The following is a 144,179-nucleotide window of genomic DNA, read 5'->3' on the forward strand; positions in this document are numbered from 1 at the left end:
AAGGAACAAAACGAGGGGGTATATTTTGCCAAAGAAAGTATGATTAGTGCTGCAGAAAGAAAAATTAGGGCACATTTTGAGTGACTTCTCAAATCCTCTTCTATTTCATTAAAAAAATTCTGACATGCAGATTGAAACATGCACTTTGAATACCAGCAGCAGACTTCCCTGGTGAGCAGTAGCTTTACTACAGTGATCTAATGAGCAACTAGAGTGCTAACATTCAGAATTTATGGCAAATGTGTGACACATCTGAATGCCTTCTTGATGGAACCAAAGTAAACAAGCATTGAAAATGCAATAGATCTCGCCCTCGTTTAAGTTAAAGCCATTCTGTTTGTAATGAGGTGGCTTTTTAGCTTTGCTTTTATTACTGTTTTTAAAACTTTCATGTAAATAACATGCATATGTATGCATATATGTATACGTATGCATGCATTTATATTTGTATTTATATAGATATGCAGATTATATATGTTTACATATGTATGTATATATATACACATACATATATATAAATGCATATGCATATATATGCATATATATATATATGTGTGCGTGTAGAGAGAGGTAGAGAGGTAGAGGTAGAGAGGTAGAGACTAGTAGAGAGAGAAGTAGAGAGAGGTAGAGAGGTAGAGAGTAGAGAGTGAGTAATAGAGTTGAGAGTGAGTAGTAGAGAGTAGTAGAGAGCAGTAGAGAGAGTAGCAGAGAGAGAGTAGTAGAGAGTGAGTAGTAGAGAGTAGTAGAGAGTGAGTATTAGAGTGAGTAGTAGAGAGTGAGTAGTAGAGAGTGAGTAGTAGAGAGTAGTAGAGAGAGAGTAGTAGAGAGTGAGTAGTAGAGAGTAGTAGAGAGTGAGAAGTAGAGAGTGAGTAGTAGAGAGTAGAAGAGTGAATAGTAGAAAGTAGTAGAGAGTGAGTAGTAGAGAGTGAGTAGTAGAGAGTAGTAGAGAGTAAGTAGTAGAGTGAGTAGTAGAGAGCAGTAGAGAGTGAGTAGTAAAGAGTGAGTAGTAGAGAGTAGTAGAGAGTGAGTAGTAGAGAGTGAGTAGTAGAGAGTGAGTAGCAGAGAGAGAGAATAGTAGAGAGTAGTAGAGAGTGAGTAGTAGAGAGTAGTAGAGAGAGAGTAGTAGAGAGTGAGTAGTAGAGAGTAGTAGAGAGTGAGTAGTAGAGTGAGTAGTAGAGAGTGAGTAGTAGAGAGAGAGTAGTAGAGAGTGAGTAGTAGAGAGTAGTAGAGAGTGAGTAGTAGAGAGTAGTAGAGAGTGAGTAGTAAAGAGTGAGTAGTAGAGAGAGAGTAGTAGAGAGTGAGTAGTAGAGAGTAGAGAGTAGTAGAGAGTGAGTAGTAGAGAGTAGTAGATAGTGAGTAGTAGGGAGTGAGTAGTAGAGAGAGAGTAGTAGAGAGTAGTAGAGTAGTAGAGAATGAGTAGTAGAGAGTGAGTATTGGAGAGTAATAGAGTAGTAGAGAGTAAGTAGTAGAGAGTAGTGCAGAATATTCCAAAGTTTGGCACAGCACCACTTGCACAATAAGTCCAATCAAATCATATCACTTAGAGTCCTTATTGAAGCGCTGAATCTTGGTGTATATTCAAATGCTTTTATTTTCCTTAAGTTTATGTACCACAGCCAGCCGACGCGTTTCGTTCTGTACAACAGAACTTCTTCAGGGCGTTCTTATTTCCTTCAAGTTATGTTGATATCCTGTTGTCATATAACTAGATATTTCTTCCAAATGTTATACGAGACGTAAGTACATTCTTCAGTTCAATCCAAATCCAAATGTTTCTCAAGAAAAGTAATTTTCAATCGTTCGGAATATCGGCGTTTGGGCAGATATGACCCAGGGACCCCGTATGCAAGGGAGATTAGTCCCCCCTCTGCAAACGCGCCAGTGGCCTGCGTTGCACAGAGGTGTAAAAAGGGGCATAGCCTCATTACACCTCTGTGCAATGCAGCCCCCTGGCCCATACTGGAGGTTCCAGGTGGGATAGTTGGCCCCCAGGGACCCCTAGTATTCAAGGGGAATTAGTTCCCCCTCTTCAAACATGCACGGGGGCTGCGTTGCAGAGAAGTGTAAAAAAGGGTGTGGCCTCAATACACCTCTCTGCACTGCAGCCCACTGGCGCATACTGGAGGCTCCTGGTGGGCTAGTTGGCCCCCAGGGACCCCCAGTATGCAACGGGAATTAGTTCCCCCTCTACAAACGTGCCAGGGGGCTGCATTGCAGAGAGGTGTAACAAGGGGCATAGCCTCATTACACCTCTGCAATGCAGCCCCCTGGCGCATACTGGAGGTTCCAGGTGGGCTAGTTGGCCCCCAGGGGCCCCCAGTATACAAGGGGAATTAGTTCCCCCTCTTCAAACATGCACGGGGGCTGTGTTGCAGAGAGGTGTAAAAAGGGGCGTTGCTTCATTACACCTCTCTGCAATGCAGTCCCCTGGTGCATACTGGAGATTCCTGGTGGGCTTTCAGGTCTTATATAGTTAGGAATTAGCATAATAAAACCTTTGAAATTCACTGAAAAAAACATAGGTTTCAGGCCTTATATAGTTAGGAATTAGCATTTAAAAAACCTTGCAAATTCACTGAAAAAAACATAGGTTTCAGGCCTTATATAGTTAGGAATTAGCATTTAAAAAACCTTTGAAATTCACTGAAAAAACCATAGGCTTCAGGCCTTATATAGTTAGGAATTAGCATTTAGATTTAGATTAGAGTTAGCTGGACATTTCACTCATACAAAACCATTGAAATTGCTCCTATATAGTTAGTTGTACTAACTATATTTCGCACACCCGAGAAGGGCTAGAGGGTTGGGGGGTCTCTACCCTGCCCCCTTTTTGTGTTTTCCACTCTTCTTTTGGGCTCTCTTGTGCCTCAGTTCTCCTGAAAAACAAGATGGTGGCCAACATTTCCTAGTTTGGACAGTTTGGAATGTTGACAGTCGACTGCCAGCCAATCAGAAACTCGCTCGTGCACGTAAGGGTACGCGTACGGTGCAAGTACGGTGAGCGCATATAGATATATAATTTGCTCAAATTCAATTTTCTCAACAACTACTGGAGGGATTTTCACCAACTATAGAAAAGGCACTACTGCATACCTGTCCCTACCATTTTGCCAAGTTTGGTGTAATTCCGTTCAGCCGTTCGGGCTGTAGCCGTGTCTAAAGGTCCCATAGAAAATGCCATTTGAAAAATTTCAAATAAAATTTTCTCAAGAACTACTGGAGGGATTTTCACCAAACATAGCAAATGCACATCTGCATACCAGGCCCTACCATTTTGCCAAGTTTTGTGTAATTCCATTCAGCCGTTCGGGCTGTAGCCGTGTCTAAAGGTCCCCATGGAAATTAACATGGGGAAAACACATTTTGGGACCTCCCCTTTCGGCCTCCGCTTGACGAATCCCCCCGAAACTTTCAGGGAAGGAGCGGAGTGGAGCTGGCCAAAATTCTGAAAAATTACACACAGATTCCTCAATCAGCGCCAAAGTTATTCCCAATAGAATGTTGAGCGCATATAGATATATAATTTGCTCAAATCAATTTTCTCAACAACTACTGGAGGGATTTTCACCAACTATAGAAAAGGCACTACTGCATACCTGTCCCTACCATTTTGCCAAGTTTGGTGTAATTCCGTTCAGCCGTTCGGGCTGTAGCCGTGTCTAAAGGTCCCATAGAAAATGCCATTTGAAAAATTTCAAACAAAATTTTCTCAAGAACTACTGGAGGGATTTTCACCAAACATAGCAAAGGCACATCTGCATACCAGGCCCTACCATTTTGCCAAGTTTTGTGTAATTCCATTCAGCCGTTCGGGCTGTAGCCGTGTCTAAAGGTCCCCATGGAAATTAACATGGGGAAAACACATTTTGGTACCTCCCCTTTCGGCCCCCGCTTGACGAATCCCCCCGAAACTTTCAGGGAAGGAGCGGAGTGGAGCTGGCCAAAATTCTGGAAAATTACACACAGATTCCTCAATCAGCGCCAAAGTTATTCCCAATAGAATGTTGAGCGCATATAGATATATAATTTGCTCAAATCAATTTTCTCAACAACTACTGGAGGGATTTTCACCAAATATAGAAAAGGCACTACTGCATACCTGTCCCTACCATTTTGCCAAGTTTGGTGTAATTCCGTTCAGCCGTTCGGGCTGTAGCCGTGTCTAAAGGTCCCATAGAAAATGCCATTTGAAAAATTTCAAATTCAATGTTCTCAAGAACTACTGGAGGGATTTACACCAAACATACAAAAGGCACTGCTGCATACCAGTCCCTACCATTTTGCCAAATCTGGTGTAATTCCGTTCAGCCGTTCGAGCTGTAACCTTGTCAGAATGTCCCTATGGAAATTAACATGGGGAAAACACGTTTTGGTACCCCCCTTTTTTCTCGGCCCCCGCTTGACGAATCCCCCCCCCGCCCGAAACTTTCAGGGAAGGAGCGGAGCACAGCGAGGCAAATTTAAGGATAATTACAGGCAGATCTCTCAATCGGCGCCAAAGTTATTCCCAATAGAATGTTCGGAATTTTCTTTGGTAACTAGGTCCTAACTATATATACCTACTGGCGACCGCCAGTAGGTAATATATATATGTATATATATATGTATATTATATGCATATATATATATATATTACCTACTGGCGGTCGCCAGTAGGTATATATAGTTAGGATTTTTTTGAATAGGGATTTCTGAAAATTCTATGTGGAATACTTTGGCGTTGATGGACGGAATTGGCTGAAATTTTCAGGAAAATGGCACAATTTGTTTCTGAGCGTCCCCTGAAAGTTTGGGGGGGTTTCGTCAAGCGGGGGCCGAGAAAAAAGGGGGGTCCCAAAACGTGTTTTTAACATTGAGTTTTCCATAGGGCGGTTGGACTCACTTTTAGCTCGAACGGCTGAATGGATTTCCACAAAACTTGGCAAAATTGTAGGGACTGGTAGCCCGATGTGCCTTTGCTATGTCTCAAGATATATGCTCCAGTGGTTTTTACGAAAATTAACTTTGAAAAATATATATTGGGCTACATTGGGCTATATATATGTTAGAGCCCAAATGTAGCCCAATGTAGCCCAATGTAGCCCAAAGATGGCCACCAGAGACAAAAAAAAACAAATGTAGCCCAAATATCAGCCAGATGTAGCCCAACTATAGCCCAGTGACAGAATGTCCCAGAGTGTTCTAAAGAACAACTAGAGTGCTAACAGTCTTACTTATGACAAAAGTATGGCAGACCTGAAGTCATCTTGATTGGAATAAAGTGTTAACACTTAAAACATTTAATTTGCAAAGGAACAAAATGAGGGGTTTCATTTTGCCATAGAAATGTTATATATTACCTACTGGCGGTCGCCAGTAGGTATGTATAAGTAGGATTTTTTTGAATAGGGATTTCTGAAAATTCTATGTTGAATAATGTTGGCGTTGATGGACGGAATCGGCTGAAATTTTCAGGAAAATGGCACATTTTGTTTCTGAGCGTCCCCAGAAAGTTTGGGGGGGGGGTTTCTTCAAGCGGAGGCCGAGAAAAAAGGGGGGTCCCAAAACGTGTTTTTAACATTGAGTTTTCCATAGGGCGGTTGGACTCACTTTTAGCTCGAAAGGCTGAATGGATTTCTATGAAACTTGGCAAAATTGTAGAGACTGTTTGCCCGATGTGCCTTTGCTAGGTCTCAAGATATGTGCTCCAGTGGATTTTGAGAAATTAACGTTCCAAAAAAATATATATATCTGTGACAGCGTCCCGGTTAGCGCCCCGGTTCGCATACCAGACGCGTAACGGAACTTCGCGAGGAGAAGCAGATTGGCTCTCCGGTGACTCTCAACATTCTAAACAGTCCGGAGCGGCCGCCATCTTGTCTCTCGGTAGGATCGAGAGACAAGAGGTGGAAATAAACGAAGGGGGAAATGAATGAAAGGGGCAAGGTAGACCCCTCCTGACCCCCTAGGATTGATGTGGGGGCTATTAAAAGGCCCCGCGGGGCAAAAAAATAAAATACATTTTTTTTCGATTTTTCGCGGTGGAAGTGCTACCCGGTACGCGAACCGGGTAGCTCACCGGTAGCGTGACGGGAGTCCGCCATCTTGTGTTTCGGACGAATTTAGTCACAAGATGGAGGATAAACAATGTTGGGAATGGGTATAAGGGGGCATGGGAGACATATCCTGACCCCCTAGGTTTTCTGAGTGTGGCTGAGGAGGCCCATATATGTAAAAAAAATAACCTTTTTTTTTCAAATTTTCGCACGGTTAGCGCCCTGTCCGCGCACCGGGTAGCATTCCGGAAAGTGTAACAAGGGGAAAACCAAGGGAAATAGTAAAATAATATTTTAGAGTGCTTTGAGGTAGGGTAGCTCTGAATAGAGCTGTTGTGTTGTGTGGGTGATGTAAGTACCAACATGTAGGTACCAATGAAGAGTCTAAAATTCAATGTACACCGTCTCCTCTGTAGATATTTTGTATGTTCTAATATGGGTTATTTAAATGTAAATGTGTGGAAAAGCACTTCATGCTTTAAAGCAATTGTATTTTTGAACTGATTGTTCTTTCCTCTTAGTCCTCCTCTTTGTTTTTTTTCCCCACACTCTTCTTCAGCATGATAGTTGATAAATTCGTTCCCTCAAAAAATGTATATACATAAAAAAATTATATTAAATACATATAAAATATATTTTTTCCTTTAAAAGAAGAATACATTTTACAGCTTTTGATATTTGCTATTAAAAAAACATTGAAATTCACTGAAAAAACCATAGGTTATAGACCATATATAGTTAGGAATTAGCATTTACAAAACCTTGAAAATTCACTGAAAAAACCATAGGTTATAGACCATATATATTTAGGAATTAGCATTTACAAAACCTTATTTTACTCACACAAAACCATTGACATTCGCATATATAGTTAATTGCACTAACTATATATCGCGCACCCGCAATCCACTGCGGATCATGTCACATATTACATCATTCATGACATGGTCAGTGACATCACTGATGACATCACTGATGACATCTCAAATGGCATCACTGATGACATCACTGATGACAACATCCAGTGACTGTATGTTTCTGTAAAGTTAAAATATGTCTTACATATTGAAGAATGAGTGGATGTATAAGTGTCTGGATGAAGGATTTAGTAGGTGCATGACTGACTGTATGAGTGAGTGATTAAATGTGTCTCACTGAGTGCATGGGTTAGTGACTAAACTGTCTTAATTTGTGCATCATTATGTCTGTTGTTCTGTAAACTGCGCCATGTGTTGATCAGTAGCTATATGAGTAACTATATGGGTTATTGATTGGTTGCCCAAGTACTTGTATGGGAGACTGAGTGTGTGTGTGGGTGGCTGGGAGGTCTATAACCTATGGTTTTTTCAGTGAATATTTATATGTATGAAATTTACACTCCTCTGCAAACAAGGATTGACAACGCCGTGTTTTGACAAATATAAGGTTTTATTTGTCGGCTGATTGGACGCGTTTCGCCTGTACTAGCCTGTCGTCAATCCTTGTTTGCAGAGGAGTGTAAATTTCATAAATACGGACCGAGCTTGGGTGGTCTGGCGTGACGACGCACCCTCTGGTCAGGAGTTTGCAGTGGCTGCTACACAAGCAATGCAAAGAAATATATATGTATGCATATACATTAATCCCTTTACTGCTTGGCCTTTTCCTCCCCTATGCTAAGCCTTTTTTCGGCTATTTAGGGTAGTTTCCGCTTAGGTCTCTGTAACATTTTGACCACATAAGGTACACACGCCAAATTTGCGTCCTTTTCTTCCAACAACATGTCAATTCTAAAGGTACACGTGGTTGGTGGATTCCTTTGGAGGAGACCCAGAAATGAGCCAAATACAGCTAAATTTGTTTTTGGGGGGGAAAAATGGGGAAAAAGGGCTACAGATGAAAGCGTTTGTTTTTTCCCCTGCAAATGGTATCAAAAAAGGGGGCATGGTGCTGAAATCACCATCTTCCCAGCTTTCAGGCACAAGCAGACTTTTGTCAGAAAGCCAACATTTTTTACACAGTTTTGACATTTTTCTGGGACATAGCCTATTTTTGCTAATGTTGTGCTTTCAACCTCCTTCCAGTTAATGGTAGAAATAGGTATGAAAGCAATGATGGATCCTGGAAAGCTATACATTTTAGAAAAGTAGATAACAATCTGAATTCAGCAAGTGGTCATGAGTGTAGATCCTTCCAGGTTACTTTATAGAAACTAACAGTTGAATATAGGAAAAATTGGAAATTAGTTGAAAAAAAACAGCCACTTGTGTCAACATTTTCACCTCTAACTTCTTCTAATTATGACAGCTGTTTGAAAACAATATACTGTTAAATCCGCTGGACCTTTCTAGTTGTGGGGCTTTATGGGACTTGTAGGTTCACCAAGAACCCAACGAACCCAGAGCCAATAACTGAGCAGCATCTTGCAATAGTTTTTTATTATGTACCGGGTATATGGCAATTAATTTGGGAAAATATATACATTGAAAAATCAGTATGCGAAACACCTATGAATTTCTGAAATTGGAACAAAATATAAAGTTTAGAAACAGTAGATATTTGCACATTTTCGAAATTGTGAGTACCCATACTAGCATGAGATTTATAGCTTATTTTTCAAAATGACTTATTTTTTACACATTGTCTTTCAAATTTCAAGGCAGAAATGCATCAAAAGTCAATAGGTAATAACAGTTGCTCTACAATTCTGTGTTACCCTAGGTCTCCTGAGAAAAATGATACCTCACTTGTGTGGGTAGGCCTAGTGCCCACAACAGGAAACAGCTCAAAACACAATGTGGATACACTTTATTTTTACGCTTTATTTTTACAGTGAAAACTGACCCTTTTTAGGTTTTGCCTCGCCAAAAAGATGCGCTCTGCGCATCTTTTTTGCGCAGGCAAAAACCTAATGAGAACTGTAGTGTGGGTTTGGGTCGGCCCTCGTCATTCATTGGCTGGCTCCATAAATGGAGCCTAGCCATTGGACGAGGGGCCTGTCCGTCAATGCCGGACCAGACACGGGGGCGTTCCCGACATTCTTTGGCTTTTGCCGACGTCACGCGACGCCGGGAACGCCCCCGATTCTGTTCCGGCATTGCCGGCACCTCCCTTGCTCCCCCTCCCGCTTGTTTCCTGGTGCCCGCCTTCGTGCTCCGGCCGGCCGTCGTCAGCGTCTCTCCTCCCCCTTTCCCGCCCCCTCCCGCTTGTTTTGGTGCCCGTCTTCTGCTCCGGCCGGCCGTCGTCAGCTCTCTCCTCCACCTTTCCCGCCCCCTCCCGCTTCTCTCTGATGCCCGCCTTCCGGTGAGACACTGTGATGAATGCGCGCTCCCGCATCTCTCTGACCTCCTCTTAATTTGTCTGTGAAATTAATTGAAATTTAGCACCTGGGGGATTGCGTGCTACCTGTAAATGTGAAGCAATGTAATTGTATGTTTTACTTTCACATTTCTGAATTAAAAAGTGTGTTTTCGTTTATGTGAACAGGCCTCTGACGGCACAGACGTGACTGTTCTCACTGGTGGTTACAATCGCGGTTCGAAGTGCGTTTCGTAGACAGCGCCTAAAGTGAGTGGCTTCGTGGCGCGGGCCGGGCGTCAGGGAACTGGAGGTCAGGAGAGTCTCAGAAGCCTCCTGTTCGGCAGACCTGACCCCGGCGGCACCGGGATCGGAATCCGCAGGGTTAAAAGGTGAACTTGCGGTAAACCTGCCCCCTCTACGGCCGGGCATTAAACATTCACGGCCATCTGAGCGGGAGGCTGTCTCGGAGCGGCGCTGTCTCCTGCCAGACCCGGTCTCGGCCACTCTCCGTTTCACCGATGCCCTGCCAGGAACCTCGTTAACGGCTTCACTCCTTGCCAGGCACAGCAGCTCCTGGTTGATGCTCGGTGGATCAATGCACCGGCTACTGCCAGTGCAACCTCCACGGGAAACGACCCCCATCTCGGCAATTCAAGAGGGCGGGCGGGTTAACGCACAACATGCAGGGCTCTCGGTCTAACGGGAGCTCGCAGGGTCCGATCTGATTCGGATAACTTGGGCCTGATATATATAAAGGGATCACTCTGGTGCGTTGATAAATCTATAGGGATCACTCTAGTGCGTTGATAAATCTATAGGGATCTTTGTGAAACCTATAAGTTAAAGGTTACATTTCTGGTGAAATAGATTAGCGGGTTAATGCACAACCTGCCGTCGCAATGTGTATATGCTGTGCATCTGTAAGGGCCAATCAGATTAACATAGCTTAGTGTGACAGGTGCATGTCACCGGCTGTTTGTGATGTCATTAGATTTGAACGCTCCGTCGTCAGCTCTCTCATCCCCCTTTCCCGCCCCCTCCCGCTTCTCTCTGATGCCCGCCTTCCGGTGAGACACTGTGATGAATGCGCGCTCCTGCGTCTCTCTGACCTCCTCTTAATTTGTCTGTGAAATTAATTGAAATTTAGCACCTGGGGGATTGCGTGCTACCTGTAAATGTGAAGCAATGTAATTGTATGTTTTACTTTCACATTTCTGAATTAAAAAGTGTGTTTTCGTTTATGTGAACAGGCCTCTGACGGCACAGACGTGACTGTTCTCACTGGTGGTTACAATCGCGGTTCGAAGTGCGTTTCGTAGACAGCGCCTAAAGTGAGTGGCTTCGTGGCGCGGGCCGGGCGTCAGGGAACTGGAGGTCAGGAGAGTCTCAGAAGCCTCCTGTTCGGCAGACCTGACCCCGGCGGCACCGGGATCGGAATCCGCAGGGTTAAAAGGTGAACTTGCGGTAAACCTGCCCCCTCCACGGCCGGGCATTAAACATTCACGGCCATCTGAGCGGGAGGCTGTCTCGGAGCGGCGCTGTCTCCTGCCAGACCCGGTCTCGGCCACTCTCCGTTTCACCGATGCCCTGCCAGGAACCTCGTTAACGGCTTCACTCCTTGCCAGGCACAGCAGCTCCTGGTTGATGCTCGGTGGATCAATGCACCGGCTACTGCCAGTGCAACCTCCACGGGAAACGACCCCCATCTCGGCAATTCAAGAGGGCGGGCGGGTTAACGCACAACATGCAGGGCTCTCGGTCTAACGGGAGCTCGCAGGGTCCGATCCGATTCGGATAACTTGGGCCTGATATATATAAAGGGATCACTCTGGGGCGTTGATAAATCTATAGGGATCACTCTAGTGCGTTGATAAATCTATAGGGATCTTTGTGAAACCTATAAGTTAAAGGTTACATTTCTGGTGAAATAGATTAGCGGGTTAATGCACAACCTGCCGTCGCAATGTGTATATGCTGTGCATCTGTAAGGGCCAATCAGATTAACATAGCTCAGTGTGACAGGTGCATGTCACCGGCTGTTTGTGATGTCATTAGATTTGAACGCTTCATTGTAATGCTTGTTTGTGATGTCACGATCTTAACATGCTCCATTACAACTGGTGCTTGTGATGTCACGAGCTTAGACCGCTTAATACCCACGCCTGTTTGTGATGTCATATGCTTAGAACAATGCCCTCCATTGCTGTTGGAGATGTCAGAGGAGGTGCGTGGTGTATTGTACCGGCAGTTGGGTATTACCCAGACGAAACGTTGCATTACTTCGTTTGTGAGGTCATAGCGGCGCTCCCGCAACTTTCACAGCGTGTAAGGTCAGAGAGAACAATACACTGTACTGGCTATTTTTTACTTCAGTTGGGGCATGTACATCCCACAAACAGCTGAGGATGGCAAGGGAAAGGGCAATCTCCATGCACCTCACTAGAGACACATGCTTAAATCTGGGGCTCTCTGTTACCACAGGCTCCCTGTGATGCAGAGTGCAGAATGCGCCGAGTGCAGGTTGTGAGTGTGCAGAGTAGTGAGTGCGCAGAGTGCAGAATGCGCTGAGTGCAGATTGTGAAGTTGTGAGTGTGCAGAGTAGTGAGTGTGCAGATTGTGAAGTTGTGAGTGCACAGAGTAATGAGTGCGCAGAGTGCAGAATGCGCCGAGTGCAGATTGTGAAGTTGTGAGTGCGAAGAGCAGAATGTGCAGATTGTGAAGTTGAGAGTACGCAGAGTAGTGAGTGCGCAGAGTGCAGAATGTGCAGATTGTGAAGTTGTGAGTGCCCAGAGTGTGAAGTTGTGAGTGCGCATAGTAGAGAGTGCGCAGAGTAGAGAGTGACTGCAGAGATTAAGCTAATGGCAATGTAAATGACAATGCCATTTATTTATCTGTTTTCAAAACCAACACAAATACAAATTGTCATTTACAATGCCAATAGCTCTAATTTTTCCAAAGGCAAAACCATTGCATTGTAAATGCTTGTTTTGCAAAGTGCCTAGCTGTAGATTTTGAACCGTAGCTCTGCCGGCACCTAGGGAAACCTAACAAACCTATATATTTTTGAAAACTAGACACCTAGGAAAATCCAGGATGGAGTAACTTGATTGGCTCCCACCAGGTTCTATTACGCAGAATCCCTTGCAAACTTAAAACTTTGTAAAAAACAAATTTTCCTCAAATATCTGTGGTGGAAAGTTCTGGAATCTGTGTGGATCCACAAAATTCCACCCACCCTGCGTTCCCTAAAGTCTTCCAAGAAAAATGGTACCTCACTCGTGGGTACGCCTAGTGCCCGCGGCACAAAATGGCCCAAAACACAACGTGGACACGCCACATTTTCCCAGTGAAAATGGACCCTTTTTTGCCAAAGTGCCTAGCTGCTGATTTTGAACCCTAGCTCTGCCAGCACCTACGGAAACCTAGCAAACCTATACATTTTTGAAAAATAGACACCCAGGGGAATTCAGGATGGGGTGACTTGACTGGCTCTCACCTGGTTCTGGTACCGAGAATCCCTTGCAAACCTCAAATTTTTTTATTTTTTTAAAAAGCACATTTTGTGTTTAATGAGGCTTTATCTTATATGAGGAAGATCCGTCTTATGTGTCCGAAACAATATGCGTCTAATTCGTTAGTAAGTTAGTAAGTGTCTTTACGGTAGTTACCTCGTGTGTTGATCCCGGTGCATCAACTCTTCGGCGTCCTGCTGTTTCAAAACGCCGCCATCTCCGATGCCTAGGCAAGAGGTATGTAGAAAGAAGCAAGAGAGGTGCAGAAAGAAACAAAAGAAGTACAGAAAGAAGCAACAGAGGTACAGAAAGAGGCAAAGGTGTGCCGAAAGAGAGAAGAGGGGTGCAGAAAGAGGCACAAGGTGTGAAGAAAGAAGGAACAGAGGTGCTGAAATAGGCAAGAGGAGTGCAGAAAGAGAAGAGGGGTGCAGAAAGAGGCACAATGGATACAGAAAGAAGAAAGAGAGGTACAGAAAGACGCAAGATAAATGCAGAAAGAAGCAACAGATGCAGAAAGAGGGAAGAGGGGTGGAGAAAAAGACAAGAGAAGTACAGAAAAAAGCAACAGACATGCAGAAAGGGAAAGAGGGGTGGAGAAAGAGACAAGAGAAGTACAGAAAAAAGCAACAGACATGCAGAAAGGGAAAGGGGGTGCAGTAAGAAGCAAGAGAGGTACAGAAAGAAACAAAAGAAGTGCAGAAAGAAGGAACAGAGGTACAGAAAGAGGCAGGAGGAGTGCAGAAAGAAGGAAGAGGGGTACAGAAAGAGGCAATAGAGGTGCAGAAAGGGACAAGAGGGGTGCACAAAGAAGCAAGTGAGGTACAATAAGAAGCAACAGACAAGCAGAAGAAGGCAAAAAAGGTGCATAAAGTAGAAGAGACATACAGAAAGCGGCAAGAGAAGTGCAGAAAAAGAAAGAAAGGTGCAGAAAGATGCAATAGAAATGCAGAAAGAGGCAAGAGAGGTACAGAAAGAAATAAGAGTGACGTGCACACCATTAGTACGAATTTAACACCCACATTTAGCAATAAGTATCAGGTGACCATTCTAGATTTACAAAGGACCTTTCAACATCCTATAACACTTGGCGCTGCATTTTTGGTAACGTTTGATCTGTTTGAGCTAGAAACAAGGCTTTTTTGTTCAAATCTGCAGGTTAGGCAGCAGATGATGAATTATGTGGCTAATGCGGAAAATGTATGATTGTGCCAAAGTTGGTGCAGCCAAACAGTCGCATAATTCCAGTGGCCCTGCTCATACCTCTGACTAGGTCCAGAAGTGCTCTTCAGTGATTCCTTATTTTTTTGTCTCGGGGATGAGGTCCACTTTAGTCCTGAGGTCCTCAGGACACAAGAAGATCTCATTATCCCACCAGCAGTGTACCAAGAGGCTAGTTGCAGAGAGGTATAAAAAGGGGCATGGCCTCAGACCACCTCTCAACAATCCCACTGTGTGTGGCTTACTAGAGGTACCTGGTGGGCTAGTTAGCCCCCAGGGACCCTCAGGATTCATGGGGACCTAATCCTTCAACTTTGATCGCGCCAGGAGGTGTGTATATACAGTGGTGCAGGGAGGAGGCAAGGCCTCTTGCGAGACAACAGCTTTTTTTAAATTAGCTTTTTGGAAGGGGGCTATGTGGCCCCCCTTCCCTTTATTATTTTTGGGCCCTGGGAGCCCCGTCCACAGAGCCTGAGCATTTCCCCCTTTTTAAAAAAAAAAATCGGAAGAGAGCCACGGGCCCTTCTCCCATGGACGATTTCTGCCCCAAGGACCCCATCCCCCGAGGCATTCCCACACATTTACTTTTGTTAAAAAAATATTTTTAAGGAGGGGCACCTTGTGGCCCCGATCCTGAGGCCAGTTTAGGCCCCGGGGACCCAAACTTGGGGCCCAGCCTTATTTTTTATTTTTTTTAAATACAAAAGAGAGGGGGGCCATGTGGCCACCCTTCCATGGCCCCAGGGATTCCATCCCCTGGGGCATGGCCTCTTTGATGGGGGCCATGGGGCGAGCCCCAATGCCCCCATGGTCCCTGCGAGCTTCCCGAGCTGACATTGCTTTTGGACAGGGGAGCTGCTGACATGCAGCTTCCCTTGTCCTAAAGCAATTCCGCTTTGATTCTTGGAAGCAAGAGCAGGTTTCCTGCTCTTGCTTCCAAGAAGCAAAGCAGTGTTTGTTATGGCAGGGCGGGAGCCGTGCTCCCACCCTGCCATAGCAAACGGCATTGTCCCGAGGGTGGGTACCCCGGGACATTGCAGGAGCTGGCCCTGGTGTGGTGTCGGTCCCCAGGGCCATCGAGGGCTCCAGGAGGGGGGCCGTGTGGTCCCCCTCCCATCGTTTGCACAGCCCTAGCAAGGTGGTGGTCCCCAGGTCCTGCAACAGACCCCCATATGTAAATGAAGTGTGCCCCGGGGAGGTGATGGTCCCTGGGGCCATGTGGGGGTGCTTGAAACTCCCCACACAATTTTATTATAATCAGAGCCCCAGGGAGGTGGCAGTTCCCGGGGCTGCAGGGGCTACGTGCGCCCCGCATTTAATTAATAAAGCCCCGGGGAGGTGGTAGCTCCTGGGGCTGCATGGGGGAATGCATAATCCCCTCTATGCCTTTTAACTATAATAAAGCCCAGGGTGGTGGCTGTCCTCGGTACTGCAGGGGGGCTGCGTGCCCCCGTAGATAATGGGCATGGTCCAAGTGAGGTGGCAGTCCCCGGGGCTGCGGGGGCTCCCACGTGCCCCTGCATTATATTTTGTGATTGCCCCCGGGACCTGGCCCATGCAGGCGCTCAATTAAACGAACCGCAGGAGACCTTTCTTAGTTTTTTTTAAATTTTCGGCCTGATTCCTGCACCCAGTGCGAATTCTTCCAATTTCATTTTTTTGGCCCTGGGCGCCCTGAGCAGGCCTAGGGGGCCAGGGTGTTTCTACCCTGCCCCTTTTCTTGTTTTTTACCTTTTTTTTTTTACTGTTTTCTTGTGACTCAGTTACTGAGTCACAAGATGGCTACCAACACTTCCTGGTTTGGAGTGTTGGCAGCCAATTAGAATGAAGCTTATGCTCGGGAGGAGTTGCAATTACTCCTCGTGCTCAGGTGTCGATATTTATATTTTTTCAATTTCTCAGCAACTACTGAACGGATTTACACCATTTACAAAAAGCAGGCTTTCTGAACCAAGACCTACCCTTTTGCCAGATTTGGTGAAATTCTTTTCAGCAGTTCGGGCTGTAGCTTTTTCTAAACTTCTTATGGAAATTAACATGGGGAAAACGTGTTTCGGGACCCCCCCATTTTTCTCAGCCCCCACCTGATGAATTACCCTGAAACTTTCAAGACAGGAGCTGATCTAAGCTAACCATTAGTTTTGAAAATTTCGCTAAGCACTGTTTGTTCAGAAGTAGTGGATTTGCTGAGGTGCTAAGGCAGAATTTAACCATACAGTCAGAGTAGATGATCTCAAATATCGATTTCTCAAAGAGTCACAGGTCACAAAGGTTCTTGCAGCACAGTCAGCAGGGGTGATAGTACAGTGGGAGCAAGCACTGATTTCTCAGATGATAACAGGTCACTGAAAGAGGTGGTGGAGTACTCATCATTCGTAATTATGGTGCCTGTGTTGCGAATTTTCCATGTTTTAATCATGCTGCTTGTAGCGAAAACCCTCATAAGAATATAAATGCCACAAGCCACATACATTTGGAGGGGATATCTTTCCAGTTCTATTCTAGTTAAATTTCACTGCATGTGAAGTAATAAGTCACCTGACTCACATGTAGTTCAGACTCACAATATCCGTGCTGAAGAAAATCTCAGTTTCTCTCAAGCTAACACAGCTTTAACCTTCGCTCTCCAAGTATCCAAGGGAGGTAACCACTGCACCTAAAATCCGGAAGCCTCAGCCCCAATGTTCCTGGCTCCAGTAATGGAGCCATTGTGACATCATTAGCAATTCCAGGCTTTTTATGTTTCTATCTCTGCAGCCTGGCAATGCTTAATGATGTCATTTACACAGATACCCAGTGTTTGTGGGATGTTCAGTTATGTAGCATAAACTTTTTACCCCGAAGGAGGGATTTTTCACATTTTTGAATTGAAATGGAAAGTGCATAATATCTATGAACATTGTTGCCTTGCTCGCCAGACTCAAACATTTTACTGCTGACCTGAAACTGAAATCTCTAGGCTGTTCTGTGACTTGCTCACCAGCCATCAATATTTTATGTTTGACTATCACAGAGAGTCATTAGCATGAATACCAGACTCCAAACTCCTGTTATTGCTATGACATGGGAAACCTGGGAAACAAAAGTTGTTTCACACTGTTGCAAACTGAGATATCCATTCCAGGCTATTCTGACAGGTGTCTCAGAGATCCTGCCAGCCTTGGATGGAGATCATTGAAAACAATGGGGTAGACCCAAATAATCAATAGGACCTGGGTAACAGTAATTATGAGAGGAAAGTGGTCCTAGACATAGGTTTTAGACACGACTAGTGGTGTAGATGTTGTTACTTCATATTCAACACAAAATCAGAGTGAATCTGAATATACAGACACATGGAGATGTATTGCAAGCTTAAATTCAGGAATACAATGAATGCAAGTAAAAGTAAATATAAGTAACCCAACACATTAATTTCAACAATGCTACTGCAGTTTATTTACAAATTTATAAAATCCAGCAAAGGGAAAAATAGAAAGGAAAGGGAGTTGGTGCTCAAGTGAAGAAAAAGTAAAGGGATAGATTTAAGGGTGATTGAGTGCAACAGAAGGTTTATTTACACATTGCACAAGTAAAGCCTACCCACTTACAATCTATATACAGTATTATACAGGGGGACCGGGAAGGGCAGGTGTAAGCTTTAAGGAAATGAGGGGGGGATCGTCGACGTTTCGACCCTGGCGCAATAGGGGGAGGTTACGACCTCTGCTGCGGGTCTTCTTCAGGACGGTAGTGGGGACAGGGGACGGGGAAGCACCTGTAATAATAAATATGAATATTTTACAATTTTTTAAGGGGGAGATCAAATCAGAAATAGTTAAGAAGGTGTTGGGTACATTACCAAATAAAATTGGAACTGTGTCACGATCCCAGATCAGTTGGGCGGTACACCTATCAATGGTAAAGACAGACCGGAAAAAACTGTTAGCCCATCTCCAAAGGCTCAGTCCTCCCAGAATTGTCAAAAAAGAGGTGATCAGCAAGGTTAAAACTCACCTCTAGCTAAGAATTTCAACTCAGGAATGGGGTTCGATCAAGATACAGTATGTCCTCAATGAGCACTCGAGTTCCTTCGTGCTGTGTAAGGCAAAAATGGAGCCAATCAGACCCATAATATGGTTGACCTCCCAGCGTGTAGGTATCAAATATTTGAGAAAAAACACTCACCCTAGTCCGATATCATGATGGACATTGTAACAGGTGACTGAAGGAGAATTATGCTTCAAATAAATCTGTATGGGAGAAAGACGAGGTATGAAACCTATGTTGTAAATTACCTACACTGCACATGTAAAAAGACTCTAGAAATTACCGTACAAGTGGTCATCGATCAACGAGGGGTTAAGCTAGGGTGTATTGAATAGAATAGGCTATATCAGGCCAGGTCTAACACCACCCATCAAAATTATCGCAAATGCAGGGTGTGTACTGCAAACTACACATTCCTCCTAACTCCGACTTGGGAGTCGACCCAGTAATGTGAACATAAGTCAATTTCACCCGGTTAACAATTGGGTGTTAGTTTTAACCCTCCCCCGGCTATTTGGCAACTGGGTGTAATTGAATTATGTTCATATTACCGGGTCGACTCCTACGCCGAATTTCGGAGGAAACCAAGGTAATGACTATCCCGGCGCGCTTGTTCAGTAATAGTAGAGTTCCTTTGCGTGTTAGTTTATAACCCTCCCCGGCCAATTGTTAACCGGGTGAAATTGACTTATGTTCACATTACTGGGTCGACTCCCAAGTCGGAGTTAGGAGGAATGTGTAGTTTGCAGTACACACCCTGCATTTGCGATAATTTTGATGGGTGGTGTTAGACCTGGCCTGATATAGCCTATTCTATTCAATACACCCTAGCTTAACCCCTCGTTGATCGATGACCACTTGTACGGTAATTTCTAGAGTCTTTTTACATGTGCAGTGTAGGTAATTTTACAACATAGGTTTCATACCTCGTCTTTCTCCCATACAGATTTATTTGAAGCATAATTCTCCTTCAGTCACCTGTTACAATGTCCATCATGATATCGGACTAGGGTGAGTGTTTTTTCTCAAATATTTGATACCTACACGCTGGGAGGTCAACCATATTATGGGTCTGATTGGCTCCATTTTTGCCTTACACAGCACGAAGGAACTCGAGTGCTCATTGAGGACATACTGTATCTTGATCGAACCCCATTCCTGAGTTGAAATTCTTAGCTAGAGGTGAGTTTTAACCTTGCTGATCACCTCTTTTTTGACAATTCTGGGAGGACTGAGCCTTTGGAGATGGGCTAACAGTTTTTTCCGGTCTGTCTTTACCATTGATAGGTGTACCGCCCAACTGATCTGGGATCGTGACACAGTTCCAATTTTATTTGGTAATGTACCCAACACCTTCTTAACTATTTCTGATTTGATCTCCCCCTTAAAAAATTGTAAAATATTCATATTTATTATTACAGGTGCTTCCCCGTCCCCTGTCCCCACTACCGTCCTGAAGAAGACCCGCAGCAGAGGTCGTAACCTCCCCCTATTGCGCCAGGGTCGAAACGTCGACGATCCCCCCCTCATTTCCTTAAAGCTTACACCTGCCCTTCCCGGTCCCCCTGTATAATACTGTATATAGATTGTAAGTGGGTAGGCTTTACTTGTGCAATGTGTAAATAAACCTTCTGTTGCACTCAATCACCCTTAAATCTATCCCTTTACTTTTTCTTCACTTGAGCACCAACTCCCTTTCCTTTCTATTTTTCCCTTTGCTGGATTTTATAAATTTGTAAATAAACTGCAGTAGCATTGTTGAAATTAATGTGTTGGGTTACTTATATTTACTTTTACTTGCATTCATTGTATTCCTGAATTTAAGCTTGCAATACATCTCCATGTGTCTGTATATTCAGATTCACTCTGATTTTGTGTTGAATATGAAGTAACAACATCTACACCACTAGTCGTGTCTAAAACCTATGTCTAGGACCACTTTCCTCTCATAATTAAAAAAAGCCTTGGATGGAGAGCAGAGAGCACAGCTTTGAGTGTGGAGGGGAAGGAAAGCTGTAGAGAGAGGTATGGTAGAGTGGTTGGAGGCCAGGTAATATTTTTTTATATTTTGGCAGTAGAAAGATTTGAAGAGAGATGCGGTGGGAGGCAAAATACCAAGCTTATCATTGAGTAAGGCAATGGTTTTTATATCAGGGTACTGAGATACATTATAGACAACTCAAGCTTTGATCTAATTGTCTATTTGATACTACCTGGGATCCCTGGGTGCAAAACTTGGCAGTTGTGTTCAATGCTTGCGAGTCATAATGTTTCATTGATCCATGAGAAATTTCAATGGATCTAATTCAATATTCAGCCTTAGCATTTATTTGTGGATTACACGATTCATTTGACCATAATTATTATTCAGTCAATAGGAATAATACAACCTGTAAAGGATGATGGTCCTTTGTAGTTCAGCTTAAACTTGAAGAACAGTGTCCTTTATAGCTAAATCATTTTGGGGAAAATATACAATTGATGATAGCACACTGTGACAATAATTTTCTGTTGCAAGGTGCACATGAAATTCCAATGGTCTTGTCTTGCAAAGGAGTGTTCTGTTGAAATGTCTGATCAAATCATTATTAGTGGGAATCAGTTAGAAAAGGTCTGAGTAAAGATCCTTGAAAACCCTGCATCACTGGCCCCCATGCCACAAAGGATAGATTCATTCTGAGGTCATCTATGTGACATATCATCCAGTTGCACATAGACCAAAAACCTTGGAATATTCACTTGGGATTCAGGACTTGTGTTTTTCGGGCAAAAAGAGAACACTCTGATGCTAGCTAGAGGTCCAGGACTTGGGCAGCCCCAGGGCTCAACCAGTTCCATTTGCTGCCGGTCAGCTTGATAGTTGCAGGGAGGCCTTTGGAAGCTTGTTTCTTCCCTGTATCTCAAACAAGAGATTAGTCTACTGACTCTTGGAATCAGTTCTGCAGAGCCTTAGTTTAAGACAAGCAGGTCCCATTTGCCTTCTTCAGATAGCAGGGCAGTCCTTTTCCTGAATCTTCCACAGGTCCAGCAGTGTTTTGATGAGAGGTTTTGAAAGTGCCACTATTATCCTCAGTGCCAGCCTGCGAGCGATGGATGCCTCCTTTGTCTAAACGTCCCTCTTTCCTGTGTTTGCCTCCAAACTGTCTAAGGTAACAAAGGGTGGACTCGTATAGTTAGCCCCTTCCCTGCTGATGACGAACTGAGCTTGTCATGGCACACAGTGCTTGTGTGCTGATGACGAGCTCAGCTCGTTACCACACCCACCCCTGGAAATCCCTCTGGTGCGGGCACCAGAGAGATTCCCTTTTCTCCCCCAAAGCCTCAGGAGCTGGGGAAGAGCTTCCCCCAGATCCCGAGGACCCTCCCCCCCCCCCCGGTTTTCCTGAAATGACAATCAGCGTGCACGTTACGCTGACGTAATTTCAGTGAAACCGAAACTGAAATGAGTGAAGTGGCTCATTTCAGTTTCCCTTTCTACGTGCTCAGCGGGCTATCTCACCCCCCTGAGCACGTACAAAGACGCGAGAGGTATCGCTGGAAAGGGGAGCATCTCCCCTTTCCAATGGTACCTAGTGTATCCCTCCTTGGGGATCCCCAAGCAGGGATCCACCTACTAGACACCAGGGAGGGGGGAGCGGCCCCTTGGACAAGGGCCTTTGCTCCCCCCAATGTTATTTGGCACAATTTAGTCTTTTTGCCCCCCCTGGGGGGCAGATGGGTTAGTAGCCCCCAATGTGCCCCCCCAGGGGGCGCAAAAAGCCCACTAGACACCAGGGATTTTAAAATATATTTAAAATAAGGGTGGGGGCTGCTCAAAACGGGCATGCCCATGCAAACACCCCCACAATTATTACAGTCTTTCAGCCCCCCCAGGGGGCAGATGGAGCATCGGCCCCTAATCTGCCCCTTCGCGGGGGCAGAAAGCCCACTAAACACCAAGGATTTGTTTTTTTAAGTTTGTTTTAGGGTGGGGGCTGCCCGAAACGGGCATGCCCATGCCCCCACCCTGCAAATATTACAGTCTTTCTGCCCCCCTGAGGGGCAGATGGGGCATTGGCCCCTAATCTACCCATTTAGAAAGTAAAAATAAGGGTGTGGGCTGCCCAAAAAAGGGAAAGCCTTTGCCCCCACCCCTTGCAATTATTACAGTCTTTCTGCCCCCCTGGGGGGCAGCTGGAGCAGGCATTGTCCTCTAATCTGCCACTTCGGGGGCAGAAATCCCACTGAACACCAGGGATTTGTTTTTTGAAGTTTTTTTTTTAGGGTGGGGGCTGGCTGCCTGAAACGGGCACACCAATGCCCCCACCCAAACACCACCATTACAATCTTTCTGCACCCCCTGGGGGGTAGATGGGGTCAATAACCCCCAATCTGCCCCCGGGAGGGCCGAAAGCCCACTTGACACCAGGGATTTTTTAGGGTGCCATTTTTTTTAGGGTGGGGCTGCCCACGCCAATGGCCCCACCCCGCCACCATTACAGCCTTTCTGCCCCCCCGGGGGACAGATGGGGCATTGGCCCCTAACCTGCCCCTTTGGGGGGACAGAAAGCCCACTTGACACCAGTGATTATTTTGGGGCAAATTGGAATTAGGGTGGGGGCTGCCCAAAACGGGCATTCCAATGCCCCCATCCCCACAAAAATGACAGCCTTCCTGCCCCCCCTGGGGGGCAGATGGGGCAGTAGACCCCAATCTGCACCCCCGGGGAGGGGGGAAAAGCTCACTAGTCGCCAGGGATTTTTTTGGGACAAATTTTAATTAGGGTGGGGGCTGGCCAAAACAGGCATGCCGATGCCCCACCCCCTCCCCTGCAAAAATTACAGCCTTTCTTTCCCCCCTGGGGGGGCAGATGGGGCAGCAGCCCCCAATATGCCCCCCCGGGGGGAAAAAAAGCCCACCAGATGCCAGGGATTTTTTTGGGCAAATTTTAATTAGGGTTGGGGCATTAGCATGCGAGATTTGGGCAACCCCCACTCTAATTGAAATTTGATTTAAAAAAATCCCTGGCATTTAGTAGGCTTTCTGCCCCCCCCCCCGAGGCACAGATGGGGCTATTAGACTCTAATTTGCACCCCGGGGTGGGAAAGCTCACTAGTTGCCAGGGATTTTTGGGGGGCAAATTTCAATTAGGGTGGAGGCTGCCTAAAACAGGCATGCCGATGCCCCCACCCCCTTCCCCGCAAAAATTACAGCCTTTCTGCCCCCCCTCGGGGGCAGTTGGGGCAGTAGCCCCCAATCTGCCTCCCGGTGGGGGGGGAAAGCCCACTAGACGCCAGGGATTTTTTGGGGCAAATTTAAATTAGGGTGGGGACATCTGCATGCTGTTTTGGGCAGCCCCCACCCTAATTAAAATTTGCCCAAAAAAATCCCTTGCATCTAGTAGGCTTTCTGGCCCCTGGGGGGCAGATGGGGGCATTAGCCCCCAATTTGCCCCATCTTGTGGGGGGCAAAAAGTCCACTAGTCACCAACGATTATGCTAGCTTTTTTTGTGCATGGGAGTGGTGGCTGCCCAGAATGGGCAGAACAATGCCACCCCCCCCCAAAAAAAAATAGCACAGTCTTTCTGCCGCCCTTGGGGGCATAATGGGGCAACCCCCCCTCCGATATCCCCTCCTGGGCAGCAGAAAGCAGACTAGGCATGGAGTTGTTTATAGCAAAATGCCTACCTGAGGATTTTGGGCCCTAGCGGCACAACGGGAAACTTAGCAAACCTGTACATTTTTGAAAAGTAGACACCCAGGGGAATCCAGGATGGGGTGACTTGACTGGCTCTCACCAGGTTCTGTTACCCGGAATCCCTTGCAAAACTTAAAAAATTGTCAAAAAATATTTTCCTCACATTTCTGTGGTGGAAAGTTCTGGAATCTGCCCCACCCCCTCTCCTGCAAAAATTACAGCCTTTCTTCCCCCCCTGGGGGGGCAGATGGGGCAGCAGCCCCCAATATGCCCCCCCGGGGGGACAAAAAGCCCACCAGATGCCAGGGATTTTTTTGGGCCAATTTTAATTAGGGTTGGGGCATTGGCATGCGAGTTTTGGGCAACCCCCACCCTAATTGAAATTTGATCAAAAAAATCCCTGGTATTTAGTAGGCTTTCTGCCCCCCCTAAGGCACAGATGGGGCTATTAGCCCCCAATTTAACCCCGGGGGTGGGAAAGCTCACTAGTTGCCAGGGATTTTTGGGGGGCAAATTTCAATTAGGGTGGAGGCTGCCTAAAACAGGCATGCCGTTGCCTCCACCCCCTCCCCCGCAAAAATTACAGCCTTTCTGCCCCCCCTCGGGGGCAGTTGGGGCAGTAGCCCCCAATCTGCCTCCCGGTGGGGGGGGGAAGCCCACTAGACGCCAGGGATTTTTTTGGGAACATTTAAATTAGGGTGGGGGCATCTGCATGCTGTTTTGGGCAGCCCCAAACCCTAATTAAAATTTGCCCAAAAAAATCCCTTGCATCTAGTAGGCTTTCTGGCCCCCTGGGGGGCAGATGGGGGCATTAGCCCCCAATTTGCCCCATCTTGTGGGGGGCAAAAAGCCCACTAGTCACCAACGATTATGCTAGCTTTTTTGTACATGGGAGTGGTGGCTGCCCAGAATGGGCATACCAATGCCCCCCCCCCCAAAAAATAGCCACAGTCTTTCTGTCGCCCTTGGGGGCATAATGGGGCAAACCCCCCCCCCCCCCCTCCGATATCCCCTCCTGGGCAGCAGAAAGCAGACTAGGCATGGAGTTGTTTATAGCAAAATGCCTACCTGAGGATTTTGGGCCCTAGCGGCACATAGGGAAACCTAGCAAACCTGTACATTTTTGAAAAGTAGACACCCAGGGGAATCCAGGATGGGGTGACTTGACTGGCTCTCACCAGGTTCTGTTACCCGGAATCCCTTGCAAAACTTAAAAAATTGTCACAAAAATATTTTCCTCACATTTCTGTGGTGGAAAGTTCTGGAATCTGCGTGGGTCCACAAAATCCCACCTACCCCGCATTTTCCAAAGTCTTCCGAAAAAAATGGTACCTCACGTGCCCGCAACAGGCAAGGGTCCAAAACCTATTGAGGCGACATCAAAATTACGTATCACAAACCAACCTGGTTTTGCAAGGGGGGGTACCATGATTTTTTGGTCCGGGGCTCGGCGGCCATCTAGGGAAACCTACCTTACCCGCACATTTCTTAAAACTAGACAACCTAGTGAGTCCAGCGAGGTAAGGCTTGCATGGGTCCTCATCATTCTCCTACCCAGAATCCCATTCAAACCGCAAATTTCACCAAAAATGTTACTTTTTTTATCACATTTCTGTGTGGGAATGTTCTGGAATCTGCGTGGATCCACAAATTTCCTCCCACCTAGTGTTTCCCCAGGTCTGCCGATATAAATGGTGCCTCACTTGTGTGGGTAGGCATAGTGGCTACAACAGGAAATGGCCCAAATCGTACTGTGGAGACTTCAAAATTACCCACAGCAAAACTACCTGGTTTTTGGGGGGAGCACGTGAAATTTTTCCCCCAGGCTCGTCTGCCATCTTAGGAAAGTACCAAACCCAAACATTTTTGATAACTAGACACCGGGGGAGTCCATTGAGGTAAGGTTTGTGTTGATCCCCCAATGTTCCCTTACCCAGAATCCCTTGCAAACCTCAATTTTAGCTGAAAAAAACAGTTTTTTCACACATTTTTGTGTGGGAAAGTGTGGCATAACCAGGCTCACACAAATTTCCTACCACCCAGTGTTCCCCCAGGTCTCCCGATAAAAATGGTGCCTCACTTGTGTTGAAGGCGCAAGTACCTGCGAGAGGCAAGGGCCCCAAATGTAATGAGAAGACATCAAAAATGCCTATCTCAAAACCACCGGCTTTTGCAAAGGGGGTCACCTAGGTTTTTGGGCCTGTGCTCTGCAGCCATCTAGGGAAACCTACCAAGCCCACACATTTTTGAAAACTAGACACCCGAGGGCTTCCAAGAAGATATAGCTTGCATGGATCCCCTAACGCTCCCTTACCCAGAATCCCTTGCAAACCCCAATTTTAGCTGAAAAAAATCAGTTTTTTCACACATTTTTGTGTGGGAAAGTGTGGCATCACCGGGCACACATTTCCTACCAGCCAGCGTTCCCCCAGGTCTCAGGATAAAAATGGTGCCTCACTTGTGTGGGAGACCCAAGTACCCGTGACATGCAAGGGCACAAAACGTGTTGAGGCAACATCAACATTGCCTATCCAAAAATGTTTTTGATGCTTTGAAGCTCAGGAAGGCTGAGCACAACTTTCTAGGATTACCTGGTCAGAAGGCCCTGTTGCCCCCGTATCTGGAAGTAATACAAAAAACACCACAGGAGAGGCATTCACAGTCATGTGATCCTGCACCTTGGCAGAAAAAATGCACACTGTCTAAAATTGGCTTTTTCAGAAAACAACTTAAAATCCGGCTTTACCATTAAAGAGTATTTCGAATTACAATTTATTTGAGTGGGACAGTGTTTCTTTCTCAGGTCCAAAATCTAAGTTATGGTGTAATAAGTTAACCCAGTGTTAGTCTATGGGAGAGCTGGCTTTACAACATTAAAAACTGCCTTTTAGGATTTTTTCTTTGTCCAGTCATGTAAAACTGAAATAAACAAGGCCTACTTTTTAAATACAATGCATACTGCCCTATGAGCCTTTCGGGTGGGACTTAGGGGTGACTTATAAGTATTAAGCAAGAAGGTTTAGGCTTGGCAAAAGGTTTGTTTTCCCTGGGGGTAAATAGCAGTTAAAAAGGGCACTACAGATTTCAGTAGGGGGCCTGAGATATGTTTTGCAGCGCTTCTTCAGTGGGGGTGGGCACAGAAACTGCTACAGCCCACTAGTAGCATATAATATCCAAGCCTTTGTACATTTAGTCCAATAAACTTGGGTCCTACATGTAAACTAAATGTAATCAATCAGGCTTAGGCCAATTTTACCCTGTTTTGGTGTGAGAGCAAAATCACTTTACCACTGATTAGCAGGAGCAAAGTGCTACAAGCTAACAAAAAACGGGTTCAGCAAATGAAGGAAAAAATCTTGGGTGACATTGCATACAGGGCCAAGTTGAACACCACCTCCTTCTGTTCCTGGTCATAACATCTAGAACGAATATTACCGGCTCACTGAATATTAATATTTTGGCAGGTTGTAAGGCTGAACAACGGATAGGAAACCATCACCATTGACATTGATTAGCAGCAAAAATACCTCAAAAGAATCTATTCTTTTTTCTCTTTGATAGGTATACAAGCCCAGCCCTAATGTAAACATTTATTTGATATCTCTAGATGGTAAATAGTATTTGAACAGAACACACGTAATCCTTCTTCCACTTCACCACAGCCTGTAGGTTTTCCTCTTGTTCTGTACCACTACCCAGGTTCATAACAAGTATATACAACTTGGGAGTCCTAAAGGACAAGACTCACATGAACAGAAGGAGGAGCAGAGTTTATTAACAACAATTCCAGCCCAACTGAGCAGCAAAAACCAAAACTCATCAGAAAACCTAAATGTGTGCAATAGCAAAGCAAAAATAGATGCCTATAGAATTTCGTGGGCAATACATCACAAAAATATGTTTTCATTTTAAAAAAACAACAACTCTAAACCACTAAGGGAATGTTTGATAATAAAAGAATTTCCCGAATTAGGTAAGGCATACCATTTACAGCCTTCAGCCCCTAACACTTAAAACACTTCATGCTCAATTAACACATGTTTAGATGTTTTAAAAATACAAAAGAATATATATAATCAATCACAAAAGAAAATTAAACATGGAAACATAAATCATAATCTTTTTACGAAGTGAGAAATCATCTAAACTGGCACATGGTGCACAAATATCTTTGGGTACTTAATTGAAAGCTGAGAAAGAAGAAGATCGGAGAGACGTACACATTTGTTATAGAAATTATTATAGATAACAATAAAACATTTACTCAAGGGGTGTGTGTGTGAGTGTTTGTACCTTGATATTCACATTGTTTACTGCGAAATAGGTCCAGTTATTTTGCAACACTTCTAATTGAATTACTGGTAAAGTCATGTGTTTCACATTGAGATGAATTGAGTGCAATGTTACTTGTGAATAGTGAACTTGCATATTTTTCTAACAGATGGGCAATAAATTCACGAAACACTCAATAGCGTACTTCATATCTAAAACATTTCCATCTGTATTATTAAAGAAATATAAAAGCAGGGTTTCTTTAATCCTGTAACCCACACCCTGAATCCTCTCCCTGATAACCTTAAACAGATCCCCTAAATACTTAAGCCATACTTCTTTCCATATACCTTTTTTTTCAATTTTTTAAACTCTATTCCCTTAACCCACTAACTCTACACTCAGAATTGTTAATACCTATACCATACATCAAACAATATCAAACTGTATTGTCTGTAACTGTCATCACTCTAACTCCTAACCCTTTAACTCCTTAACATTATACCCAAAGCCCTTAAAACGTAAACCTGCACCTCAGCACCTTAACTGTTTTACCCTTAGCCTAAAACCACAAATTTCAAACCCCATCTATTCCCCTATTGCATAATCCCTCATCCCTGAACTTTAACATAAAGTCTCATCTTTTGTCCCCAGTATGTGTGTGTGTAAGTGTGCATGGATTCTGAAAATACATAGGCCTTCAGAAGTTGAAGAGTGTCTAAATTCTATTTTAGTTAAATATATACATAATGATTTAGAGTCAAAATGTAACAGAAGTCCCAGCCATCATATTCCAAGTGTAATGTAGTCTGAGGCACATGTAATATGGTGGAAGAAGTATCTGTTCCATTTTGACTGAGTATATCATCCACCTACTCTTAATAGGATCCTCAGTCAAGCAATCTAATACACAAATGAACTTACCAGTAGTAGTAGTATTCAAGCACACTAATAAATGTCAGTGTTGAAAGAAATTGCAGTTCTCACAAGCCAACACAGCTCCAACCGCCTCTTTCCAAGTTTCCAAGGAAAGTGACCACTGTGCCTGAGATCTAGAACTCTCATCCCCAGTGTCCTAGGCAACAGCAATGGAGCCATCATGACACTGTCAACAACCATCTGCTTGTTATGTTTCCATTTCTGCTACCTGGCAATGTCTGATGATGTCACAGACACAGAATCTGTATGGGGTGGAAGACTAGGTTGAGAATCCTGGTGTGTGGGAAATTCCAACAAACAAAAGAAGCAGGATTAGCCTTAAATAAATGCAGAAGAGGTTATAGTTCCTCAATAAGGGACTGCCAAGAATCTTTCCAATACAGGTAAAGATTTGTTCCAGTTAAAAAGTGTCACAGAAACCATATCTGTACATTCTCTATGTCATGGGAACCAAGCTATACCTGTCTGATGAGCCTTAACTAGGGCAAAACAAGTCCTCGGTTGCTTGAGTTTCAGTTCATGGAGAACCTTTCCTGTTCCTATTGGAACTAAGTATGGGCAAAATGTGAAAATTCGTGGTCCGTGAATTCGCACGAAATGACAAAATAAATCTGCGAGTTCGTGAATTTTCCCGCGAACTCACAGATTCTTTTGCCATTTGCACAAATATGTGACCACGTGTGCCTGTAACTTTGCAAACACGCCAAAAGGCGCCAAGGTCCCTTGAGTGAGCTGGCCATTATAGTGGGGACGGGCGGGAAGACATTTCATACCGCTAGTGTGTGGTGGACGGGGCCAAACGGGCGGGGCTTTTATGCGAGTTCACATGCATCTTGTTTATAAAGGGTCAGAGACCGAGCAGAGCAGCAGATGAGGAGAAAGCAGCCTCCTGGTCACAGGAGCTACACGGGGATGGCGCACGGGAAACTCATGGATGCAAAAACACGTTTGGCACAGGACCCCAGAATCCTTCAGATGTCCAAGATAGCTCTGCTGCGCGTGTTGGTACAAAGCCATTCTGATCCTGCTCAGTGGGTTCAGGCGCGTGCAGCTGCTGCTGCTGGACAATGTCCCATCTCATACTAAACTGCCCCGTACAGGCATATGCTGGCACTAGGCAGTAGGTTGCAGTGGCATGCGGGTGCTGCACGCCTGGTACATGCGCATACCGGTGCCAGGGAGGACACGTGTTTATTGGTGCTGTGTAGCAAGTTATGACTTTACATTTTGACTGCACCAGATGGTGGTACCACCTACACGGATCAGGAGCATCCAGGCACCAGACTTCATGGTACAAGAGTATAATGGTGTTGTGTGGTACGGGTATATATGTACTGGGGGTCGGGGGGCACTTAGCACAATGTGTGCTCACACCCAGAGGGCTCCCAGGCAATTGAGCACAAATGATTTTCACACTCAGAGGGCTCCGGGGCAATTCAGCAGCACGGGGGCTCACACCCACTGGGCCCCGGGGCAGTTCAGTAGTGCGGGGGCTCACAACCCCTGGGCAGCTCAGCAGCACAGGGGCTCACACCCACAGGGCTCCCAGGTAGTTTAGCAGCACCACCCTCTGGTTCATCACTGCCACCCTCTGGTTCATCACTGCCACCCTCTGGTTCACCACTGCCACCCTCTGGTTCATCACTGTCACCCTCTGGTTCATCACTGCCACCCTCTGGTTCATCACAGCCCCCTCTGGTTCATCACAGCACCCTCTGGTTCACCACTGCTTCACCACTGCCACCCTCTGGTTCATCACTGTCACCCTCTGGTTCATCACTGCCACCCTCTGGTTCATCACAGCACCCTCTGGTTCACAACTGCCACCCTCTGGTTCATCACAGCACCCTCTGGTTCACAAATGCCACCCTCTGGTTCTTCACTGCCACCCTCTGGTTCATCACAGCCACCCTCTAGTTCATCAAAGCCACCCTCTGGCTCACCACTGCCACCCTCTGTTTCAGCACTGCCACCCTCTGGTTCATCACAGCACCCTCTGGTCCACCACTGCCACCCTCTGGTTCATCACTGACACCCTCTGGTTCATCACTGCCACCCTCTGGTTCATCACTGTCACCCTCTGGTTCATCACTGTCACCCTCTGGTTCACCACTGCCACCCTCTGGTTACTCACTGTCACCCTCTGGTTCATCACTGCCACCCTCTGGTTCATCACAGCACCCTCTGGTTCACCACTGCCACCCTCTGGTTCATTACTGTGACCCTCTGGTTCATCACTGTCACCCTCTGGTTCATCACTGCCATCCTCTGGTTAATCACAGCACCCTCTGGTTCACCACTGCCATCCTCTGGTTCATCACTGCCACCCTCTGGTTCACCACTGCCACCCCCTGGTTCATCACTGCCACCCTCTGGTTCATCACAGCACCCTCTGGTTCACCACTGACACCATCTGGTTCACCACTGCCACCCTCTGGTTCACCAATGCCACCCACTGGTTCATCACTGTCACCCTCTGGTTCATCAATGCCACCCTCTGGCTTATCACAGCAACCTGTGGTTCACCACTGCCACCCTCTGGTTCATCACTGCCACCCTCCGGTTCATCACGGTCACCCTCTGGTTCATCACTGCCATCCTCTGGTTCATAACAGCACCCTCTGGTTCACCACTGCCACCCCCTGGTTCACCACTGCCACCCTCTGGTTCACCACAGCCACCCTCTGGTTAATCACTGCCACCCTCTGGTTCATCACAGCCACCCTCTGGTTCATCACAGCCACCCTCTGGTTCATCAAAGCCACCCTCTAGCTCACCACTGCCACCCTCTGTTTCACCACTGCCACCCTCTGGTTCACCACGGTCACCCTCTGGTTCACCACTGCCACCCTCTGGATCATCACTGCCACCCTCTGACTCATCACTGCCACCCTCTGGTTCATCACTGTCATCCTATGGTTCACCACTGCCACCCTCTGGTTCATCACTGTCACCCTCTGGTTCATCACTGCCACCCTCTGGTTCACCACTGCCACCCTCTGGTTCATCACTGTCACCCTCTGGTTCATCACTGCCACCGTCTGGTTCATCACAGCACCCTCTGGTTCACCACTGCCACCCTCTGGTTCACCACTGACACCCTCTGGTTCACCACTGCCACCCTCTGGTTCATCACTGTCACTGTCTGGTTCATCACTGCCACCCTCTGGTTCATCACAGCACCCTCTGGTTCACCACTGCCACCCTCTGGTTCACCACTGACACCCTCTGGTTCACCACGGCCACCCTCTGGTTCATCACTGTCGCCGCCTGGTTCATCACTGCCACCCTCTGGATCATCACAGCACCCTCTGGTTCACCACTGCCACCCTCTGGTTCATCACTGCCACCCTCTGGTTCACCACTGCCACCCTCTGGTTCATCACTGCTACCCTCTGGTTCACCACTGCCACCCTCTGGTTCACCACTGCCACCCTCTGGTTCACCACTGCCACCCTCTGGTTCACCACTGTCACCCTCTGGTTCATCACAGTACCCTCTGGTTCACCACTGTAGATTATGGGGAGAAAGCCTCAACTGAGACAAATTAATTTGGGGCTGGTTAATGTGTTACTGAATTTGAGCTTCAAGTCCGGCACCTGCTTCCTTATCTGTAAGTGCTTCCTGTTGCGGTTTAATTTTTGTGACAGGAGCATTGTGCCATACTTGTAACTTGTCTCTGACCCTGCTTCGAGGGTCAGAGCAGGGTCAGAGAATAGTTGCAAGTAAGCAACGAACTCTGGAGGCGCCACTCAGGAAGCACTTACAGGATTACAGAAGGTGCCCAAGTTGAAGTTAATTTCTTTGTAACCATTTTGTAAATGGTTACAAAGAAATTAGCTTCAACTTGGGCACCTGCTGTAACCCTATAAGTGCTTCCTGGAACAAATGTGTCCCGCTCGCGAATTTGTGGATTTTTCCGCAATTTCGCGAGATTCGCAGATTGCGAAATTGCGGAAAATCCGCAAATTCCGCGAGCGGAACGAATTTTCGGCCCATACTTAATACTGACCACTGGTGCATTGAAACTAGGGCCCTGAAAGAGATTACCTTAACCCTAGAAATCAGTTCGTAGAATAGAGAGGATGGGTGGGGCGGTAAGGAATCTATCACTAACTAATGTCTCTTACAGATGAACAATTGTTACTTACCTGTAAACAGGTGGTTCTCCATTATTGGTGTCTTTCATAGATTCACATGCTTGAATATTCCCCGTCGTCGGAGTGGGAGTCCCACGGTAAATAAAATAGCAATAAATACCAAATATATAAATAATATATAATAAATATATAAAGTACATAATAAGGATAAACCCAAAAAATGCATAAAAGAAGCATAGGGTACCTAACCAAAAAGTTCTACATAGGAATGCACGGGAATATAAAAGTTCCAATGCAGCCTATCCTTGTCATTATGTTAGTCCAAACTGCAGCCAATCAGGCGCCAGCAGCCCTATAGAACCTTCTCCTCAGAGCTCAAGCCCTCAGATTTTCGTAGCACAAGAGTGACCACAGAGTCTATGAGGAGAAGAGAGCCTCTGAGGGGAGGATGGGAGGGTCGCATGTGAATCTATGAAAGACACCAATACTGGAGAACCACCTGTTTACAGGTAAGTAACAATTGTTCTTCTCCATTATTGGGGTGTCTTTCATAGATTCACATGCTTGAATATAGAATAGTTAGCAGCCCGTATCCCAACACAAAGTTTCCAGAATGCAATGTATAGCAAAAGGTTGGAATCAACAGGTGCAATAACCCATGCCATAGAAGTTATACAACTATATGTATACATAGAGAAGACATGAATAAAACTGGAAACTATTAGGAGGAGGGTAGAATAGAGGCTCACCTTATTGAAAAAGATTACGGAGCACAGCTTGTCCCACTGCGGTATCTCCTTCAGCCATGGCACCCAGATTGTAGTGCTTTGTGAACGTGTGCCTGCTGGACCACGTGGCTGCTCTGCAAATCTGATGCAATGGAACTCCGGCAAAGAGTGCAGTCGAAGAGGCCATAGACCTGGTAGAGTGGGCCCGTACTGCAGTCTGTAAAGGCTTTCCCGCCTTCTGATGGCAGAAAGCAATCGCCGAAGCCACCCAGCGGGCTACTGTAGGTTTGGTGACTGGTCGCCCTTTTTGAAAGCGGCCATAGGCCACAAAGAGCTGATACGATTTTCGGAACTGGGCTGTTCTGCTGATGTAAAACTTTAAACATCGTCTAATGTCCAAAGAGTGCAAGCGTTGTTCCGCAGGAGATTGCGGGTTGGCAAAGAAAGACTTCAGTATAACAGGCTCATTAATATGGAAGTCTGAAGGCACTTTTGGAAGAAAAGTAGGGTTAGTGCGTAAAAGCACAGAATCTGGTTTAAACTGTAGAAATGGTGGTTTGATCGTGAATGCATGCATATCACTCACTCGACGTGAAGACGTCAAAGCAAGAAGAAGCGCGACCTTCCAGGTGACATACTTGAGGTCTGCTTTATGGATTGGTTCAAAAGGTGCAGTCATTAATTGTGATAGGACAATATTGAGGCGCCACTCGGGAGGGGGACGCCGAACTGGAGGAAAAGTCCGAAGAAGTCACTTGAAAAATTGACCTATTAACCTGGATGAACATAGGGAGGCGGAGCCATCATGGCGGAAGCGTGATATTGCCGCCAGAAAAACTCTTAAAGTAGCATGAGACAAACCCGACTGAGCCAGTTGGAAAAAGAAAGGGAGGAGCTCAGTGGGCGTGGCACGCAAAGGATGTACTCCGGCGTCAGCACACCAGTGGCAAAAGCGTTTCCATTTCAACTTATAGGTCTTTATAGTTGATGGAGCCCTGGCCTGAGCAAGGATGTCACGACACTCCTGAGGGATGGTTAGATGTGCAAATTCACAGTGTTCAGGTTCCAGGCTGATAAGCTCAGAGAAGAGGGGTCTGGATGGTAGATTTGACCCCTGTCCATGGAGAGAAGATCCATTCGAGGATGAAGAAGAATGGGTTTGCATTGAGACAGGAGGAGCAGCTCCGAGAACCACGCCTGTCGTGGCCACCTGGGAGCAATCAGAAGGATGTGGCAGGGTTCTCTCCGAATCTTCCAAAGTACTCGTGGCACCAGAGGGATCGGAGGAAAGGCGTAGGCGAAGAGATTCGACCAATCCATCAAAAGGGCATTGCCTTGGGATCCTTTGTGGGGATGCCAACTTGCGTAAGCGGGGCATTTGCGGTTCTCTGGAGCTGCGAAGAGGTCGATTTCCGGGAATCCCCAACGACGAAAGACCATATCGAGTGTTGGCTGGTGGAGTTCCCACTCGTGGTTGGATGATCGGGATCTGCTTAGGGAATCCGCCAGAAGAATGGACAACCCCGGAAGATGAACTGCGGTGATTGTGATTTGATGATTGATGGACCAGTCCCAAATCGCCTCTGCTAGGCGGGATAACACCGGAGACTTCGTTCCGCCCTGCTTGTTTATGTAATGCATGCAGGTTGTGTTGTCTGTCTGTATGAGAACCGACTCCCCTTGCAGCACTGGTTGAAATGATTTCAGGGCCAAAAAGATAGCCATGAGCTCCAATTTGTTGATGTGCCAGGTCTTCTGGTGCAGAGTCCATTTCCCCTTGACGGAAAGGTCCTGGAGGTGAGCTCCCCAACCCTCCAGAGATGCGTCCGTTGTTAAAGTGAGATCCGGGGTGTTGAACAGAAAGGACGTGCCTGCCGCAAGCTGATGTGGTTGTGCCCACCATCCGAGCGCTTTCTTCATGGGAACGGTGATGGTAACCTGATCGTTGAAGGAACCGGTGACTTGACGCCACTGTTCGTCCAGTGCCTGTTGAATAGGTTGTGCTCGTAGTCTGCAATGAGGGACAAGAGCGATGCACGACGAAGCCATCCCTAGAAAGGACTTCAACAAACGGACTGAAGTGCACCTCTTTGCCAGAAGTAGTGAAACTAATCGGAGAATCCTTTGCTGACGTTCCCGGGAGACAAACGCCTTTGCTAGTTTGGTGTCCAGCGTTGCTCCTAGGAAATCCTTGCAAGTTGTTGGCTGCAATTGAGATTTCTCCAGGTTGATGGACAGACCCAAGGAACGGAATACTGTCTGACAAATGGAAGTATGGTGCTGGAGTTGTGAGCGGGATTGCGATTTCAGGAGGCACTCGTCGAGATATGGGAATATCTGGATGCCTTGGAGAAGAAGAAAAGCCATGACCGGAGCCAACATTTTTGTAAAGACTCGGGGGGCCGACCGGAGGCCAAATGGAAGTACCTTGAATTGGAAATGAAGGTGCCCCACCTTGAAGCGCAGGAACTTTCGATGACCTGCGAGTATTGGGACATGGAAGTAGGCGTCTCGGAGATCGATGGTCGTCATGAAATCTCCGACAGAGACTAAGGCAAGATTTCTGTAAGCGTTAGCATACAGAAGGTCTGATCCTTGAGATAGTGATTGAGTGCTCTTAAGTCCAATATGGGTCTCCATTCTCCGTTTTTCTTGACGATAAGGAAAAAACGGGAATAAAACCCCTTCCCTCTCTGAGACTTTGGTACTACTTCCACCGCACCTTTTTGAATGAGAAGGCGAACTTGATGAAATAGTTCCTTGAGGTGCGGAGGTGGTGGTCCGGAAGGTGGCGTTGGAGGAGGTACCTCGACAAATTCCAATGCATGGCCTTTTTCCACAATGTCGAGTACCCAGCGGTCCGTTGTAATGGAGGACCATTGAGAACCAAACAGAGAGATTTGCCCTCCAATTCTCCGTTCGACAGACAAGTCATTGACGTTTGTTGGACGTTCCCCTGAAAGTGGACTTTCCTCGATAGTTTCTGGCAGGTTGCTGACGGGAAGACTGTTGACGGTTTCCGGTGAAACGTTGGTTACCTTGGTTATAGGACCGATACTGACTGCTTCCTCCACGAAAAGTGGATGTAGTGCCACGTCCTCGAGCACCCCGAAAGGGCTGCTTCTTAAATTGAAGGGTACCCAAGGCACGTGCAGTGTCCGTGTCCTTTTTTATGGATTGCAGCGCTTCATCAATATGCGCTCCAAATAGTGACTCGCCGTCATATGGCATATCCAGAATCCTTGTCTGAACTTCCTGTCGAAACGAAGTTGAGCGTAGCCAACCTTGTCTACGTAGGACGGCCGCTCCAGCGAGTTGGCGAAAACCAGTGCAGGCCACATCCACTGCACAATCAATGAGTTCCTCTGAAGTTCTTTCTCCTTCTTGCAGAATCTTCTGCGCTTCTGCTTTGGAAGCATCCGGAAGTAACGCCACATAGGCGGACATATCTGCCCAAGCCTGACGGTCATAACGACCTAAGATAGCCATAGCGTTAGCTACTCGAACCGTTGTAGAGGACATGGAGGAAAACTTACGCCCAATTGCATTTAGGCGACGGCCCTCTCGGTCTGGAGGAGCGGTGATTGTAGACGCTGGATTCTTCGAACCTCTCTGAGCTGCCTGCGTAACGACAGAATCGGGCTTAGGTTGACCTGTAAGGCATGCCGGAGATCCCACCGGCACCTTATATTTCTTTTCCAACCTTGGTAGTTGTGCTGGTAAAGAGTTAGGCGTCTTCATTAATTTGACCCCCTCAGTCCAGATGAAATCTATAATCGGGACTGTGTGTATCTGTTTAAATGGTTGGTTCTTGAAATCATAAAGGAAGCAATCTTCCTCTCTGTGGGCTCGTGGTAATTTGAACCGTTGCGCCGCCCTGTCCATTAATTGGTGGAAGCCTGCAATATCCACTGGAGGAGAATCCCCTGGCGGCACCTGAGAAGGGGATGGTGTCTGAGCACGATAGTCATCCCACTCCGCTAAATGTTCCTCACCATCCCCATCCACATCCGAAACTTCTCCATCCTCACGCTCTGGAGGATTCTCGTCATCATCATCATCTGGATAAATTTTTGTGTGAACTCAAACTGATGTACTTCTATGAACAGTAACAGGCGGCGCTGGGTGTGAAGGAGCCAGTGTCGGCTCTGTAACTGGGTTCAACACTGATGGGACAGCAGCAACCTGTGGAGATGGTGGGAATCGCCGATTGTAATCCTCCAACATACTTTGGAGGTTCGATATCATTGATATAGGCAACATCGCAGCTGGTACTTGAGGGTGAGTTGCTTGATGTTGGCCATACTGTTCCTCTTCATCGTTACTGAAGTCTTGGCACTTTATGTTCAAGTCCGAAAGACTTTGAGCTTGGTCATCAGACTCCTGATCTGAATCAGTAGCAAACAAAGGAGATGGAGGATTAACCATTTCTCCTTCTGTGAAAGTCCCGAACTGGATTGATTTGCTGGACTGTAGAGGCAATAAAGGCATTGAAGCAAATGAAGAGGCTGGCGTGGAAACTGTGTCCTGCGCACGCGTCGACGGCATGATATCAGTCGTCTTCTTCGAGGGAACTGATTTTGATGTCGTCGCCGACGAGGAGACTGTCGACGGAGTAATCTTCATGGACATCGTCGTCGCCGTCGTCGACGGAACCTTCAATTTTAAGGTCTTCGTCGACGGAGCCGTCGTACACGGAGCGGTCGTCAACGGAGCGGTCGTCGACGGGGCGGTCGTCGACGGGGCGGTCGTCGACGGGGCGGTCGTCGACGGGACAGATGAAGCAGGCTCTCTCGTCGACGGGAAAGCCGTCGACGGTACACTCGTCGTCGAGGGCGTAGACGAACCCACAGTCTTCGATCCTTTCGTCGACGACGAACGGGCTGTCGACGAGTGAACTCTCTTCGTCGACGAAGATGAAATCGGAATTATAGAAGAAACAGTCTTTGAACTGAGAACCACTCTCATCGACGACGAAGACGTCGACGCCGAAGCTGACGACGATCCAGAGGCCAGCGTCGTCGTGACTGTCATCGTCGACTTTGATCCAGAGACAGCCATTCTCGTCGACGGAGTTGAAACTACCGTCGTCGACGGAAAATCAGTTTTCTTCACAGAAAAACTGGAAATTGAAGCAGAAGGAACCTGAGAGCCCCGACGTGGTAGGTAACGGTGAAGACACCACAGGGGTTAAAGCGAGGGATATTTTCCTCTTTTTTAGAAATGGGGAAGGCACCTCCTGCACACTACCACGCTTAGAAGCTGCTTTAGATCGGCCTGAAACAAGACTTTCAGCATCAGAAAGTATATTGTCTTTATCCTTCAGCCTTTGAAGCCAAACCAGTAAGCGGCCCTCTCTATCCTTAAGAGTTTTCTCTGAGAATTTTCTACAGAGCTTACAGCTTCCCACTTCATGGTCCGGGTACAGGCAGTAAATACACTTACTGTGAGGGTCGTCATGAAATAATCTTAGCTTTCCACAGGATGAACAAGCTCTGAAGAGAGACTTCTTACTTGTAGACATTGAAGAGAACTGGAAAACACTTGAAGAGAAGAAAAACTGAGCGGAGCTCAGGGAGACTCCCTTACACACGACGTGCGGTAGAAAATCTGAGGGCTTGAGCTCTGAGGAGAAGGTTCTAGAGGGCTGCTGGCGCCTGATTGGCTGCAGTTTGGACTAACATAATGACAAGGATAGGCTGCATTGGAACTTTTATATTCCCATGCATTCCTATGTAGAACTTTTTGGTTAGGTACCCTTTGCTTCTTTTATGCATTTTTTGGGTTTATCCTTATTATGTACTTTATATATTTATTATATATTATTTATATATTTAGTATTTATTGCTATTTTATTTACCGTGGGACTCCCACTCCGACGACGGGGAATATTCAAGCATGTGAATCTATGAAAGACACCCCAATACTGGAGAAATATCGGTACACAAGTAGTAACTTGTGCATCTGAAAGAGACACGTTAGTGATAGATTCCTTACCTTAGAATAGATACCCCAGCAATACCAACCCCGGTGGTTGTCTGCGAACAAAAATCACAGCAGAAAGTCATGGAGAACAGAACCGCCAAAGAAGTTGTCTCTCCCGACCTGACTGTCAAGGCAATAATGCTTGGTAAACGTGTGCAGCGAGGCCCATGTAGCTGCCCGACAGACGTCCTGCATGGGGACGCCGCGCCCCAAGGCAGTAGAGGCTGCGGGTGCCTGGGTGGAATGGGCATGCAGCCCCACAGGAGGCTCCTTCTTAGCCAACGAGCAACATGCTTTGATGCAGAGAACGACCTACCGAGAGGTGGTCCGTCTGTGCATGGCCCAACCTGTTGCGTGTGATCCAGATAAAACGAGAGCACACGCTTTGAGTCCAGACAGTGGAGCCTCTCTTCCTCTTTTGAAGGATGCAGAGAAGGTGGGCAAAGTGATGGTCTGCCCGATGTGGAAGGGCGTGACAACCTTTGGCAAGAAAGAAGGACGAGTCCTTAAAACCACCTTGTCCGGATGAACAGAGAGAAAAGGAGGTTTAGAAGAAAGATCCTGGAGCTGTCTTACTCTTCTGGCAGAGGTGATAGCTACCAGGAAAGCCGTCTTTGGAGTGAGAAGACGTAAGGGACAGTTATGAAGTGGCTCAAAGGGAGCGCACATCAGATAGGTCAATACAAGATTTAAGTCCCATTGAGGCATTATGAAAGGCACGAGAGGATACGTGTGCATAATGCCCTTCAGGAAGCGATTAACAACTGGGGACTTAAAAAGAGAAGGCTGATCTGGAAGCCTTAGAAAGGTGGAAATGGTGGAAAGATAGCCCTTGATAGTGCCCAGAGCAGAGCGCTGCTGGGCCAAAGAGAGAAGGAACAGAAGGACCTCGGAAAGAGGGACAGAAAGGGGATCCACAGCCTTTGCTGTGCACCATGCCACAAATTTGTTCCACCTGCAGGCTTATACCGTCTTAGTGGAGGAACGCCTGGCTGCCAGAATGACATCACAGACTTCGGGAGGAAGGTGGAAAGTGGTCTACTGTCGCCGCTCATTCTCCACCCATGAAGGTGGAGGCTCGACAGGTTCGGGTGGAGGACCATCCCCTGCTGCTGCAACAGAAGATCCTCCCAAAGAGGCAGTCCTCTCGGGGGATCGATCACCCTGCTGAGTAGCTCGGGATACCAGTATCTTTGTGCCCAATTCGGAGCCACAAGGGTGACTTGGGCCCGGTCATGCCGAATATTCAACACTCTGGGCAGAAGTGGTATAGGCGGAAAGTCGTATAACAGACCGCAGCTCCACTCGTGACGAAAAGCGTCATCGAGTGAGTGCCGCCTTGGAAATTCCAACGCTGAAATACTTCCCCCATCAACAATATAGCACACAGAACATGGATAGAATTTTACCATGGTTAACAGAATTAACAGTGTGACCAGTACTTTTTATCTGGGTTACTAAGGTTAAGGCCACTGGCCAACCTAAGTAAAGATTCGCCTTTATGTGCATGCTCAGACCTTTGCACTGACGTGTGTTTTTAAATGTGTTGTGTGTGTAACTAGGGTATCGCATGCACGGTGTGAGTGACCCAGAGTAATGGTCGCTAGTGGATCCATTGTGTGTACCTACTGGCCTGACCCTGCCCTAAACTAGCACAAGATCGAGGGCAAAGACTCCTCCCAAGCAATGAAGAGAACAATACACACATCCATACACTGACACCATTATTGCTGTGCAGCTTTAAATTCATTCAGACAACCACAAACCACCATATATGAAAAATATAAACATGCATAGCCTTGCATAGACATCTTTTTATATCAAAGGAATACTGCAAGTGAAGGCTGTAGCACTTATGTATCTATATGTGCGGAATGGACAGTAACAGCCTTAGGATTTGTTTTCTTCAAAATGAAAAAATAAATGTTTCAACTCGCCAGGCAAGAAGAGACCAACCAGCAAATCTGTTTTCCCCTTGAAATAAATATGTATTAGCGCAGTAAAATGGAACTTTGTACGTTTTTTCATAGTTACAAGCTCCCAACTGCCAGAAAGAGGTTTCCAGAGGCCTTGCAGCACTGCATTGCAGTATACACCTAGGTTGTTCTAGCGTCCCCTGTCCATATGCCTCCCCATCTAGTACACAAAAACTTCAGACTCTGTCTCCCAACTCTTGAAAAATATGACTCCAAGCTCAGGGAGAACGGTACAATCCCTGACAGTCATTGGAACAGCTAAGCTGAGTGGCCAGTGTTCGCAGGCCCAAATTAACCTTGTGATCAGGTGTCCTCTGTGGCTGACAGCAGCCCAGAGCAGACTTTGATTATCAACTGCTATCAGAGGCTGAGCCCACCTCCAACCCCTCACTCCTCCATCCTCAGATACATCCCTCGTGACTTGGAGCTCTCACTAAGACTACTAACCTCAACTGGCGACCATACAGTCATTTAGTCTTTACAAGCTCAATCTCTTCTCCTACCACTCTCAATTTCCAGTCGACTGTATCTCGGTCTCACACTTCTCCTGCAGCTGTCCATATTTTGTCACTTGTCTCATAACTGTGCACACCTTGAGTTTATGGGCCAGCATGGTTTGAGGCTCTAGTTGTGCACTTACCTTATTAAAGCTCTTTGGAGCAGTATTACTCTGGCCCCTTGGTCAAGGCTTGATTGCAGTGATTTTCCTTCTTTCTCTACGTGGCTGTTGCAGCTTCACCATCTGTAATGTCACCGCGTTCTATTCCGTTGCAGATTGAAAACTTTTGTCCATCAAAATACAGAAGAATGCAAGGCGCACCTTCCAAATATGAATTAAAAATTTGAAGGCATTATGGAAAAAATGTGTACTGCCAGGAATATATTTTAGTCTACTCTTGCCAAATATTCTCCAAAACTGTGTGTGTGGGAATTTGAATCTTTCCATGTTTCTGTTTTTCACAAGGCTGAACAGTGTTGAGCTCTCATGCCTAAACATACCATTTTATTTTGGACTGAATGCCCTGTGAATAAGTACACATGGGTTTCAACTCCTCAAATGCCACTCCCCTCCAGTCCATTCACATAGTGCAGACTGACCTAGGCCCAATACACATACTCTCAATTTCAGACAATCAGCACAGGAATCACAGTTGGCATCCAAGACCTCAAGCATCTGTGTCAGTTACTTAGAGGTGCAGGGCAGGCATAGAGCTGCAGTGCAGCATGATCAGGCTCCATATTGCAATGCTGGAATGTTCATTCCTTCCCAGTCTGTCGCCATAGAAGCCAAGATTCTTGGATCCATGTGCGATATGCTGTTCCAGTCCACACTTATTTCTATGCTTTCAGGGACCTGCATTCTTTTTTATTTTGGAACAAAGAAGACTGCAAGTCCCAGAATTCCCTCAAAAAACTGGACTGGAGTAGCAAATCATGCATGGACCTCGGAAAAGTAGCAGGGATGCTGTCCCTTCGTGAGTGGTTTTTGAATATGGGAAAGAGGGGCTGGTGGGCAGGGAGGTGCATCCTCCTTTCAAGTATTAATCTAGCATCTGTGAAGAACAGGCTATTAGGATTGCCCACAAAAATTAAGGAGCTCTGTTTGAGGGATGTGCCGAGTTTAGGGTTGCTCTGAATAATGAAGGGCACCAATTATAGCGAGCATTAGGCAAACACAAATTTACCAATTATTTGCAGCATTCAGTTTATTTTGAAAGTCGCAGAAGCCCCTACAGGTTTGAAAATATGGAAATGCAGTCTGCTCTTTCTTTGGAACACTTTCATACAAAAAAAGTGGGCAATAGTTGTCAGCATTTAATTTACTAGGAATACAAATTAATTATAACACTTCAGTTCAGTTCAGTTTGAAAGCTTTATTCGATCATTCAATAAACAATCATAAAAGCACACGAGTTAATACATACATTAAAAACAATTCATATAAAAAACAAGATTTAGTCAATTGCACAAGGTGGAGGGGTGAGATCGGCATAACAGTAATCAATACAGAAGAAGACAAACTAACAATTAAGACATGAATTCCATGCTTTTCCTAGCGGACACTGATTTTAAAATAAATGATGCAGTATAAAAGCAGACATCCGGATCATCAAGAGCAAATAAAAATCTCATAGCTGTTGTAGCAGTAGACACAGAGTATTTCATAAAAAGGGGTTTAAGATAAGCAATAAGGAGATGTATATACAAGGGGCAGATTAACAGAAAGTGCAACGTGCTCTGTTTAGTGGTGCCGTCACATGGACAGGGTGTTGTCGTATGTTTTTTCATCTGAGGGAAAGCCACCAAGTTATGAACAATGCCCAATCTCAACCGAGTAAGAACATACTGGTGAGATTGCTTAGTGACTACTTTAAGATATTTGGATAAGCCATAACCTGCCATGTTGTTAGAATTGTAAATTACATGGGTGGAAAACTGGCGACTGGCTACTCTACGTAGTTTAGCTTTTTCCCCCAAAAAGACAAGTTTGAGCTCCTGTTTAGAGATGTTGGTGGCGCTAGCTGGGTCCACAAAGACATCCAAACCATGCACGTCTTTGTAAGAAGTCAAAACATATTTGAGCCATGGGATCTGGCTAAATTTATTTAGGCTGAGGCAATCTTTTATTATTCTCCTTGTAAAACCAGTTTCAGCCTTGGCCCAAATTTACCTCCACACCATAAGGGGTTTCAATCCCGTTAGGTCGGTCAAATATTCTAACCCCACCAACTCATTTGAGGCCGACGTTGGAAGACAAAGAAGTCTCTTTAGGAAGACATTTTTGACAACTTGCAAGTCCCCTTGTTGGCAATGTCCCCAGACGCCCGATCCATAGAGTGCCACTGAAGCACATCTATGTCGGTATACCTTGAGCATATCTGGTGGGCGCCGACTACCTAGTTTAGACGCAAATCTGAAAACCCCTGAAGCCGCCTTGCCCATCTTTGTCTTAATATTGACAATCTCAGGTGCCCAAGTGCCACTACTAGTGAAGGTGATTCCAAGGTAGCAGAATTTATCCACGACTTCGATTGTATGATCCCTAAAGTTGAATGGTCTCAGCTTTTTCACCTTTCTCACGCAAGCCATAATGAATGTTTTGGAATTATTCATTTTAAGTTTCCTCCCTTCTATATAATCGAAGAAACTGTTCATTAATCTCTGCAGACCTACCGGTGTTCTAGAGAGTAGAACAGTGTCCTCATAAAACAGTACTGGGATAGCTAGGCCCTCCACTTGGGGTGCATCAGCTTGGACCTTCTTCAGCTCAGAATCCATGGCATTTATAAAAAGGGAAAAGAGTTCCGGGGCTAAGACACATCCCTGCCTGATTCCAGATTTAACCTTAATCTTCGTAGTACATTCCCCCGCTTGGCCAAAACGAATCTGAGCTGGCAATTTATTATATAGTCTGGCCAGGAAATAAATAATTGCAGCGGGGGCTCCCATTTCGAGCAATGTGGTCCACAGTAATGCATGATCCACCAGGTCGAAAGCGCTGGAAAGATCTGCAAAACAGAGGAATAAAGAGCCCTGCTTGGCTTTAGTGTATTTACCAATAATTAATTTTAGATTAATACACTGTTCAATGGAGCCAAGGCCCTTGCGGAATCCAAACTGGGAATCCGCAAGGATACCATTTGCCTCGGCCCATTCCTCCAGACGTAATAGAAGAACCCTGCTCATTATTTTTAACGAAGAATCGAGAAGGGAGATAGGGCGGTAGTTATTAGCCTCTCCTCTATCTCCCTTCTTGTAAATCGGTAAAATTATGGATTCACCCCAGGTAGATGGAATACTCTCCAATACAGAAGCATTAAAAACCTGGGTCAGAAGGGGGCTCCATAATGATAAATCCGTTTTATATAAGTCAACCGGATCCCCATCGGGTCCTGGGGCTTTGCCTCCCTTACTTTGCCGTATAGCCATATCAACTTCAGGTAATGTAATCTCGAGGGGTAGTTAGGGCCCAATCATTTCAGAGCTGGAACTTACAGAATCCTCCCCAGCCGGGTCAAAGATTCCGGTGAAGTATTGGACCCAACTCTCCTCGCTAACCTGGGCAGTTAAAACAGGGAATTCCTCCTTTTGGAGGAAAGGACTATTAACAGTGCTCCAAAAGAGCTTGCTATCTCGCAGTTCCGCCGCTTTTGTCAGGTTGTCACATGCTTCTTCCCTTAGTTCCTGTTTTCTACGCTTCAGATGGTGTTTGTATATCGCTCTAAGATGTTTAACGGCTTCCCTGTCCCTAGGGTGGTTAGAGAGGGCTTTCTTTAGCTCTAATAGGGATTTCGTACAGTCTCTATCGAACCAACCTACAGTAGCCCTTTTATTATTGGCATTAGTAATGGTAAGAGTCCTTTTTATAATAACGTTAAGTTTTTCAAATTCAGTGACAGTACATGACGGGACAGCATCATCATCTAGACACTGTTGCAACTCTTGGAAACTGGCCACCACGATTTTACTCAGCAACTTTTCAGAATTGTCTCCACACCATTTGATCCTAATACCATTCTGCCTACACGGTATTATTTCGGCAACAGTCCCACAGTTAGCTATAGCCTTCATCCCCCAGATAGATATCGACATAGTGATGGCATTATGGTCACTAAGGCCTAAATCAACAATTTCGGGAATAGTACAATGAGGGCTAATTTTAACTGAAACCAACAAATAGTCAATTACAGATGCAGAATTCCTCCCTACATAAGTCGGTACAATGTTACCTTCGCTATCATCGGCTGGCTGATATATTAACAGATCTAGATTAAGCATGAGTGTGTTAAGGGAGTCACCATAACTTGTGTGGACAAAATGGGCCCGGTCCTCCCAGTTTGCCCCATCAAAACCACATACATTTGAGAATGAACGAGGACATGTATGGATATTAAAATCCTCTCCCCATAAGATGTCATAAGGTTTATGGATAGCCCGACCAATTTTCATAACAACAATCTGTAGTTCATTAACAACACAGGAGCTGGAGGGGTCGAACACATTGTTATAATGGTTAATCAGCAAAATATCTCGGCTCCCACTTTGCTCCAGCCACAGTACTTGCGAGTGGAATCCGATGGTGGTATGGGATTTTACTCGAGCAGGGAAGTTAACCGACAGTAAGATCACCAGCCCGCCTTTTTCCCTCCCCATGGTGGATTCTTGGGCAATAACAATTAATTTTGATCACTTGAACATCAACACACCATCAAAAATGTGTACATACATACATCAAACATCCCATCACTTAACCACCACAAGTGCTCCTTAGGCACATTCATATGCAACCTCACACTATTACACACCTCAAACATCTACTTTAACCTCTAACATTTTTGCATTTCACCACTCCAGCACATCTTAGAGAAAATACAAACAACCTGCAGACAGCAAGACACTACTTCAGACACACCTGTTCTTGATAGGTATTTACCACTCACTGGACAGAGGCTGTCATACATCTACTGTTAACAGACCCTTAAACCATCAAACACACTCAAACATCCACACTCACACTTAAAAGGTACATAATCACTCTTAGACACCAAATTATCAAAACACACCTGAAAGACACAAACATGAATGCACTATAACAACAGACTCTAGATACTCTCCCAACACCCTAGAATCTTCTCACTCACCCCCCCCCTGACATGAACAGGTCACTAAGGTGCAAGGTTGCATGCTGTATTCAGTGGAAAGATGTTCTGAATCACTGTTGATTATTATAGTGAGATAAGGGTTGAGGACAGGAGCAGGGAAGGGCTAGGTGAAACTTCATGCATTACTAGGAAAGGGGGCTACATCAGTGAAAGTGTGGTGCTTGATACTTCGAAGATAAATGTTTTGTACAGAAATCTTGCAATTTACAGAGTCTCCCCATCTTCACAATATTCCCAGACACCTTCTTAACTCCCCCAGATGCCGACACAGCGCCACCAGATACACAGTCAGGTGGGGAACATGCAAAGCCTCCCAGTCCCTGTCTGCGCACCGATCCTCGGCACGCAGACCAATTACAGACCTGCATACAGCATTGAGGTTGGTCAGGGGAGGGAGCCTATGTGTCTCCTGGTTTTGGAGAGACGAGGGACAACAAGACGGAGGAGAGGCAGCTGCGGACTTAGCATGGATTTAAGTGTTTTTTTAAATTTTGTAATACTCCCCACGAGCGACTCGCCCGCCCCTCTACTCTACTCAACTCTTGTTCCCTGCCAGTCGCTACTAAACACCTGGGTATACCCAAGTACCTAACTAACGGGCACTCAAGTGATACAGAGTGATGTTATAGGTTTCAATGTGTTCTTATAATTTGGTGGGTGATCTGAGTAACTGTAACATACTTTTATCCCAATGTCTTTGTTACATATGCCTCAGGATAGATAGCTCACTTGGCGTTATGGGACTTTCCATGTCAAGCTCCAAACTGATATCTGCTTCTTGAATATATGCAGGTCTATGCCGGTGGTGTTAGTGGCGGCATACACCTCTTAGTATAATTTACCCGGGGAACAAGAAGAGATAGTTGCTCATCTCCAAACGTTTAAAGTATCTACACTGCAAGTCTGGGAATACATTGTGAGTTGTAGGAGACTGTGAAGAGGTATGGAATAGGATTGTTGTGTTGTTTTGCAATCAAACACACTATAGAAGATTATAGTACTAGCTAAAAAAAAAAAAAACACTTCATTACAATTGTCTAAATCTAAATCTATGTAGGGGACGTATGGCCAGCTTAGAACCACACAAAATTAAAATGTGTCTCCTGGAACGTTAGAGGGCTGAATAATCTCCAGAAGGTGCGATTGGTATTGGCTCCTCTAGACAGGCTTAAAATAGATGCTCCCCTTCTACATTTATTGCATCTGGATGGCAGTATGCCCTCTTCTTTCGCAGAGGTGTGGGGTCCGTTCTGCACATGCAAGGGGTGTCTATTTTAATTAGAAAGACTACAAACTTTTCATCAATATACAACTTCTTCGACACTTAAGGCAGAATTCTCATGTTCTCTGGTCAACTCTGTGAACAACGCTGTAATATTATTAATGGGTGTACTAATGTTGAGCAGTGGTTGAAGGGTGCAGGATTGGAGCGGCATGTCATTCCCATTACTTTTTTTAATTTAAAGACAACAGTTCTGCTACTTTCGTTAGAGAAGATAACTTTCCCTGGACAGTTAATCCCAAGAGCTGAAATGCTTCAGCTGCAGTATAAGGTAGGGAGTCTCCTATGCTGTGAAACATGAAGGCAGGCAGACAGCTAAACAAGCCTTATTGCCAGGGTGCCTGCTTACCTGAAAGAAATTTGCACACAGGGTCAATCTGCAAATGTAAAGGGAGCTTGGATGCAGACACTGGCTTTAATTAATGTTAACACTTGACACTTCCTAATAACACAGAATTTTTATTTTCTGTGGTTTTAAAACGGACTTATCGGCTGAGCTGTGAAGTGTGTGCTTTTTGCAGGGGCAGAACACAGGCCCCGCACTGTAGTGGTTGAAGGGCCTGTGTTAGCCCCCAAAGATTCTCCAGTGCTCCAACCAGGATTCAATTCTGTGGCTCTATAGTTACAGACAGAGACTCTAATAGAGGTTACATAAACTACTAATAGTGCAATCCCGACTGATCAACTTAACATGCATTTATTCTACATGTATGCTATGTGCTATTTGATCATACCTGAAGGTGCCAGACTGAAAACAATTACAGAATAATTGTTGTTTTTAGCCACCCCTATGACCCCAGCCCACGCTTACTCACCCCGCCCCCATTGTGACCAACATCACAGTTCCCTTACTTTTTTTAATGACTGCTGATGTTGAGGCACCACCATTTTTTGCGGCGCTAGGGAAGATCCATGTTGCACTCCAGGGTGGTTTTAATCTGGCTATTGATTGGTCATTAGAGAGAATGGGTCCAACACCACCAAGTCACTCTAGATGGTTGTGACCTCACACACAGCTATTAGATGAACATCACCTTTTAATTGCCTGGCGGCTTAGAAAAAAGCGTGCAAATAAAGCCTAGTGCTTCTATATTTGAGGCACAGCAGCCATTCAAGATTGGAATACTGGTTTATTTGTGCCAAGATGGCTCATTGGGTGTCTGAGGTTTGATATTTACTACAAACTCTTCTCAGAACACTCCCGGGTGGTATTGGATCTAGAAATAGAGGGTTCCTTGCTGGGCCATGTAAATTGCAGATTTTCCTCACTTGACCTGCATGACTGAGTATTTAATGTATAACTAAGGAGTTTGAGCAACAATATCCAGGGCTGAATTTGGTTTAGGAGGACTTTGTGGCTTATATACATCAGATGGCAATAGCTAAAACTCTGGGTTATAAATATGTATTCCAAGCTTTGGAACCTTTTGCCACTCACGATTAAAACTGCCCCCAATCTGATGAGCTTTCGTAGGCTCTTGAAGACATGGTTGTTCAACCAGTAAGCTTGCTGTTCGGTCCTTCTGGACTCCACATGCGCCGAGATACCTTCGGGTATTTGTATTGCGCAATAAAAATATCGTAAATAAATAAATAAAGTATGTCACATACAAGCGTGAGACCAAACTGATGGCACTGGAACAACTGCTACTAATCCCAGTTTTCATTTGCTTGGAGAGTAACCAAGGGGCTCATGGGGTTAAAAAGACTGGCCATAAAGAGAGGCAACATTTCTTGGTAAATATGCTGTGCCCACTGGTTAAATGAGAGGGATTGCCTTGGAAAGAACCTAAAGTATACCAAAACAAGTGATGGTATGTCTGAAATAATATCAGCCACTGATAATTAATCAAGCAGTATCCCAGTCCATCCTTATTTTGCACACAATGCCAACTCCGTTTGGACCCAGTCATATGCATAAAATGGTTGTCCCAGGTTAATAAGGCTCTACTGTTCAGGCATAATAATCTATGTCCTGATGATAATACGCACATTACCCGAATGGATCGAAACCCGTCAACACTTTAAAAACAGCTTATACGTCCTAAATTTTTCATTTGAATATTTTAAAGGTGTTCAATGTGATTCATTTTTTGAAAATGTTAATTGTTCCTATGCAACAAAGCACAAGATTTGCCTAAGCCCCCTGTTGTTTTGTTTTGTATTGTACCTGTTTGGTTAAATAGGACACAGGTTTGTGTCCCACTTTATGTATTAATGTTTAAACTAATGTTTATCTGTTTACAAGTAAATATTTTACCTCTGTCCAGCTGGACAAGTCCACTTAATATAGCACTGATTGAGTCTATATTCATTCCTTTGGTTTCCTATCTCCAACCTTTCTAGGGACCGTTGTTCAAAATAATCATATCCGGAATACAGCATGTCTCGAAGAGACAGCACAAGCACTGCCTAGGTGAGACCTAAAAAGGGCGAATCTCTCCAAAGTCATGTCCCTCTTTTCAAATATAAAAGAATCTCTGTCACCCCATCCTCTTCTCACTAGAATGATATGGGTGGGGAAGCTGCTGAGGATATGAAGGGAAGCCTCACGAGGCTTAGGCACTCCAGACTTTCAAAGATACCACTGAGTAGCCAAAGCCAACCAATGATACATCGTGGAGGACCCCCATCTCGCAAACTCCCAAAATGACACTAGAGAGCGATCAAGTGACCTCAGGTTCGTTACCAACTATATTAACCATTATACAACCTACATGCTTCTCTGAAATACATATGCTACGATTAATGCATTGGGTATGGTGGAGGCTTGCTAGAAGGGCTGCACATGAGATGTTGTACTCCCCTGCGATGCCCCTAGCTAGAAATACCTTGCTATTGACAACATTCAAGCCCTTGGTGATGGCTTCATTTGCAAGAGGAGATCACTCAGCTTAGGCAGCTTTTCTCATAGACCAGCTTCTGTTGCTCTAACCCGAGAGCTGGTCCTAATGTGTTAAATGTTTATTTTTACTTTCAAATGAGCTAGGAAGCCAGGGTGTTGTTTCCTGTTTTCCCTCTGGCACAGCCTGAATGCATTCCTCTGACTTAAGAAATAGTAACAGATAGGTTTTGAAAGTTTAGAAATTAGGATATACTGTCAAGAGATTGCGGGAGGTTGAACTTGGTGATACCACGGTTGATTAGGCTTGGATATACCTCTGGTCTCAAGTGAAGCCGGTTCCCATGAACTACAGTTAAAAAACATATCCATTTTTAATTTTGCCATAGAATGTATTACACGCCTGCTCTGGTCCATAATGTGATCAGTCTCAATGAGTAACAAATGTCAGCTGTGCCATGGAGTGTGCAGGCTTATGTCCCCTGGCTTGGCAATGCTTGCTAAACTCTTACTGGGGCAGGGTTAAATAAATATTGGTTAACATTATAAGCTATTCATATGAGGCTTATGAGGTAGGCATGCTACCAGATTCAATGAGAGAAGCTCAGACAGTTCTTCTTCCCAAGCCTGATGGGAACCCGACCCATACCTCGTCTTATCACCTACTCTTCATGTTAAATGTAGACATTAAATACTAAGTAAAGTCCTTTCTAATCACCTCTTAGAAGCCCTCCCGAGGTGGTGTATGATGACCAATGTGGTTTTATAAAATAGATAAGCACTCTTCAAATATATGCCAGCTGACGTTCATATCACCAACCTAATTAATGGCTCACTTTCCACAGGTACGGTCCCCCCTAAGTGGAAAAGGGCTATGGTAAAAGCGTTGCTAAAAAACAATTTGGATCCTGCCGATTTGGGCAACTACCGCCACATCTCGCTCCTCCCTGGAATTAGTAAGATCGCAGACAAATATGTCAACAACATGCTCTCCGCTTTCTTGAATCCAATGACCTGCTCCATCCCTCTCAAACAGGATTCCGCCTGTGCCAAATCACTGAAACTTCCTTGTTGGCCATGGTGGAAGAATCTAGAAAGATTCTTGATTCAGAAATGCCTTCAGCCATAATCCTCCTAGACCTTAGCGCGGCCTTCGATACGGTGAACCATCAAACTCTGGTTCACCGTCTTAGAAGCGCAGGAGTAACCGGTACAGCACTACAATGGCTGTAATCTTTTCTAGATGAAAGATTCTTCCAGGTATTTGACGGCGATACCACCTCAAAACTCATCCCCCTAGGGCAGCGGTCTTCAATCTGTGGGGCGTGACCCCCAGGGGGGTTGTGGAGTCCTGGGAAGGGGGTCTCAGATTCTGCAGAGTGCAGTTCCTGGCATTGGGCTGAGGGTAGGGTGCTCATGGCGGAGGCCTAAATCACACTGAGGTGTGAAAAACATCAATGCCTCATTAACAAGTAAAAGGTCTTTTAAAGACCTTTCAAGTACTTGGGTGTGACTGTGTGTGTTCCCTGAAGCTGTTTCTTAGAAGGGAGGCACAGAGATGCCTTCCTGTGAGCGGGAAAGAAGGAGGACGACGCAGAGGGATACTGATTCCCCCCCCCCCCCCCCCCCCCATGAGAGAGGCACAGAAAAGGTGGGTGGATGAATGATGGGTGGATGGATGGATGAAAGGCTGAAGGATAGATGGTTGTGGATGGATGAAAGGCTGAAGGATGGATGGATGTGGATGGATGAAAGGCTGAAGGATGGATGGATGTGTGAAAAGGTGGGTGGATGAATGATGGGTGGATGGAAGGAAGGGTGGATGGGTAAAGGATGAGTGGATGGATGAATGAAAGGGTGGATGGATGAATGATGGATGTATGGATGGAAGGATGAAAGGGTGGATGGATGAAGGATAGATTGGTGAAGGATAGATGTATGGATGGAAGAATGAAAGGGTGGACAGATGAAGGGTGGATGGATGAATGATGGATGGATAGATGTGTAAAAAGATGGGTGGATGAATGATGGGTGAATGGATGGATGAAAGGGTGGATGGATGAATGATGGATGTATGGATGGAAGGATGAAAGGGTGGATGGATGAAGGATAGATTGGTGAAGGATAGATGTATGGATGGAAGGATAAAAGGGTGGACGGATGAAGGATGTATGGATGGATGTGTGAAAAGGTGGGGGGATGAATGATGGGTAGATGTATGGATGAAAGGGTGGGTGGATGGATGTATGGATGAAAGGATGGATGGGAGGATGAAAGAGTGGATGGATGAAGGATGGATGTATGGATGGGAAGATGAAAGGGTGGATGGATGTATGAATGGATAAAAGGTTGCATGGATGAATGATGGATGGATGTGTGAAAAGGTGGGTGGATGGAAGGAAGGGTGGATGGGTGAAGAATGGATGTATGGATGGAAGGACGAAAGGGTGGATGGATGAAGGATGGATGTATGGATGGAAGGATGAAAGGGTGGATGGATGGATGTGTGAAAGTGTGGGTGGATGAATGATGGAGGGATGTGATGAGGTCTAACAGGCGCATTTATGGTTGTCAAAAGTTGATGATGAGGAGTACCAGTTTCTAGAAACTTTTGTCGGAAGGGGGTCCTTACGCCTAAAAAGGTTTTACAAGGGGGTCTCGGCATCAAAAAGTTTGAAGACCTCTGCCCTAGGGTGTGGAGTCCCCCACTCTTTTTAATGTTTACATGTCCCAGTTGGAAGATATTGTAGGCCCCTTTGGGATCCACATGGTAACATATGCAGAAGGCACACAGCTGGTTGTAGAGTTGAACCATGCAGATCAGAGGTCTACTGGCCTCCACTCCTGTCTCAAGGAAGTTTCCAAGTGGATGGGTCTGCCACATTTAAAACTTAACAGTGAGAAAACAGAGCTCATGATTCTTGGTAATCCTTTAAGATTCAAATCAAACATTATGTGGCCAGCGTGAATGGGCCTGGTGCCAACCCCAAAAACCGAGATAAAGAGCCTGGGCATCTGGTTAGACCAGAACCTTACCTTCAAAGCTCAAGCTAGAAAGACTGCTACTACATGCTATGGCCTGCTCAGAATGGCCCGCAAAGTGCTTCCCACCTACCCTTTCAAGGAAAAAAAAAGGGCGAGTCCAAACACTAATACTCTTAAGGATAGATTATGGCAAAGCTCTATAATTTGGCACCCAAAACTTAGTGGTCAAGAAACTTCAGACTGTACAAAATTGTGCAGCTATATTGCTGATGGGAGTCCCCAATCGCTGTTCAGCAAAACCCGCGCTACACTCCCTCCATTGGCTTCCGGTGCAGGAGAGAATTAGCTTTAAGGCCCTCTGAGTTGTCCATAAGTCCCTGCAAGGGTACGGGCCACTGATCCATTCAGCCATGATTCACCCCTATAGGGCAATCAGAAAATTGTGCTCTGACAATCTCCATCTAGTAGTGGTCCCCATAATCAAGAAAGACAGAAGTGGAAGTCAGTTTTTTTCGTACAATGCCGCCAAGCTCTGGAACACTCTACCATTGTATCTTCACAGGGAATCTAACCATCTTGCCTTTCAAAAACAGCGAAAGACCTTGCTATTTCCCTAGGGTTCTGTTTTCTCTATTCACTACTCAGTGCTGGGATGCTCCCGGGTAGCCACGCGCTATACAAATGCCATTGCATTCATTCATAGGCTGGTCGGATCTGGCTTGCACTTTGGCCCTACTTAATATCAAACAGACCTTTGACTCTGTCTGTTTGACCTCTGTGTAAGTGCTACAGGCTATAGGCCTGACTTATATCAAATGAATTAAGCTGTGTACACCCTGCCGCATCCCCAGGACCGGAGAGCACCATGGTCTCAGAGTAATTTGGCATGGAGCGGGAGACAAGCTAGAGCTGCCCTCTGTCGCTCTTGCTCTTTGCACTTATCATGGAACAGCTAGCCTGCAGACTACAAAGTGTGCTTAACCTGTTGGGAAAGAGCTGGTGGATACCATCCATGTAGTACCTGTTAGGGATAGGGCGAAGAGCAAAGAAAACCTCGCTGTGTACTCAGCTCTGTGACCCTCCCTTGTATTGAGTACTTTAGAGACGGTCCCTAAAGAGCATAAAGGGACATTCCCAATGTAAGTTGTTGCTTGGCTTACTGAATCCTGTGTGACTACGCCCCCAATATTGATTCCAGCGGTTCTGGCGTCTTTTCGCTAGGAAGAGTTGTATGTTCCTGCCTTTGAGTAAGTCGCTGTTCTGCTCCTTGCCTCCCCCCGGAGCCGGACGGCGCTTCTCTTTCCTACCCTCGAGTAAGTCGCTGTTCCGCTCCTTGCCTCCCCCCGGAGCCGGACGGCACTTCTCTTTCCTACCCTCGAGTAAGTCGCTGTTCCACTTCTTGCCTCCCCCCGGAGCTCTGCCATTAGCGCATAAAGTAGTGGTGACAATGGGCAGCCCTCCCTAGTCCCTCTGCCAATCGGTAAAGCGGCTGACATTAAGTCCCCTTTACGTAGCCTCGCCGTTGGGCCCTTATATAAAGCGCCAAGCATTTGGAGAAACGGCTCGCCCAGACCAAAGCGCTGCAACACTCGGGCCATGAATGGCCAGTCAACAAAATCGAAGGCCTTCTCCATATCTAGGAAGACTGCCATGGCCTTGGCATCCTGTCTAACGTGTTGCATAGTACCCAACACCATACGGATGTTGCAGTTTAGGTTACGACTAGGAATAAATCCCGCTTGTTCAGGTGCAATTAACTGGGGAGCAAGCAACACTAATCTCGTCGCTAGCACTTTCTCGTATATCTTAGCATCTACGTTGAGTAAGGACAACGGTCTGTAGAAGGCAGCATGCCTGTTAGGATTCGGTCCCCAGTCCTCTTTTGATGACCATGTCTTTGCCATCACATGACTCGCCAGCAGCATAAAAGGGAGTCCTACCATAGTGTTGATGCTTGTTATTGCTAACCTGTGGGTTCCCGCTATCTTGGTTCCTGTGAAGCTTGTTGGCTGTTGAAGATTCTCACGGGCTCGTGAGAATCGTTGGAGTATTGCCTTTTTCCTTCTCCCTTTTCCCTTGCCCTGAGTCCCGCTGTTGCTACCTACTTGTTCCCTCCCTCCTGTTACCTAGTCTTCCCTTCCTGTGTACTTAGTAGTTAGTTAGTTAGTGTACCTTCCTTGCTTTTGTTTTCCCCCGTCTCTTGTTAGAGATTCGCCAACGACATCCAGGGGCTCCTGTTTGTCAGACACCTTTTGGTGTCTTTTTTCTTTCGTACCCGAGACATTGCAAGACAAAAGAGTAACGGACGCTAGGCGTTCGTGTTGTAAAACGTCTTGTGGTAACCGTTCCGCCTCGTTATGGGCGGATCTGACGTTTGAGTAGTATCCCGGCTGGGTATTGCCTTTCGGTCATTTCCGAGAGACGAGTCGTTATCGTTTTTCGGCTTCATAGCTTTTCCCCCTCACACTCCTTTTTGAGGCACAGGGTTTTTTTGTTCATGCCCGTTATTTTGGCATGTTTTTTACCCTGTGAATCCCTACACGCCCAAACCAAACACCCGATTTCCTAGTCCTGTTTTATACAAGAGAAATCATCTTGGAGTTTTTATACCCCGGACTAGAAACCCCCTCGGAGCAAACCCTGCATTCGTTTCTGGTAAGTGCATGTGTGGTGAATTGCTGGATATGGTCAATCGTTACAGAGGTAGGATTGGGGACTGAAAGGTTATTGTGAGGTGTATCTTTTTGTCTCCCTGTTTATGCAGGTGCGGAAGCGAGGAGGAGGGTGTTATTTTGATCTACGCTCTACAGGGGTGGAAGGTTTGGTGCCTTTGTTTATATTCCACCCCCTTTTCTGGGTCATCGGGTTACTCATCTGTACCATCTAGTGAGTGACCGGTGAGTCGGGGAAGTGGTTGGGACACACCTCGTTCCTGCAGTGTGTGGGTTGGGCAGGAGCCTAACAGAATAACAAGCCCACGTTTAATTACACTGACCGAACTTGGATGGATGTGGAATCAGGGGCCATGGCAGGGGCGGAAGCCCCCACCATGCTTGATGTAATGGGTGCCCTAGCTGCCTTACAGGCTCAGGTGCAGGACTTACAACAAGAGAACGTAGGATTGAGACAGGAGTTGGGTGCAGTAAGGGCGCGTGAGCATGTACAACCCAGAGGTCCAACACCCATTATACAGCCGGCTACGTTCCAGTATGGAGGGGCGGGACAGAGTAATCCTGGAGGCGGTACCAGTGTCGCTATCACTGTGACGTCCCCTGTTCCTGTTCCCCTGGCTCAACCCGAACGATTCTATGGAGACAGTGGGAAATTTGGGATGTTCATGAATCAGTGTCAGTTACACTTTATGTGTAGGCCTGGTGCCTTTCCTGACGATGCGGCAAAGGTAGCCTTTACGCTTTCATATTTGGCTGGTACTGCTGCCCAGTGGGCTATCCCCTTAGTTGAAGGCAAGGATCAGGTGTTGCGTGATTATGATGCTTTCAAGGAGTTGATGCGGGGGTTATTTGCTAAACATGCATTCATGCAAGCCAGTGACTCAGAATTGCTGAAATTGCGACAGGGCAGACAGGACCTACTGACATATATAGCGACCTTCAATCGGTTGATCTCTGAGACTCATTGGCCAGCGGAAAAGCGGACCTCATTGTTTTACCAGGGTCTTAATGATGATTTGAAGGATGTGGTGTCACAGGTAGTGGATCCACCAGAGGAGTGTGCTGCGTTCATAGACCTGGTGGTTAAACTGAACCACCGGCTTTCAGAGCGACGAGGGGATCGTGTACATTTTCAGGTGTCCCGAGGAAACTATATGAAAACTGAAGTCAAACCGCCCCTTGGGGAACAGAAGTCTGTACCAGAACCGATGGAGATAGGGGGAGTAAGGGGGCCTCTGACTCCTGAAGAAAAGAAAAGAAGAAGAGATAAGAAGTTATGTCTCTATTGTGGACAGGGAGGTCATTTTGCAAGAGAGTGTCCCGTTAAACCATTAGGCGTAGGGTATGGAAAAAAGGTGGCATATGTACAGGTGGGAAGGTCCCTCCTTACTGAGCACTCAAGGGGTCAGTATGAGGTGTTGGGGGCAGTGGATTTGGCGCCCAGACATTTTGTCATTTCTGCCCAGCTATTGTTGGCCGCACAAAGACGGGTACCAGTATCGGTGCTATTAGATTCGGGTGCCACTGGTAATTTTATTGATATCTCCCTAGCAGAGAAGTTGGGTGTTCCTTGCCATTATAGGAAGCAACCGGAGCCCGTAAGAGCGATCGACGGAACCGAATTGTCATCAGGGTGCATCACCAGACAGACTGTGCCTCTGCGGTTGTTATGTGAAAACGGACACTCGGAGCGAGTGGTGTTTGATCTGATTGATGCGCCTTCCTTCGGTCTGGTGTTAGGGGTGCCTTGGCTCCAGGAGCACAATCCCAGGATTGATTGGGTTCAGCATCTGGTAACTCTGGATTCGCATTACTGTTTGAGGCATTGTTATAGCGAGGCCAGTGAGAAGGTCCCTCCGTTGTTCTGTGCAGCTATGGAAGAAAGTGGGGTCCCAAGGCAGTATGCTGATTACATCGATGTCTTTGATAAGCGCTATGCACAGAGCTTACCACCACACCGGTCTTTTGACTGTAGGATCGATCTAGTGGAAGGGGTTCCGTTGCCCTGTAGTCGTGTCTATGCACTGTCCGAACCTGAGGAGAAACACCTCAAGGAATACCCGGATGAGATGCTAGAACTGGGGTTCATCCGTCCCTCTTCTTCGCCCGTGTCTTCGGCGATCTTCTTTATACCAAAGAAGGAGGGCACGTTGAGGGCTTGTGTGGATTACAGGACATTAAACAAGGCCACAGTGAAGAACAGGTACCCTCTTCCTCTCATCCCCGTGTTGCTGGATCAGCTCCGCAAGGCCACGGTGTTTACAAAACTGGACTTGCGTGGAGCCTACCATCTGATTCGTGTGCGGCCTGGGGATGAGTGGAAGACGGCTTTTAAAACCAAACATGGCTTGTTTGAATACTGTGTGATGCCGTTTGGCCTGTGCAATGCGCCGGCGGCGTTCCAGTATTTCATTAATGAAGTCCTGAGTGAGTACCTGGATAGAACAGTAATTGTGTACTTGGACGACATTCTTATCTTTTCGGAGACTGGAGTAGAACATCACAAGCATGTGCAACAAGTGCTGCAGAAATTGAGGGAACATCGGCTATATGCCAAACTCGAAAAGTGCCAGTTTGATGCGGTAGAGGTGGAATTTTTGGGGTTCCTGATATCAGCAGAAGGAATACGGATGGACTCAAAAAAGATACAGGCGATCGTGACATGGCCTGTACCAACCACGGTGAAGCACATACAGGTGCTTCTGGGGTTCGCCAATTTTTACCGGCGATTTATCGCCCGTTTTTCTGATATTGTGGCGCCGATGACTCGGTTGTTGAGAAAGGGGGTTCCTTTTTTGTGGTCCCAGGAGGCACAGAGTGCCTTCCGGTTGTTGTTGAAGACCTTTACGACTGCTCCTGTGTTGGCCCATCCTGATCCTGCCTTGCCGTTCTATGTAGAGACAGATGCTTCCGCTGGTGCGGTGGGTGGGGTACTGTCGCAGAAGGAGGAGGGCACGGGCCATATGCATCCTATTGCCTATTTCTCGAAAACCTTGTTGCCTGCCGAACGCAATTACACTGTGGCAGAACGTGAGTTGTTGGCCGTGAAACTGTCCTTTGAGGAATGGCGTCACTATCGGTGGGGAGCCAGACATACGATCACCGTCTATACGGACCACAAGAATCTGGAGTTTTTTTAGATCAGCCCGGGCATTGACGCCAAGACAGATGCGATGGGTTTTGTTTTTCAACGAATATGATTTCATCATAACATACAGACCCGCGACGTAACAGATCAAATCTGACGCACTGTCTCGGATTCATATTCATCCGGAGGAAGTGAAATCAGGGAAGGAAAGTAGACCTATGATTGATAGTGAGAAGATTGTTGGAGCAGCTTCGGTGGAAGAGTTTGCTTCTAAGGTGAAAGACCTATTGCGCAGGATGGATTTGGGCCCATGGTTACAGATGTCTCAGGTGGTGTTCCGGGATGGGTTGTTATATCAGGGTGATAGGTTGTTTGTTCCACCCGAGCTGAGAGCAAAGGTGGTGGAGTGGTGCCACTCCTCCTCCTTAGTCGCGCATCCGGGAATGGGTAAAACGAAGGAGTTGTGTTTGAGGTGGTTTTGGTGGGAGACCGTGGCAGAGGATATTCAGCGGTATGTGTCAGCTTGTCCTGTTTGTGCCATCAATAAGCCCTCACATAGTAAGCCCTCTGGTCTGTTGCAGCCGTTGACGGTTCCTCCTTCCCCTTGGCATACTATCAGTATGGACTTCGTCACTGACCTTCCTTTGGTGTCCGGTTTCACAGCCATCCTCGTGGTAGTAGACTTGTTCACCAAGATGGCGCACTTTATACCACTTCAAAAGATTCCGACAGCAAGGGAGATGGCCTTGGAGTTTATGACTTCGGTTGTAAGGTTACACGGGTTACCTACAGCAGTAATATCAGACACGGGGGCACAATTTGTGTCCCATTTCTGGACGGAGCTCTGTCTGGTGCTCAAGATGGATATACGTTTGTCATCTGCGTATCATCCTCAGTCAGATGGGCAGACGGAGCGCACCAACCAGACAATGGAACAATACTTGAGGTGCTTGATTACGTCTCTGTTGTGTGATTGGGTGACGGCTTTACCCATAGCGGAATTCGCCTATAACAATAGTGTACACACGGCCCTGGGTATGACACCGTTCTTTTGTTCTATGGGATACCATCCTAGAGCCCTAGCTATCCAACCCACTGGGCACATGCCAGCCATTGACAAAGTGTGTAAACAATTGAGTGACATCTGGGAAGCGGCAAGGGGTAGGCTACAGGAAGCCAAGGCGGCTATGAAAGTACAGGCGGATCGTCATAGGGTCTCAGCCCCTGGTTACAAGGTGGGCGATCAGGTATGGTTGGTTTCACGTAACCTACGACTACAGGGGACACGCAAACTAAAGCCCCGGTATGTAGGCCCTTTTCCGGTAGTACAGGTGGTCAACCCTGTGGCTATGAAGCTGTTATTGCCATCGGAATATAAGATCCATCCAGTATTCCACACCTCATTATTGAAGCCCTTTGTTCCATCAGACCAGGTCTTGCCCCCTCCCGCCCCGGTGTTGGTGGATGGTCAGGAGGAGTTTGAAGTGCAGGCCATTCTTGACTCTAGGCGTACGTAGGAGGGGAAGGTTGTATTACCTGGTAGATTGGAAGGGCTATGCCCCGGAAGATAGGACATGGGAACCAGCTGGAGGGGTGCATGCGCCCCGGTTAGTGAGGCTATTCCATAGACAACATCCCCGGAAGCCTCGGCCTGTGGGGAGGATCATTGGGGGGGGGTAATGTTAGGATTCGGACCCCAGTCCTCTTTTGATGACCATGTCTTTGCCATCACATGACACGCCAGCAGCATAAAAGGGAGTCCTACCATAGTGTTGATGCTTGTTATTGCTAACCTGTGGGTTCCCGCTATCTTGGTTCCTGTGAAGCTTGTTGGCTGTTGAAGATTCTCACGGGCTCGTGAGAATCGTTGGAGTATTGCCTTTTTCCTTCTCCCTTTTCCCTTGCCCTAAGTCCCGCTTTTGCTACCTACTTGTTCCCTCCCTCCTGTTCCCTAGTCTTCCCTTCCCGTGTACTTAGTAGTTAGTTAGTTAGTGTACCTTCCTTGCTTTTGTTTTCCCCCGTCTCTTGTTAGAGATTCGCCAACGACATCCAGGGGCTCCTGTTTGTCAGACACCTTTTGGTGTCTTTTTTCTTTTGTACCCGAGACATTGCAAGACAAAAGTGTAACGGACGCTAGGCGTTCGTGTTGTAAAACGTCTTGACGTTTGAGTAGTATCCCGGCTGGGTATTGCCTTTCGGTCATTTCCGAGAGACGAGTCGTTATCGTTTCTCGGCTTCATAGCTTTTCCCCCTCACACTCCTTTTTGAGGCACAGGGGTTTTTTGTTCATGCCCGTTATTTTGGCATGTTTTTTACCCTGTGAATCCCTACACGCCCAAACCAAACACCCGATTTCCTAGTCCTGTTTCATACAAGAGAAATCATCTTGGAGTTTTTATACCCCGGACTAGAAACCCCCTCGGAGCAAACCCCGCATTCGTTTCTGGTAAGTGCATGTGTGGTGAATTGCTGGATATGGTCAATCGTTACAGAGGTAGGATTGGGGACTGAAAGGTTATTGTGAGGTGTATCTTTTTGTCTCCCTGTTTATGCAGGTGCGGAAGCGAGGAGGGTGTTATTTTGATCTACACTCTACAGGGGTGGAAGGTTTGGTGCCTTTGTTTATATTCCACCCCCTTTTCTGGGTCATCGGGTTACTCATCTGTACCATCTAGTGAGTGACCGGTGAGTCAGGGAAGTGGTTGGGACACACCTCGTTCCTGCAGTGTGTGGGTTGGGCAGGAGTCTAACAATGCCGCACTCCATGAGGGAGTCGCTGATAGTCACAATACTCAAACCTGGGAAACCTCACAATGAGTGCGTATGAGCTGCACTCATTGTGAGGTTTCCCAGGTTTGAGTATCGTGACTATCAGCGACTCCCTCATGGAGTGCGGCATGCTGCCTTCTACACATATATTGTCATATAAGGTGGACAGGTGCAGGAGTAACCTCTCTTGGAAGGCTTTATAGAAGCCTACTGTAAGACCATCAGTGCCAGGTGCGCTACCGGAGAGCATACTTGCCAATGCTTCTGATATCATATCTTTGTCAATTGGCATCATAAGGAATTCGCGCTGCGCATTCGTGAGCGTGGGTAGGTCTATATGTTCCAGATAATCTGCTATATCGTCAGAGGAATCTCCACTTTTAGAGCAGTACAGGTCCAAGTAGTAGTTTCTAAACTCATTCGCTATCTCGGCCTCATCAGTGGTCACACCGCCGTCTGCTGTTATCAACTCCGAGATCTGCATTTTGCCTCTTGTAACTTTCAGCACTTTGGCAAGTAGCGGGCTCGGGCGCTCCCCCTCACCGTATGTCCGAGCAATCGCGTATTTCCGCATATGCTTCACTTCCCTATCCGCTTCCTCATTGTACTCTGTTATCAGCATTTTTATTTCTTCCGCTAGTGCCGGGTCATCGCTACTCTGCTGTGGATCCACCAGGGCCATCAGTTGCTATTCTAATATTGATATATTGATAGTCTCTGTCGAATAGATTTGAGCACACTCGAATGCTTAGACATAGCGACGCCTCTTATGTAGACTTTGAAAGCCTCCCATACAGTTTGAAAACGGTCTACTGAACCTACGCTGGTCTAAACAAAAGCCCTCGATCTCTTCTGCCAACTCTCCATGAAATTGTTCATCTAACAGGGAATATGGGGGAAATCTGCAAGTAAATGGCGGGATCACTTTCGTAGGTGAAACTAATACCAAAAGGATCGACGAATGGTCTGAGAGTGTCCTAGCTAGGACTGTGCATGCCTTGATACGTCTCATAATGGTGGAAGACGCCAACCAGTAGTCAATTCTGGTATGAATGTCGTGATAGGCAGAATAGTGTGTGTAGCCTCCCTGTGCTGTGTTTCTGTATCTCCATACATCCTCTAGCTCTAAGGTGGCTAGCTCTGTTTTTAGTGTTGCGCAGCAGCCGAGGGTCCGCGTGACGGGCCAGCTGACCTGTCAAGCGCCGGGTCTAATATCAGATTAAAGTCCCCCCCATAGCATCTGTGATGTAGGGTATGTGTGGGCAGTTTGCGCTAGTGTATTATAAAATTCTGTGGAGTCATAATTCGGACCATAAATATTAATGACTATTAGGTCAAACCCTATCCCTGTGCATCACGCTATGACATAGCGGCCCGCTAGGTCTGCCTGCAGTTGCGTCAAATTCAACTTCGATCTAGGGTTCACCCACGTCAACACCCCCCTGGAATGCGTCGTGAATACAGCCACTGCTATATTGTTCGCCAACCCTTTGCTGTGTAGCATTCTACTAGCTAGCGGTAGGTGCGTCTCCTGTAGGAGGGCCAAGTCTACCTTCTGTCTCTGTAAATAGCTCAGTACCTTCCTGAGTTTGCGGTAATCATTAAGTCTCCAAACATTCCACGTGAGGGCCCGAAGTGTTGCTGGTTTATCACTGGTATTCACTTCACTGGTGTTTGCCATCTTGCCTTAGTGTGCATCATTGTTGCAGCAGTGCCCTGTGTTAGTCCGGTGTAAGCAGTGCAAGCAGACTGAATCCTGAACGTTCCCCCCTCACTCTGTGCTAAACTGTGAACCATGAAACCCCCCCCCCCCTCCAACCCACCCTAGACCTCCCCCAACCTGGTCTAGCCAGACCTGTGCCCACCCATCCCTCCCCGTTTTCCCGACCCCCAACTGTGTCCCTGATAGCTCCGGGGTGCATTGCACGCGGGGGCCAAGGTCGCCATGCAGCATAAGCTCTCTATTGTCGGACATTGCGTTTGACGCCCTGCGGTATGCATCACTAGAACTCTGGAATGACACATTACATTGTTCTCATAGCATCCCCACTCCGTCCACCCCCCCCGCCCCCAGACATCCTTCCCCCCCGTGGTCCCGAATGGAACCAGGCAAGCATTTGTCAAAGTAGTATATTGGACCCACATTTCAGCCGGAGTCAAGCTCCAATCCCTAGTGTCAGCAAACTAAACTTTTATTCCTAATAAGCTCGAGCATCATAACGAAATCTACACGTGCACCGATCATAGTCCAGGCCAAGCTCTCTGAGTTGTTTCTTGTAGGGAGCAAAGTGCTTACGTGCCTCCTGGACTCTCGTTGTGAAGTCAGGATATAGCAAAATCGCCCATCCTTCATATTGCAACGGCTCTTTAGTCCTAGCCAGTCTGAGGGCTGTGTCTCTGTCATGGTAATTGAGTAGTTTGGCAATTATCGGGCGAGGAGGGGCCCCGGGGTGGGGTCTCGGGCCGGATGGCACACCTCCAGTTAGTCTCTGCTCCGCTTCCGTAGTATCATTCTCGTGAGTCAGCCAGAGCTTCTCTGTGTCCTTCCCTTCTGTTTGCAGGATAGCCTTTAGTGGTGCTACTTACCCCTTCTGCCCTCTTTCTACACGTGCTCCCTTTCTTGCGTTTCTTTGGTATGATTGTAGTATAGGTGTTCCCTTCATGGCCCTGACCTCCTTGTAAGATATTACTCAATCGAGGACTTCGTCCAGTGGTGAATTCTCTCTACTTGGGTCTCCTGTTTCAAGATCCTTTGAACTCTACCTTTGGGTAAGTGGAACGCAGGAGCTGAGTATACGTCACTGTTTATTAGAGTTCACATATGAAGGCATTCTTGTTTATTATATGTATTATCTAGTTTACAGTACCTGTTATACTGCCAGACCATTACCAGCAGCACGACCACCTACGTATGGGGAGAGTGGTGGACACTCCTTGGAATATTCCCCCATACTTTTAGAGAACAGTCCTCTGAGTGCGTTTCAAGTGCATCCTCTGTGCTGTTTTCTGGATGTTCGGGGTGCTCTCATCTTTGCTCCTGTGGAATCTTGGCACATACTGAGTAACCTGACAATACCCATGTATGCTGATGATAATCTGGTGTACCTGCAGCATCCAATGTACTCAGTTCCAAATATGTTGCAGACTTTCACTGGATTTTGGGAAATTTCAAGTCTCCTTCTTAACAAAACAAATCCAAATTATTCCCGATGGGCGGGGGGAGGGAAAGGAGCTGAACAGTGATGACTCTCCTTGGTTGGCAATTCCTTGGGAAACATCATATTTTTAGTATCTAGGCATAGCAATAACATTGGAGGAGGATAACAGCCATAAAATAAATATGAGGCTCCTGGTAGCCGGCCTACAGTCGTCCATCAAGTTTTGGAAAACACTCCCACTATCGGTCACAGGCAGAGGCAAAAATGTTTTATCTAACCAGATGGTCTTCATGTGCCGCAGGTGGCCACCTATTTGCTTCCTCTGCATAAGTATGTAGCGCTTGCTCTCTAGCAAACTGATGGGTGATCTTGTATAGGCAGGCAAAAGGAGCAGAATTAAACCTGACACTCTGAAGCCGATGTGAGCAGGGAGGCCTGAAGGTTACGAATATCGAACTCTACTAATTGGCGGCCCAGTTGCAGCATGTGGTCCATAGGCCGGATGACTAAGATAACTCAAAGAAACACCTCCTCCGAGGCTCGCATGATGATGAGCCACTCCCCACTTTACTGATGATGGCCGGGGGGGCCCAGGGTTATTCTCCCTTACATGACCCATCATGTCTGCTATTTCTGCAACAGAGTGCTGACAACAGTGATTAAAAGGCAGCCTTTCGCAGCAGACATGCCCCTGTGGCATATCGCCCAGTTTGCACAGATAGTATGGACCATGTCAATGCAAAGAAAAGGTGAAAATGGTGTGGGCTGCCTAATCTTAGTGGATTTGTATTCCGAGAATAGATTTAGATCTTTGGAGGAAGCACAGGCGAATTTTGAGATTAGCTCAAGTCAGTTCCTACAATATGCAGAACTAGCCCCCCAGCCCTGCCCTACAGTAGACACCTTGTTTCTCACATTTGTACTCGCTATGAGCAGACAAACCAGCACAGACACTGAGGTTACATGAAAAATGGCAAGTCTATTTGAATGGCAAATTTACGGACAGGAAGTGGGTGAGAAATTGTTAAGAGGTGCCAACAGTGTCCAGTAAGGCACACTTTGAACCGATGCAGCTTATTGTCATATCAGACAGAGGCACAAGGAGAACATAATTTGCCCAAGGGCAAACAAATTGGTAAAGTTGAACCAGGTACCGTAATGCAATACTGTTTGTTACAAACACTATTTTAACACCACATTAGATTTTTGGTGAAAAGACATTGAGAGGGGCCCATCTACATACCCTCCCCGTAGTCATATCCAGCCATTTTTTTAAACCACAAGCATTTTAATAGCCTTGAGTATTATTTTAAATACTGCAAATCTTGGGCAAGGAATCGAGACAGGGGAATAAGGAATACATTCAAAGGTGATTGCATAGGAGCACATAGGTTACCCAAATGAGGGGGCCGGGATTAAAGCCAGGTTTCCTGCTTCCACGGATTCCTACTAGCACTCTAGACCAGAAGTGGGGGGTGGTCATTCTGATGAAAAGGCCAAGGGATTTTCCTTCCAAGGGAAAAGTAACTGCACTGTGTGCCTAGGGTTATTCTGCAGTATGGGATTAAATGTTAAGTCTGCCCACCCCAGTGAATCGTCCAACCTGTGAGGGGTCTTTTCAATTGCTTTTTAAAAAGCGTTTATGGCATGTATTATAGCCATTTAACCCCTTCCATGCTCATGACGGAACGGTTCCGTCATGAGCGTAAGGTGGCCTGTGCTTATGACTGAACCGTTCCGTCATGGTTCCATAGGCCCAATGAAACGTTCAGCATCGCAGCAAAATTCGCGCAGCACAGAAGGGGTTAAAATTTTCATATGATAGGAAAAAGACAGAAGCAGATTATGTGATTATTTCTTTAGGTTCCTGGGCCTGTAGGTGGTACTGGGAAGTATCTATAATGGACAATGTTGTTTACCACAGGTCTTTTAGGTGTCATTCCAAGCGTGTGACAGACTTATTCCTTATGTAAATTTTCGTCTCAAAATGTGCCAATAGCGAGCAATTAAGCCTTTCTCCTTGAGGTGGTAAAGAGGTTGAAGATGAAAATGGTATGACACAGTATCAGACTCACTAATCGATATCTGTTAGAGGTATACCTTTTAAAAAGGCTTGTAAGTTGTGGAATTAAACCCCCAAAAATGCCAGCAGCTCCTAGACCCCTATACCCAAGGAATGTCTTCTGATGGTTTTGGGCACACAATGTATCTACACACTTGCAAAAGGACCTACGAAGTGATAATGGAATGTTAGCCACACTAATTGGGATATTGTTTTCAAACAAAAAAAATTAAACTGAATACACCTCATTGACTATTTCTCTCTGTCTTTTTCTCTCTCTCTATTTGGCTCCCTCTCAGTCTCTATTTCATCACCCCCCCAGTCTTTCTCACTTGTATTTCATTATTTATCTCTCATTGTCTTTGATTTCGGTCTTCCTTGTTTTACATATCCCAGTGGGTCTCTATTCCTTCTCTTTTCTCTTAGTGTCTGTCTCTGGCTTTAGCTCTCTTTCTATGTGTGTCTTTCTATATCTTGCTGTATATGCTTATCACTCTCCCGGTTTTCTGTCTCTCTCACCTTTTCTATGTCCATCCCTGGCTTGCTCTCGCTATGTTTCTCTCCCTTTGTCATTCACTGACATTCTCTAGTCATTCCTGTCAAAAGCTCGCCGTCTGACCAATTCAGTATTATTTTTTGGGACCAAACCTGTATTTCAGACTAGACTGTGAGAGATGCAGAGGTCAGGCAGGGCCTCTGGCCACCTGATGTTGGCTTCAGTCCAGCATTTGCAGGCCCCTGGACACGTTTGCTGAGAGCAAAATCCGACGGGGACAAAAAATTGGCCTGGGCGCAAAAATGAAAGTGACCCATTCACATTAGTGAACTAGATAGCTAATAAAAACATTCGTGAACTAGATAGAGAGCTAATAAAAAAGTGGCCACATTAGTAAACTACTTAGCTAATACAAAAAGTGGTCCATATTTGCAAATCAAGACAGTTTTAAACTTGGGTATTTTTCAAGGAATGGGAGACTCCGTGCTTGCTGCAGGGAAAGTTTGTGTTAAAAATCAACAATAAAACCAGCCCAATAAATCAGGACCACAAACTGATGAAATGCAGGCTGTCACAACAGCCCAACGAGCACTGCCTCATTGCCCTATGCAACAGTCCGACCCTGTCTGAGATCTTTAGAGGCCTAAGGGTTCGAGACGGAGGGCAGGAAACTGTTTTTATATGACATTTGTATAACTCATAATCTGCCTTTAATATACTATTGCAGTCAGGGTGATTTTCCAGGTTGCTGCTAGATTTCTAAGGCTGATACCCCAAGCCTGCTTCAGATGTACCTCCCTTGATCCCACCCTTAGGGTTACCTGGAGGCTGGTCTTTAAGTGGGATGAAAATAACTTGGGGGCTCTCAAAGTGGCGTGGCCGATGTAATTATGGACGCGGCTTAAAAGCACAAGCTGAAAACCTATGCTTAGCATTGTGTGACGCCCAACTGGTATTTTGCTACTTCTGTAATTACTTCCAGATATATAATCCAGCAACTAACAATACACTTACAACAAGCCAGCACTATTGGCTTTGTCAATGGTTGTTAGATGCACAACATAAATTAGCAACAATCATGGCTTGGTAGTATAGCATATTGAAAACGCTTCAGTTCTAAAATGGTGAGACTGTGAAAGAACTAAAACAAGTCTCTTTGAAGTCCAGTGATACTGATGCACCCTTTGATAACCCCTGCTCAACCCTGTGGTAACGTAGCATGAGCAGACAGGCCTATCTCAGAGGCAGTGTGTGAAGCGTTTATGACCGTACACAATAACTCAGTGAAGCCACTACAAAGGGATACCACACAAGTAGCTATATTAAATTTAATATATTTATTAAAGATTTGGAACTCCTAGGAGGTCCACATAAAATACATTTGTAGAATTACAAATAAAACAGAAACACATAACAAGCATAATCACAAACCATCATAAAAGTTATCAAGAGCCTACCTTCGATTAGCTAAATTTCGATAAGAAGAAACACAATATTATCATCATACAGTGCTTGAGATTTTCCACATTATAACTCCTAGGATGATATATTGGACATTATATAAGCTGACAGTTCATTTAATAAAAAAACAAAAGTTCCATTTTAACTAGAGAAACAATTTAAAATTAGAGACAGAATAAAAAATGGGCATAATCAGACCTGTGCAAAAGGCAATTCAGTAGCAACCAGCTCACAAGAGAAAATCCTCCTGAATCCCACTGCATATAAGTTTTTAGAATGAACAACAGAACATAGTTGGAAGCATAAAGCAACCTAGCCCTAATTATGAGAAAGTAGCAGTTAATAGCTGCCTATCAATGTGCAAAATACAAATTAATAAAACTAAAGACTACTACAGATGGAGAGCTAGCTAAAAGGCTGGCTAAGGGGATAACCACCCGTTTGAAAAGTGTACTAAAAAAGCAAGAGAAATTAAAAAGTTTTAGTCCTACTGCTTCGTTTTTTGTTCAAAGTTGATAATCTCGGGTTGGTGCTACATTTTATACACAATCTTATAGAAACATCATTACAAGGTTAAAATATATACATAAATTCCTTCAAATAATTAAATAATTTTACGCACACTGCTTCGTTTTTAGGACAAAAGAGATAATCTCGAGCTGATGCTACGTTTTTAACTGAGTTTTGTAAAAACATTGGACAGAGCCAACGATAACGGCTCAATGCCAATGCTGGACATACAAACAAAACATGATCCAGAATCTGATTGCTCAGCATACACAAATTACAAATTTTCCCATTATTCGGATTTTGAGACCAGTTTGCTGTAAGGTCATTTAAGGGCAGAAGATTCAAGCGACCTAAAATAAGTAAGCGACGAATGCTGTGTTCTCTAAGTTCCAAAATAAATATTTTTGTGCAATTCTCGGAGAGTTTGTCCTAATTATTAGTTTTAATCTTTCTTTAGAGTTACAGGATTGAATGTCTCTATCGAAACTAATTCTGCCACTCAGAGTTTTTAGGAGAGACTTAAATCCTAATGATGGAAGGGTAAGCACTGATTCTTCTTGTATACTAAAGACTTTTAATGCCAAAGAGAAATCACGGTAAAAGGAGTAGTTACCTGCCTTAACGTCAAAGATTTCATGGCTTAACACACCTCTTAGTGAATCAGGGTCACTATGTTTTAGCTGATAACCCCAACGTAGAACCCTGGATAAGCCTTGAGTATAGGAGCTTATCAAACCAAATTCCAATCTGATTGCTGCTGTTGGAACTAAGGTGTTAAAATTACATATTTTACGTAGTATCTGGCCTTCAACCTTGTCCAAAAAACTCCAGTCCTTAACAGGGATTGATTCTATCGTATAAAGCAGGGTTGGGGGGATTTTTGCCTTAAAAATCGTCACTAAATGTACGAAATGTCTCCTACCGATAGCGCTGTAAAAAATGCGCAAGCCGTTGGCATGCGAAGTAGCTTTCCTAGAGCAGTGTGAAATGTGAGGATTATTTTTCAAGCTGCTTGTTAAAAGTTTCCCTATATAGAGATATGAATCTACTACCTCCAGTCTTTCAGGACCGATTTTCCAATTAAAATTATATGATTTTCTACTTTTAGAACTTTTCAAAATTAAAATTTTACTTTTGGATACGTTTATTTTCAAAAAGTGGGCCACAGTAGCTATAGAAAAAGAAGTATCTTTATGTAAGCTTAACACAAGGCTCAAAAGCAATCAAGAAGCCATAATGCATGTAAACACGGATTCACTTAAAAGGCAATAAAAGCCCTCAAAAGCTTGTGAAACGAACTTAGTTCGAGACCTAGGTCTCCCCGACCCGGTAATGCACAATGCACCTGAGGTTTAAAGGGGCACGGCACGCATCCTCACAAGGAAGCCGCGGTGATGACAGGCGGACTTGCAGCGGCCACAGCTTCCGGCTCTAGTAGTCTGCAGCGTGCACTCACAGTATTCCAGGAACAGGGCCTCAAGGCAGGCACCCAGTGGCACACGCAGGTGATAACTAGATCCTCAATGTGGTTACTAGTGCGGGCACTCAGCGTCACACCTCCTCAGCTGCAGCTGCCCACAATAGTGATAGCAATCATTCTCGTAGGACGGCAAATGCAGGCACTCAGTGGCACAGCTCCTCAGCTGCAGCAGCCCGCAATTGCGATGATTCTCGTAGGATGGCAAATGCGGGCACTCAGCCGCACAGCTCCTCAGCTGCACCGACCCACAATAGTGATCGCAATGATTCTCGTAGCACAGCAAATGCGGGCACTCAGCGGCACAGCTCCTCAGCTGCAGCGGCTCACAATAGTGATGTGATGACTTTGGTAACACAGACAATTGCGGGCTCTCAGCGGCAAGAGCTCCTCAGCTGCTGCGGCCCACAATAACGATAATGATGACTTAGGTAACACAGGCAAATGCGGGCTCTCAGCTGCAACAGCTCCTCAGCTGCAGTGGCCCACAATAGCGATGCGATGACTTTGGTAACATAGACAAATGCGGGCTCTCAACGGTAACAGCTCCTCAGCTGTGGCAGCCCACAATAGCGATAACAATGACTTTGGCAACACAGGCAAATGCGGGCTTTCAGCGCCAACAGCTCCTCAGCTGTGGCGGTCCACAATAACGATGCAATGACTTTCAGCCTGAATTCCCCGCAGTAGAACCAAGGGCTCTGGAATTCTTGACAGAGGCCTCACCTGCGAGTAGAATCCCTCTTAAGTAGGCATCCGTACGGCTGATGGGTGAAGTCTTATGCCCCTGAGACTTCAGCAGGAGGCAAGCTCAAATCAGGTCCTTGGGTAGTTGCTTCAGCAAGATGCATAAAAGTTTCAAAGTCCTTTCCCTCTAGTTACATGGACAGAGGTTCGTCTTGACATCCAGAAGTAACACACAGTGCAGGGGTTTCAGCACAGATCTTTATACCAAAAGTCTTTGTTCTCAAAAAGTCACAAATGCCTGACCCAACCAGAACCAGTTTGGTGTCGTCCTGGAGCACTTTATTTATGAGGCGGCATTCTGCATTTCAGGAAGAGGGGGTCTGCCATCAGACACACAGTGGGTGGTGGAGCCATTAGTCACCTTGCCAGGCACAGCCCTGCACAGATCAAAGGGTCATCACTCCACATACTCCAAATGCAGATCTCTCTATTTAATCCAGGTCGGCCTCAGCCTGCCCTGACCTTCTAAAACCAGACAGCCAATACACATAATGTGTGTACTAAGTCCCTTCCATTCATCCTTGTTCAATTTTACTGTTAGATATGTATGTTATAATGTTATATATCGATTTTTAATAGTTTACTATTTATTTAGTAACTGTTGTTTTATAAATATGAATGAAATGTGCTGTTATGTAAATCTTTTATGGCAAGTTATTGCCGAAATAAAGAATAAATAAATAAACAATACACATAACAGCAGAGCACACGGGAAGGCTTAGGCAAGAAAATACCTACTTCCCACTAGTGGTAGTTTTAAACACAGAATATAAAAATAAACGTCACTAAAAGATGCACTTTAATATTTGGAGCTCAGGCATACTAAATTCGACTTTCCTATCATGTTCCTTGGGTCAATTAAGATGATACCAATTCATACTGTCAATTAACAATAGGGAGCATTTGTGCTGTGGCACTGAATGGCAGTGGCCCAGCGCATCTAACACCAGCAAAACACAGAGGAGACAGAAGTGTAAAATGGAAGGGCGACCCACGCCAATGGTGCCAGGTATAACAGGCATCCCCTCCAGCTGAAATGTGGGGAGAACTACCCACCCACTTGGGAGTTCTCATCAATAAGGTGGAAAAATCTGGACAGACCATCAGCATTGGCATGTTCTGTACCAGGGCGGTGTTCCACCATAAAGTCCATACCGCGTAGGGAACTGGACCACCTCAACAACTTGGAATTCTCTCCCCTCATCTGCATCAACCATCTGAGGGGCCTGTGGTCATTCTGAACCTGAAAGTGAGTCCCAAACAGGTATGGTCTCAGCTTCTTCAGTGCCCAGACCACAGCAAATTCCTCACGCTCAATTGCACTCCACCTCTGTTCCTGTGGAAGTAACCTCCTACTAATGAAGGCTACAGGCTGGCCTAGTACCTTCTCATTGATCTGTGACAGAACGGCACCCACACCATGCTCGGAAGCGTCTGTCTGGACAACAATTTTTTTTGAAAAATTGGGCACCTGAAGAACCGGTGTAGTGCACATGGCAGTCTTCAGGGCTTCAAAAGCTTTTTGACAGGTGTCAGCCAGTTCACAATCTTTGGCTGCTTCTAAGAAGTCAGCTCCATCAAGGGTGCAACAATGTTGCCATAGCCCTTGACAAACCTCCTGTAATAACCTGTGAGTCCTAAAAAGGCTTTCACCTGCGTCTGGGTCTTTGGGGGCTCGCAAGCCAGGATGGTTTCAATCTTGGGCTGTAGGGGCGCCACCTGGCCGCTCCCCACCTGGTGTCCCAAGTACACCACAGAACCCTGCCCAATCTGGCATGAACTTGCCTTGATTGTGAGGCCTGCCTTTCACAGTGTCTTCAACACTTCCCCAGAGGTGGCGCAGGTGGTCCTCCATGAGAAACTAAACACTGCAATGTCATCCAGGTAGGCGGCGCTGAAATCCTCCAGCCCAACCAACACCCTGTTGACCAACCTCCGAAAGGTGGCAGGGTCATTCTTCATCCAAAAGGGCATCACCCGGAACTGTAGTGCCCATCTGGTGTGGGGAATGCTGACCTCTCCTTTGCCCCATCAGTTAAGACGATCTGTCAATACCCAGACGTCAAATCAAACGTGCTGAGGTACCGTGCAGCGCCTAGCCGATCTATGAGCTCATCAGCTCTGGGGATGGGGTGCGCGTCAGTCTTCGTGACTGAATTGAGACCTCGGTAGTCCACGTAGAACCGAAGTACTGGGGTGGCACCAGGTGCTGCAGCTTTTGGTACCAGGGCCACGGGGCTGGAACTAAGGCTGCTAGAGGATTCAATCACTCCTAAAGCACACATTTTGGAGACCTTCTCCTTAATGTATGCCCGGGCCTGGTCAGTCACGTGGTGAGCCTTGTGCTTCACAGGAGGTATGTCCCCAGTGTCTACGTCATGGATGTACCAATCAGTGACACTAGGCACCAGGGAGAACAGATCACTGAATTGCCCCAACAGTTGGCGACAATCACTCTTCTGCTCAGGGGTCAGTGTGGTGGAGAGGACCACACCCTCCACTGACCCATCTTCCTCCTTTGCACACAGGAGGTCAGGAAGAGGCTCACTCTCCTCCTCCAACCCAGCATCTGTTGCCAGAAGCATGCCCACTTCAGACCTCTCAAAGTGGGGCTTCAGGCGGTTAAAATGTAGGACCAGCAAGGGGTTCCTGGGAGAAAGCAAGTCCACCATGTAGGTAACACGACTCTTGCGCTCCACCACCTCAAAGGGGCCGGTCCACTTATCCTGGAGCGCACAGGGTTCAACTGGTGCCATGACCCAAACCTTTTGACCAGGCTGAAACTCAATCAGAGTGGCATTCTGATCGCGCCAGCGTTTCATCTCTTCCTGGCTGGCTTCCAAATTTGCCTCGGCAGGTTTTCTGAAAGGCCGAGTCTGGTTCCTGAAGGCCAGCATGTGACTAAACGCATCCTGGGGAGGTTTCCTGGGAAATTGCTCCCAGCCTTCCTTGACCAGACTCAGAGGCCCTCTTACCGGATGACCATAGAGCAGTTCAAAAGGACTGAACACTAGTGACTTCTGGGGCACCTCACAGTGGTCAAACAACAGACATGGCAAGAGGACATCCCACTTATGCCTCATGGGCTCCTCTAGGCCCATAATCATACCCTTAAGGGTCCTGTTGAATCTCTCAACCATGCCATTACCTTGGCGGTGGTAAGGAGTCGTAAACTTGTAATTTACCCCACACTCCTGCTACAGAGACTTCATATATTTGGAAATTAAGCTAGTATACCTATCAGACACCTTCTCTCTGGGGAATCCCAAACGGGAGAAAATCCCAATCAGTGCACTTCCTACCATGGGGGCTGTAACTGTCCTGAGGGGGATGGCTTCAGGGTACTGGGTGGCATGGTCCACCAATACCAAGATGAACCTGTTGCCCATGGCTGCATTGGGGTCCAGAGGCCTCACAATGTCAATGCCCACTCGCTTGAATGGGGTACTTACAACTGGAAAGGGCTGGAGTGGGGGCTTGATCTTCCCCCCAGTCTTCCCACTTGCCTGGCAAGTTAAACATGTCCTGTAGTGAGCATCTGAGCTCCTATGCATCTGGGGCCAATAAAAGTGGGTGACGAGCCTCTCAAAGGTCTTGGTCTGCCCCAGATGTCCAGCCAATGGCACATCGGGAGCCAATCCGAGTAGGAAGGCTCTGAAGAGCTGGGGTACCGGCTAACCCAGGCTCATTAGCCTTAGGCTTGCTGTAAAGAAGGTCATTCTACCAATAGATCAGATGTGACCCTGACTGATCACCTGCTGCATGGGCTGCAGCCTGTTGCCGCAGCCCCTCAATAGAAGGGCACATTCTCTGCTGTTCACAAAATTCCTCCCTGGTGGGCCCTCCCTCCTTCTGCCATTGTATCATCTCAGGCAGGTCACCCAGTTCAGCGTCTTGTTCCCCTGTAAGCTCCAGGGCACCCACCTCAAGGTCTGCTCCCTCCTGGACCATGGGAACCATGGGGGCCGATTTCCCGCTCCCCCTACCCCTTCTCTTTAAGGCAGGGGCCTGGGCCATACTTTCAGGCTCCAGGTCCTTCTGAACACCCTTACTGGCTGCAATGGACCGAGTGGTCGCGCACTCCCACTCAGGCAGACCTAACATTTCCAAGTGATATTTCCTCTCCACCGTAGCCCACGGGGAGTTCTCTAAATTGTTGCCCAACAGACAGTCTACCGGCTTGACTGGCCTCACAGATACTTGAAGAGTTCCTGCGACCCCCCCCCCCCCCCCCCACTCAAAGGGAACTTGAGCCAACTCATACTGCCTCTAAAAGTTGTCTGCTGACACTACTGGGCAGAATGCATGGGGGGCAGCTTGCTCTTTGGACACCAACCGAGAGCTGACAGCAGTCACACTAGCTCCTGTGTCCCTCTGAGCTTCCACCCTATGGTCATTGATGGTCACCCACTGCCTGTACATATTGGTGTTAGCAGGCAGTGCAGGGTTAGGGACCTTCTCAAAGTCTCCTTGCGAGACAAGGGTCAATTCTACGGGATCCCACCCAACTTGGGCACCCATCTCCTCTCCTCCCAGGGCTACACTGGCAATCTGGCATGGGGTGCACGGGGGGGTGCATTGGAGTCCCTCTGGGGACACTGGGGATCATAACACCGGTGGCCCACTTGACTACACTTAAAGAAGGTAAGAGGCCCCCTCTGAACAGGCCTACCTGTCGAGGCACTGGTTTCTTCTCAGGGGTAGGCTGGGACACCACTCATTGGTTCCCTGGGGAATTACCTTCGGGCCCTCTCTGGAGATCCCTCTGTTTGCCCCTGTCCCCCCACTTCTCTGCTGGAGACCCTGCCCCACCTTTGGCAAAGTCTCCCACAGGACCCTTGAGAACCTGGGTGCTCACCCAGCGTTCCGCCTCCTCAGCAAGCTTCCTAGGGTTAGTTAGCTTGCTATCAATAAGGTGCTGGCGTAGCTCTGGAAAACAGTTCCTAGATAAATACTCCCATGCAAACAAATCATACAATTGCTCAAAAGTTTCCACTTTGCTATGCTTTTCACAGCGATCCATTTCTCAGCAAAATAAAGACACATATTCAACCCAAGTGGTACCCTCTAACTTATTACAGGTTCTAAATCTCTGCCTGTACATTTCTGTGGTCAAACTATATGGCATCATCAAGGCCTCTTTCATATGGGCATACACCATCCTGCTCTCTTGAGGCAGATCCAAAAGGGTATCCCTCCCATCACTCGCAAAACAGAGGGGGAGATATCTAAACTCTTAGCCTTGATCTCCAACTCCCTTAATGCTCTCTGATGCTCAAGTTTCATTTTCTCAAGTTCAAATGCCAACCTTTTATTCTCAATATCCAACTTTTTACTCTCTAGGTCCTTCTGACCTTTCACAATTTGGCCATCTCCAAACTATGCTTCCTATCTCTCTCTGTTCTCCATCTCTTCTGGAGACAGACTCTTTGAGGACACACTAGTACTTGGATTGGAAAGTGCTTTACCTCCCACTAAATTCACTTCGTCATCCTGCTACCCTCCAGCATTCTCTCCCTCATTCCTAGCCGACTCTCTCGCTTCTAACCAGGCCTTATGGGTCCTCTGATACTCCTCCTTCCTAGAGAGACCTGCAACAGGGACTGTGAATTGCTTGCAAAAAGACTTTAGCTGCTTGGCAGTGTAGGTCTCCAACCTGTCTTCCTCAAAGATGAGAACCTCCAAAGCATTGGACGTTGGCCTACCCATTGTAGTCATAACTGGCAATTACAATCAACAATAGAACAAAATCAACATGTATGTGGTTGCACCTTGGTCCACACTCACTAGTAGCGTACACCAGTTTTTGTATGTGGATCATAAATGCACGTCGTGATCCCCACCGCTGACCACCAATGTTATAATGGGGATCTCTAATTGGCAGCGGCTGGCGCCGAGGTCCAAATATGAATCCTTCTTCCTAAGTCAGAGTAAGTGAGCTACACCCTTTGATAACCCCTGCTCAACCCTGTGATAAGGTAGCATGAGCAGACAGGCCTATCTCAGAGGCAGTGTGTGAAGCATTTATGACCATAGCAAAAAACACAGTTGATGGACAGAATGCAGAACAATGTCTTACATTCACCCCAGTACAAAGATCTGGGCCTAAATCAATCGTTTTTTTGCTCTCCACACCACCCTAGGTCAGACACTGGCTGTATGCAAATCAGCCTTGACCCTGTGCCTCATGGGAACAGTCCAGCCCGAACTACCAAGCCATGTCTTTCCTAGACCGGAATCAAGCATCCAAGGACCGGTTTCTGGCTATCAGCCTTCTTCAGCCTGGATAGCTTGACTCCAGTGATGTGGAGAGCCTGGGACTCACGTCTGAACATACCCAGCCCACTATGACCATACACAATAAAGCAGTGAAGACACCCCAACCGAACACCACACAAATAGCTATAGAATATTAAGTATCTTTATATAAGCTTAACACAAGGTTCAAAAGCGATCAAGAAGCCACAATGCACGTTCCAGCCTTCTTGGTGCCTTGGTAGGTTAAGGGAAAAACTTTCCAGAACCAGATGTGAGGGTAGCATGGGAAATTCCCCGCTTCAAAGGCTGGCTCACGGTATAAATATTGCACCCACAGAACACCTCTTTAGTACACTTCTGAACTTGTTGAAGACTTCAGAATGCTTTCCTGGATCCCAAGAAGACCGCCCTGCTGGTTGAGGCTCGTCTTTTAAAAAACAGAAATGTGTTTTTTATATAGTGCAAACTATACCCAAATGTATTGGACCGCTTTACACACGCATCAGCTGCCTTACAGAAGGACACACTCATTTTTGTTAGACACAGGGAGATTACGTGATTTTCCCAGAATCAGAGGAAGTTGAGCATCCCTTCCGAGACTCGAACCCAGTTCTCCAGCTCCTAGGTCAACCGCTCTAGCCATTAGGCCACATCTCTCTCTGGTTCCCCGAGGACTGCTCTGCTGCTTGAGGAATGCCTTGCTCACCAAAAGACTTCCCTGCTTCTAGAGGCCTGCCTTGATTATTGAAGGAGAACTGGACCATCTTCATTAACACAGGACCACCAGACATGAGTCCAAGGGATAGTTTGCTGACCTTCTGTGTGAACTACAGGGGCATAACAAGCTCCAGAGATCTTGAACTCAACACCTCTTTTTTGCTGGAGAGTTTTAATCCTCCCACCAAGTGGTGCCTCCCAGGTCCTGCACTCTTGGAAGTGGTGTTCGAGATCCTGCTCCTACGAAGCCCAAAAATGTGGGACTTCGAAAAAGTTTCACAGAAAGTACCAGAAGAACTGACAGAAGACAAAGAGGTACCTGACAGTTGATCCACCCAAGGTGCATTGACAGTTGGTCTGACATTGCAGTAGCTTCTGATACGTTATTTTACACAGCATAAAATCATGTTCACCAGGACCTCTCAGTGACAGTGTATGGTTTCATGGAGCCCCCTTCTGCTATAGCTTGGAGCTCTGTTTCGCTGGTGGTTTTTGACTTCCAAAAAGTTGTCTAAGTCAGAAGGTAAAAAGCTTTGCTGGGCTCAATGGTGACCAGCTTCCCATTGATGATGACAAACTCCTCAGCCAGGAAATCCTGCTTCTTCTGCTCAGAGCTTTTCCCTGCTATTGTCAATGGGTTCGCTAAAGCTTCATCCAGTGCTCCCCGGTGATGACAACTCCTTTTTGGATGCAGCCTGCTGTCTTGCCCCACTGCACTCTACCTTCTCCTGGACTGTTTCTTCAAAAATTAATCTCAGTCCAAAGATCAGCCAACACCAGGCTCAATCCACCTTGTGTATCTGACTTGTGCTTAGTCGTGGTCAACCTTAACTTTTGACTTTGTCCTAGTCTAACGCAACGAGATACACCCAGTTGGCATTTTGGTCTTTTAGGTGCTAGATTTCATATCCAGTTAAAAAGAAGGGTATAGTTATAGGATTTCATTTTATTTTGGTGTTATTCTACTTATTAAAATATATATTAGTTTTCAAAATTGGGTTATGTCTTTTCATTTTATTACTGTTTGTGTTATGTTGGTTCCTGGAGGCAGTTCAAGGTTGTTGAGGCGTTGGCACCCAGGGACGATGCGTTGCGCAAAGGAGCTGATGCGTCGGTTGGATGTGCGAGGCTTTAGTTTCCGAAGGCAGTGCAGCATCAATGATATGTCAATATCAAGGGCGCGATGTGTCGATTTTGTGGTGTTGTAGCCGAACCGCTGGGCTGGAGGCGATGCGTCTATCGTAGCCATGCAGGGTCTGTAATGGGTCGTAGTCAGGACGGCACAACACAGGTGTCAGTGATGCAGTGTCTGAGACTCATGCAGCAGCGGTTCTCTGGAGATACGGCGGCAAAGCCGGAGCTTAGTTGAAAGTTGAGGTTGTTACGTCATGCACTTGGTGAATGGTGTTTACGTCTTCGGTGCAGGCAGTGGTGACGCACCAGTTTTGCAGGGATGCACAGGTTCCATAATAACACTGTGGAGTGGACACATTGATTTCCTGGTTGCGGCACAAAAACTCACTTCCAAGGTCCCAGTACTGGGTTTGGACGCACTTGGCAGAGCAAGGCGCACAGCAGAGGGGCCCAGGCAGGGCTGTAGCCATAGTGGGTGGAGGGGTGAGCGGGGCACAGCCAGGCCATAATGTGCTCTGCCCCCCCAACTGTAAGCCCCAAACTTTCAGATTCTGTTATTTAATAAATATATGGATATGCCTGACATTTGAGACAGTGTACATGACCTGCGGCCTCAACCCTGCCTGCATTACCAATACTGGAACTGAAAGAACTGTAGCTGTCTCCAAAGTAAGAGACTGAGGCAGAGGGACAGACAGAAGCAAGGGAGGGCTGGGCTGAGGCTGTCGTGCACACCCGGGTGTACTGAAGGATACTAATTTGACTTATGATTCATCAGAACCCTCTCTCCTGGAACTTCACTACCTTCAAGGCAGCAGGATGAAATACAGCGTGAACATACTGCTTCTGGGTCTCTCTTATCTGTCCAGTAAAGACCATGATGGTAGAGTAGTCAATGAAGCATAGTCAAAATGGGCCATTGCCGGGGGGCCACCTGATATGTGGTCAGGACAGTCCCATGGCATCAGTTTTCTATGTAACAGGTATGGTTTATTTGGTCGAGCCTAGCTTTGCAGCGCATGCGCTGCTGGCTCTGCAAGGCATATTGTAGTAGGGACTGATGTTGAAGTGCGGTGGAAGCCCCGCCCATATTTTTGATTGGTTGGTGGCGTTGTCTTTAGTAAACGCTGGGTTCCGATTGATAATGAGGCTTCTTAGTCCCTCCTTGTTTCTGCCCTGTCTCCTTTTGTGACCGCCCATCCGGACTAGATTTTACTTGCGGCATTACACGGTTTCCTTCATAAGTCGGTAAGCACTATGTTTTTTCAGTCAGTCGGCTTTCGTTGCCATCCACTCTAGTTGCGTCATTTTCTTTCTCTCTCTGCTGTTCTGTTTCTGCGCACTCGCCTTCTTCTCCCTAAGTGCCTACTTTTCAATGACTGTCTCTCACGTCTCTTCCCTTTCTGACTGATGGCCAGGCTGACATCTCACTTCAGGGGGAGAAATGCGCGCCACCCTGTGAGGGCTCTTTTATGCTTGTTGATAATATTGCTAACCATTTCCCCTGTTAGTCTCAGGCGCTGGCTGTAAAAGAAGACTGAGTGCGTGATGCAATGTGTACTGGGCACTTTCTGCCTCAAGGCACCTCCAGATCCCATTGGTGGATCTTGGGATAGACAGACAGCTCTTCCCTGCATGGTGAAGAAGGCCTCTCAGCTGCAGGCAGTGCTGGTTATCTCGTGCCCAGCCCCTCACAACCTTTGACTTCACCACGCCGCATCCTCCCAGAACCATCTTTTCAGGTTTAAGGGGTTCCACTTCCCCCAACTACACAGTGTTTGATTAAATACCCCTCACAAACCAAAAGGGACCTTGGTGTCATGCTTCATCATAGGGGTCTTCCCGCCCGCTGTGGGACGGGGCATGCTGTGACTAGGCTGGAGCACTGTTATTGTAGTGCTATGTGTGGTGTATGTGTAGTGAGAGAAAGGGTCAGGGGTGGATGAGGTGAGTGGGTTAAAAAGTACCTGGTCTTATAGACTTAAAGAATTTAATTGGTCATAGGCTGGTACTGTTAAAATGGTAGTTCGAAGATATCCCGCGTTTTATTGTGCTGATACTCCTGGTCAAGTCAACATGTTTCGAAGCATCGAGGCTTCTTCATCAGGACTAAAGATGATCCCTTTAGTGCTCACTTTGTTGCTATCAATTGGTGCAAAATAAAAGAGTGCTATGAGCAAAGAGTGATATTAAATACTGTACCCAGTCTGTATTGTTAGCATGTAAGCTCATTCAGTATTTCTGAAAGTAAGCTAGAAATGGTAGGAGTCAGTGCTCCATGAGCCTTCTTTTACGGGTGGGGAGGAATAGGCCACTGTAATTTAGTGGTTAGGCAGTTCTCGCCTCGACTTGTGCCATCCCGCGGCTACTTGGGGGGCTGCCTCCGTTTGACTGGCCGGCCCCGGGGGCGCCTTCATCTTCCTCACTATTCAGACAGAATGTTGAGTCCGAGTCAGGAGAGCCCCCCTGTCGACCTGGGGCTGTCAGACATGTCTCATGACTGCCAGCGTTGGTTGGAGGGAGCAGCTGACCCCCAGTGAGGAGTGTGCAGAGAAGGGGGGCTCCCGGAGGTAAGATCAAGATTAAACAAGCATTTGTAACGCATTTGATCTCAGATTTCTGAAAGTTTGACCTATAGGCGTTGCAAATGATAATGCTATGCCAATAGCTCAAACTTTCAGTAATGCGAGACCTATTACATTGCAAATGCTAGTTTTGAATAGCACATCTAAAACATAACGAATAAAAGTATTTGACTCCTCTCTCTCCTTCGATCAACATGTAAGGAGTATGGCAGGAAGTTGTTTTAGTATCATTAAGTCCCTCAAAAAGTTTTTTGACTTCCATCCCATGGACTCGAGAAAGTCGGTCGCATTGGCCCTAATACTATCGCGATTGGACTATTGTAACGGTCTAATGGCCGGAGTCAAAAAAGCTACGCAAAAAAAATTACAGAGCGTTCAACATGCGGCAGCAAGATTAGTCCTCAAATTATCAAGAGGATCCTCTGCTTCTGCTGCACTTTCGACCCTTCATTGGCTACCCCTACATAAAAGGATTCTGTTTAAGATACTGCTAACCGCCTTCAGGTCTCTCAGTAAGACAGGCCCGAGATATCTCATGAGACGCTTTACCCGCTATGACCCCCCAAGATGCTTGAGGTCGTCTGGCGGTAATGTAATTAACATACCAAGGTTTAAGCTTAAAACTAAAGGCGGTAAGTCTCTTACAGTGTTGGCTTCTAAAGCCTGGAATACCATGCACATTGCCCTCAGATCCCTTGTACAGGAAAATGCCTTTAGGAAGCATTTAAAAACGTGGATTTTTGGTCTGACTGACAATTTCGTAATGGCTGCCATTTAGACCCTAATATTGGTTTGTACACATGTTCAGCGCCAGGATGCTCCTTTCGGAGCGACAGTTAGCGCTTTAGAAATAATCTATACAAATACAAATACAAATACAAAAAGAAAATACTATCACTGACCCTCTTTGGAAATCCATTGTAAGTGTTGACATGCTGAAGTTGAGTATGTATGTGCACTTTGTTTCTATTAAAGGTGCAAGACTTGCACATTGCATTTCAGCCTGTAAACTGGCTCATTAAAGAGCCAGAACTGCAAGACAATGATGGAAGGACAGTGTATATGTACACAGGCCTTATGTAACTCTCACTCACTCCACTGATCTCAAGTAAATAGTATACTTCAACCAGTTCTGCCATAAAACAGGCAGGCAGGCATCTTATACAGCAGCAGGATCCCAGTCAGGTTTGTGGGTTGGGGTCTGGGCCTCAACTTAGTATGTTATGCCAGCTTGACCAAGAGCCACGCCTGTCATTTTTTCATTTTACTTTCCTATCTTGCAAGGAACCTCTGTGCAACTATCTCTATGTGCTCAGATATAGACACTTACACACAGAAAAATATGGACAACCATGCACACAGACATAAAGACACTTGTATGGACAGAACCACAAAAATAAAGGTAAACACTAAAGAAATGGGTGTTTAAAGAAATAGGGGGCGCTCATGTAAGATTTACACACAATTTATCATGGATTTACAATACCAAACTATATCCTACTAATAGCCGTGCTTTCAGAAAAGGAGAGTATACACCCAATCCCTCCTATTAGATAAATCAAGGATTGAATACAATGTTAACAATTTTCTGAAGCACAGGCCCACAAATAAACTGATGATACACAAAAAATATATTTTTTGTGTATCATAAGTTTATTTGTGGGCCTGTGCTTAAGAAAATTGTTAAAACACAAAAATAAAGGTATCCATGCACACAGACCAACAAGCAGTATGTATGGTCACAAATGTACACCTGCCAACAGTCTGATCAATGTGTACCCATGTGGCTGTATGTATACTCCCTCTGGTAGCAATGTCTTCTGGAGCTGGAAGTGGTATTTAAAAAACCTTCAATAGTCATTTTTTCTATAGGATGGAGCCATTGTTTTGGAGAATGCCATGCTGGTATAGGTTGGTGTTGGTTTAAAGTTAGAGGTCCCTCTGTCTATCTATGGATTTAGATCTTACAAACACCTAGAGCTAAAATCTCTTCTCTGTTAAAATCTAATAAATGTAATGGATGTGGGTTGCAGTCTTTTCTGTCAATGAGAGAAGGTTATTATGCTTGCTTGTCGTGTAGTTTCTAGGAATCCCCAGGACCTGCACTTTTTGGATGACCGAAAGTGAGGGTTTGGTGTCCAAACTGCTTCCGGACATCTCCACAGGATATGTCAGCCGTTAGAGCAGCTAGCTCCGAAGTGCCACTATCACCCCACCCCCCCCGTATCTTACAGAGGTGTAGGTAATTTCTGGCAACCACTGAACATGACAACCCTTATTCCTCAGGGATCGTGAAAAACAGTACAGTACTTTTTTCCCAGTCACTCGTGCTTATTCTCAGAAAATACACAGAATGGCGGTTAGGACGTTTCAATAAGTATTTATTGGTCTAGTGTCAGTCTTGTGTAAAACATATTTGCTGCGGCAATTAGGAGACAGAAGCATACAAAAGAAATCGCAAGTACCAATATAATAAACAGTAGGTACATTTCTACCATAGTGCTAAGAAGAAAAACAACAGCACTTGCATACTCCTAAAATGCGCCTAGATATGTAGGTGTAGCATGTGTATTCATGTGTATGTATGTATATTTGTGTGTATATATAAAAAAAATTGCAATTTTTTTAGTGATTTCTTGATATTCCTTAATTGCGAATTTGCAATTAAGAAATACTTTCCCATTCATTGCTATGGGCCGGGAGGCCCATAGGAAGGAATTGGAAGTTGTTCTCAATTTGCGATTCGCAATTTGCTAATCACAACTTGAGAATATTTTCAAGGGTGCAGGGGTGTCCAAAGGACACCCTGCTGCACCCCTGAAATTTACATGTCTGTGCGCCACATGGAACCTTTACAAATGCCAAAAAGTGCATTTGTCAAAGAAATCGCAAATTACCACCAACTACAAGTTGGTGGTAATTTGCAATTTCTTAATTGGCATTCGCACAACTTGGGTGCTTCATACATAGCATTTAAGGAATCGCAATTTGCGATTCCTTAAATGCTGACGCAAAATTAAGGAATCGCAAATTTTGAGATTCCTTACATTTGCGATGCCATTTCCATGATACAACGCTTTTTCCGTTTTTTTTCTCGCAAATGCTGCTTTTTTGTGAATCGCAGCGTTTGCGAGAAAAAAACTGGATGGTACAGCTGCCCCTAAGAGCCTGGTGTCGAAGAGTCAGTAGCAAACAAGTAGGTAAAAGGTCACCTGTTCAGAACTGTTATTGTGTGGATGGGGCAAGGTATGTACAAGCGGGCATACATGACAGGACTAGTCTAAAAGACATGAAATGATGCTGCTGAACAACAAATATATGGATACTCATGCACACAAGCGTGCAGACACACAGGCTCAATGTGCTCAAACTAATACCAATATATGCTATTTTGTTCTGCAGAAGAGTCTGATATCATCATGTGCTCATCTACCAGTGGACATTAAGCAAGTGCACATTGCTCCACATCACACTATGTCCTCCAATGTATACCCATCAGTGCCCCTTACTGTCAATCACCCTGTCCTTTCATATGCACAACATTTATTGCTTTCAATGTACATCAGCTTGCACTTCCTTGAACTGAAGCACGTTTCCTGCCCTTCCATCTTGCAGAATATCAGATAGTCCCTCGCTACAGATCATCTTTGAGACCTTGTTGCACACCACACTATGTTCCCCTGAGACACATAGCTGTAACGACCGGATTTTCGGACCAAATAGAATCAGCTCACCAAGACACCACCAACCCAGCCGAAAAGTAACCACCTCCCTCCTCAGGACCTACTTACCTCGGTAGCTGGGTACCTACCTGGGGATGGGGAATTCGCAATATACAAGCTTAGATCATCAAAAACACCACCAAATCCATAGGGATTACTGGAAACAATCACTAATTGTTACGGAATTCCATATTCTACACCACACTCATACCTTATAGTCTCGCAGCAACTCAGGCCCAGACTATGCAACCCTCCTCCTCATAGTGAAGGGGGCAGTTCTGATTACTTACCATTACACACTGACCACAATCAGTGTTCACACACAAGCCACAACCCTGTGGGTATACACACCGTATCCCCCCGGTGCTCTCTCTCTCTCTCTCTCAAGCCACAATCCTATGGGTATACACACCGTATCCTCCTGGTGCTCTCTCTCTCTCTCTCTCTCTCTCTCAAGCCACAATCCTGTGGGTATACACACCGTATCCTCCCGGTGCTCTCGCTCGCTCTCTGTTGGGAAGTTTCTCTATATACCTAATATCTACTGGGAATGTCTCAGGTATAATATTATAGATTATGTGATAGATAGACAGTTCAATCCTCTCACACAAGAATGGCCAAATCACGATATGCAAAGGTTATTCTCTGATTTAGGCGCTCCCTGTTCCCTTGCTCAGTTACCACTTACCCGGACGGGAAACGCATCCGTCCACATAACAGCATCTGACTAGAAGAAAGGTTAGTCCATTCATAATAATAACAGTTGCACAGTGGTTCACTAAGAACTGGGGTCCTTTTATTACACAATAGCAAATTATAACAACAACATAATACTGAAATATAACATACAGCCTGAAAAGCAAAGGAAAGAATTAGAATATGTGTGTGCACGATAATAAGAAAGGGTCGACGTCACCTTATGAGTACGAAGTCTGGACTCAGTTGTCATCTGGGTTCCCTTCTCGTCTGTGCCTTGGCTCATCTTAGTATCACCCCTGCAGTCACGGATACACGTCTGCACCGCTATGCTCTGTCGCCTCTGCTCCCCTCCAAGTCACTGGAACCTCTCTCTTGTTCTCTGTTTCGTCTGTCTCACTCTCGTCGTTCTGCACTACCCCTCTCTCCTCTCGATCACGGACTATTTTCACCTTCCGACTTCGATCTTATAAATCAGTTACTGCCGCTCTAGTATTCGTTCGCTCTGCTAACTTCTTAACTCTGCATGCTCTGGTCTCAGCATCAAAGCTCACCAGCTGCTCCAACTAAAGTAACTTCTATCTTTCTGAGAGATTATCAGCCTTCGGTCTTCTCGGACTTCAAAATGGCGACTGTCTGCTTCAAGTTGATTAACTGCAAAAATGCTAACGACTAGCTGCCGTCTACTGACTGACTGAATGAACTGAACTCCTCTCTGTACTTTCGCTAATATAGAACCTTGTTCATGCATGGAAATTTCCAGCCAATAACCTGCCGCCCACCAAATTCTTGTACCACCCCGTGAGGACACGTTCTCAGCCGGCCGGCCTGATGTTGCGTCTTCGACACGAAGAAAAAAACAGCCTTTCGATAAGGGCCAGCCTGAGCCGGTTCTCTGCAAGCGAACAACACCTTATAACTAAAACATCACATTTGACCTAGAAGCATCTCAAGCAGCCGAGGCAGAAAGAAAGATGGAGTCTCTCCCGTTCGAGGCCTACAAGGCCCGAAGTAAGCATGAAGATGAATAACTCTATAAGAAATATACTAGTAACCTTACAAAAGGACAAAATAATACCAATACTAAGGAATCTATCCCCTAACATAAGCTTATAGGTCCTAGAGTAGAGAAAAGAATAGGGAATTATGTCAAGCATCTTGTAAATAGGTCACATCTAAGGCTCTAACCCCTCTATTAGAATGATAGTAGGCTAAAGTCACCTTCATTCAAGAGTAGGACAAAAACCCGGTCAGAACATTAGCTTTTGCCCTTTGGTTCACTCATGTTCTTCCTTATCGTTATGTGAGACATTGCAACAGTTCTGATCTTTTTTGGATTTCTGGTGCTTGTTGCAGGGCTGTTGTAAGGCCTAGGCAAATTGGGTGGTTGCCCAAAACCTCCAGCATCCAAAGGTCCCACTAGTAAAGTGATCAAGATAGCCAGAAGAACAGATTTGTTTGTCTGATGGGCATGCACACTACAGAGAGTCTTAAACAATAAAACCACCTATCCCACCTTAACCCTCTCTTAATGCTTCCAGGGATTCCATGGTAATCAAGTTAAAGAATACACTTTCTGTCTTTTGTCTCTCTTGCCATCATCACGTCACCTCTTCTATCTTATCACTCTCTCTTTACCTCTCTACCAAACTCTACATTATGTACCTATCACAGTTTTCACTCTATTTGAACTCTCCCTCACCTAGATTTACCCAACCTACACCTTTCACACACCCACATCAGTTTACCTCTCTCTTTACCTCACCTGTATCTCTCAACCTCGATCACCTCTATCGCTCTTTAGCCTCAACTATGTCTCTCTCTCAGTCTCTCGATACAAACTCACTGTTTCACTGAGTCAAAGAACACATTTTGAAGAGTATAGATAGTGCCTATCTCTCCTTTCCCAAGTGTGTCCCACCAAGCTCTTAGAAATGCAGCAATACACAAATCTGTCTGGGAAGATGCCTCTACCGCCTCATGTCTGTACTATGCAGGCCTGGGTATTCCAAAAGGGAACCTAAGGTCATCCTTTGTAGGCAACTTGCACTCAGTGCACATACACAGCCACAGCACACAGACTGTCCAGCACTGTTACCTCCATGTATTGTGCCACCACAGGGACCCATACACCAGGCACACACATTCACCATGTACACAATGCACAACACTTTCTCTTTCATGTACTGTACTCCTCGTTGGTACACATACACCCAGTACATACATTCACCATGCATGCACTGCAAAGCACTACATTCTTCATGTACTGTTATCCTCGCAGGTACACACACACACCCAGCACATACACTCATCATGCATGCACTGCTCAGTTCTGCTCTATCCCTGTATAGTAACCTTCCCAGCCACATATACACCAAGAGCAGTCACCACTCCTGCACTGCATAGCACTTCCACACATTTTACTCATACATAACCATTGAAATTCCCCTGTTATAGTTAGTTGTACTCACTATAACTCGCGCGCCTGCAATCCACTGCTGATGATGTCACATATTACATAATTCATGACATGGTCAGTGACATCACTGATGACAAAAGGAACTACAATACCCATGAATCTGGGCAACCATAGAGTATACAACACTATAAAACGGGTCATAGAGGTTAGAACTTCCTCTTTCTTTGTCCATAACAGTCAATCAGGTAAAAGTCAATTGAAAGGGCAGAGCGAAGATCGTTGGAATACTGGTTTGAAACTATAGGGATTTTCACGCTGCGAGCGCGCCGCCCAAACGCGACTGAAAAGCAGTCCAAAACAAGCCCAAATTCAGCGTTGAGGAGCACGTTGCCGTCGAGAGCCACCCGGTGCTTGCAGCGTCACAGGGCGATGAGGGGAGCCCTTGCGCATGCGCAAGGAGCACGCTCGTAATCGGGGGAATCTTTTATACCAGGAAACAAGTCTCACTACACGGAGAAAGATATCGGTCTGCCCCCGGTTAACGACCGTCACATCCACACGCCCTAAACTGGCGAGAATCTAGCGCCACAAAGGAATGCAATCGACAGCGGGTTAGAGCGACGCTAGCAACAAAGCGCTCGCCCGCAAATGTACAAATCCCTCAAATAAACTCAGAAAGCACACCTGGCATATATCGAGTGAAACATGTCATTAAATAATCGTAATCTTCATTCATTAACTAGAAAACTAGTAATATACACACAACATGCAAAAACAGCAGATGGAGGGAACAAAGTGAACTTATCTCGCTGTGAGCAGCAAAGAAAGAGGAAAATGGCAGCACGCTAAGGGTTCTTATGGACTGTGGGGGCGGGCCTATACATATGTGCATCATGGGAAAAGTAGGTTTGTTATACTGTTATGATGAAAATATGCATTTTCATTGGCTGCTGTGTTTTTGCAGTAAAGATTGAGAAGCACAATCTGAAGCCTCCGGTCCTGTAATAGAATCCATGCAGAACGTCCTGAGGAAAGGTCATCAACAGGCCGAAGGGAAGAGGCAAGGTCCAAAGTCCTCTGGAACAACCTAGACCAGCAAACGGAGCACGTGGAGCCAAGCTTCATTTAAGATCAGAACCTGAAAAGAGGAAAAACAGACATAATATCCATACCCTCAAAGGAGAATCAATCAAAACAATAAGAGGGCGGGAACATTGCATAGAACAATCAGAAACATGGCATATCACAACTGTATAGAATCAAATGCAATGAACAGTTAGAACAATAAGGGTGGGATAATCCTCGCCTCCTGTCCTTAATAGAATTGAAAATTCTTGGCACGAATGTTAGCAAATTTTTAATTCTATGGCAGGACGGAGGCTGCGATTATGCTTGTTCAAAGCTTAGCCACCACTACTGAAGCAACATCCACAATAGGTTTAAAATAGAAAGTTTTAAACACGGATTCAGAAGACCAATCAGCGGCTTTCATGATATCATGAAGACTAACACCCATGGAAAAAGCCTTGGAAGCCATAGCCCCTCGAGTCGAATGGGCACCAAAGAGGGAAATATCAATGCCAGCTTCTAACATGAGCCAGAGCAACCAACGTCCTAGTGTAGCCGGAGTGACAGGCTTGAAAGGTTTCTTCAGAGCAATCAACAATTGACCCTGTAAAGAGTGTCGAAAAGGTGCAGTGCTTACCTCGTAATCCTTGATGCATTGAACCACACAGAGTTTGGGATTGTGAGGAAAAGAAGTTTAGGTGACTGAAGAAGTATTACATTTAGTCCGTTTAGTAATGACAAAAGTGACTCCTTCTGTGGAGAAAGTGCGACCTGCAAGGTCCAAAGCCCGCACATCGGAAACCCGTTTGCAGGAAACCAAACACAATAACATGGCCAGTTTAGCTGAAAGTTGTTTGCGGGACAATAGAGAATTGGAAGGCCATCAATCCAAGAAGCGCAAAACAACTGACACATCCCATAAGGCAACATACTTAGGACAAGGAGGTTTTACCATCCGAATGTCTTTCAGCAGTTTGGAAATCAAGGGATGTTCCCCAACTGGTTTGCCATCCATGAATACATGACCTGCGGAGATAGCAGAACGAAAATTGTTAACAGTCCTATAAGCTAACCCTGATGAGGCCATGGAAGCCAAGAAATTGAGAATCAGAGCGAGATCTGCTGAAGCGGGATCCACCGACCGGTGTGAACAACAACCACACCATCGTTTCCAAGCTGACGCATAACGTTTGTGTTAAGCATGGGCGTGAAATCCATTCCGCTCACGGAATTTGCGGATTCTTGGTAAATTCGCAATCCACGAACTCTCGCAAATTTGCCGAAAATCCGCAAATTTGCACGCAGCGGATTTTTTTTCTTGGTGATACAATATTGCGGCGCTCACTTACCGTCATTCAGCGTTTGCAGAGTTGTTTTTCTTGATATTTTGCGTGTGCTGCGCCATTTTGGATCTTGCTGCGGGATCCCGCGAGAGTTTGGCGACCGCGATTACGTCATCGCGGCTTGCCACCTTGCACAGCGAGAGTTTGTCAACGCGAGTACGCCGTGATCACGCATCGCGGGAGTTCGCAATTGCGAACACGTAGATGCGGCGGGCAGCAACAATCTCGCACTTGCGAAATTGCAAAATTTGCAATTCTGCACAAGAAATCCACCAGCAAGCAGCATAAACCGTCTTAAAATGATGATTTTTATCAGAATAACTCCTCAGGTTGACAATTTGCCTGCACTTTTTTTGCAAGGAGTCTATTTGGGAGGGGGGTGGGTGGGAGGAAGGAAGTGCCCCACAGTCTCCAACTTCCTGTTCCTGTCCAGCAGGCTCCTCCCAGTGCTTTCTTCATGTGCTGGTCACTTTCATTCGGATCTTGACCTGGAAGGATTACTTTTTGTGGATGCTGCTGGATATTCGGATTTGAGGCCTTTTTGACTTTCTTTGGATCACGTTTGGATTAGAAATTTCACAAGTAAGTTTGTTTGGGGCATTACAGTTGCTGCAACTACAATTTTGGAATTTTCGATTTTTGGGCTGTTGTTGGGGCCTTTTGCCCAGGGGTAGTGAGTGGTGCATGGACTGAGTTTTTCTGTGGGGTCTCTTTAATGTAAACATCATGGAGGGCATGGATGGCATGGGATTGTGCTGATTTTTGTGTGTTTTTCGATTTTTTTGGCTGCTGTTGGGGCCTTTTGCCCAGGGGTAGTGAGTGGTGCATGGGCCTAGTCTTTCTGTGGGGTGTCTTGAATTTAAACATCATTGAGGGCATGGATGGCATTGGATTGTGGTGATTTTTGTGTGTTTTTCGATTTTTTTGGGGTGTTGATGTGGACTGGCCATGTGGGTGGGGGCCATTTTGAGTGCTGGTACAGGCAGGTCTTGGCCATGTGCTGGGGGGCAAGGGGCCATTTTGAATGCAGGCAGTGTTCTCAGGCCTGCACCCATTTTGCCTAGCTTTCATCCATTATGCCCAGGGGTAGTGAGTGGTGCATGGGCCTAGTCTTTCTGTGGGGTGTCTTGAATTTAAACATCATTGAGGAACATCATTGAGGGCATGGATGGCATGGGATTGTGCTGATTTTTGTGTGTTTTTCGATTTTTTTGGCTGCTGTTGGGGCCTTTTGCCCAGGGGTAGTGAGTGGTGCATGGGCCTAGTCTTTCTGTGGGGTGTCTTGAATTTAAACATCATTGAGGGCATGAATGGCATTGGATTGTGGTGATTTTTGTGTGTTTTTCGATTTTTTGGGGTGTTGATGGGGACTGGCCATGTGGGTGGGGGCCATTTTGAGTGCTGGTACAGATAGGCCCTGCCCATGTGCTGGGGGCAAGGGGCCATTTTGAATGTAAAGTATCTTGTATAGCGCACAGCTGCCCCAACGGGGCGTCCCGGCGCTTGCTTAGGGAACCCGTCCTGGTATTCCCCTGTGAGATACCCGGCAGGGCATCCGCAAGGTGAAAGCCAGGCATCCCGCCGCGAGGGGCCGTTGTGGAGATTAAGCAAGCTATTGCCCAGAGTCGCAGAGTGTGAACCCATGGTTCGCGTAGGCACCGGAGTGAGAATTGTCGAGTCCGTGGACATTTTGGACTCAAGACCCAGCCGAGCCGGGAATTGAACCCTGGTCCCGGGCTGACCTCTGCTTCCAGGTCTGCCTCCTCTAACCAGTAATGCAGGCAGTGTTCTCAGGCCTGCACCCATTTTGCCTAGCTTTCATCCATTATGCCCAGGGGTAGTGAGTGGTGCATGGGCCTAGTCTTTCTGTGGGGTGTCTTGAATTTAAACATCATTGAAGGCATGGATGGCATCGGATTGTGCTGATTTGTATGTGTTTTTCGACTTTTTGGGGGTGTTGTTGGGACTGGCCATGTGGGTGGGGGCCATTTTGAGTGCTGGTACAGGTAGGCCCTGGCCATGTGCTGGGGGGCAAGGGGCCATTTTGAAGGCAGGCAGTGTTCTCAGGCCTGCACCCATTTTGCCTAGCTTTCATCCATTATGCCCAGGGGTAGTCAGTGGTGCATGGGCCTAGACTTTCTGTGGGGTGTCTTGAATTTAAACATCATTGAGGGCATGGATGGCATGGGATTGTGCTGATTTATATGTGTTTTTCGACTTTTTGGGGTACATAACTGATGTTCCTCTGTCTTCCATTGCTTTTAGGTGCACAAGAGAACCACCAGTGCCAGGAAGAAGTCTTGCAGTGGTGTGTGTGCAGCATAACGTCACGCGACGTCACGTGTGGCCACAGACAAGACAACTCTGCAACTCGTGCAACTGTGGCCTGCTGTTCTGACATCTGAAGAAGATGGCCCCAAAAAAAGTTCCCCGTAGCTCCTCTAGCAAGAAAGTTGCCAGTAAGGAGCAGAAGAAGCAAGTTACCAAGGAGACTGTTGTGCCGCCCGCCACATTTTTTGGGAATAAAAAAAAAAAAAGTACGCCTGCAGCAGCAGCGGGATCTGCTGGGGACCAAGCTGGGAGCAGCACCCACGCTCCATTGGGCTCAGTGCCACCACCACGCCAACTTAAGTCCAAGCCCTTGAGTGCTGCAGAGGCACTTAGTCTAGTTGTTCAATCACCATCGACCAGTGATGTTGGCTCATCACAAGAAAGTAGCAGCAATGTCCCTCAATCAACACAGGTTGTTGTAACTCATCTGACGAGTGTTCAACAACCACAGCCGCAACAACAACCACATGTGCAAGTACAAGCCCAAGTACATGTGGAAGGAGAACCAGTGCAAGGAGATGCGCAAGCAGAGGTGCATGGAGGGGCACAAGTGCCCACAATAGTTGGGCACATCAGATAATCGACATTCAAGCCGAGCTATCATTTGAGGAAGCCACTCCTCCTGATCATTCATTGTCTTCCACATCCCTAGCAAGGAAAAGATCAAGGATGGTGTCTACATCTTCTTCAAGCCCCCCTCCTTCTGATGATATGGATCTAAATTGGGAACCACCACTGCCGTCTGAGAGGGAGGCACACCATGATCTGACAAAGGTAGCTAAGCGTAAAAGGAAGGTTCCCGAACGACTCATAGTTATGGGGTGTGATGATGACGCTGAAGAAGTGGCGTATACTACTCATGCTAATGAAGACTCTCACGACGACGACGCAGTCATCATACATGCCACTCCAGCCTCAGCGGGCATGCAGCAAACAAACATTTTGACCCTAGCCCGAAAAGCTGCTGAGCGTGATGTTTTTATTTTTTTTATTTCAAGAAACCTTTATTAGCATTAAATTCAGCGTCGTTACAAATGCATTGGCAAGCATAAATTGCGTGGCTACCCAGAGCTCAACAAGTCCTCAATCAAAGATATTACACAGCCATGATAACTGGCATCCCGAGGGCCCGGCGGCAATATGAAAAGGACACAACTCGGCTTTATTGATATGAGCTCCCCCACGAAGGCAGCACTCTACGCAGCACGACAACTGATTACTCATTGATAACAACTCGAAGGGAAGGTCTCTTGTTGTGTTAGGTCAATAGTAGAACAAGAACGTCCAGAAACCCTCCCTAACCTCAATCCCAAACTCTACCCACCCACCCTAGTGTGTTCCGTGGAATGTCAAGTCTGTCCAAACTAGAATAAACGTGGTGTGTGAATACCATGTCCCGTGCTACCCCTTATCCCATACCCCCAAGTGCCATTCCCTTAGTGACTCTCCTAGCTAAATCCTCTCATGCAAGTAACTACTTGTTTGTCCCAGCCCCCCGTTAACCTCCTCAGTCTCCTTCCCATAGGGGAATCCTCCGTCTGTCCAGCCCTTTACTATGAAACTTGGTCCTGGAGATCCACCACTTCAGACGTGTCAGAACTACCTTCCTCCCCCTTCCGTAAATATTCCTTATATAGGTCCCAGAAGTTTTTTGGTCTACTCCTAGGTGGCAACAACTCACTATACAGCTCGGTTTGGGTGCAGCAGAATCGCAGATCCCTCTTCCATCTGGCCACGGTGGGCAGCGGTCCACGCATCCAGCAGGATGCCACTACTCTCCTGGCAATCAATAACGCCATATCGGCCAGTCGGCGAAGTGATGGCGGGAGTGGCTTAGAAAAGCCCAGCAGTGCCAGCGCTGGTGTCTTGGGGAGCGTTTCGTCTAGTATCTGATCAAGCTCCGCAAACACCTCATTCCAGAATGCTTGCACACCGGGGCAGAGCCACGTCATGTGGAAAAAGTCGGCAACCTGAGTGCGACAGCGCTCACATTCCGCCGAGGGTCGTAGGCCATAGCGGTGCAGTCGCTCGGGAGTATAGTACACCCTTTGGAGAAACTTAAAATGCGCCAGCCTGTGCCTGCCATTAAGTGAGATCTTACGGGTCCTGGAGCAGCAGTATTTCCACATGCCATCATCTATAGGCGATTGCAGATCCTCCTGCCATGCCTCTCTGGCTTTAGATTGCATTAGTCTCTGGTGTGTTACTCCTAATTTGTTGACAGACGAGAGTAGTTTAGCCGGAGTTTTAGTTTTAATAATATAGGATAGTTCTGGGATCTCCTCGGGTTCCTCCATAGTCAGGCCCATCTCCTCCCGGTAAGCCGAGCGCAGTCTGTGGAACTGGAATTGTTGAAGCAGAGTGGGGCTCGCAGTCTGCAGATCTAGCTGACCCCAAGTTTTAAGTGTGCCCTCCGCAAATAGGTCCTCCATCCTTTGCCAGACCCAAAGAGTGAAGGGATTCTACAACTCCCCTCTCTCTCAGGGGTCCCAACCACAGCGCCCATTCAATCGGCATCAGGGGTGAATATAATCTATCGCAGTCGCGGGCGCGCACCAGTGCATGCCATGCGTGGTTAGTCGCCTTAAGGGAGTCAAGACGCCCGACCGATCGATCCAATGGGAGGCTTATCGTTGCTGGAAGAGGGAGCGGGTCTGCAAACAGTCGCTCTAGGAGCAAGTAAGGCGTACGCGCGTCTCCATGAACCCAAGAGTGCAAGTGGGTTGCCTGCGCAACACGGTAGTAACGTTCCATGTCTGGGGCCCCCAGGCCCCCCATTTCGCAGGGGAGAATCAATGTCGCCCACGGTATTCTGGGCTGTTTGCCGGCCCATGCCAGCCGAATGAGGACCTGCGTGAGCTGAGTAAAGAAAGCTCTCGAGAGCACCACTGGTAGATTCGTGAATAGAAACAGAAACCGGGGTAGAACGATCATCTTCATAATGGCAATTCTACCCAGTAGGGACAGCGGGAGCTTGCACCAAGCGTCCACATCCTCAACTAGCTTGGCAAAGGCCACGCCGTAGTTATCGCGGACAAGGATTTCCGGGTCAGTGTGCAGTTGTATGCCCAGGTATCGTACCGAGTCCGTAGTCCACCGTAGTGGGTACTCCATAGTGAAGGGCTGCGCCACAGGAGTGAGGGGGAATGCGATAGATTTGTCCCAATTCACGTGCAGTCCTGAGAGTGAGCCAAAGCGGACCACCTCTCTGAGGACTGATGTCAGGTTAGACTCCGGGTCTCGAACGTACAGCAAGGTGTCATCAGCGTACGTAGATATGCCTATCTTATAGCAGGGGAAGCTGATCCCCTCCAAACTGTGGTACTCCCTGATGGCGCAAGCCAGTGGCTCCGCAACCAGCGCATAAAGAAGCGGCGACAGGGGGCAGCCTTGCCGCGTCCCTCTACTGATATGTATCGGTGCCGACACTCTATCCCCCAGTTTAAGCCTGGCCGACGGTCGGTGATACAGTGCGCCTACCCTTTGCAGAAATGGTTCGCCCAGGCCCAACTTCCGAAGCACCCGGACCATAAACGGCCATTCGACAGAGTCGAACGCTTTTTCCATATCCAGGAAAATCGCCAGCGCACTATTCTCCTGCCGCACATGCTGCATGGTGCCCAGGACCGTGCGTATATTGTACGTCACATTTCTACATGGGACGAACCCCGACTGTTCAGGTGCTACCAGTGCCGGGACTAGGAGGGCTAGCCGATTGGCCAGTACCTTCGCGTATATTTTAGCATCTACATTTAGCAGACTAAGGGGTCTATACGAACTGCACATATTCAGTGGCTTCCCCGGCTTCGGAATGGTGACTAGCAATGCCTCCCGCATAGTGTGGGGCATTTCCCCATCATCACAGATCTCGTCGAAGAGAGTGACCAAGTGAGGGAGTAGAATTCCTGAGTAGGCTTTATAGAAGCCCACCGTGAGCCTGTCAGAACCCGGTGCACTACCCGCCCTCATGCCTGCCAAGGCTTCCAGAATTTTATCCTCGTGAAAGGGGGCCATAAGGAACTCCCTATCGGAATTTCGCAAGAAAGGCATATCTATATGTTCTAGATAGTCGTCCATGGCGTCCTCCGCGCCTTGGGACTTGGATTGATAGAGGTCCGCATAATATTGACGAAAGGTCGTTAGAATTTGCTCCTCATCTGTGACCACATCACCCTCCGGGGTGGTCAGTTCGTCTACGATTAGAGGTTTGCGTGAACCCCGTACCATACGGGCCAGAAGGGCGCCCGGCCTGTCCCCTTCTCCATAGACACGGGCCGTAGCATATTTCCCCATGTATAGGACCTCCCTATCCGCCAGCTCCTGGTACTCAGCTAACAAAGGGGTGAGCACCGAGTCAATGTCAGAACCAGGGTCTCTGAGCTGCGTGTTCTCCAATTCTGCCAGTTTGGCCTCCATCGCGGTTAACTCTCGTCGAATAGTGCGCAGTGTACTGGAGTGTTTGGTCATAGCCATGCCTCTAATGAAAACTTTAAACGACTCCCATACAGTGGAAAAGTGATCTACTGAACCCAGATTCGTAGCAAAGAAACCCTCGATATCCTCCGCCAGTTCGCCCCTAAACACCTCATCTAACAGGGCTAAGGGGGGGAACCTCCAGGTAAATGCTGGGATACCCCTCCTGGCTGTGGTGATATGTATTATTACAGGAGAGTGGTCAGAGAGGGTGCGTGGTAGCACCTCGCACCTGCCAACACCTCGCTGGACCGAAGACGTCGCCAACCAGTAGTCTATACGAGTGTGGACATTATGGAAGGCCGAGTAGTGTGTGAAGCCTCAGAGTGTGGGGTGCTTCTCCCTCCAGACATCTACCAAGTCATGTTTGAGTAATTCGGCTCTCATATAGGCAGCAGAAGCCACCGGCCTCCGGGCAGGGCCTGAGGAGCGGTCTTTCTCGGGGTCAAAAACAAAGTTGAATCACCCCCCCATAACATCCCAGGTTGTGTGTGCTTCCTACATAGTGCGGACAGGGCTGCATAGAAGTCAGGATTGTCATAATTAGGGCCGTAAACATTAACAATCAGAAGGTCTAGTCCCTTACCCACACATCTGGCCAAGACATACCGCCCCTCAGTATCCATCGCCACCGGGATCAATTTCAGTTGCGAGGACGGGCTAACCCAGGTCAGTACCCCTCGGGAGTGTGTTGTGAAGCCAGACGCTACTATGTGTCCCGCCAACCCTCGTGTCTGTAACATCCTACTGTGAATAGGCAAGTGAGTTTCCTGTAAAAGGGCTAGGTCAACCCTATGACGGTGCAGGTAACTAAGGACTTTCCTCAACTTGCGGTGATCATTTAGGCCCCGTACATTCCATGTCATCAGTTTGAGATTGTGTGGGGTGCGAGTGGGATCAGTCAAGGCGGCATTCGACATTGCAATCGTGACTGTTCCATCGTTGGTCTAAAGATAGCATGAGTAGTACTCCCCTGAGCAGGAGCACCCACCGGGAGCACCCGAGAAGCAGCGAAACACAGCATTACACATTGCCCCTCCTTGGGGCACAGACACCACAATTCATGAGCATCTCCACAGCTTTGAACACACAAATACCCTCCCCTTGCACCATCCCTATTCATCACGCACAACAGTCCCAACAGGTGAACCAGAGAACAGCCTCCCACCCACCCACAGCCGACCATCCCCAACCAGGTCAGACAGGCCCCTTCACCACCCAACATCCCCCCCTTGTTCAACAATGAATTCTACAAAACCCCAATGAGCCCCCGAAGGAGCCAAAAGCCAAAAGCGTAAGGGCAGAGGAATCTAGCCGGCCAACAGCTCAGCAGGGAGACCAGAGCTTGTAACCTCTCGCGTGCTCCCCTCCCGCCCCCCGCCCAGTGGCAGTTAACCCTGCCAGCTCTAGTCTTCTCAGTCAGTTAATGTCAGATCCTTATGTGGAGGGGCCTACCCCGGGTCTGCCCCAGCCAGTTGAGCGTCCCTCCACCATTCCACAGCACAGACAAACCATTCCGGTAGTAACCAGATAGATCTCACCCCAGACTCATGCCACGATGGGCCCACTCCGACAGTGTCTTAGCCCTTGCGCAGCTCAGCGCCATCAGTTCAGCAACATCTCCCATGTGTCCGGCTACTCCTGTTCTTCCAAGTGGGACGAGGCATCCATGTCTTCTCGCTGACTCCTCTGACTGTTGCGGTTGTCCTTCTCCCATTCCTTTAAGGATTTCTTAAGTTCTGCGGGGTCGGTGAAAAAGTGGGAGTGGCCTTGCCTGTTGATGCGAAGCCTCGCAGGGTACAGCATGGCGTAGTCGAGCCCTAGGTCTTTCAGCTGCTTCTTGTAGGGAGAAAAACGCTTCCTTTCCTCCTGCACCCTCGCCGTGAAGTCCGGGAAGAGGGAGATGTTCATGCCCTCGAACTGTAGCTTTCCCTTTTCTCTGGCTAGTTGCAGTGCCAAGTCTCTATCCCGATAATTTAATAGCTTCGCTATGATTGGTCGTGGCGGGAGACCTGGTTGTGGTTTCAGCCCCAGAGTGCGATGGGCCCTTTCTATAATGAACATAGGGGAGAAGACATCTTCCCCTAAAAGGGTCTGAAGGAGTTTCTCCACAAACAGCTCCATCTTACCGGTGCTAGTGGATTCCGCCACTCCCGTGATGTGTAGGTTGGAGCGCCGCGAGCGCGCCTCCAAATCCTCCGTCTTATCCTGTATGACTTGGAGCAGCCGACCAAACTGCCTGCGGTCCTTATCCCACTCCGTTTGCGCCTCTTCCGCCTCTGTTAGTCGTCGTTCCGCCATGTCCAGTCTCTCCGCGTGTTTGTCCACCCTCTCGGACATGCGGTCCATCCGGTACGTCAGTGCATCGATTTTGGTACTGATCGCTGTCATGCTGTCTTGTAGGCCTTTCTCCATGTTCCCCAGCATGTCCCGTATCTCCGAACATAGAGAGTTCTCAGATGTTGTAGGGCGTGGAGAGGTGGCTTGAGTTGCCCCCTCAGCCCCTTTCGCCTTCCTCTGGTCGAACGATAGCTTGGGTTGTGTTCTGTCACCCTTCCCCATGGCAGTTCTAGTGGACATACGGCTGTCAGGCCCAGAGATGCGGAGTCCACCACTCGTGGTTTGTGGTTAGGCACAGCAGTGAGCGCAGCAGTGGGGGTCCCCCCTGTCTAGTGAGGTATGCAGCAGGACTGTTGCCCAAGATGGCGGCCGCTCGCTCCGGGATGCAGATTTGGCCGTTTCGCAGGAAACCACCTCGGACAGTACCCCCTGTAGTCTCCACGTTCAGTGGTCGGTTAGTTCGCCGCAATGTAGGGAAGCAGGTCACTCACCGCTCCTCCGATGTCCCTTCTCTGTGCAGTGCGTGGCGCCGGGATTCGGCGTATGGCGCGTCTCGCCGGTAGGCTGGCAAGTCTTCATAGAGCCTCCCTGCAGTCAGTGCGCACTCCGTGCACTCCCCCGCTGCCTCCTTAAATTATCGTCACCAGGCAGGAGCCGACCCGCTCCACTGTCTCCCAGCGCTGGCCGCAAGTGCGCCGACCGACCAGGTGCCCTTGCAGATGACCGGGACCCCCTCGGTCTCCGACGCCGCACGCACTATGACGCAACCCGGGCAGCCCTCTAGGGCAGGTCGGGGATCGCGGCCTGGGTTGTTTCCGCTCCGTTCGCTTCGGCGCCAAATGTCACCGCGTCGGATCTCCGCCGGGCAAAGAGACCGCTGACTGACCGGGGCCCCGTCCGAAGATCTGCCACCGTTTTGAATGCCGGCAGGGCGTATTAGGATGATTTTGGAGGAGTTTGGCGGGTTACCGGTGAGGAGCTCCGCACTCGCGCGTCTTACATGGACGCCGGCTAGCTCCGCCCTGCTGAGCGTGATGTTGTAGACGAGGAGGCAATGAGACCACCATCACTGGAGTTAACTAGTACACCACCACCTACCGCTTCCATATTTTTTTCTCGCCAGAAGGGACCTCCATCCACCTCGACCTCGACCTCAATTAGTGGTGGTGCAAGTGCACAACGTAGTAAAGTTCGGCAACACACATCCTCCACTTCATCTGGCATTAGCAGCATGACCACCAATATCGCCTCCTCCGCCCCCCACAGACATTTGAAGTCCGGAGTTTGGGACTTTTTTAGTGTTTGCACAACAAGGGAAAACATAGCCATTTGTAGCATTTGTAAGCTTGCAGTTAGTCGTGGTAAGCTTGATACCAACTATGGTACCGGAGGCCAGAGAGGTCATCTTGAGAAACAGCACACTGTCCAATGGCATGCGCATCTAAAGGAGATCAAGGAAGCCCTAATTGGAAGTCAACAAACAGTATCCGTTGATGTTTCATCTGATGATGACGAGGAGGAAGAAGCGTCAAACATTTCTTGACTTACACCCAGTACCCCTGTCAGCAGCACACCCCCTGTGAGCCACACTAAGAGTGTGGGAGAGAGTGAGACACCAATGCGGAAAAGTTCATCATCACAGAGCGTAACTGGGTCGAAGAAGTCATCATCATCATCCCGTAAAATCATGGTCCAGCCCACCATTAGAAGCATGTTGTTTTCAGAAGCGTCATTTGAACGCAACCACCCACTGAGTCTGTATAACACTAAGCTGGCTAAAATGCTAGCTCTGGACCTTCTCCCTTTTTCTTTTGTGGAAGGGGTTGGTTTTCTTGAATTAGTGGCAACGCTCATAGACCTCTGTTGAGTCATTCAGATAGTCCTGCACCATCGACTCAAGGTTCTCGACGGTTCCTCCGCTTTGCTTACTTTTTGCAGGGACCTTTTGAGAAGCAAACCTAAGCTGAGTTAGCCAATGCTCTTCTTCACACAATGTTACTGTTGTGTCTGGTGCAGATGATCCGGTTGCTGGTGTCTTTAACGGCTGAGAGGTCACTTCTGCCACAGCCACAGGTCCAGAAGTGGATTCTTTTGACTCCGGATGGCCTGCTGATGCTGATGTACTGCCTTTTCCTTCAATTTCCTGCAGCTCTCTTTCAAACCTCATGGCTGATACAGCTAGCCAACGTTTGTACATTACAACTTCTGCGTCACCAAAAGGAAAGAATGCTCTGCCTGCCAGTGCCTATTTGTAGCATGGATCCAGAATAGTAGCACAAATGTAATGCTGTTCTGAGTGGATGTTTGGCGTATTGGCATGGGAAAAAAGAATTGTGGCCAGAGATCTCCAACCTGGCTATAAACTACTTGTCTTGCCCACTCGCAAGCGTGTCTTCTGAACGTGTTTTCAGTGCTTCTGGTGGCATTGTAACTTGCAAAAGGACCCGCCTCTCGCCCAAAAATGTGGAGAGGTTAACAATGATCAAGATGAATCAGCACCTCATACCACCAGATTACAAAGTACGAGAATACACGCCGGAAGAAGACCAGGAGGACACCAACTTAGATGAGGGAATTTCTTCTCTGTTAGGTGACCTACTCCCGCCTGAATTCGCAGAGTATGAGGACGAACTCTTTTTCCCTGACACCGAGCCCTGAAAATGAGCCAATGAATCAATAACTTTCTTTTTCGTCCTTATTAACTTTTATTCCTGTGTGTATGTCTTTCTTTGTTTTTTTCAAAGTCAATATAAATAAAAACTTTAATCACCTAATCACAAAAACAAGCCCATCAGCAGAACTGTCTTCACTTATTTGCTTATTGATTTGAAGGTGCCGCAGTCTGCATTCCACAGGTTCACAAGTTCACAAGAACATGCTCCTCTATCCTCCTCCTCCAGACTCCTATTTCCCTCAAAGCAGAGGGCTGGATTACGCCCAATGAAGAAAGACTCTGCACTTGTGGGGGTGTTTTACTTCTTTGCGGGTGAGTTGACAGCTCTGTGGCCATTGCTGGGAAGGTCTAATACCGGATAAAAGTGGTTTGGCGAAAATCAGACTTGAAAAAGTTTTTGCCTTTTTGCTCACTATCATGTTTTCGGGGGCCTGTTTGGAGGGCTTCCTGGTGTTTGTAGGTGGGTTTTGGGGTCTGGGAGCACTGCTGGCACAGTCTAATGTTGATTGCATTTGTTTTCTAGGACATCCATGGTGGAAAAGTGGAGTCATGACCTAGCTGCACAGTGCGTTTGGACAGAAGGACGAAAAATATTGTAAGTATGAGATTTTCCATTTTTGCTTTTTGGCTGTTTGGGGGTGTTGTGCTTTTTTGCAGGTGGGTTGGCGGGTCTTGGGGCATTGCTTGGAAGGTCTAATACCGGATAAAAGTGGTTTGGACAACATCCATGAGGAAAAAGTTTTTGCTTTTTCTGACATTTCGCTCAATTTAGCGTTTTCGGGGGCCTGTTTGGGGGGCTTCCTGGTGTTTGTGGGTGGGTTTCGGGGTCTGGGAGCACTACTGGGTATGGATAATTTTGATTAAAAGAGGTTTGAAGAAAATCCATGGTGGCAAAGGGGAGTTAGGGCTAAGCTGCAGAGCACACGCGGAGTGATTTTGGAAATTGGCCTGAAAATGACTAAGTCCCCATTTTTGTACTTTTGCTTTTTGGCTGTTTGGGGGTCTTCTACTTGTTTTCGCCTGGGTTGACGGCTCTGGGGCCATTGCTGGGAAGGTCTAATATCGGATAAAAATGGTTTGGACAAAATCCATGAGGAAAAAGTTTTAGCTTTTTCTGACATTTCGCTCAATTTAGCGTTTTCGGGGGCCTGTTTGGGGGGCTTCCTGGTGTTTGTGGGCAGGTTTCAGGGTCTGGGAGCACTGCTGGGTATGGATACTTTTGATTGCAAGAGGTTTGAAGAAAATCCATGGTGGCAAAGGGGAGTTAGGGCCTAGCTGCAGAGCGTGCGCGGAGTGATTTTGGAAATTGGCCTGAAAATGACTAAGTCCCCATTTTTGTACTTTTGCTTTTTGGCTGTTTAGGGGTCTTCTACTTGTTTTCGCCTGGGTTGACGGCTCTGGGGCCATTGCTGGGAAGATCTAATACCGGATAAAAGTGGTTTTGACAAAATCCATGCTGAAAAGCCTTTTGGCATTTTTTGTAACTTAGGGTTCGTTAGGGTTAGCACTAGCAGCAGAATTCCATGTGTTTGGGGGTGTTCTAGATTTTTGCAACTGGGTCTGGGGTCTTACAGCACTCGTGGGAATGTGTATTCTTGGTTGCAAGTGGTTTGAAGAAAATCCATGGTGGGAAAGGGGGGATTTGGCCTAGTTTTCACTATTCTTAACTTGGGGCTCGTTAGGGTTAGCAGTATTCTATTGCATGTGTTTGGGCAGGGGGCTGTTTGTGGGGGGTTTGCGAGTCTTGGAGCGATGCTGGGTATGGATACTTTTGCTTGCTTGCAAGTGGTTTGAATACAATCCACGGTGGGTAAGGGGGGATTTGGCCCTACTTTACTTTCAAAGTACGTTTTTTCACCATATTTCTACTAGGCCTCTTTTTTGAGATCTGATTGGGGGTCTTCTACATTTTTGCGACTGGGTTTAGTAAGGGTCTGGGAGCACTGCTGGGAAGGTCTCATTTTGTTCTAAAACACAGTTTACAGTACACCTAGCTTGAGGGGAAAGATCCGCTAAATTAATTCGCCCATACTTATTTATCCTTCAAAAGGAGACTCAGACAGAGTACGCACTTTCAAAAATATTGTACTGTCTATTAGGAAACTTGAAGTGTGACTTTTTGCACTACACAGCGTACATACCTTATATTTATTTGTCAGTGGTGTTCTAATATCGCTTCCTGTTTTTCCATCAATAATTACAGGCCGGGTTTCAGTCTGTGCAATGGGAAAAAAAGGATGAAGTCAGGCTTCACATTAGCGAGCCGCAATTCAGCATCCGCCAGGCAGGCAGTGGACAGGGTGTCTTCTGGTCACCAACATTGATGGACGGAGCATCAGCTGGAATGGAGGAGTCCCGCTAATAAGAGGAATGGTTTGATGAATGCAACTTACCAAATTCAACAGGACAACTACAACAACATACAGATACAGTATCCGTTCTTTTCTAATTATCTTTTAAGTAATGTTATTGCTGTGAACTTCTATGAGTGTGACTCTCAATTTCTTTGATCTCTGCTTCTAAATTCATCCCTACAGCCATTCTATAGGTTTTACTTGTGCTATTTTTTAAACATAATTTAATGTAAGAAGTGTTTTCTCTGAGTGCAGAGATAGGCAAGTGAAAACGCATAATTAGTACTGCAGCCCTGTACTGTCTAATTCTTTCATTCAAAGATGTCGAAAGTACTACTTACATTTCAGTACCCATGCATGCAGTAGTGCATGCACTTCCTTTATGTCACTTAAAAGATTTATGGTTAGCTTTGTACCAAAAGATTTCTTTATCTTCAATTATTGTTTGTCCATGCTGTGCTTTTTTTTTCTCTCAGCAAAACTTTCCCAAAATCCCCCATTCCCATCCATTTTCCAAACCCTAACCCTCTTCCCCCGGGCTGTGTGGTTTTGATTGATGTGTGACTAAATGACAGCAATAATTCCACACACTTGCTGGGGAGGATAAGGTCATAGCAACAGGCTGGTGAAGGAATCCGAGGATATATTCTATTCTTACTCAGCTTGACACTCAGTCACTATTGGCAAATGAAAGCAGATTTTCATGTGCGCCATCAACTTGATTGGTCATCAAGAACATCCTCCTCCTAGACGTGGCAAATTATTACGCTGCTGTGTCCTTCACCTTCGGTACTATTTCTTGTAGTAGTAGCCAATGTCAAAGAAATTCAACGCAAGTACTAGTTATACTTTCAATACTTTACCATTTGTTATACTACATTGTGGCACTGTTCTAGTGTACTGTCACCTGCTATTCTCTATTGTACCGTTCTAATGCTACGGTAAGGACAAACAAGGTTTCATTTTCTTTTTTTTCAGATGCTGCAACTGCCACTGTGTAACACCACTAGTACCACCGCAATGATGCCATTTCATCCGCCCAGGATTGCCAACCTCAATCGCCATTTGCCATGCAGCCAGCCCTGTGCCTAGCCCTATTTCCAAACACAAATTACAGGTAAGATAAGCGTTTGGGGGGAGGAAGTATAATGGAGTATTAGGAGAAACGAGAGACTGACGCTAGTACTAGTAAAGTCCTAGGACTATTCATTTCATTTCATAAGGCTTTAATCGGAACAAAAGACATGTCCATAAAAGCACACATATAATAAATGCAAAACATACAACATTTACAATACAATTACTTTTTCAGTTCAACGCTCGAGATTTAAAAAAAAAACATAATATACAGGCAGGGACTAAATAAATAGTTAAAAACTCATGCTTTTCCTAACACTAATTGCTTTAAGGAGGAAGGTAGCAGTATAAAAACATACATCGGGATGGTGCATATTAAAAAGCAATTTCATAGAATCATGAACTGTTCTAACACCAAACTTGATAAAAATAGGTTTTAAAAAAGTTTTACGAAAATTCCCATAGAATTGACACAGCAGGAGAAAGTGCGTGGTGCAGAAGTATTGTCACATGGACAAGGGCCAATAGGATGCAGGTTCAGAGAAGGAAGGCAACTAGATTATGCACAGTCCCCATCCTCAACCTTGTTAAGACAAACGGATGGGAAACTCTTGTCACTAGAGTCAAATACGATTGGAAGCCCCCTATTTCATTCAGATTGTTATAAAACACACAGGTGGATAACTTTCCATCATTACTTGCCCACCTCTCTAATTTGTGATTAAAAAAGATTTTTTTCATTTCGGACTTAGAAAAGTCTGAAGCCCCATATCGATCCCCAATAATATTAAGGCCATAGATCTCCTGGAAAATGTTGATGATATATTTAATCCACGGGATCTTTAAATGGTAATCAACAGTGAGACAATCATTGATGATAGCTCTGGTTAAGGATGTCTCATCATTCAGCCAAATTGACCGCCACAACATTAAAGGTCGCAGAAGAATCAAATCAGTTAAATGTTGAATTCCCAGTTCTCTATGGACTAAGTCGTTGGAGGTAGATTTTGTCAAGCACAAAAGTCTTTTAAGGAAGGCATTTTCCTCCACCTGAAGGCTTCCAACTGGGGCCAGACCCCAGACCCCTGCCCCATACAGGGCTACGGAAAGACATCTAGACTGGAAGATCTTGAGCATGTCTTTTATCCGTTTATTCCCTAGTTTGGTAGCAAAAGTAAACACCCCATTTGCACTTCTCATCATTTTAGTCCTAAAATTCTTATGCTCATTGGCCCAGCAACAATTCTTAGAGAAGGGGATCCCTAGGTAGCAGAAATTATCGACTTTTTGGACCCTTTTGCCTTCAATGTAATAAAATTGGGGCTTACTCGCCCGTGGCCCATACTCCATAACATAGGTTTTAGTTTTATTAATCACAAGTTTTCTACTCCTGATAAATTGTGAAAACCAATCCATCAGGCGTTGTAGTCCTATCGGGGTCCTGGACAGCAGCATGGCATCGTTCGCGTAGAGCAGTACGGGGACATTAAAATCACTTACTCTTGGTGCGTCTGTCACTACTGTCTGTAATATCGAGTCCACCTCATTGATAAAGAGAGTAAAAAGCAGGGGGGCTAGAACACACCCCTACCTTATACCCCTACCGATCTTAAATTTGGTGTTGCACTCCCCACTGGAACCATATCGAACGCTAGAACGCAGTTTAACATAGAGTCGGGCCAGAAAGAAGACAATACCCTCGGGTGCCCCCATTTCAATCAGTTTGGCCCAGAGGATTGCGTGGTCCACCATATCGAAGGCGCTGCTCAAATCTGTGAAGCAGAGGTAAATTGGGCCCTTCTTGGCCTGAGTATATTTCCCAATCAAAAGTTTGAGATTTAAGCATTGCTCAACTGTCCCACACCCTTTTCTAAATCCAAACTGGAAGTTGGCCAGGATCCCGTTAGTTTCTGCCCATTCTTCCAGTCTAACCATAAGTACCCGGCTCATAATTTTCACAGAGGAATCCAATATAGAAATTGTACGATAGTTTTTCACATCCCCTCGGTCGCCTTTTTTAAAAATGGGAATAATAATTGATTCTTCCCAAGTTGGGGGTATCCCATGGCAAACTGCTGCGTTAAAAACTTTAACCAGCAGTGTGCCCCAGACCTCAGGGGCTGTCTTATACACATCGATGCGCACCCCATCCGGTCCTTGAGCTTTTCCTCCCTTACTTGCGCTGATACTATTCATAACCTCAGTAATAGTAATGTTCAGAGGGATGGTGGGCCAACCATCCATATTGTTACCCAAGGCTTTGTCAGAGTCAAAAATATTAGAAAAGTGGGAGATCCATGTTTCCATATTGACCATGGAGGTTAGTTCCAGTACCTTCTCATCTTTGAGGAACGGGCAATTGACAGTAGCCCAAAATAGGGTACAGTTTTTTGATTCTGCAGCCAGAGTCAATTTATCCCAGGCCTCAAGCCGTAACTCGGCCTTCCTTCGCTTTAGTATTATCTTATAATCTGTTCTAAGCTGGGACACCTGACTACCAACTCTAGGTTTAGCTGTCAGAGCCTTTTTGAGCTCTTTAAGTGCAGTGGTACATGCACGATCAAACCATCCCCTGTGTTGGGTGGGCTTAGATCCTGCTGTTTTAGTAAACTTATTGTCAATAATGGTATTGATTCTAGTAAAATATCCAATAAAATCAACAGTGATGTCAGCATGCTCAAGGATCGCAGTGATTTCTAATAAGCAGCTACTAATAATTAGATCAGACGTCAGTTCTGCTTTATCCCCTTTCCATCTTATCCTCGTACCGTTCGGTCTATGGGGTTCAATGTTAGAGATAATACCCAAATCCGGTACAAGTTTTCCTTTCCAGAGTGTGACTTCAAAGGTGATACAGTTATGATCGCTGAGCATAATATCCACAACCCTTGGGGCCAAACTCCAGGGGATAAGGTTAGAAGACATACATATAAAATCTATAACGGTATTTGCCCCTCTACCTGAAAAAGTCGGGATAGTCTCCCCTAAATTGTTCTTCTCATTCTCCAATATTTCCATATCATGTGCTGCTAACAGATTGTTCAGGGATTCCCCATACATGTTATGTGGAAAATGGAGATCAGCATCTCCTACGCGATTGGTAACCCCACACGTACTTTGATGAGAGAGGGGGCAAACAACAGTATTAAAATCTCCTGCCAAAATAAATTCAAAAATAACATTCGAACCATCTATAATATCAGCCAGTGCGCTCTCTAAGGCATTAACCACCAAGTGCCTGGTACTGTCGAATATATTATTATAAAAATTGATTAGGAGGATATTTCTTCCTTCATCTTGCGTCAACCATAACATTTGAGAGTGAGCCCCCACTAAGACGTGTTTTTTAACAATTATTAGAGTTTTCACAGACATCAAGACCAAGAGCCCACCCTTGGATCTACCAGAGGTTGATGCTACAGCGGGCAATTGGTAGGAAACAAACCCATTGTAGCCTGTAACACTTTTGCACCAAGTTTCCTGGAGACATATAATGTCGAATAAACCAACAAATTCTTTCCACCCCAAACAGTCCTCTTTAGACAATAAGTCCGCAATGTTCCAACTGGCAATAAAACATCTTGGGTGTCCGTCGGTAACATCAGTAGTGATAGTGGGGCTAATACATTGAGTGTCCGGGATATCGTTGGAATTAGGATGAGTTATAATTAACCTATCGGCTACAAAGCGACCCTCGGTACACTCAATAGATTCACCCGCCGCATCACATATCGTACGGCACTCATAATTCTCACTTATAATGTCAGGGAGTCCTGTGGCATTTCCATCTAGCTCTCCATCACAGAGAGCCTTTTTTATTTCATACATCGGGGAAACCTGATCAAAGTTCAGTCAATCGTTAGAATCTAAGCCACTCAGGGGTTGGTATCGATTGGATGTTGCCAGCTCAAAACCACTAGACATACCAGCAACACAGCCTCTTCTCCCCCCAAGGTCAAGTTTGGGCTGGGCAAAAAGTGGTCTATAAAAATACCCCAGAGGTCTGAGTGAGATTCCCTGATCGTTCAGTGGACGGGAAGTAGCTCTAATCAAAGAGGTAGTGGCAAGATGTGGATTTTTAGAATTAACTATTACACAGTGGCCACTAATATCTTTACGTGATTTCCCTATCCATTTAGTTCTAGTGGTGGTTAGAATCTGATCAGACAGAGCAACTGGGAAACCACACTCTATATTCAGCCAACCCACTGTTTTATTCTTCAGTGACTTATGTGATTCTGGGTCACCATATAGTCCTGTCTCCCTGACTGGTGGGACGTTAGTCAGAACTGCCACATAAGGTGCACAGTCTGGGGGAAGATCAGGTTGCAAGTAACCGTGTCGCCTAGTATTTTCTTTGGGAGGCCCTGTATTATCCATAGGAGCTAAGGTGATGGAAGTCTTTGAGCACACAGGTGCTATGCTGGATACAGCTTCCATGAATGGGCGCGATCCATCCTCCAGTGTCCTTACGCTCTCCTTTATAGGACAACTTAGCCATTGAACTAACTTCAGGGCTTACATTAGACCCAGTTTGTAAACTCAAAAGGCCACCCAACCTTAATACTTCCCCCGAGATGGTATTAAGTTTCTCAATTAGGGGTTTAATAATTTTATCAAGCTTTGCATCAATGATGCTAATCAAAAGCTCTAGCTGTTCGGGATCTAATTTTACATTAGAATTATTAACTACAGCTACAGGATCACTTATAACGCTGTCCCGTGAAGGTTCCGATCTTTTTTTTGTATTGTGTTCCCCCCCCCGTTTAGGAATATTTGCCCTGCCGATATTCTTCCCAGATCTCAGTACCCTATGGGCTCTCGGAGCCGGGGAGTCAGATTCTATAACATCTGGTGGGGGCTCGGGCAAGACCAAAGTAGGCTCTAATACAATCGGGATAGCCATAATTGGGGGTACAGGGGGATCGGGGTCATAGCTAATATCAACTAAAGAAGTCGACAGGGATATAGGTGACTTGGGTGGACTCACTAGAGGCACAGAAGGGGTTCCACGACCCAATGAAAGCCTTCGTTCCTTATTAATTTTATCTACTACCTTGACAAGATAATTATCAAGAGTGGCGAGGGCTGGGCGAGTATTTGCCTTGGTGCTTTTAGACATGGTAAAATCCCAGTTACTCTCAGTTACACAGCTAAAAAATCCGAAAGCCTTAATGAACATTCTACAATTAAAATATTAAACGAGATATACAAAGTACAACTGGGCAAGTGCATGAACAGTCTCGATAACCAAAGGCACAGCCGTCTACCTTCAAAGTCCAGCGCTTGTCCCAAAACCAAGATCAGTGGCCCTGCCCTGTCTCAGTCTGCCTCTGACGGCCTTAGACGGCCCGCCCTCTGCCCGGGCTCAGCCCAGCGGCGCCCGCGCGCGTCCCACGGGGCGGGAGGCGTTCGATGTACTTATGGCGCCTCCGGGCGCGTGGTCAAGTGTCACGCCCTCACTAGGGCTGCTGGTAGTGGTGGTCCGCTGTCCCGGGCCGCTACGGGCACTGGACGCTGAGCAGGTGGGCAGAAGCAATCGCCTGGAGCCGTTTCCCTCATGGTGGAATCAGGCTCACACAAATGACCCCCAGGAGCACTCGCCGCTCGATGTACTTATGGCGCCTCTGGGCGCGTGGTCAAGCGTCACACCCTCACTAGGGCTGCTGGTAGTGGTGGTCCGCTGTCCGGGGCCGCTACGGGCGCTGGTCGGTGAGCAGGTGGGCAGAAGCAATCGGCTGGAGCCGTTTCCCTCACGGCGGAATCAGGCTCACACAAATGACCCCTAGGACTATTGAATTCACTTACTCTGTGAGAGGCACTTAGTTTTGAAAACATTTGGGCAATTAATTACACAACTATAATCAAGATGCCACTTAAGTTTCAGGAAAACAAACTTACTGTTAAACCCCCACCCACCAGCCTCAAAAGCAGTAAAAAAAACATGTATGCTAAGATAAAGTTTAAAGTATATTTATATCCCTAACAAAAATAATCTCCAGTAAGACTCAACCCACCCCCACTCCCTAACCCCAACGAATGTCCGTGAAAAGTCCAAAAAACCCAACTCCCAATTCCTACCCCCCAGAAGTCTTTAAAAAAGGGGCAAGGGACAGTCTCCTCCTACTGCTGGCTGCTGCTGTTGACTTTCCGGGCCAGGTCGGCATGCTCCTTGCGGAGGGTCTCAAGCAGGGTTTTGGTGTTGAGGAGCTCCTGCTCGAGGTAGGAGACCCTCAGGGAAAGGCGGTGCATCCTTTTTTTGTAACTGCTGTGGGGGGCAGCTGATTTCTTTGCTGCTCGGCGGTGGCGGGTGGCTGCAGTACCCTGGCTCCGTACCGCTGGAGACCTGCTGCGCTGACTGGCTGACCCAGGGAGCGCGGAGGAGGATGCAGGTGTCGCCGTAGATGTTGTAGACGTACTCTGCGTGTCCTCCTCCTCCTGGGCCACCAGCTGCCGATATTCGGCGACAGTGGCCTCCAGCCTCCGTTGCCGGGCCCATCTAGCCAGCTCCTTCTGTGTTGGTTTGGAAGGAGCATCTATATGAAGAAAGAAAAAGACGTAGTCTGTAACCAATGCTCTTTAAGATTAACACAAAATGATTCAGCAGAAAGTTGTGTCACAGTAGAACTAGCAACTTGCAAGCGCAGTACATAACTATTGTGGCCAGTATCTATCTAACCTCCCACTTCTTCATCCTTGCTCTAACATTAGTGGGAGTTTAAGGAATCAATTCTACGAGCACTATGGACTCACTCCATTAGAGTCGACTATGACAGTACACCAGTCTTCTTCTTCTTCTTCTTCTTGTTTAGCAAAATTGGTACGTTAACTTCTGCAAGCCGGCATAATGCCAGCGCAGTCAACTTGCACCCGAGAAAAACAGACGCCCGCTATGATGAGTGAGACAGACTTGCGTTACTGTACCAGTCCAGTACATGCAGGTAGTGATGCTCTTACTTTTCTATTATGAGTGGCACTGAGAATACTCTGTTACAAGGGCTACTGCTTAATTAATTTAACTTTCACCCTACAGTGCCAATGAATACTAGAAAAGGAAAATAAAGAAGATAAATAATCTGATTATCTATCACTGCATATGGTATGTATTTGCTTACATATGGGATGACTTTAGGTGCTTTGCTTTTTATTGAGTGAACAGTGAAACATCCACACATGAATGACCGAGTTCTACTAAACTTATTAACAGAGGTAGTGAGTGGCCATCGTAATAGTCGGATATAAGCTGTGCTTGCAATACAAACTACTGCTGCTATTCATGGTAGTATTCGGACAAAATTACAACTTCTTTTCCTTGCCTTTCCTACACTGGGACGGACGTGCGGGTGCGGTGTTACATGCTCTTCAACGTAACACTTAGTTCATCCAGAGACCGTCTACTCTCTCTAGATACACATATGCTATCTAAGAGTCAGATAGTACCATGATCCAGGCATCCATCGATTCAAACTATATGTCAATCATTCTTCTTCATGTCTCTCATCTGAACAAACCTTACGTTTTCTCACGGGGAGCACACTATGCAGTCTGCCATCTCAATAAGTAAGGAATATAAGAGCTTACCACTGCCCGCCACTACCGTGGCAACCCGCACAGCAGTTTGGTCGGGCACTTGCACCGCCTCCTCCCCAGAGCTTTCCTCCTCCACCTCCGTGCTGGGCCCAGCACCAGATGTTCCACCTACAAAGTACATTTAAGAATGTTAGATGTCATAGACATACACCACTCACTAGTATTTTGTCTAGGAATGAAGAAATGTGAATACAGAAACCAATCTAATAATTTGTGACTGTCTACTCTAAAGTAAAAATGTCCCTTTTTCCAGGGAAGGGTGTTGTCTTGCTGCATTTTTTGGCACAACTGATGAATGCTTGCTTTTTAACACGCATCATTTTTCTCATAACAGACAGAAGCTTCACTTCTAAGAACAAATCATCATCACCACTAGGACAGAGGGACCAACCATTCAGCACCGAAAAGAAAAATTAAAGTTCAAACCAGGTGAGGGCTCGGCTCGCCCACAATAAATGTGTGAAATATCACTAAAAGCACTATTCCATTTTTAATCAACCGTTTATGTTTTATGACAAGCTTGATTTTAATAAATATGTTTACTTTTAATAAAGCTTTAAAACTTAAATATACTCTGTGGTTTTTGTTCATGAGTGAATGAGCAAAAGGTTTTGCAATTTGCAAGCATGAGTCCGTGCCTCTGACACTTCTGGACTCCGTACTCTTGTCCTGCGTTGGATAATCATCATTGGGGATCAATCATCGATGAATTCGGGAGCTAAATTACTCTGCCACACTATCTAGTCAGTAAGGAGATTGGGGGTTCTTCAAAGTCTGATATCACTGAGGTATGTGGAAAGTCTACCTGCGCCTATTATAATTGATAAACAATGCACTATTTAGTGTCCATAGTTCTGTTTGTGGAGATTTGTCCCTGCAACAGTAGTAGTATGGATTGTCCTCCTATCCAAACCAATATTGTTGGTAATTGTCGAAGCATAAACATTTAGAAGACTTGAAAAGACATTATGGACAATCCCAGAGGACTGCACCCAGGCAATAGAGCTTTTGCTGACTAGAATGGGAGTTTTGTTTTACACCTTTTGCCAAATGTGCAATCTTAGTTAGCTACACAGACAGACTAATAAGAATAATCTAGTAATACCACAGGGAGTCATTGTCGAGGAAGGATAAGAATTTAGATACAGTCTACAAGAAGATCAAAGACGATTTAGAAAAAATCGAATGAGGAACGCTAGGAAAAAATAGGTACTCTATATTAAAATTAAAACTTACCAGGGCCAGTAAAGGAGCCCTCGCCTGACCGATCCTGGCCTTGTTCAGCAGCAGCAGCAGCCTCCTCCAATGCCCTCTTGCCCCTGGGGGGAGCTGATGTACAACATGAAAGAAAGAAAGACCAGAAAACATGGATGATATTTGTCAACCAAATCAAACATTTCAAAAGAACAATAACAAAATATTTTGGCGAAATAGCAAATAGCCAACTATTCCACGGGATATATTGACCGATATCATGTGGTCTACTACGATATTAGTATTGCTTGATTTGCGGACCTTTGACTTGGAAAGTTATGTAACTCACTAAACAACCTACTAAAAAGGTTCGCCTAGGACTGGCAGGCAGCAGTCCGCAGCACGCGAAGTGACAGACAAAGTCCGTTGTGAGTGCAGATCAGCGACAACACTAAAAAGTTTCCTACTACATTAACCAGTCATTAAAATGCTCAAACTATCAATCCACCACCACTATTTCTTCTTATTGCCAGGTGTACAAAGGATGGACTGGACTTGAGTCTGTAGGGGCAGATTAAGGAGCCCCTTGCGGCCCTGTTGCTCCATTGTTGCGTGACTTTTGTGACGCAGCGGCAGAACAAAAGAGGTGCCATGGTGCGGCGTATATTAACAACGTGATGCATATGGGAGATGCATCACGTTGTAAAGCCCTGCGCCATCAGGGGGCGTTCCGGCGCAAGGGGGGGCGCTCCTGCGCAGGAACGCATCCTAAAAGTGGCTGAGGGAAATCTACAAGATTTCAATCAGTCACTTTTAGGACAATGATGCGTGACTCAAACCCTGCGCCTGCTTGAAGCAGACGTACGGCTTGACGCAGCATTGAGGAGATAGGGCACCCCAGAGCATTGCTGGAGCTGCGCCATTGTTGCGACGCAGCTCCAGCAAGGCGCCGCCTTTACGGCACAGATGCGTAACGCTTCGGTGACGTTTTGGGCCCATGGTGCGCCGCATAAATACGGCGCACCATGGGTGGTGGTGGCGTGGCGCACAATTACTGGCGCATCCCTGCTACTTTGCAGGGATGTGCCGGTAATTAAAAATCTGACCCTTAGTGTCTAGCACTAGCATTACACAGTTCTTTAAACTACACTCATACATAATTTCTCAGGCCAATGAAATGAACACAAAATCGAAAACAAATAAGCATAGTAGCAACGCTACTGAGAAGGAGAGCAGTGCACCTGAAATGCACAGAATATTTTGAAATATAATTTACCTACAATGTACTCAGCAGCATTATTGCTCTTGGTAAAAAACAAAAATGTGCAATATAATAACACACAGAGCAGGAGAAATAGCTACTACTACTCACCAAGCCCGGGGATCTCAAGGCCGAGCAGGTCGATCAAGTCGCGTTCCCGGTCCAGGAGATCCGTCCAACGGTGGGTGGCCTGGTTGTAGGTGCGCCGGACCCGAGAGTGTTGGTACATGGCCCGGCACACCTTCTCCCACCGCTTCCGGCGCTCCCGGATCCGTACCACCTAGCGATCTTGCCGCCTGCCATGATGGTCCTGGGGAGGCAGCGCTGAACATAAAAAACTAGTGCAGCCACCTCCTCCGCGCTGAAGATCTCCCGGGCTGTAACTGTCTCCCCCCTCAAACGCCCGCACGGGAGCCGGGCACGGGGTGCGGGACCCATCCTCTTCTCAGGATGCTTCCCGGCTCCCTTTACCATGGTCTGGCCAGAAAGGATGCTAAATAATAAAGAAGAAATAGAATAGGGAAGAAGAAAGAAAAAGAGTTTAAAAAAGTATTTTAAAATTAACCAAAAGTAGCAGAAAACTCAAAAATATAGAGCTAGAAAAATAGAGGGATAGATAATAAGTAAAATAGATAAGAAAAAACTTCAAACAAGCAAAGGATGGCAGAGATTCAGAGAGGATACAGCAAGCATGCCCAGAACCATAGCAATGAATGAGAAACAAGATGGCCGCGCCTGTTCACGACCGCGTGGGTTTTCCTTCGCGATCACACGCAAACTTGTACTAGCGAGCTGCACACTTTGCGAGATTACACATCGCGCCCGGAAACGGAAATACGTCATGCAAACAAGATGGCCGCGCCCGTGAACGACCGTGAGGGTAATTTCGCGCCGTTGCGCTACAAGCGGCTCGCTAAAACGCACAAAACCTTGCGAACTAACACGCCGCAAAAAAGACAAATCGCATATTTGCACGACTTCGCGGCTTCCGAATTCGATCTTGCACAAATTCACGCCCCACGAATCCCGAGAAATTGCAGTAAAACGAGTTTTGCAAAACTGAAAGTGCTCAGCAGCTGCAAAAGTTTAAACTCATCATTAGTAACCATTCCCTGTAGTGCTTCCTGAGGGCCCCTCCAGAGTTCAGTTGCCTACTTGTAACTATTCTATGACCCTGCTCTGACCCTCACAGCATGCTCATAGAATAGCTACAAGTAGGCCACAAAGGTCCTGTGAAAAAAAATTGCACTGCAACAGAAAGCAAATTACAGATAAGGAAGCTGGTGCCATACTGGGAGTTTAAATTCAGTGACACATTAATCAACCCCAAATTAATTCATGTCAGTTGAAGCAGGGCAGGTGTGCTTGCTTTTCTCCCCATAATCTACAGTGATGAACCAGAGGGTGGCAGTGATGTACCAGAGGGTGGCATGGGTGAACCAGAGGGTGGCAGTGGTGAAACAGAGGGTGCTGTGAACCTGTGATGATGAACCAGACGTAGAAACAACATAGTCGCGACCATTGCAAGCCGACAAGTAAGTTCGCAATTGCGAACTGGTACAAAACCCTTGCGAACTAGCAGAAACCCTTGCGAACACAAAAAAAAAGAAAAATTCGCGAGAGTTCATGGATTTTGCGGATTGCGAATTCGTGAATACGCAAATTCACGAACCGCGAATTCGCAAAATTCGCCCATGCTTAGTTTGTATGTGTTGGGAGCCCAAGCCTCACCGATAAATCGGGCAGCGTCTCCAGATAGACCTGGGACTTTCCAGCGTCCCCCGAAATCCTCCACGCCACCAGCCGGAGTTGACCCGACAAAACCAGACGGTGTGGGGCACGAAGAGGATCCAGCAACAGATTCCATTTGTGGGGAAGAAGGAGCGGCGTCGAGCAGCTCATCTCCAGAAGAACCGGAAACCAAGCCTGAGCCCTCCAAAGAGGAGTGATCAGAATGAGCTCCGAGAGAAACTGCCTCACACGGGCCAGAACCCGGGGAATCATCATGAACGGAGGAAAGGCATAACAGAGGAGAGGAGGCCAAGATTGGAGAAACGCATGCATGCCCAGGGCCTCTGGATCCGGACGCCAACTGTAAAACCGGGGAATTTGAGCTTTGAGGCGAGAGGCAAACAAGTCGAAGTGACAACACCCCCAAATCCGGGACAACAGCTGAAAAACTTGAGGATGAAGTCTCCAATCGCTGTAATCCCTTAGATAGCGAGAGTTCCAATCCGCAATTCGATTGTCGTGACCCGGCAGATACTCTGCAATAACAATGATCTGACGTTGCAGACAAAGATGCCAGAAATCTTTAGCAATTTCCGCCAGAAGCTTGGACCTGGTACCTCCTAGTTTGTTGACATACCTCACCGCTGAGATATTGTCCATTCGGAGGAGGATGCAACAATTTGTCTGTTGAGGAGACAGACAACGAATCGCAAAGGAGCCCGCCAGGAGCTCCAAGCATTTGATGTGAAGAGACAACTCCTCCTGAGACCAACGCTCCCCCCGTTGTCACCGGACCACACCAGGCTCCCCAACCCCAAAGGCTGGCGTCAGATTCGATCACCACATCCGGCGTCTTCCCGAACAGCGCACGACTGTTCCAGGCCTCCATGTGGTTCAACCACCACAACATCTCCGCTTGGGCATCCTCCGTCAGAGGGATGTGATCCGAATACCGAAGACCCTTCTGCAAATGTTTGATTTTTAGACGCTGAAGCGCCCGGTAATGCAACGGCCCCGGAAAGATCGCTTGAATGGAAGAGGACAGGAGACCCACTATCCGAGCCACCGATCTCAACGAGACAGTCTGCTGAGACAAGACCAACCTCAAGTCCCTCTTGATGGACCTGACCTTCTGACAGGCAAGAGGAGCTGACAGGAGACTGAGTCTATCAGAAACCCAAGAAAGTCCATTGACTGAGAGGGAACGAAGTCGGACTTCTGAGGATTCACAAGAAAACCCAGAAATTGTAATAGATCTATGGACCAATGTAAATGAGTCGTCAAAAGAAGAGGGCATTGCGCCAGGATGAGGTTATCGTCGAGGTAAATGATCAGGCGAACCCCACGAGACCATAAAGCCTCCATCACAGGAGGAAGCAGCTTCGTAAAGCACCACGGAGCTGAGGAGAGGCCGAATGGAAGAACTGCATACTCGTACCAAGTCCCGAGCCACTGAAACTGAAGGAAGCGCCGATGAGGGCCGAAGATCGGCACCAACAGGTAGGCATCCTTCAGATCCAGCCGGACCATCCAATCGCCCTCTTGAAGGAGGTCCCTTAGAAGATGGATGCCCTCCATCTTGAAATGGCGGTAAACTACTCCGCCGTTGAACTCTCTTAGATTGAGGACCAAGCGTGCACCGCCTCCCTTTTTCTGCACCAGAAACACATTGCTGACAAACCCCTGTGGATGAAGGCTTGCATGAACGATGGCCCCTTTGTCCAGAAGAGAAGCAACCTCCGCGGAAATAAGTTCCTGATCTTTTTGGGAAAAAACAAGAGGATGGGGCAGAGGATGTTGGTGAGGGTGACTGTAAAATTCGATTTTGTATCCCTGCACCGTCTCCAACACCCAGGCATCGTTGGAGATCAATTGCCAATTTGGGAGAAAAAATTGCAATCTGCCCCCAAGAACCACTTCTGAAGCGATAATCAAGCTCACCTGAGTCGGCGGAATCCTGACGTCCTCCCTGGTTACCGTTGTAACCGCCTTTCATCTATTGTCCTCTGCCTTTTCTGCAGGGATAGAAATTGGACTTGCCGGTGGTGTAATCCTGGCCACCACCCCTTTGGGACTTGAAACCACAAGAAGGTTGATCGGAGCCACGGCCGAACGAGCGTCCCCGTCGTCCGGCCTTTGCAAAAACTGGGCAAAAAGCTTGACGCAGGTTAGACTGAGCCTTCTCCAGCCCACTAAAGGTGGCTACGAATTTGGTGAGCTCTTTTAGGAAGGGAGATCCAAACAACAAACCCTGGGCCAAGGGACCAGACTCAGAGGAAGCTAAGTCCGTGAGCTTGGGATCTAGTTTTAGCAAAATCAAGCGCTGCCGCTCACTGGAAAGAGCACAGTTGGCATTCCCTAAAATGCAAATGGCCCTCTGCACCCAACCTACCAATTCGTCCAGGTCAATGAGTGCGTCTGACGCCTTAGCCCGAAAGCCTAAATCAAGAATCTTAGTCAGGGGCCCAGGAGGTCTAACATTTTGTCCTGACAAGACCGCCAGGACCTGTCCAAACCCTTCTTGGGGTCCTTAGCGTACTTCTTCATGTAAGTGACCATGGTAGGGCCCACTTCTGGAGTCTCAGCAAGTTTATCAGCGAGGTCCGGACGCGGACATTCTGAGCGCAAACGGGCCGCACATCCTTTTCAAAGGGTTGGTGGATATGGCATTGAACATACTCCGCCACCTCAGGAGAGGGCATCCAGGAAGAAGAACTTGGGTGGATAATATCAGCCGGGTCGAAAGTCAACAACTGGGGAGCGGAAGGAGCATCAACAAAATGGGGCCGTTAGTGAAGATGAGGCAAGCTAATGCCCAGAGTTGCCGAGTGTGATTGCTGATCAGAGTGGGCACCGAGGCGAGAGAATTATCGAGTCCGCTGACCCTGGTCCAGAAACCTGCCGCGCCGGGAATCGAACCCTGGTCCCGGGCCGTCCTCTGCTCTTGGGTCTGCCGCCTCTAACCAGTGAGCCACACTACTTCACACCAGCAATAATTGAAATAGCACGGAAGCGCTAAGTGCGGAAGAACAAAGCAAGTAAAGCGCGAGCAATACAAAGGCACAATTAAACAGTGAAGAGTAAGGAAAAATGAACTTAACTGGCTGCGGCAGCAGCAAAGAAAGAGGAAGTTCTAACCTCTATGACCCATTTTATAGTGTTGTATACTCTATGGTTGCCCAGATTCATGGGTATTGTAGTTCCTTTTTTCTTTACTGTGTGTGGATTGGCTGCTGTTTTTTCAGTAAAGAAATAGAGAAAAGCATAATTAGAGTCTCCGTCCTGCCATAGAATTTGAGAAGTCACTCAAAATGTGCCCTAATTTTTCTTTCTGCAGCACTAATCATACTTTCTATGGCAAAATATACCCCCTCATTTTGTTCCTTTTAAAATTAAATGTTTTAAGAGTTACCACTTTATTCCAATCAAGATGGCTTCAGGTGTGCCATACCTTTGTAATAAGTAGGACTGTTAATGCTCTAGTTGCTCTTTAGTACACTCTGGGAAGCTGCAGTAGAACACAAAGGAATTAACTGACAGTCTCAGTCCTTGTTGGATGTACATGTTTTACTGAGAATGTCAGACTTCATTCTCACATGACTGAGAAAGATAATGTGAATTTACAGAAAATATGCTTTCAGTTTAGCTTATAGATCCCCTTCCAAACCAATGTGGGAAAATCATGAGATAATAGTTTTCTTTCAAACATGATTCATGATATCCCAGCAGAAGGCTTTTTCACATGGTAAAATCACCTTAGAACACACCACAATTTCTAAAATGAGTATGGTACCATCAACACATGATTTATAATGTAACTAAAGTCCTAAAACCTTCTATTAACTGCAATGCTTTTTAATGAGGTGCTATCATGTATATTGGTCCCAAGATGGCTGCCAACACTTGGATGAAGTGCTGACAGCCAATCAGATCTCACGAGATGTGTGGTTAGTCTCCGCCCAGATATATATATATTTTTCTTTTGATTTTCTCAGGAACTACTGGAGGGATTTACCCCATTTAACCAAAAGCGTAATCTGCGTACCAGACCCTACCATTTTTCCAAATTTGGTGTAATTCCGTTCAGCGGTTCGGGCTGTAGCCGTGTCTAATTGTCCTATGGAAATTAACATTGGGAAAACACGTTTTGTGACCCCCTTTTTTCTCTGCCCCCGCTTGACGAATCTTCCCAAGACTTTCAGGGAAGTAGCAGAGCGGGCCATCTTCTTTGAGAAATTTGCGAAGATTCAACAACCGGCCATCTGGACTGCAGCGCTGGCGGATGCAGAAAATATGACAGAGCTTCCCACCACACGTAGAAGGAACAGAGGCCAGAGGGGTAATCCAGGGATAAACCACGTTTTTATTGGCAGCAAAGGCAATACTGGCAAATGCATTTCGGCTCCCCGCCTTCTTCAGTGCCCCATATTGCAGAGTCCCTCGCCAAAGTAGTCCAATTCCAGCCATTCACAATAAGTAGTCTCGCAAAGCACCTTCCCCTTGCTGATTGTTCACACCTGTTGCCTGCCATGGAAAATGCCTGGACTCCAACTCCCAGCATGCAGTAATCCGATGCATCTGGGTTGGTGGTGTGGGGGATGTAGATGAATTAACAACGGGTTTGCTGGGGCTTTGCTGGTGGGTGGCGCAGTGTTCTCCGAGTGCTCCCAACATTACCATGGTTCTCCCTGGGTCCCTCGTACCGCCGCTACCTCTCGAGTCAGGTAAGCCGATAAGGCAGGGACAGCCATACTGTGGCACGACGTCCTGGTGGAGGAAAAATACCTCGCTCTGCCTAAGCTTCCCAAAAACGAAAAGTGGTCACCGGGCTTCTCGGTATCCCGAGCTTGCGAAATCCCTGCAGAGCAGTGATGAGTCACCAGCTGTAGTCCGGGTCACTTGCTTCGGCGGGGCCATCTGGACTGCAGCGCTGGCGGATGCAGAAAATATGACAGAGCTTCCCACCACACGTAGAAGGAACAGAGGCCAGAGGGGTAATCCAGGGATAAACCACGTTTTTATTGGCAGCAAAGGCAATACTGGCAAATGCATTTCGGCTCCCCGCCTTCTTCAGTGCCCCATATTGCAGAGTCCCTCGCCAAAGTAGTCCAATTCCAGCCATTCACAATAAGTAGTCTCGCAAAGCACCTCCCCCTTGCTGATTGTTCACACCTGTTGCCTGCCATGGAAACTGCCTGGACTCCAACTCCCAGCATGCAGTAATCCGATGCATCTGGGTTGGTGGTGTGGGGGATGTAGATGAATTAACAACGGGTTTGCTGGGGCTTTGCTGGTGGGTGGCGCAGTGTTCTCCGAGTGCTCCCAACATTACCATGGTTCTCCCTGGGTCCCTCGTACCGCCGCTACCTCTCGAGTCAGGTAAGCCGATAAGGCAGGGACAGCCATACTGTGGCACGACGTCCTGGTGGAGGAAAAATACCTCGCTCCGCTTGAGCTTCCCAAAAACGAAAAGTGGTCACCGGGCTTCTCGGTATCCCGAGCTTGCGAAATCCCTGCAGAGCAGTGATGAGTCTCCAGCTGTAGTCCGGGTCACTTGCTGCGGCGGGGCCATCTGGACTGCAGCGCTGGCGGATGCAGAAAATATGACATAGCTTCCCACCACACGTAGAAGGAACAGAGGCCAGAGGGGTAATCCAGGGATAAACCACGTTTTTATTGGCAGCAAAGGCAATACTGGCAAATGCATTTCGGCTCCCCGCCTTCTTCAGTGCCCCATATTGCAGAGTCCCTCGCCAAAGTAGTCCAATACCAGCCATTCACAATGATTAGTCCCACAAAGCACCTCCCCCTTGCTGATTGTTCACACCTGTTGCCTGCCATGGAAAATGCCTGGACTCCAACTCCCAGCATGCAGTAATCCGGTGCATCTGGGTTGGTGGTGTGGGGGATGTAGATGAATTAACAACGGGTTTGCTGGTGGGTGGCGCAGTGTTCTCCGAGTGCTCCCAACATTACCATGGTTCTCCCTGGGTCCCTCGTACCGCCGCTACCTCTCGAGTCAGGTAAGCCGATAAGGCAGGGACAGCCATACTGCGGCACGACATCCTGGTGGAGGAAAAATACCTCGCTCCGCCTTAGCTTCCCAAAAACGAAAGGTGGACACCGGGCTTCTCGGTATCCCGAGCTTGCGAAATCCCTGCAGAGCAGCGATGAGTCACCAGCTGTAGTCTGGGTCACTTGCTGCGGCGGGGCCATCTGGACTGTACCGCTGGCGGATGCAGAAAGTATGACAGAGCTTCCCACCACACGTAGAAGGAACAGAGGCCAGAGGGGTAATCCAGGGATAAACCACGTTTTTATTGGCAGCAAAGGCAATACTGGCAAATGCATTTCGGCTCCCCGCCTTCTTCAGTGCCCCATATTGCAGAGTCCCTCGCCAAAGTAGTCCAATACCAGCCATTCACAATAAGTAGTCCCGCAAAGCACCTCCCCCTTGCTGATTGTTCACACCTGTTGCCTGCCATGGAAAATGCCTGGACTCCAACTCCTATATATATATATCCACACCAAATGACGCGGCACTCAGAGAAGGATATAATTTGAAAAAGTTTGATTCGAGAAAGCTCAACCGACGCGTTTCAGCCTCCACTGCTTTGTTCACGGTTAGGGAGTCCTTTCTTTGTTGCACCATTTTATACACCAACATGGTCTCAATGTGGCATTGTGGGTAATGTAATGCACAAGTTAAAATTCACAAAAATTCATGAAAGGAAAGGGTTATGAACTCTTTACACAAGCAAACATTCATTTAGCGCTAGTGTTGATATAGTATCAATCAAATAGTTATATAATTCGCAATTCTAATTGAGTAATCGTTTAGTACTTTATTACATTTAATTTAAGCCTGCAACATTCTTAGTCATTTGTGACAGATTGTAGATGGGAATGCGGGAAGGGGACGCGGGGGAGGGGGGAGGGGAGAGGGCAGGAAAAAATGGGGGAGGGAGAAAAAAAAAGGGGGGACAGGTAAAACGCAATTCACAGTACTGTTTTACTATTCTTGGAATCTGAACTTATTTCTAAGAGAAGGCATTTTATCCTATGAGTATGATGGTTATATTAATCAAACATCATTCACGATTAGTGTCGTTGAAGAGATGCTACTCAGAATGATAATAAAAAAGAGAAGTCAAAAAGGAAAAGAAAAAGAAAAAAGAGGGAAGAGAAGAGAAGCACAGCATGGATGTCACAGTGTATGTCATGCCGGAACTTTTTGGCCGTTCCCATTGCAATGCCTGTTTCCAAGGCACCGCCGGCCGTATTAAATTGACCGCCGGCCGTATTAAGAGTTGCACTTATACAACTCACAATACTGCCAGTGGTCCAACTCACATTACAGCCAGTGGTCCATGCGGGGGTTTGGGGCAGCGGAGGCGGCGTTGAGCTGGCGCCATTGCACCACACATGTAATCAGGTCCTCACACTTCTTAGTATTAATAAGGCTAAGTTAATTTCTCTGAGGCTACAACTGAAATAGTACAGCATGAGAAACAAATCAGATATACTGTTGGCCATGCAGTACTTGGCTCTGCAAAATAAATTTCATATATTAGAAATCCAAAATGAGCAGGAGGAAAAACACCAGCTTTTTCAAAATAAAAAAGATAATTGGGACGGGAGGAGACAGTAGATGCAGAGGATGCTGAGGGTGGATAGCAAGACACCTGGTGAATTTGTTGTAAATATTTGCAAAGGAAAGGGTAATGTAATGCTAAGGATTGTCTGGAGTGTGACAGGATAACGGGTATTCTTTCTTTGGATGGAGGTGATGTGGGTATGGGCAGAGGTTGATGAGAAGTGTTTCAGGACACCAAATGTAACATAGGAAAAGGTGCTGAGGGAGGTGAGGCTACAGTGGCTTTCCCATGACTCCTCTACCCCTGCACAGCTGGTGAAATCTGGGACATATTATTTGAGTGAGCCATAAATTACATAAAAGTGTAGATGGGTATCAGTGATTAACTTCAATGTTTTTCACCTCAGGATTCTGAGAGGCATCATTTACAACTCTAGCTTCAATCTAATTTTCTGTGTGATGTCACTCAGAACCCCTGGAAGCAAAACGTCTAGACAGTTGTGTGAAATGCTTGTCTGTCATAAATGCTTCATTGCTCAGTGAGAAACCATAAATAATCTAATTCAACCGACTGGCATCAACATTTAGTAGTGGCTAAATAAAGCATTTGATCATAAATATAATTCGGCTAATAGAAGTAAAAACGTGTAAAGGACGAATGCATTTTCCAGTTCAAGTTAAACTGGGGGTAGAGTGACGTTCATTGCTAATTGATCTTGAACCAGGGGAAAATACAAAATTAGCGTAGCTCAATGTGGCATTTCATTTCTGTTGGAAGGTGCACATGAAATTCATTTGAGTAATCTCTTTTCAAAGTGTGCTATATAAATGAAGTCTGATCAAATCTTTATTAGAAAGAATCATTTTGAGAAGATCTGAAGAGAGATGATTGATAGCCCTGCCTCACTGGCCCCCATGCTACAAAGGATAGATTAAATCTGAGGGTATACATGTGAACTAATTTAAAAGACTGTCGTGCATTTGAGAATATGTCTATGCATTTACTGATTACTCTCTTTAGACATAGAGTATCAAATCTTAAATTAAATAGACCAAATTTTCCCATTCTTCCTGACAACATTTAAAGGTCATAGTGAGGGCCCATCAAATAGAAATGGTGAAGCAGGTTGTCAGGCTGACCAGTGGATGTTCATGCCATCCCCTCTGAAATTAAGTATAAGCAAATATGTGGGTATTCAGTATGAGTATCCAGGAAACCTCTCTGCTTTTTACTATTTAATAGGTCAGCAAGCCCAGCTTAATTCAAATATATATTTGATTTCTCTATATGATGTATAGGGTTTTATTCAAACACCAGTAATCCTTCTGTCTTTTCACCACAGCCTGCAAGTTTGACACTTATACCCTGCCGCTACCCAAATTCAAAACATAGATTAACAGATTGGCAGCCCTCAAAAACAAAACTAACAAGAACAGCTAAAAGGAAGAGCAGAGTTTACTAACAGCGATTCCAGCCCAACAGAGCGGCAAAAATCTAAATTTACCAGAAAATGTATTTATGCACAGTACCAAAGGAAAATACCTAATCTGATACCTATAAAATGTTGAGAACAATAAATCACTAAGAATATTTTTTTACTTCAGAATATCAACTCTAAACAACTAAGATCATTTTTGACAATGAAGGAATTCTATAAATCAGTTAAGATGTAACTCTTTACATGCCTTTGTCCCAAACAGTTAAAACACTTTACAAACAAATACTACATTTCTAAATGTTTAATAAAATACACAACACCCACAATCAACCACAAGCAAAATTTAGCATTCAAACATAAACCCTAGCTTTCCCCCCCCCCCTCAAAAAATCATGTGAACTGATGCAGAGTGCCCAAATCTTTTGGTTACTTATTTTAAAACTAAGGAAGAATAGGATATAAGAGGTGTACATGATTGTCCTAGAAACTTTTATAGATAACAATGTAGATATGTAGGCAAGTTGTGTGTGTGTGTGTGTGGGTGTGCGTGTGTGTGTGTGTGTGGGGGGGGGGGGGCCCTTGAATAACTGCGGGGTATTGCTGCACTGGCCCCCACGTCACGAGTTCAGTCTTGATTCTCAACTGGAAAATGTCCAGCCATCGCCGAAAAGCACGCTGGGGAATGTAGTTTCATTTCTAGGTACTTAGTGCCATTGGCTGCAAAATATAGACGGACCCAGGGATTTATAAAAGCACAATAAGAGTTTTTCTTATGCACGTGACTGCTGGAAGCCAGGATTACCAAACACCGTGTCTGCCTAGTCTTGATTCCCTCTTTTATTCATCTCTCCAATCTTCCTGATTCTCTATTTACGCGTGCAGGCTGATTTTCATCCCTGCTTTCTCTCTTTATCATTAGCTGTTTTACTTTCTCTTCCCACTTCTCTGTCCCTTTTCTGCTTTTCCCTATTTTACTTAGAGGTGGGCAAGCCAACAACTTAACAAGGATAGTGGAGACAGAGACCAGCCAAGGGCCTTGCTCAGCTGTAAGAGCCCGTGCACGAGCCGAGCCATAAACATGCTTAGAACCGAGCAACAAACATTGTGTAAAAATATAATAAAGACTCTTAAAAATAAAAAAAATGTGTTTTTAAAAAATGTGAAAGTGTTTAGAAACATTTATTAAAAGGGATCGTTTTTTAACATGAACAGATGATATAAACATTCAGAAATGTCCTGCTCCCCCAACCATGACGACAATGTCATTTGTGGCCTGAGGAGCAAGTAAGTTGTCAGGCACATCTTACATTTGAGCTAGCTTCTTATTATGCATTATAGTCTATTAAATCAAACACCTGAGTTTTATATACAGCATTCATCCGTAATTCAGGTATGGCGAGATGCTGTCATACGTGAAAATGAAGAAAAATGAGGGAAAGCTAAATACAATTTGCCTAGTATCTCACAATTTGGGCAAGTGGCGAAGCTGTGATACAGCCTAGTTTTTCTGGTTTCACTTTGAGATGTTCAGCCACTAGCTGGGTATCTCACTCTCTCTCCTGTTTTACAGCTAAGGTTATTGTTTTGTCTTTAAATCTTGGAACATCGTGGGATGCCGGTAGAAGCCACATTAAAGCTTGCCTTGTTTTGGATTTGAGGGTACAAGATGACCTTGAGCTGAGTCCGTGCCAAGCCAGGCAACAGGTGCAAGATGGGGGTTAGCCGTCATTGGTTCTCCCCCCCTCTAATCTTGAACTGTGTTAAAGTCTGATGATGAAAAATAAGTACTGTCCGCAAAAGTGAGCACCAAAGCCCACTGACTGAAATTTTGAACTGAGTGAAGATTGCCCCTGTTACACTGGGAAATTGAGTGCTGAGCTGGTAATGCATGTCATGACTAGGCCTGGGCAGAGTTCTGCAGGACTCCGCGAAGTTGCCAAAAAAAACTCTGCTGTGCTCCATGGAGTTCCGCAAGCATCAGAGTGAGGTAAGTCGCACAGCTCACGTGAATTTTTAGTGCCAGGAGTTTTTTAAGAGTGTTAATTAAGGCAGTGTGGTTAACTGTATCTAAAGCAGCGGAAAGGTCGAGGAGTAGGCAAGACTCGCCATTGTCAAGTGAGTGATGAATGTCGTCCACTATATTGAGCATTGCTTACAGATTCTGTGCTGCATCCTTTTCTGAAGCCGGATTGCAGTGAGTCAAAGAGGTCGAAAGTGATGTGATTATCCAGTTGGAGCATGGCACATTTTTTCAAAGGCTTTGGAGAGAAGAGGGAGGTTAGAAATAGATCAGAGGTTATTTGGGTCGTTGGGATTTTTGGAGATGGTTGTGATTTGACCCAGTTGGAGGGAGGCAGGAACACACCCTGTGGTCAGGGATGAGTTTATAATGGTAGTCCAGAGGGGGGCCATGATATGTTTTAGGTCTTGGACAAGGTTAGAGGGCATAGGGTCTTTGGTGTGAGAGGATGGTTTGAGCTAAGAGGTGATGTTATAGACTTCGTGCTCCGTGACAAGGTGAAAATTATGCCCGGCGGCATTGTTTTTTTGTTGCTGAGGAGAAAAGGGTTGGATTCTTGTGGGAAGGTAACGGACGAGAGACAGGAAGGGGCCTGGGGAGGATTTGATGGAGATGGAGATTCAGGAGAAATGTCATAAGAAAGTAGTGGGTTGGGAGAGAGGGGATTTAAGATGAAGGATTGATCTATTTTAGCGATTTTATCAGAGAAGAAATATGCAATTTCTTCGCGTTTCTCGTTTGTGGCCATCAGCTTTTGGGGGGCCGAGAATGTTTGGTTTTTGATGATGCTGAAGAGTTCTCTCGGTCTATTTTTGGACCTATCAAGCTGTGTGCGGAAGAGGAAGGCCTTTTCATTGAGGATGTGTTTTTTGTAGTTGGACCTAGCAGATCGGAGGAGGGCTAGATGGGAGGGGGACTGGTGTTTCCTTCAGATTCTTTTGGACAGTCTAAGAGAGCGTCTTGCTTTGTTGAGATCAGAGTTGAACCAGGATTTGGAAGGTATGTTTCTTTGGGCTTTTTGATGCCACTGATTTAACAGAGAATAAGTCAGGAGTATCTTGTGAGTTATTGATAGGTGTCCAGAGCGGCACAAAAGGGAGGCAGGTACACCTGGCAAAATAAAGGAGCAATCAGCCTAATTGGGCAAATCAAGAAATCATGGAGGAGTGTGGTCTAGTAGTTGAGGTGCTCACTTTGAAACTCAGAGACCTGGATTCTAAACCCAGCTTTGGCACATCTGCAAATAACTGGACTTTCTGAATAAATGTATCTTTCCTGTACCTCAAATTGTACATATTTTTTATTTAAATATGCCGAAAAATCCAAGTCTATGTAGTGCATTTAATCTTTCCTGTCACATCTTGATTTCTGTAGCGGTATACACTCAAAATATCGAGTTTTTAATATCCATTTGCATTAATATCTAATTAAAAATATAGAATGGACACAATATCGAATGAACAAAATAAAGACTACAAAAATATCGAATAGAATAGCAGTAATATCGAATTCAAAATATAGAATGGACAAAATATCGAATGGACAGAATATAGACAACAAAAATGTAGAATGAACAGAATATAGAATTTGAGGTAAGTAAGTTAATATTAATTTTTTAATAATATCCAATTTTTAAAGTGATTTTTTATGTTAGTATATATGTGAAAAGTGTATATTTATTTTAAAATTTATTTTAAATAATTAATTTTATGGTATTTAATTTTTGGGTACTATAATTATGTAGCGGGTTGTGGGTTTATAGGGGAATAGGGTGGGAAGTAATTTAATTATGATTAATTAAATATGTTAATTTATTTATTGGTATTTAATTTGAATTATTTGTTAATTAATTGTTAATTGGTAATTAATTAAAATATACTTGGTAATACATTTTAATTATTGATTATATGATAATTATGTTAATTTTATTAATTTATTTTCTGTAGCGGGTTGTGGGTTTGTAGGGGAATAGGGTGGAAGTAATTTAGTTATAATTAATAAAAGAAAATAATGTACTTATTGGTATTTATTTTGAATTAATTGTTAATTAATTGTTAATTGGTAATTAATTAAAATATAATTGGTAATTCATTTTAAATAATTGATTAATTGATAATTATGTTAATTTTATTAATTTATTTTCTGTACCGGGTTGTGGGTTTATAGGGGAATAGGGTGGGAAGTAATTTAATTATAAATATTTAAATTTTTTTCATTTATTTATTGGTATTATTTTGAATTAATTGTTATTTAGATTTTAAATTGGTAATTAATTAAAATATAATTGGTAATTCATTTTAATTAATTGATTGCTTGATAATTATGTTAATTTCATTAATTTATTTTCTGTTGCGGGATGTGTGTTTATAGGGGAATAGGGTGGGAAGTAATTTAATTGTAATTGCTTAAATATTTTAATTTATTTATTTTTTTGTTGTAATTTTTAATTGTTAATTAATTAATTTGTATTAATAGGTAATAATTTAAAAAAAAATTTTTTTATTTTTAATTGATTAATTATTATATTATATAAAATTGTTAATTACTTTTAATTAATTTGTAAATGGTATTAATATTTAATTTATTTGTATTCATATATGAAGTATTTACTTTCCCTACTGTTGCACTCTCTGGAGTGGGAATAGCAATTTTTACCCCTACCCAATCCAACACTTTCCCTACTGTTGCACTCTCTGGAGTGGGAACAGAAATTTTTACTCCTATGCTATCCAATGTTTTCCTACTGTTGCACGCTCTGGAGTGGGAAATATAAATTTTACCCTCACGCTATCCAATGCTTTCCCTACGGTTGCACTCACTGGAGTGGGAATAGAAATTTTTACTCCTACACTATCCAACGCTTTCACTACTGTTGCACTCACTGGAGTGGGAATAATAATTTTTACTCCTACGCTATCCAACACTTTCTCTACTGTTGCACTCTGTGGAGTGGGAATAGTAATTTTTACTACTACGCTATCCAACGCTTTCCCTACTGTTGCACTCTCTGGAGTGGGAAAAGTAATTTTTACCCCTACGCTATCCACCGCTTTCCCTACTGTTGCACTCACTGGAGTGGGAATAGTAATTTTTACCTCTACGCTATCCAACGCTTTCCCTACTGTTGCACTCTCTGGAGTGGGAATAGTAATTTTGTCCCTCCCGCTATCCAATGCTTTCCCTACTGTTGCACTCACTGGAGTGGGAATAGTAAATGTTATGCCTACGCTATCCAACGCTTTCCCTACTGTTGCACTCTCTGCAGTGGGAATAGTCATTTTTACCCCTACGCTATCCAATGCTTTCCCTACTGTTGCACTCACTGGAGTGGGAATAGTAAATGTTATGCCTACACTATCCAACACTTTCCCTACTGTTGCACTCTCTGGAGTGGGAATAGTAATTGTTACCCCTACGCTATCCAACGCTTTCCCTACTGTTGCACTCACTGGAGTGGAATAGTAATTTTTACCCCTACGCTATCCAACGCTTTCCCTACTGTTGCACTCACTGGAGTGGGAATAGTATTTTTTACCTCTACGCTATCCAACGCTTTCCTCACCATTGCACTCTCTGGAGTGGGAATAGTAATTTTTACCCTCCCGCTATCCAATGCTTTCCCTACTGTTGCACTCACTGGAGTGGGAATAGTAAATGTTATGCCTACACTATCCAACACTTTCCCTACTGTTGCACTCTCTGGAGTGGGAATAGTAATTTTTACCCCTACGCTATCCAACGCTTTCCCTACTGTTGCACTCACTGGAGTGGAATAGTACTTTTTACTCCTACGCTATCCAACGCTTTCCCTACTGTTGCACTCTCTGGAGTGGGAATAGTAATTTTTACCCTCCCGCTATCCAACGCTTTCCCTACTGCTGCACTCACTGGAGTGGGAATAGTAATTTTTACTGCTACGCTATCCAATATTTTCTATACTGTTTCACTCACTGGAGTGGTATTAGTAAATTTAACCCTCCCGCTATCCTACAGTAAAAATATTGTATATTTTTTATCAATATTATATTTAGATATATATATGTATTAACAAATGTAATTGTTTTTTTAAGTTACATTAATTATTTATTATTTTTAGGTTATTTAAGTGTTTTAAGTATGTTTAAGTTAATTATAATTATTATTTCATTATTTTTCAATTACTTTTAAGACATTAAAAAAATTCGATATTTTTACTAACTATATTTTTTACAAAGATATTTTTGATTTGATATTTTTGTACTTACATGTTTGGATATAGGGATTTGGTATTTTTGCATTCTATATTTTTTACTCGATATTTTGGTATGTCTATATTTGTTTCATCTATATTCTTTCAGTGATCCTTCTGTAGCCTAGACTTCACTGAACACCATTCTGTTGTTGTGTGACCGGGTTTTCCTGACATTATAATACAAATCAGGCCTACTGGTAGGACAAACATGAGCTGCATTAGTTCTTTATAGTGGGTATGTGCAACACTGAGGTCCTAAAGAACTAATATTTTGAATGATAATAATGAAAACAGAGCACATGAGATCATCCTAATATTTTAGAAGCAGGTTGATATTAGTCATGCTAACACAAATAACAGAAGAGCAGCAGACAGTAATTTTCCATTCTGCTGCTTGGCAAACTGTGTGTAAGCGATTCACGCCGCAAGGCCACATGGCATTGCAAGGAACACATTTGGAAGGCAGTAGATTTGAGTATATATGCTTGCCTTAAGGCTTCTTTGACTAAGACATTGTTTGTTCCATACAGCGCAGATATGAAGGACTGCACTGTAGGTCCCCCTCCCCGCTCTATAGAGAACCATATAAAGAGACTCTAGAATTTGGAAGGGGTGGAAACAAAGACTTATTGCTTGAAGGGGTCTTGCCGGAGTGCCATTATCCAACTGCAGGCCAAAACAGATTTCCAAGGAATGCAGGGATAGGTTTGTGGCCTGGCACAAAACAGATAGGGAGTTTGCTAATCAGTTGCTGTGCTGTGTTGTACAAGATTAAGAGAGAAAGAAAGTGACACATCTACTAAGATATGGCACTATCCTGTTCTCTCCATAGTGCTGGCATTCAGACTGACTAGCACCACATACACACCTCTGCAATATAATTTCTTGGGTGTTTGCATACTCTCTAACTTAGGTTTTATACTGAACGTGTATCCTTCCAGTACAAAATACCATGTCTAGATAAACGTTTAAAGTTTCCCCACTGTGGATGTGTGCTGTAAAATGCAACACACATGCAAAGTCGGATAAGTTTGGTGAAATAAAAGCATTTCTCAATTTTTTTATGCCTGCCTCAAAGAGGCATTATTTTTTGGTGCAAATTCCTGTCTAATATTGTTGGTAGATAGGGCTTTGCATTAAATTCCATGGGTGGTTGGATGGGAACCTCCATTTATCGCCCATGAAAAGCTCCCTCGATGTAAAGTAACGCAAAGCCGCACAAAAGTCTGTTTTGCATTTCCTTCAGGCAACTTTTCAGCACATTTCCAACACGTTTTGCGCAGGAAAGTAAATTCAGAAGAAACATTTTATGCTGGCTTACATCACTTTTGTGACCCAAACCTGGTGTAAAATGTTGGTAAATCTTCCCCAAGGTGTTGTTCCAGAAGACTGGTCCGAGGCGATAATAAAGTCTATTTTAAGAAAGGCACAAGGGCAAATCTGGCATACTATAAGCCTAATATGTTATTAAAAAAAGTTGCCAAGTTTTTTCTAAATTAACTGGCATGGCTTGATGAGTCGTCCTCTGTGCTGAAGATTGTATCCATTCAGGGCCAAACTGGGAACAGCAACCAGCCCTGGCAGATTACTGGTCGACCGGCCCTGGGTGCAGGGTGGGGGGGAGGGTCGGAGGGGAGTGGTTCTAGTATGCAGCTCTGCTCTGGCATTTGTTACAGGGAGCCGATATTGCAGCACTGCTTTAAAACCAGCCCCCAGTGACAAAACCAGCCCAACACCCACAAAACGGGCTCCCACCCTTCCTGCCCACTGGGGAAACGCCTGGTGCTTGCTATGGCTGTTGCCTGTGCCTATTGAGCAAGCGGGCTTTCAGTCACAGAACTCCACAGACGATCATTGTATGGCACTGCAGGAGATCACATGGAGGTCCAAGGGCAGGCAGGCACACTTTATCGCTGGTTTAAGGACTTCTGGTCAGCGAACCAGAGACTGGGACCTATGGGGGAAGCTTAAAGCATGGAACATTCCCCTTGGGATTCTGGCTACAATTCAACTTCTCTGAAGTGTCTAACAGTGGTGGACTCTCCTCCAAAACAAAAGTCAGTAATGACCTAAAAGGGGCTACAACTGAGCCTTTGCCTTTTTTAATGTGTTTAGGTGAACTCCCATCTGCACTTGTAGCAACAAAGTCATTTGGGGTTGAAGTTGGCTTAAGGTGGAGGTTTGGCGCAGCGGCCAGAGCTGCTGACTCTGGAGGGCAGGGCTCATGGTTCGGTCGACGGCAGCGGCTCAGCTCAGCATCATGTGACTCTGGGCAGTAGCTCACTTAATCTCCCTGATGGCCCCCAGTGCCTTGAAACCTTAAGGAGTGATATGTTTGCGCTTTACAAATAATATGGATTATTATTTATTATCTGGGTAGTAACTATCAGATCAAAACCCACAACATATCCCATACTTTCGAACACAGAGCAGAGAATGGCAAATTAGTTATTTCAAAGAAATACAAAATACACAAGATGATGAACGGAATGTTGCACAATGGCAAAACATTCACCCCCAGTCACAGATCTGGGTTTAATCCATCGTTATCTCAAAGAAAGCCATCCTTTGCAAATATAGGCCCGATGGAACACATCAGAGTCATGTACAGCAACAACCCGGACAACTTTCCCAGGGACCAGAAAGTGGACAGTGATGACACACCACACTGGATTGTGTCTAAGGGAGCTTTGCTTGTTATGTTATGCAACAATATTGAGGTTTTACTATCGACCTCCACAAATACCAACTCCACAATGAAGACTGCCAATATATTGTCAAGTTAAGTAAATCTGGTGTTAAGAAAAGGAAATCTATACTTACCAATATATAATTTTTTTGAGTAATATAAAAACCAAACATTTGTGGGTTACAACTGATCTTTGAGTTCTGATAACGTCCAACTCACATGTGGATTAAAAGAGGAAAGCCAAGTCAGAGAACATCACAGGCTCATATGTTGATCTGTTGCTGGGGACAGATGTCCAAAGTAGTAAATCCAAGAGTAAGTCTGAGACACAACATGACAAAAGAGTACAACTTCACAATTCCCAGGTTTCCAGCCAAAAGTGAGGAAACAGCAGTAGATTAAATTTACCAGAAAAGAAGATCTGTCTTTCTGAGAGAATAGGCGGACTTAGCTTATAACTAAATATGGCAGTGAATCATCTTCTAGGGCAAATGATCCAGGAGGATAGAAACCAGAAAAAGACAGTTACTATCTTCTACCATTCACAGCTCCCATTACAAGATGACAAATATGATAGCAGAGATGCCAACTCTGATGCATGTCCCAGGAGTGCCAGGATTGGACCGAGGAGCTCCACCCAAAGGATGTTGGGCTGGTGCAATGAATATGGCAGAAGAACTCCATCTCAATTAGAGCATTGCACAAGTTATAATCGAGAAAGTTCAGGAAACTAAGGAGAAATCCAATATTACAATCACGTTCAGGAATTAAGTCACTGTTGAGGTAGGTTACTGAAAATTCCCTGCTTTTGTACATAAGAAGCCAGAAGAAATGATGGATCCTTGCAGTGCATGGGGCAGATCTAAAGAAAGTGCTGCAGGGCGGCGCCGCAAGCCCTGCGGCTGCGCCACGCTGCAGCACTTTCAGAGCACAGGAATGCGACATATCTACAATGATATGTCGCATTCCTGTTCTCTCCCCTGCACTGGCGCAGAAACAGCTACCATGCACCGCCGCTGGCACCCTTGCACCATGGTGCAAGGGTGCCTGCCCCATGGGGATATTGCTTTTGTGAAGGAAGGGGCCCCTTCCTGCACAAATGAAATCACTGCAGGCAATTTCCTATTTCAATGCGTGCTGTAGAATGCAGCATGCATTGAAAGAGGAAAAAACTAGGAGAAATGAAAACATTTCTCCTAAGTTACGCTTGACTAGGTCACCACTCTTTGGTGGTGCAGCAAACTGACGCATTTCCAGCTTTACGATTTCTCGTAAATCTGAAAATGCATCAGTGGACATGGGTGTTGCGTGGGAACACCCACAGCAACACCCATGTCCCGCCCCTAACACGCAAAGTGTTGCGTGAACAGGGGCGATATTTACAAGCACAGGTTAAGTCACGCAGGGTGACTTTAGCTGTGCTTGTTTAGCAGGCTGCGCCACCGGTGCGTCACGCAACGTGACGGGGCGCGTGGGCTTGTAAATCTGCCGCCATGTATGTAGAGCACATTAGAACATGCTCGTTCAAGCTGACAGTGGTGCACATGCTCTCCGACACGTTTACTGCCTTATCACAATCGTGTACAAGCTTGGGAGTCATTGAATGTCATCTCACGGTCGCAACCCCTGTTTTGTGCATTATTCATCAGTTACATGTCCGACCCCCAACCTGAAGTCTTTGGTGCAAGTCTTCAGACACCAGCGGACCCTAAAAGAACTACACTAGATTCATAACATAACTCCAGGCACCAGTGAGATTTGGGTGAGGAAGGTAAGTCCCAGGTAAATTACGACACTGCCTGGCGCAGAAGAGCAGGCGGGAATAGTGACGCGTAGGTCTAGTAGTGTCAGGGAGTGAGCCACGACAGTTGTGACGATAGTAGACCTTCCAGTACATAGTAGGTGGGAGGGAAGGCCAGGTGTGATGGGCTATACTTAGCAGAACAGCCGTTAAAGAATGCACAAGAGCATGGTGTACATTTATGTAAAGGTAACACAATTCCATAACCAAGTGCCTGGCATGATACTTCTTTGTAATTGAGGGCGAGCTCAGTTCTCATAATGGACTGTGAGACCCAAGGGCATATTAAGTCTTTATGAAATAGCAGTCAGGATTCAATTCGCAATTACAAGTCACAGAGGAATGGTACTGGCAGGGAAGTAGTAAAAACAACTGGTAACAGCAATTCCAAGACAGAAATGAAGCAGCAGAACAGAAAGCTGCGGTCTGGAGACTGGGGAAAAGGGGAAAAAACAACTTGAAGCTGCATGTGATGAGACTCGGCCTAGACTTTTTCTCTCCACTTCGGAGATTTAGTGGAATAAGGAGACTCTGCATAACCTTTGAACCTTTCTGTAATGCTGAGCGGCCACCCTACCAGTAGTTTTGCAGCCTTGTTTGTAGATAAACAACAAGAAGCCTCAACCTTGCCAGTGACCATAACAGCATGACCTCCTGTAATCCCATGCTACCCATCAAAGAAGGAGGTGAGGTGGGGATATCTGGGGGAAATCAGGTTCCTTCTTGAACTAGAAAGTCGTCAGGAGCTGGTCTTGGGGACTGGTGTGAGTTCTGATATATTTCTAGGAGGAGGTACACTTTTTTTTTGTATATACCCAATAGGTTCTTAACAAATATCCACAGACACAATGCATTATCGAATATACAATCAAATTAAAGGTTCCTCAGGTTTTCTCAATATGTTCCTGTGTTATTTTTTTGCTGTCTTGCTAGAGGCCGCTTTAGCTGCCACAGACAGCAGAGCAGCAATTTCGTTAAGATATGCTCAGAGTGGGGTTTGGGTCTGCCCTTTGCTCATTTTGACTATTTAATTTCCTGCTCCTAATTCCATGGTTTTTTCCCCTAATCTTGTGTATGAGCCCCCCTGGAGCATTTAGATGTCACCAGTGTATCCTTCCACTGCTGACATTAGGGAACTATTTTTCTCTTCAATTGCTTTATAGTTTTTTAAAATGTGGTACTCAATGGGAGGTCATATTCTTTTCCTTTTTCTGTCTCAATCCCTCTCTTTTCCACGTTTACTTCCACCTTGTCTTGCATGATAAGGCTTTCTCTTTCCTTTGTTTCTCCTGACCCAGTCTCTCTCTCTCTCTCTCTCTCTCTCTCCACCTCCCAGTCTTCTGTCCTCTGCCACTGTCTCCGCATTCCTTTCCCTGTCTCCCTTCAGTACCATGGATGTCAATTCACCAAAATGCCTGGGGCAGTGTAAGTGCCCTCACATGCCATGTGACCACCACCTAAAGTGTCATACACCAAACTGTGACCTGATGACATCAGAGGAAGTGACACTACCTGCCGTTTGACCCACCCCGATGATGTCACAGGAAGTGACATCAGACAAACGTTGACCTGGTGACATCACAGGAAGTGACATCACCTGCCCTTTGGACCTGCATGAAATCAAAGGAAGTGACATTGCATGACCTTTGACTTGGTGTTATCACACGAAATGATGCATCTAACTGTTGGTTACTTATATTACACACAGAGGCTGGGCAATCTCTACAGATAGAAAAGAAGTGCACTATAAGCAGAAATACTTCAAATATTGAAAATGCAGCTGCATACAATGTATAACTCAAGATACTACCTGAAACAAGTGAGATAGTGTAGCATTGATTAAGAACTTAATAGTGTGCAACAATGGAGAATACACAAGATGTAAATTAGAGGAAGGAGGGAGGTAAATACAGAGATGGTGTAAAGAGTAGGTGAGGTAAGGAGACACATAAGGAAGAGAATGGTGAGGTGGGCAGAGAGAAAGATGCGAAGAGGTAGACAGAAAAGGGAGAGTGATAGATAAGATTTTTGAGTAAGTTTCAGAGATAGATAAGTAGAGATAGATAGATATACGGTTAATTAAATGTTCAGAGAGGAAGGGTACACAGACAGATGAGGAAAGGTAAAAACTAAATTTTGGGTACCCCTTGTAAAATCAATGTTCTATAACGTTAACATTTACTAATGGTGTGTTGTGGTGAAATAATCAACAATAGTATAAGACGCACACGAATGTACACGTGGAAAAATTAATTTTGCATGAAGCAATATAATTAACTAATTTGTATTGTTATTGTGATGTGAACTAATGCACAGCTTAAATATAAATAAACGCAGCACGAATGTGCTTATTGTACACGTTGTTGTGCCAGAAAGGCGTCGGATATGTAAGTATGAAACGCATTTATGTGGCTTACTTGCTAGGTAATAACTAATGGGGAAACATTAGTATGGTGGGAGGTAAACAGAAGGGCTTTAGTTCCATATTTAACATGAATTTGTGTTTGTTTCTATGATAGTTCCAAAAGTGGCCTCTGAGGCCTAGTGAAAACATGGCTGCTCTGGTTAAAACGCGAGCAAATGTTGGACTGCACATGCGCGCCCAAAGCCTGCAAGTGAGAGTGAACTGCCTGTGCTCGGACGGGAAGTTCAAGGCTGCTGTGCCCTGGAAGTTAGGATGATTGCCAAAAAATGGACATTCGAGTGTTCTGAACGTGAGAAAGAGAAGTGAAGTTGCCAGTCAAGGATGTGACTAGGCCAGAGACTGTTTAAAACAATGCTTCTTTATTAATTTGCTGATTCACCGTGAACATGATGCTGTAATGATGAGGAAATGCTCATCGACCCCAAATTTGTCTAATCAGAACCCGAGTTGGCAATGTTAGATACTTTTTAGATAGATTAAGTTAGGAAATTAGTGTATAAAACACCCTGATTTTGCTTAGAGGTAGTCGCTCCTTTCAATTTCATCTCAAAGTGCTGTCGGTTTGCAGATCGATTCCTTGATGTAAGATTCTTTGACTTATTTCTTGTTTTCTTTGCAGGACTGAAGGATAAGATAAGGGAGTTAGTTAGGGATGTTAGGAAAGAATGAAATTGGAACTATCTGTTCTTTGCTAAACTTTTTACCTAAATCTGAAATAAATGTCTATTTTCCGAGCTCTAAAATAAAATGATCATTCTGAAATAAAGTTTAAGATTTTTACTGAATAAAGAATTAATTAATGCCTAAATGTCAGACATAGTAAAAGTTTGCTTTTAATAAAAATTAGGAAATTGGAAAATAAAAAGCTGGTCTTGTAATTTTTCCTACGCCTATTTTTCTTTCTAGCATATCCATTGCCACTATGGTGGTGTGTCTGAATAAAATTCATGTTTGTTAAAACCATGGTAAATCGTTTAAAACTATAAGGTGTAAATAATAACTAGTTAAATTGGTTTAGACACTCCGCCAATGTTACAGCATTACTCCTTTATGTTTCACCAAACCCTGAAGTTGAATTGAATGAACAGAAAGAGTGTGCAGTGTTATGGGCCCCACTGGTGAATAAATGTGAGTTTGGATATTTCAGAGCAGTGATGATGCTGACTTAGAAGTTATTTTTGGAGTTCCGCTGTAGCAGTTATATCTTGGTAGCAGAGTAGTGGTTGCTAAGAAAATTAGCTAGGGTTATATATAAAGTACTATATAGAATTTAATGTACAAAATTATGAACTAACATATGTCGCACAGTGCATTGGTCTGTTTCAAAGGAGTAGTATCGTCGTATACTGCAGTGGTATTGTCATATATTACTGTTTAGGGACATTAGGTATGAAAGGATAAATGTATAGTGAGGACAGTCTATAAAATCTTAGCCTTCAAGTATAGGGATCATTGCGTATCCTGACTAAAACTTATTGCTGGGAGAGTAGTAGGACTTAACCCGAGCTCGATAGAAGGGTAAAGGAGTTGCGCCTACTTTACTAACGAAAGAGGAATTCTGTGGTGGGCTAGAGGTAAGCGCTGCCTACTGGAGATACAGAGATCATGTGTATATGAGTAGGGATTTCTGTATGAACGTGTGTAAATGAAATTGCAATATGCGTTCTGGTGAAACTCTGGGAATGTCTCTAAAGAGGTGAAAAAGATCTCTGTATGTGCTTTCATGGAAAAATGAGTTTGTTATTGCCTGATAGAAGGGTAAGGTAGAGGGTAGTGCTACTTTATCGACGAGTCTAAAATTCTGTGGATATAAGCGTAGTCTACTTCACATACAGAATACTTGTGTGATTGAGAAAATTCTATCACTTTATTAGCGAAACAGGCAAATGGTATTGTTTTCTGTAAGTTACTAACTGATTTTGTAAAATATCGTGTAAATACGGCTTCTTGAAAAAATCCTGTGAAGGATGGGGTCAGTCGGCGCTTCAGAAGCCGGAGCGCTGGTGACGTCAAAAGTGTCGCGCTGGGATTGGTCCTCATGACCAAGA

This window comes from Lissotriton vulgaris, chromosome 9 (genome assembly GCF_964263255.1).
Source record: "Lissotriton vulgaris chromosome 9, aLisVul1.2, whole genome shotgun sequence".
NCBI lineage: Eukaryota > Metazoa > Chordata > Amphibia > Caudata > Salamandridae > Lissotriton > Lissotriton vulgaris.